This window comes from Sardina pilchardus, chromosome 20 (assembly GCF_963854185.1).
Source record: "Sardina pilchardus chromosome 20, fSarPil1.1, whole genome shotgun sequence".
NCBI classification, from domain to species: Eukaryota; Metazoa; Chordata; class Actinopteri; order Clupeiformes; family Clupeidae; genus Sardina; species Sardina pilchardus.
The window spans coordinates 280,001-410,000 of record NC_085013.1 but is presented as its reverse complement, the minus strand read 5'-3'; the positions used below and the strand labels follow the sequence as shown (position 1 = coordinate 410,000).

The window sequence follows — 130,000 nt, the reverse complement described above, 5'->3', positions numbered from 1 at the left end:
ACATTTATGTTGTCTCAATAACAAACAATCATCTCCAAAAAAAAAATATCGGAAAGTCAGTGACACTAAGCATTAGTGCTCTCTTGTTCTTTCTCTCTCATTCTCCAGCTCACTCTCTCTCTCTGTCTCAAATTAAGACTTGAATCGGGTAGTTTTATTGGAGTGACGGGACTGGAATGACAATTAAACGGGACTGCAATGACTTCAATGAGAGCTCTCTGTCTCTCTCCCCCTCCAGATGTTTAACTATATTCATCAGCATGTCATAAACTGTTAGTTTTCTAGCATTTCCTTGGAAGTATTATTTCTAGCATTAGCTTGCAAGTATCACAAAGTTCTTGTGATATGTTCTACTGAAGCAGACAAGCAGTCACTCAATGTCATATCACATACAACGGGCATTACTGGGGTATCACTAATCGCTAAAGCATGGTGACTGATTACTTTTGTTGTTTTTGATGTCCAATACACAACTCTACCTTGTTTCTCAGAGAACACTGTGGACCATACTCTTGTGCTATCTGCCTTGTGGTCCAGCATGCTGGCTTATTTGATGTTCAGTTTGCACACAGAGGACACGACACGAATCGGTTTGGACACAAAAGGGTTTGATGTTCTTTTGCATGTGAGTGTAATTTCCCTTGTGAACGCACAGCTCTGTCTAATGCTACAGCAGTTACGGTATATCCTCAGCCGAGCAGGAACACAGCAATATATCACCAAAGAGCCAAGCACTATAAGCTGTTTTAAGTATCTAGGGCCTGTCTTTATGCGCTCCGCCATTTCCTCCGGATCCCCTGTCTTTATGTGGGCCAACATAAAGACGCCCCGCGAGAAGCAGCATGTCCCCACGTACTGTAACTTCTGCAGCCCAGGGGCCTGGACATGCAACACAGACTGGGCCCCATGGAGACCATAAAGCTATCGCTTTGGTGTCCCATATAAGAGGAGAAGACGAGCCTCCAAAGACAAGACTGCTCAAGCCAAAACACCCCCCTCTCCATACATACACACACACATACACACACACAAACTGGTGCAGGCAGAGGGGGTGCTTTCTTGGAGATGAGAGTAGTATTTCTGAGAAAAGAGGGATTGTATTAGGCGCTCTCTGTTTATTGTGTTAATGATAGCGCAAGAGACGGCGGAGAAGAGAAAAAGGAGCTGTTTTTGCTCAAACTCCAGGGACATCATGCTTTTGTAACAGGATGAAAAAGGACAAGATAAAAAGATTAGACACAAACTAAAAACGGCAAGATAACAAACACATTACTCGCTCCTAAATGAAATTAAAATCAAATGAAACTACATACTCCTTAGACGTGTCTTTCTGCGATGTGGAGGGTTTTTTTCTCATGACTCCACTTCCTCTATACAGTATTATCTTTCTCTGTGTGCTGCTGGCTTCCATATGATACAGTATATATTCCAATATACTGTATCATTTAGTGAACATGTACAGTAAAGATGCATAATTTTAGACATTTGCTCTGATACATTGCTAATCGATGGGTATACTGTAGCATTACATGTGAAAGCAGTATTGTTCCTGGCTGGAAAGCGAACCCACATTCTTTCTGGGTGCTAAGCTAGACAATGAGTGAATTGACCTAAACCAAATGAATCCATCATTTGGATATAGTACATTTTTATATGGGGGGATTTCTGTGGTTTCATGAACTCAGTATTTTGCAAGACAGTTTCTCAGAAATCACAGAGACTCCCTTGCATGAGTCGTGCACGCAATACCAATACACACGTTTGCACGCACGCACAAATTCAATCATGAGCACATTCACACATGAGAATTTCTGCATTTGCACGCATCCCTACCATACACATATACAAACATACCGTGTACACACACACATACACAGAACACTCACGCACACACACACACATACACACACACACAGCCACTCCACCCTAGTGTGTCACACTGGTTACCCCCCCTTCATGTACACACACCACACATACAACACTCACAGTCACACACACACATGGTCTCAAACGCACACACACCAAAACAGTCACAAACCACCTGCACTCCACCCTACTGTGTCACGTTGGTGTGTGTATCATGAAAGGCCTTTCCGTGTGACCTATGACATCATGGCACACCCGGGCAAGCCCTGTGACCACCACAGGACAGAGCTCATCAACACTCTCGTGACACAGAGCACTAGTGGCATAGCATGGCATGGCATGACCTGCACTCACAACAGCAGCCGCACGCAGAGCCAAGGCATTTTCCCTCTCTGCTTATTTGTGGCAAGTTTTGCTCATCATCAGAAGGTTATTTGCAGAAAAGCAATTAATTGCCAACACTATTCAATGTTGTTTCATGTGTCGTTTTACTGTAGTTCTACATGACCTAGTCACTGTAAGGGGGCATGATCAGGATAGAATGAAAAGGTTGTTTTAACTTGAACTATCTCAGTATAAACGCTGATACCTGCTGAGGCTAACCTTATGTGAAGGACGTATGGACGTGACGAATTAAAAGAGTTCCTCAGTGTCTCAGTCGGAGGCATTCAGGTAAGCCTATGTGCCACATGCTAAAACCCATAACTGCCTGTTCGCGAGTGACTGCTTTGGTGGTAGATAAATGCAAATGGTCTGCCCAGACAGATCCTGCAGCCACGCTAGCTTGGCCGTGAACTTCCGTGTGTTTAGCAGGGCATGGCACTTGTGGTATTAATATAATTGGATTTCCACAGGCGGTTCTCTTACTATGTCGATAGCCTCTCCCCGTCTGGTTTGACTGAGGTGGTTTGGCACCAGAGACCTAATTACAGTGAACAAACCTGATAGTGATGCAAACGTTGTAGGCTACAATTAGTACGGTTTTCTTTAAAACATTTAAAGAAAATTATACTGAATTTGGCCTATACTGTGAGTTTTCCTGTAGTCTACAGAAATATTAATAGCCTATAGGCCTACTGCATTTCGCTCTATAACGAGTCTATAACCTGCTGTTAACTGAACGTTCGGCTCAGTAAGGTTTTACACATACCCCAACAGAGCCTGTCAAATTATTAGTGGCAAAACCTGTACATTAGAAGTGAGGCGATCGAGTATCCATCATAATTGAATACACCCACAACTTACCCGGGGACAATAGGTAGCAATCAGTCACACCTTGCCGACTAGTGTAAAGAGATGGTTTCATCACTTGGGATGCAGGGACGCTTTTCAGCACCAGTGATTCATACGACAGGGAGTTAAGCAGAGCGGCTAGTCAGCTATATCCAGAGTGACTCATGACACGCACTCAGTCATCTGAAACGCAACCTCATTCCTATTTTTTTCCTGAAGGCTGTAATGTTATTTTAACCATGATCTAATTTTAACGGAGTCAATTGAAATTAGGCTTCTCCTCAATTCTTCCTTTTTTTGGAGAAAAAATATGATATTCAAATTGTATTAAAAAAAACGAGTTTCGACAGGAAAGGACATGATGAAGGTGATGAAATATGGAATTGGCCACATGTGTTTCACTCTGTTCTGGTCGAGAAGAGTTTAAGTGTGTTGGGCAAGCGCATCGGAACAGAAAGTTCTGGCAGAAAACAAAGTTACAGGTGTTAGAGTTCTTCAGGGCTTCTCCTCTTTGCTTTTGATACAGTAGGCTGAACTTTAAAGCCCCACTGTATCCCCATTACTCGCCTTTCCAGAATACAAGAGGTGAGAAAATCTCACATGGAACATTTGTTGGACTTCCTTGTGCTTCCATTAGTCATTGTGCAACTGCACATCGTGATTAACATTAGACAGGCCAAACATTATACTTAATCATATGACCTTGTACAAATAAAGAAGTCAGAGGAATACATAACTTTGCTACCAGTTGCATAACACACACACATACACACAGGTCTTGTGGTTGCGGTCTCAGTGAGACAAATACATGCGCAGAGGAACCAGACAAAACAATACCAAACACTAAACACACGTCTACTACACAGGCTGCAGAGGCCTCTGCTTCTAATTGGCCCATCTAAGATTGGGAAGAGCCAACTGGGGAAGGGCAGTGCTGATGTCATCTTTGAGCTTTGACTCTACATTTCATCATTTACATTTAGTCATGTGGTACTTGATTGATTGCACCAGCCCCTCATCCCGAAAAGACTTCAAAGCAAGTTCCAACACAAGCGACACCGCCCTGTCAAGGAAAAGTAAAACTCAATTTGGCTGGGGTCAAGGGTCAAGCATGAGTGAGAAAGTGTGTATATGTTTTAAAGGTGAGTGGAGAAGCTATCCACACAAATCTATTAGCTTTGACAGGCTGGTGTCTAGTCAAACATGGCATACCTGGACATGTATTCCACCTAGTCTCTGACTAGTCCCCGCCTCACCTTCACTATGAGATCTACAGGTGGCAGGTGTCTTTCTTTGTGTGTGTGTGTGTGTGTGTGTGTGTGTGTGTGTGTGTGTGTGTGTGTGTGTGTGTGTGTGTGTGTGTGTGTGTGTGTGTGTGTGTGAGTGTGTGTGCCTGTGCGTGCATATGGATGTGTGTGTGTTTGTGCATGTGTGCATGTGCATGCATTTGGATGTGTGTGTGTGTGTGTGTGTGTGTGTGTGTGTGTGTGTGTGCTCAGAGAAGGGTAAGTGATGAATATTGATGACTTGGCCTCGAGGCCGCACCTGTGCAGTGCATGCTGGTCCTCCTACCGCTTTCTGGAGGTGTGTGTGTGTGTGTGTGTGTGTGTGTGTGTGTGTGTGTGTGTGTGTGTGTGTGTGTGTGAGTGAGAGAGAGGCAGAGTGTGTGTGGCAGCAGGCTCCCAGGGACCATGCTTTATTCAGCAGTCATTAGCTTCATGGCAGCACACAAGCCTCCTGCTGTGCCCACAGTGCTCACAGACACGCAGAGATGGAGGGAGTGGGGGGGGGGGTGGAGAGAGAAAGCATACTGTAGATGTTACCTTCACAGCACTCACAGGCACATAGAGATGGAGAACCAGAGTAGATAGACTTGCCATGTTGCTACAGAGCTTTATACACAAAGAGCTGGAGGGAGGGATGGAGAGTAGGAGAATGGGGAAAGAGGCGAGAAAGAGATGGAGAGAGCGAGAGAGAGAGCGAGAGAGAAAGAGGGCAAGAGAACAAAAGGACAGAAAGAGAGAGAGGTGATTGGGGGGGACAAAAGGGCAGACTGTCTGTCTGAAATGTATCTATCTGTCTGTCAGCCAACACATTTCACAGTCTGTTTTTCATTTTGCTTATCAACGCAGCCCAGCCACTGATGGCCAGTATGAGCTGGATTAGGTTCTCCTCAGCAGCATGTGGTGCGTTGGGACATAAAAACCAACAGGAAAGCCGGCCACATGTGGAGCCCCCGCGTGCGAAGAAGACCCGGGGCCGGCTCAGGTCAGGGGCCCCCGGAAGGGACCTGTGGAACCTGGAAGTGGCTAACTTGTGGCGGAGGTGTGGATCCCAAACGCAAACAGCAGAGGGGATGAAGGGGTTCTAGTGCGGAAAGCTGCAGGAAAAGGCACGGCTCCAGAGACATGGTTTACTCAGCCTGCCGGCATTACTGCAAAAGTCTCGCGTCGCTGTGAGGTTCCCCCTGACGGATCGCACCATTAAAGCTAAGAGAAGGTGAAAGCACACAGGACTGGGTTTTTTTTACGGTTTTATGCTTTGCTGAATTTATGGTCCTCTCTGACTTTCATTGGATCTGGGTTGGTTTGGAGGCCAAAGTGATGTGCGTGAGCTGGATAGTCAGACCCCTGCGGCCCTCAAGGGGAGCGTTTGTTGTTAAGGTGCGGAGCAGTCAACAGACACACAAATCAATCAATAACACAGGGAGATTTGAGGCCAGCGGGTGAGGACCTGTAGATCACAGATAGAGAGCAACACAGCCAACTGAAAGAGAAAAAGAATATTTTTCAGCCACAGTGATTTGTGAGTTTTCATCAGTAGTGATGAAGGTCTGCTAGATTCTTGATAAACTTTAAGAAATGCTACTACAAACATGAACAAGAATACTGTAAATAAGACTATGAAATATGAACAGCAAATTTGAATTGCTCACACATAAGTGATTTATAACTCCCACACATAACACCAGCCTTACATAACATAACAAACACACAACAAAGTTTTCATTTTTGAGGTGAGCTTGTACCAGAGTAAAAGCTTATGCTTGCTACAGTGTCAGCACGAACTAAAAGTCAAAGCCGTGGATGTGGCCCATGACAACAAACACCTATTATAGCATTGTGGTTGTCCCTGGACGATGGCATCTCATTACATTAATTAGGCCTTTACTGCCTGGGAGATGCAGTATGCAACGAAGAAGTGGTCACGCACCTTCTATCCTGTTGTTCACAGTGAGAGTGAGAGAGAATTGAGTGACAGAGAGAGGAAGAAAGGGAGAGAAACTGTCCGTGTGTGAGTGAGTGAGTGAGAGAGAGAGGGGGAATATGTCTTTCCCTTCCCCTTTTTTCCAAGTCTCTCTCTCTGATGCACTTTTGCATGTTATGGCAGTAAACAGTCTCCCCTGACATTTACCCAAGGTTGGAAAATATCATTCATGTATTGCATGTGTATTGAACGTGGGGAGTGTTCCACCGCTTGCATGGAAAGCCATTCAGCCACTCAAACAGAGAGAGCGAAACAGCACAGCGAGCTCCATCATTAATCTTTAAGCTGACATGGCGAGGCCTGACTATCCACCTGGATCATGAGGGCCACATTGACAGCCTTGCACACCATGAGTCCATCCTTAAACACCGGGCTCTTTAGAGCCGGAGAAGATCCTGACAGGTTCCACGCAGACCTCCTGAGATTAGGAAGAGAGGGAGAATTCCACAATGGAATTTGGATGCAAACAGCAGCATCGTGGCGGAGTAGATTTATCACCTGCTTGCACAGCAGTTTGGAACATTGTGTTGAAAACCCCATACTATGTGGCTATTGGCTGTGGAAAATCAATTTACAGCTCTTAAAAAAGGGAAAGCTTCGGTTTTATTTTTTCAACCGGCTTGAATTTGACTTCTATTCATTGAGAGTTTGTTTACTTTATGCTTTGAATATAAATAAAAGAGTATAACAGACACAAAAAAGTCTAAAATATTATACAGAACTTAACAATATAGAAACGATGAGGAGGAGGAAATTGGGCAATAAAAAGTCCAATAGAGTGACATTACATAAGTAATATCGGGTATCTGGTATTTTTGTACCCTTTCACAGACCCAAAGCCCAATTCCAAGTGTGTGTGGGTAGCTGTACTCAGCAACAGAGGGGAATCCAATCCCAATCATTTCAGATGAAAACAAATGAGTGAGGCAGGCTCCACTGGCTTGAGATGGAGAATTAATCTTTACCCTTTAATTGCTCTAATAGAGCACTCTCAATAAAATGTTAAATGCTTAAAGGGGAAGCCGATATTTTAAGAAAACTCAGTAAAGAATCTGGTGGAGAGAGGTGGGGAGAATCAATACAGAGCACATTCAAAAGGCTTCCAAACCATCCTGAGCCAAGAGCAAACCATTTGAGAGGAATTTTATGACAAAATTACATTCTGTGTTTACTATATTTCCGTTTCCCACTTAAAACAAATAAAAAATATCAGTGAAGCCTTGTGAGTGCCAGCACCCTTGAACTGTTCTTTGTTTCGGGGATTGTGGCATCTGAATTGGCACACTGGCCTGGTGTGATTTCAAAATATCTGCTTGAATTGTGCGCCCATCAGCAGAGCAGCATACAGCTGATTAAGGAATCATTAGAAGGGAGTGAGGGGATCACTTAACCACTGCAAAACTCTCAAAATGAATGGCTCTCAATCAAAGAATAACAATTTTTCTTATTTGGTTGAAAGCATCCAATTACATGGGGATTTATATATATGAAAAATGCCATAAATCTCATGTTTTGCTCCAAGAAGCCAATTCATTCATCCATCAATCCAGCAGTGGCAGTGCAGTTGTGTCCGCAGGTGCCAGTGGTTTGCTAATGAGGCTGAGGGGGTATTTAGGGGACACTTTAGGCCCCCGTGGCCCACAGCTCACCCCTAGCACACCACACACACATACAGAGAGAGAGAGAGAGAGAGAGAGAGAGAGAGAGAGAGAGAAGTTGAAATGCACACTACACCCATGCACACATGCACAGCTACAAGCACACTTCATGTGCACACACACACACACACACACTCACAGCACTGCCCAAATGAAGTGGTCCACTGCAGTACGAGTAGAGCTCAGGAGTGTGGGGTGTGCTGCTAGTCTCCGCTCTCCCAGTGCAGAGCAGTGGAGAAGCCATTAAGGGAGGCCTGCACTTTGGCTGACTCCCCACTAGTGAAGGCCCCTTTCCTCTCTCCCTCCCTCCCTCTCTCTCTCGCTCTCTGCCTCCCTCTCTCTCACTTTCTCCTTTTCTTCCCTCTCTCCCCCTCTCTCCTTTTCTTCTCTTTCTCTCTCCCCCTCTGTTCATCCCTCTCTTTTCATGCCTCTCTCTCCAAACTACCACCCCCCTCCAAGTTGCTTCATCCATTTCCCCTGGTTGGTCGCCGCCGCCTCCCCACACACACACACACACACACACACACACACACACACACACACTCAAGACAGCCTGTACCCCCCCCCCCCCCCCCCCCTCCAAAAAAAAGCTTGCCCAGGCTGCCAGAAGGTAAGATATATGTGCCTCTGTGGCCCAAAGCCTCCGAGGTAGAGCTCCTCTGGACTGCCAGTACAAATAAACTCCCCCAGTGACCCCCCACACCCCTCACACCCGCCCCCCGCCCCCTCTGTCCCACCAAAGCTGCTCCGCATCACAGAGCTGCTGGGAGCTGCCAGAGGCCACTGCCAACAGCTACATAGTCTGGGGGTAAGACAGGGGGAGTGTGTGTGTGGGGGGGGGGGGGGGGGGGCATGCTTTAAAAAAAACACAGCTTCTAAACCAAATTTACTTTAGCTAGTGAAATTTATGGGAAGAGAGGGGTAACAGATTTGATGGGAGGTGGGATGTGTGTGTGCGTGTGTGTGTGTGTGTGTGTGTGTGTGTGTGTGTGTGTGTGTGTGTGTGTGTGTGTGTGTGTGTGTGTGTGTGTGTGTGTGTGTGTGTGTGTGTATGTATGTGTGTGTATGGTGAAAACAAATGCACTCACAGAAACATATAGGCTACACCAGAGCAGAACACTTGTGGAAATTGTTCTTGATTGTAAATGAAGAATTGCACATCCTTTTGAGAAATGGACAGGCACACATACTTACAAACACACAAAGACACACATACATTATTATTATCATTAATTACTACACACAATTATTACTGTTATCTATTATACTTTATTTTATTACCATTCTGAAGAGAGAGGTTATGTCTTGGATTGATCTTGTTATAGATCTCCTATTGGTCTTGACTCAATGTTCATTTGAAAAAAATGACTAGTGTGTTTTTCAATGAGCACAAACATGTTGGAGATGCATCTGAGTAAGTACAAGCCTAAACCAATATCAGAGAGAGAACAGGCTGAGCACAGAAACAGGCCGAGAGACAGAGTCATGTGAGCATCCTGCAGGATGGTGAACTTGTGTCCCTGAGGCCTGACAGTCAGCATTTCATCCTTTCAGAAAGACTCTTCATCAGTACACACACACACACACACACACACACACACACACACACACACACACACACACACACACACACACACACATGCACACACACACACACACACACACACACACACACACACACACACACCTCGCCCAAACACACACAGCAAATAAATGAGGAGCAGCAGCTCCTCCTGTCCACTGCTTGACCCAGCTGAGAAAACAGTGCTGATACAGGGTGAGAGAGTGGTCCCTCCAGGGGGACACATTCCCAAACAGGGCCCATGGATGTGTCCGCTCTCCCACTGCGCTCCCCAGCAATGACCCCAGAGCCCCCTTTAGTACGCACATCAAAGGACACAGTGGACACACATGTTGATATGACCAGCCAACTGACCTGCCACCCAGCATGGCCAAGCTGGAGAGACCCCACATGAACCCAAATGAATGGGGTGGAATGGGACTTGTTATGGTAAAGAGGAAGAGACTACACACTAAAACACCACACATATTCAAGAGAGCATGTTGCAGTCATGTTTACAGTAACTCACTGATGACTACAACTGCACATGATTTACATACTAATTTCAACGTGTAAATTCACCTCTTCTGCCATATTCCCCACCAACCCCTGTATATGGCCTCAAAAATGGCAAGTCTTTTTCCACACAGGCACAAGTGGTCTCAGTGAGGTATACGCTATATGTAGCGGAGGCTCAATCACTAGGGACCTATCGACTAAACAAGGAGTGCAAGGAGAGCTAATGTCTAATCTTCCTCTAGCCTCTTGCATCCAATCTGTCATAATCTAAAACAGTTGCTCCCAGGACTAGGATGTCTTCACATTCCTGTCCCAAACTTTGTCAGTTAATACAAGTCAAGTATAGTAACACACACACATACATACACAAACACACACACACACACACACACACACACACACACACACACACACACACACACACACGTGCTATGATTGTGGTGTGTCTTTTTAGCTAACACTGAACACTTGGTCTTTTGTCACGGTCAAAATGTACCAGCAAGAAATCAGTGTGAGTTCAATCATGGATTGCCCCATGACAGAGGGGGGCAAGATGGAGGGAGCTCAGGGGTAGAAGGAGGCAGTGGAGGGAGCAAGGGAGCAGGACCAGCACCAGGAGAAGGGAGTGGGGAAGAGAGAGAGAGAGAGAGAGAACAAGCAAGCTGAAAGGCAGGAGGCGGGAGAGAGAGGAAGACAGAGACAGAAAAAGAGAGGGGATAAGTTAGAGGAAGAGAGAGAGAGACCTCTGCTTGACCCTCCTCTGCACTGTGATCCCACGCGCGAGGTAATGAGAGCATTAAATGCGTAATGTTTCGCCTGTAGATCTTGTTCAAAGATATCCCCCCTGGAAGGCCAGTGATGTCACCACCAGCTCACGGTCACTTAGGAGCTCAAAGTGCAGCCAGCTGCGGACAGCGGACATAGTGAAGAGGGGAAGAGATAAAAAAGATAGATAGTGAGGAGGACAGAGAGAGAGAGTAGCTGAGAGAGAGAGAGAGAGAGAGAGAGAGAGAGAGAGAGAGAGAGAGAGAGAGGAGCTGTGACAGGGCAGTTTTTTTGCGGTGACCACAGAAGTCCCCTAAAAGCTCCAGATCAGGCTTCTGCCGTCAGCACGAGTAAGCCTCCGCATCGCTTCACACACAGGCCAGATCTCAACCTCAGGAAGAGTCCCACAGGCCGGCTTTCCACCTGATGTGCTCTTGGCGTGTCAAGTGTCCGAGGTTCTGAGTATCAATTAAACAGATTGGCCTCGAAATGTTGTTGTTATCATTTCGATGCAACTAGCTCTGTCCAAGTCCATCAGCTAATCTCTCCAGCTGTCATCTTGTTCTCTTTGTACAGAGTGTGTGTGTGTGTGTGTCCGTGTGTGCGTGTGTATGTGTATGCACAGAGGCCTTCCTCTGGTGAGCTGGGACAAGTTCTGGCAACCGGGCTGCCTCTTGGACAAGCACGGGATACAATACACAAGGAGTTGGACCAGGAGCCAAAGAACTACCAAGCGAGCCAGCGCAGTACGAGCGGAGATTCATGACAAACCTCGGAGTTGGCCCGCGCACAGACAGACCTTGGACATAGCACAGGGAGGCAGCGAGCGCGATCCCGGACCTACTCTGGCTCCAGAAATCACACACGGTCCAACTTAGAGCTCAGCACTATATTTGGGCAAATGGAGTCTGTCTTTATGTTTCTGTTTACATTCTTGTCTATATTTCTCCCATGTTAAACATTGTACATTTTTCACTTCGCTATGTGGTTATTTTAACATTATGATACTGTACGTGTTTTTTTCAGTTCCCTGTGCTTAATCACAAGTGTGTGTGTTTTTTTTTTTAAATGGGCTTACTGATGACAGATGGCTGTTGAGATTTTATATGAGAGCTAGTTAGAACATCATTTACTTTCATGAGCATAGTGATCCCGACAGAATATGCTGCGTTTGTAAAAAGCCAAGTTTGATGAATGGCGACTGTGCTCCAGATACCTAGCAAAGTCACGCCAGAACGAATCTTAAATAAATAAGTTGTGTCAAACGTTGAATTGAGTGAGCAAGGAATTGTGGGCATGGGAGCACAGTGAGGCTTTAGCTTTTCTCTCAAAAGCGGACTGCAGAGAACCTGAAGAATCTGGCCCACGCCAGCCCTTGGCAGGCTCTTCTACTGACTCTTAATGGAGGACTAGTGAAAAACCCATGCCCTCAGAATGCACATAGCTCAAACACTTTGCATGGTTGGCAGTCAATGTGATGATGCCACAGAGCAATGGGCTCAGAATGGAATGCATTCTGGAACCCTGGGCTGGCATTTTTTAGCATAGTATTACAGTACAAGACAACAATTTGATTTGATCAGGAAAGGAGATACTTGCACATGTGCAGCTGAATTAAAAGAATTAGAATGCTCATTCTAATTTTGTGTGCCTTTACTGTAACTATATGGAACGCCATGGATTTCAACAACGCATGGTTAACCCTGCAGCTGGTTGTTTATACAGTATAAGAAAGTGAGGCAGTGATATAGCAACAATCCAATTTGCAGGACAATCTTGCAAATAGACCTGAACAGCATCGAGACTGAATGTAAGGAGTCATTTGATCTGTGACCAGTGAAGGGGATTTAGAAAAAAGCAACATTTCCTTTCTAGAATATTCCCCTGACATGTTTGCTTCTTTTGAGTGGCCTGTGCAAGGGTATTAGTGGTTTCACATGTGTGTGTGTGTGTGTGTGTGTGTGTGTGTGTGTGTGTGTGTGTGTGTGTGTGTGTGTGTGTGTGTGTGTGTGTGTGTGCGTGTGGATGGACACCTGTGTCAGATATCAACAGGAAGGAGGTCAGGCATACTGTCGAAGTTGAGCAGAACATACATGAAAACAGTCATAACAGTGGGTCCAGCCGACACAGGGAGCTGCCTGCACACACGAGGGCCTGCTGCCAAGCCAAACAGCCCAGGGGCAGCAGGGCGGGGGGGCAAAGGACACGGCCGCGCTTACTGCACCTCCTGCATACCGCAGGGGCACTTCCACACTCGGCACTCAGAGAGGCCACAAGAAAGAGAGGGAGGGCAAGAGAGACAGAGTGACAGAGAGGACAGAGAGAGAGAGTGAGATGGAGAGAAAGATGTGTTAGAAGGAATGAGAGGGGGAGAAGAAAGAGAAAAATGGAGGGAGAGAGTAATAACAGACAGAGGACAGAGGTGGAGGGGAACGGTCCAGTCAAAAGAATGACCGCCTCCCCTTCCCCTTCCCCTAGGGTGCTTGGCAGGGTCCAGTTACGTGCAGACACTAGCACACCTGTGTAATGGCTCTGGCCTTATGACCCACCAACCACACACACACACACACACTCACTCTCTTTCTGTCTCTCTCTCTATCTCTCTCTCTCTCTCTCTCTCTATCTAAAATACCTCTCCTCTTGTACTGACCACCCCCTCAGCATCACCACCTCATGCACCCACGTACATTTCTTTTTAAGTTGACCCTCAACCACCATCTTACATACACACACACACACACACACACACACACACACACACACACACACACACACACACACACACACACACACACACACACACACACACAGCACCTCCTCTTAGTCATCTTGTAGCAGGGCATCAGAGTAGGGCTGCCAAGTTCTCCAGCCCCAGCTGCATGGAGGTCCAGCAGCCCCAGGGGTGGAGGGCTACGTGCTGGAGAACAGGCCCACACTGATGCGGCCAAGCTGGAGCTACGGGTGGGTGGAGGCTTTTACAAAAAAAATGTTTTTCAATTGCTTCTCTGCTTCTTCCTTTTGCACTTCAACACTTTTCATTCGATTGTCAGGGAATTATCACTTAATGTACAAGACCATCAGAGGATGAACGATTGGACCTAAATGTTTACCATGCTTTACCACACCCCCAATAACAATAAATAAGAAATAACACAATAAAAGAATAAGCCCTCCATACATGTTTATGTCCATGTTAATGCAGCAATAGTTTAGTGGTGCTTAGTGGTGTTCAATCTCACTTGTAAGTTACTTTGCATGGATATGTCTACCAGCCCACAAAATGAATCAATTAGCATGTTGGTCAATGGACGAGGATGGGAGCCAGGGAGAGCCCAGTGCGTGCGGAACTGGGAATAGAGAACGCATGAGATGGTGGTGACAGGGGAACGGCCTGGAAGTGCCCTAAATGAAAACAAAGAAGGAGAAGCCAGTTGGGACATGCAATATAATTTAAACAAGTTTAGCTTACTGTAGCATTAACTCATTTTCTCAGATCCACTAAACCCTTGCGGTCTTCCGCTCCCGCTGGGCTAGCAGGCCACAAAGACAATTGGAGTAAGCGTCACCACCATTAGCGCCAAGTATGACTCACACATAACTGAGTGACAGGCATATTCAGTTCAGCACTCCGCAATATTCACTAATTATACCCTGCAGATACGCACAGCCCTTTAAGCAGCTCTGAGAGCCATTCAGAGGAGGAATAAATATCGAGAGAGGGAAAGCAAATTTTCTCTAGGCTACATTTCTTCATTTAATGACTTTATTTCCCTGAATGATTTACAGTTTACCCTGGCTGTGCCTTTATTTTATTTTTTTATTTAATCAAATTCAGTACTTTTTAGCTTCATCAAATCATTCTCAACCAAAAAATAAACTCATGTTGGCAATAAATTGTATTTTGCCATGCTTATTACCTTTGACATAGGGCCACAGCAGATACCAGCAGTGATGCTACAAAGAGTTCCATGTATCAGCACATACAGGAAAGCAGAGGACAGCACAAGGTCATTGTTTATGTTTTTAAACCACTTACTCCTGTGCAGAATGGATCCTTAAAGTGAAACTGCATACATGCATTAAAAGAGAAGCCAACCAACCTTTCCTGGGTCTGAATCATTGTTTGTTTTTAGGCCAAATATATGAGAAAGGTGGAGGGTATGTGAATGTGAAAGTGCATCTTGTCAGTGATTGGCTGGAACAGTTTGTTATGTTTCATGGCAAAGATGGAGGGTAGGCCTATATGGATGTGCAATCAGAAAGGTGAAGTGCATGTGAATGTGAAATGAGAAAGGTTGAGGGTATGTGGATGGGATGTGTTGCTTGAGTCTGCATGTGCTTCTCCCTTGAGGGGCTGGAGTTGAGGAAATTATTCATTTATAAAATGTGGCTGGTCTTGAACTGGCATCTGTCTCAATGAGAAGCAGCCTCTCGGCCTGGGGTGATGCAAGCTAACTGAAAGAATGTGTATAAGTGTGTGTGTGTGTGTGTGTGTGTGTGTGTGTGTGTGCGTGCGCATGTGCGAGCGTGTGCGTGTGTGTGTGTAAGGGGGCGCGGTGCAGAGACAGGGGCTGTATGTTGGGTTTTACGTTACCATCTTTTTCACTATGATATTGTAAGCTTTTGTACTAAATTAAACCACAGCAATATAAATATCACCCTGTCTCCAGTCTTACCTGGTTTCAGTAGCTTGGCCAGACCCACTTACAGTAGTATCTTCTTTCAGGGAGATCTAGTCTGGAGCACCATAGTTCATAACTGTTTCCCTCAGACAAGACAAATGTCAGGCCAATCAGCGACGACAGGGGAAGACCAAACCGTAACTAAACAGAAGCAGCAGCACATCAAAAAATGCAGTTGGAAAAATGCAGAAAGTTATGTACAGCAAAGTTAGATCAAAGTTGGCAAAATAGGAAGTAACGCCTGGAATCTCTGATCAATGTAATTGATAAGGCTGGACCAATGATAAGTGTTGCAAACCTTTCCCAATCGAGAGTCACCAGATTCTATTCACTTCGTGACTGAGTTAAGTGGATTTTTCCAGGCTAGGGATCCATAGCAGCAGACAGGGAATAGAGAGAGATAGATATGTCTTTTCCACTGGCCCTCAACGAACTGCCGAGATGAGACATAGTGAAGCCCCTCTCATGTCTGCTGTCACATACAATGTGTCTGCAAGAGAGCCTCCTAAAGGCAGCCTAGACCCTCAGAGGAAAGCCTGCGTGATTAGGAGATCCCCAGCGTCTGACAGCTCTGTTTGGATTGATGGCACTGAGGAATGTTAATATTAGCTGAGGTCGCCATATGAAGGATGGGGAGTAGAGTGGGCCTCCCACCCAGAAGAGTGGAGCATGGGGGAGAATGAGGGAGATAGGGGAAGGAGGGGAGGACAGGAATGCCTGAAATATGAAAGTCAAAGATAAACGTATTACTCCCCTTCTTTCATGCCCACCTCCTCCTCCTCCTCCTTCTCTTCTCCTCACACTTTGGGGTCATAGGGGGGAGTTGGGCGTGAGCATCTCCCCTCTTGCTTGTAAAATGTTTCGTGTGAGATAAGTGTCGGTGAGGGTGTGCTTTGCGTGCTCTGATCCAGCCAATACTACATGAGCAGAAAATGCGTGTGTGACCTACCCATGCCAGGCATATGTGTCATGTCATAAAACACAAACAAAGGCTATGAATTTTCCACATATTTTCCTGGAAGAGTAGCGAGCACGTTACTCAGTGCCATGCTGATGCTTTTTTTTCAAGCGTAGATGCAAGTGCTGTGGTATAATGACACACAGACACAACACGAAAACAATAAACAGCACAATAGTCCTGGGCCAAGTACAAAACCACACGGCAGACTTCTACCTAAGCCTGAGAGCGTCTCCAGGAAGACCCCCACCGCCCGACAGGCAGCGCGGCCACAGACAGACAGTGTTGCGTGCGAGCGAGCCGCGCTGGTGACTGTGCCGTGATTGTTCTGTTAGCGGAGATGGAGGCGAGCGGGAGCCGGCGAGCAGGCAACCCACAGAGACAAAATAGCCGTCTGAGTCAGTCGCAGCGCTCCCAACCAGGCCCCACTCATCCCCGCGAGCCCTCACTTGATGTGTCTGTGCGCACAGAGGAAGAGAGAGAGAGGGCTGTGGTGGTCAAACTGGGTCAAAGGGCGCCAGTCAGAGACAGGAGACACGAGACACAGCAACAGCCTGCAGCGCTGGAGACTGCACTTGAAAAGCGGAGCATAAGGACAGAATTCTGTGGTCTGGAGATTCTAAAAAGGAACCACTTAACTGGAACGAACGAGGGTTCTATACAAAACACTGTCAAAACATGTTTTTTTTATGTATTGTTGTAGAATTGGTTTCTGCCAGTACACTTGTCATCTATCATCTCCATCTAGCTGTCGTCTTCATGGTCCCTAAAATAAGGATCTAGTGCTCAATCCATGAGGTCAAATATGTGGACAGCAGATAAGACAACTCTCCATCTCTTTAGGGATCGTTATGGAACCAGCTGAAATGCAACAAGCTTGCTCCAGAGTGAGCTCATTCAGAAGAGTCCAGGAATTAGCACAAGGGAGCCGCATCTGCTCTCTCACTGTGTGCATGCGCTAATCAAATGAAGATATGAATCAGACAGGGTCCGTAGAGGCTGGGAGTCCCTGCTGCTGAGCTGGGGCTCTATCCTGCTTCTCATTTGGGAGCGGCCGAGCGGGGGACAGCACATGAGTGGGCTGGCCCTTTCCGGGACCCCTGAAGACACGTGGAAGCTATCAGCGCCAGTAGTCACCATGACATCATCGTCAAGTAATTGACTTCCATCCTGACAAATTTACCCCCTTTCGCTTTGAGTTGCATACCAACCTACAGCCTAAAGACCGTTTGAGTTGCATACCAACCTACAGTATAGCCTAAAGACCGTTTGAGTTGCATACCAACCTACAGCCTAAAGACCGTTTGAGTTGCATACCAACCTACAGTATAGCCTAAAGACCGTTTGAGTTGCATACCAACCTAGCCTAAAGGCCGTTTGTTGTATTAACTTTTCTTGACAAACAGCTCTTCAGTGTTCCTGGATGGGAACTGATTTACAGCCAAATGTTATCTCCACTTACAAGTGAGGAAAAGCAGTGATTGTGCTAATAATGAACTCAAGGAAATGTCAACTGACAACGGCCTCCTTTTGTTCCTTGGTGCTTGGTAGGCCTGTTTCCAAATCCTCACAGACACCTCGGTGGTTTATGTGAAGCAGCAGCTTAACCTCTATGAAAGTGTGCGATAACTACAGCAACCTCTGTCTGATGGTGATGTCAGCGGCCATGGGAAAAAGTTGTTGGTTAGTGCTCTCTGAGCTGGCGAGCACATCCAGAATGTTCTCAGTGTCTGAGTAGTATTTTGAACATTAAAGCGGCCCTCATTAACACTCCCTTTCCAGAGGGGCGTAACGTAAGCACTCCAGCTGCCTCGCCGCAGCAGTCAGTGAGAAACAACACATGCATTACCTCAAGTGCTGGAACCTATTGGAGAACAGTGCTCTCAACACGTCCGTGTTGACTGTTCCGCTCTCTGTTGTGGGCCTGACAGCCACGCTGGTGTGGTATCCTGTTCTGGCCAGCGGTGCCATGCACTCTGTGTGTCATTTGTGTAATGTGCACGTGAGGATATGTTAGTGTAAATGAATAAATGTGTGTGTGTGTGTGTGCGTGTGTGTGCGTTTGTGTGCATGTGTGTGTGTACAGTATGTGTGCGTGTGTGTGTGTGTGTGTATACACATTTGTTTTATTGTTTTGTGTGAGCATTTCCTATCAGCACAACATACGCTAAACAGATTAACTGTACCAGCACATTCATAAATAAACAACAACAGCAGGCTGCAATGTATCACAATCTATGAGGTAATCCCTGGTCATTTCCTGAGAATCATGTAGATAAGATAACTATGGCACTACCTCTCCTCAGCTATTCCTCACCTGCGGCCTCTTTTGCTGAGAGCAAAACTACACAACCAACGGGCCATTTTTAAGAACTGTATAAATACACTATATTGCCAAAAGTATTCCCTCACCTGCCTTGACTGACATATGAACTTCGGTCACATCCCATCCTTAATCTTAATATTAGTATTGCTATTATTATTGTGTTAACATAGAAATAGAAAACCTACAGTAGACATGTGCACACAACTCTGGGAGTATAACTCTACACTGAGACTACAACTCTGCACTGGGAGTACAACTCTGCACTGGGAGTACAACTCTGCACACTCTGCACTGGGACTACACCTCTGCACTGGGAGTTTAAGGCTTGTTGATCAGTTAGAAGAACAGCAGCAGGAGTGTGCTGCCGTGCTGCTGTGGCTCCTGCTGTCAGTCACCAGAGCACTGGTCAGAGCGGCCGAGCCTGGAAGCCCGGAGCGTTTCCTGCTGTCAGCAGATTGGTCGGCGGTTTCCAGGCGTTGTAATTGAAGGGTTCCCGCTGCGCTGCGACTGGACATCAGAGGACTGGCAGGGAGCCTGGGAGCCCAAAGGGGCTGGGTCCCCTACCCTGGGAAGCAGCCATGCCTGCTAAATGTCACTCCGACCTACTTATAGTGATTTGAATTGTTCCTTCAGATTACAATTCCAAGTGATTTCATGGAATTTTGTTTTGTTATTTGGTGCTATTTTGTCAGGTTTTTGGAGGCATTTTAATTACTGTGTGTTTGAGATGTGACAAAACTGGAAACCCTGCCTACTGCACTGAAATGGCTTACATGGTGCCACTGAGATTTTTGCTGCATCTTTTGGTAGAGATATTTGTTTTGTTGTGTACAATTTTTTTAAGGAAAACCCTTCACAATTGTGATGGGGAAATGAATTTTCACAAAACAGGACAACCAATCCCAGATCTTTCTCTGACATCGGCAGCAACAAGTGTTCTCAATAAAAGCATGTAAATTCGTTTTTCCTAGGCATCGAAAGCCACAAACGAAAAGGAAATGTTTACTTCCAAATAATTACTTGACCCAGTTTTGGACCACATTTCCCCCTCTCTCTCTCCCCCTAAAAGAAGCACGCTGATTTGCTCTCAAATGCTTTTTGCTCTCGTCCCTTTTTCTCTCCTTCCAGCTTGAGGTGGCTGTCTGAGAGAGAAAGAGAGCAAAGAAATAGCTTCTCTTATGATGTCCGGAGAAAATAGGAGCAAAGAACCTTCACTGTGATGGCAGCCAGAGTTTTACCTGTGCCTGAAACGTTGGCATCACCTTCATGGCTCTTCTATGCAGCACAGGCGGATGTGAAGCATGTGTGCCGTGTACCCAGCAGCACCTTGGGCCAGCGCACTGTTGATGATTAATCAAAGTGAGCGCAGGCCGGGCCCTCACCCCGCTCTGGGAAAGTGGGTAGGCCATTGCTCGGAACTCTGGGAAGAGAACACACAGAACCCAACACCACACCACACAAACACAAGCATGTGTCTGTGTTCCTGTCTGCCTATCTGCTTGTTGCTGTTTGCAAGTCCGTGTTCATGTGACCTAAGTTGGTGATTAAATTGTGGGCTTTGGCACTGATGTGGCCGTGTGCCCATCGCAGCTGTTTTCAACCTGCCCAGCCCCACCCCCTTGACCCCCAGCATAAATGGCCCGGCGAGCTCAGAATGGATTTCCTCTCCAGCATCTGATTACGGCGGACACTTTCATCTCAGCCGGAATACGAGTATTTTTGCCTTTCACCATGCTAGCTCATTAACTGCTAATTTGGAGCAAGCTTTCACCACAAATGTGCATCTGTTGATGTTTCCCTGAACAAAGATTGTGTTTGTGTGGGTGTGTGTGTGTGTGTGTGTGTGTGTGTGTGTGTGTGTGTGTTTGTGTGTGTGTGTGTGTGTGTGTGTGTGTGTGTGTGTGTGCGTGAGAAGAGAAAGAGAAGAAAAGAGAGAGAGATGCAGAAAAGGACAGGCAAAAACAGAGACATACACAAAGACAAACAGAAGACAGTTGGATAGGACGTCTAAAATCAAAGCCAACAGAGTTAGGAGCCAAAGCCAAGACAGAGTACAGGTAAGCGCCTGTAAGTTCCTGGAGGCAGGCAACCACAGGGAAACACCACCAGGGAGTGTGTGTGAGTGTGTGCAAGTGTCTGTGTTTGTGCGTGTGTATGTGTGTAGGGGTGGGGGGGCTTTATGTAAGCTGTCCAGAGTAATTAGGAAAATAAGAGAGAGAAATGAGGTCAAGGATAATGCACCTCACAGAGGCCCTCAGCATACCAGGTACACACACATCCCACACTAGACCACTGTGAGGATCAAGAGCAGCAGGGTCTACTGAGACTCACACACACACACACACACACATGCTGCAAATGCATGTACATACAGTAGGCATACAAGTGCATCTACCTACAGTACACCTACACAAACATACAGACACAAACACACACACACACACACACACACACACACACACACACACACACGCACACACACGAGTCACACATCATGTGTACACACATACACATCACTGGACGTACAAATACAACCCGAATTCTGAAAAAGTTGAGACGCTTTGTCCTTCGTTTAAAAGACTGCATGGTTGATATGATTTGTAAATCTTTTTTTATTCACATTTTACAAAGCGTCCCAACTGCACACAGAAAAACAAACCGAAATACAAATAAAGCAGATGCATGTACACACAAATATCATAATATGAATAGACACATACAGTGCACACAACCTAGAACTATGATTTTATAGTGATTGCAAAATAATAAAGAAGAAACTAAAGAAAAATAAGTTGACATGATAGTGAAGAATTTGCAGCTGTCTGACAGAGACTGGACCAATCATGGGATACATCCTTAACGTGCCTGAACTAATCCCAGATGAGCATGACAAATCTAAAACAAGTCTCCTTCCAAAGTTTACATATGGATATATTAAGTGCAAGGTTCAATTCGTCCAAGGCACACTCAAGACAAAGTATTATCTTGTCTGCAACCCTTTCTCTCTATCCAGTTTTCTCTCTCTTTCCTCTTTTTCAATAATCTGGTCCCACTCTTTCACTCGTAGTATTTCAGTTTCATTCCTCCAGCCAACATCTACGCTGGGGACTAAGGATTTTCCCAAATCGGAATACAGTATATGTTATTGGGAAAGGACGAATAGTGGGACACTAACAGATATTTCTTTACCTGGACTTGTTCATTGTTATTTTGAAACAAAAACTCAGCCTCTACAGCATAACACTGTAAGATCTTTATACAGGGAAGGTCTTGCGATCTACACTGATATCAATTCCAGTTTTCCCCAAAAACATAAATCAGAAGACCACTGTTTACACTGGATGACTGTGTCCTCACATACTCTTGGAAACCAGCAATAGTCCCACAATGCTCTTCTGTAAAGCTTGATGTGTCTGTAAATTATTGTTATGCACAAGAGATTTCAGCTGGTTATTGTAGAGATTTTAAATCATCAGAATATTTCTAGATATTCCAAGAACTCTCAAAATACCATAAATTCACATTCTCATGCAGAACAACATGGAATCCACTTCAAGTGTACAGTATACTGTATATCAGTGACATACTAATTTGAAATTAGAGTCAATCAACAAATGTTAACCTTAGATATACAAGATTGCTTACAATGTTACATTCTGATTAATTTGCTTATCATTCATCATCATTATCATGATCAGTTAATTGTTCATGTAACTTTCCCATGATCTGTCTCATATAAATGTAAATCTACTCGAAAGATGTTCATTTGTTCTGTTTCTTTCATCTGGCAGAATAGGCAGAAGTAATCTTTTTGAGAGTGTAGTCAACCGCTTCCTTTAGTTTTTCAAAACACTCATTATCTCAGAGAAACACTTGCCTCAGCATCCAACTCCTCTCCGATATGACCCGTGTTCGGCTAGAGTCCGACGTATATGACTGGCCACAATAATGCACACGAAAGTAAAACAAGAACAGGAAGTCACACAGGAAACATTAGGTGCTGAGCAGGTGCTTCTCGAGTACACAATGGCCAGTCGACACATTTTACATGTTGTCCCTTTGGCAGGAGATTCACTTGGTGTGTTGTTAGATTACATCAACAGCCACAGACTGCTTTCTTGATGTGTTCCCTCATGCTTGATGTCCCTCTCACACTGTACCAAGTGAATGGAACTCACCTCTAATGTTATACACAAATTCTAAATTCTCAACACCCTCGTTATCATCCAATTGCCTGTGTAGTTTCTTGACAAGAAAAAGGTTCAAATCAAAACCCAAGATGGAGGAACTGTCAATGTCAACCAACCCAGACAGCAAAATCAGATTAGCAGATAGCAGACCGCTGGTGGCATGCCACTTGTAGTCCACCGTTGGACCACCATCTCTTGAAATTTAACTTATTGTGAATATTAAGAAAATACATGACATCTTATTAAAATGATGGAGGAAGTATTGCTGAATAAATGAAAACGATTTTAGACCAGTGACAATATTGGGCCATTTGATGGCAACTTGTTAGTGGACCACCAGAGAACCAATGAGCAAAACGCCAGTGAACTGCCAGGTGTACCCCCTGTGGGCTGACAGTGGTCCTCCAGCCTCTTGCTATCTGGGAGTAGACCCATTCCAGTTGGGAAAAGTATGTTCAGTACCTGGCAACATCGCCACAAATTTGAATTAAAGACAGTGGAAAATAAGATTGTGTATGTTGTGTACAAGTTGTACAAAAAGTAATCATAAAGTAATCAGATTACGTTACATGTTTTGGGTAATCCAATTAATTTAATTATGCAACTGATTACAAAATTTGCCATGCAATCTCGATCGATCACATTTCAAAGTAATTTGACCCAATCCTGACAATCACAAACCCCTTACACACTCTCTCTCTCTCTCACACACACACACACACACACACACACACACACACACACACACACACACACACACACACACACACACACATACAATAGGCTCCAATCTGCACATTGTTTTTTGTCAATGTGAACCAACAGTGCTTTACAGACAATGAGCTCTGCAGACAGTGACAGATATCAAGTCGTTGCTGTGGTTACACAACCATATTGCTGATATTGATTGGGAGTTGGCAATTAGACTGCTACTACATGTCAAGTGATGACTTTACCACGACTGGCACAAAATGTGTCTGATAACATCCCTGTTTCGTGTGTTTTGCCATGGACTCTCCATACAGAACAAGTCAACGGGCGGGGGGGGGGGGGGGGGGGGGGGGTTAGGCTAACAATTCATTTAGAATCAGATTATACTCTGTGGTAGCCTACTCTATAGGCTACCCTTCCTTCTCATCACATAAACTAGGACAACAACTAAACAACTACAACAAACTAGGCTACAAGGTATTTCAACAAATTACCCCAAGGTACAGTATTTAGGTAGCCTTGGGTAGCCTACTACAGGGGTATTCAATTAAAATTCAAAGAGGTCCAGTTACTAAAATGTCCTCCCGGCAAAGGTCCGAATCTTAAATTGTCACTCAAAATAGTGTAGGCTACCCTGATGTTAATAAAATCAATAACGCGTGTATTTCTAGGCCTATTTAATTTATTGCTACATTTCAAGTGTTTTCAAAGTAATATGCTTGTAACATACCAAAAAGTCTTAACTTGAATGATACTTGAATGCAAAACAATACTGTAGTTGTCTTTACTAGGAATACATTTCAAGAAAGTTAACAGACAACAGACACTGAATTATTCTGAAGAGAATAAATATAAAGTGCAAGCACAACTTTGAGCAGCCTGAACTTAGGGCCTTCAAGTAGCCTAATGTAAAACATTCCGAATCTTTTGAATAAAATAAAAGTGGATCTTTAAGAAAAAAGAAAAAGAAAAAGTTCTTTGCATACTGCGTTCTAGTTAGTACATTCTCTGCTAATAGTTCAGATTTATTTTCTTGTTGTTGAAGCTGACAATGGGATCTGTAACGTTTCTGCAGCCGCATTAAGCACTCATTCACAGCTGTCCCATCGCTACATGCTGTCTTGTGTTGCACCAAAATCCACGAAATCTTTAACGAACACTAATTTGCCTGTAAATGCATGCGTGATCACACGAGTAGACCTGTCATAGTTTGCTTTCAATTTGATAATTATTATCCTACTCCGCCGAGGAGGAGAGTAGCCTATGTTTTCATCGGGGTTTGCGTTTGTTTGTCTGTTTGTTAGCTCTCGGAGTGCTTTTCAAGTTTTACTTGCCCTCACTGCGGACTTCTGCGCGTACAGTACCTTTCCTCAAACGACCCGTGTTTGATCTCATAGTGACGCTAACGTCGCCACAGTTTCACAGCGCATATTCACAGCAGAACGAACGTATTGATCCGTCCATTCATCTTTAAAAGTTCGGTTTTCACCATCTATTTTTTCTTATTTTTGAGCAAGCCATTTTCTTTCATCTCCTCTCTCTCCCGCTATATAGGCCTATTCTCTGTTGCTGAAAGGTAAACAATCGAGTTGATTGGCTTGGCTACGCACGATGCTCTTTGATAATATTAGGCCGACAATTTCAACGGGTCCGGACAGAACCGTCACTGGGTCCGGACCCGGACCGCGGTCCGCCATTTGGTGATGCCTGGCCTACTACAACCTCCATTATAATCTCGTTATATTGACAGATGCTGTGACCGTTCTGTGATTGGTCCGTTTCGATGGGTGTTTCCGCATTCCACCCAGGAGCTATCTGCACAGGCACAACCTGGAGAAGACCCAGTCGCGTCTAAGAAAAAGAACTGTCACTTGATTAACCACTCTAAGGGGGACTAGTTGGCACAGAACTTGGTGGAACAGGATGCCGTACGTTCTCATCAGTACTCAGATTCGACTGGTGCGTATCTCTGCACGCTTCTGTTTGAAGCATACAGTATGCTGACGCAAGTAAAGCTGTGCTTATAGGAGTCCCGTTGTTACATGGCCATAAACGGGGTACAGTTTTAAAGACGTTATAATGTGTCACAGAAGTGATGTGAGTCGTTTGTTAATCTTACGAAAACATACATTTTTAACACTGCTAGTGGACGCGTTGACTAATGTTTGGAAGTAGCCTATTCGTGCTAACTGCAAACACGCATGTTGATACATTGTTGCACATTTGTAGCATCCTCCCCCCTATTTAATTTGATGGCTGTTAGATAACTTTGTGGTGTTCATGAGTCCCATCAGTAGGCTATGCAGATGGGTCTGCTGAGAGAACCAGAATTTCAGGAGGGTTATGCAATGGTTGTGTCCGCCTGTCAAAGGAACTGGTAGTGTGATAGACTAGTGTTACTGTGAAGAGTGACTTGGCTTGGAAGTTGAGACCAACGTTGGCAGATCTAACTCTTGGTTACCCAAACATGCAACCAGCTGAATACATCACAACCAGAATAAAGATTATATCTGGAGTAGCCTCCTTACAAAGAGAACTGGGAGACTGGATGTTGTCCCTTTATTGATTCTGTTTGAAACTGCATATCATCATCATACTACCAATATTCTAAAGTTGAAAGAGCAGATAAGCTTACATACAACATAAATATCTCTATTATATGTCTTAATTTATGTTGTATGTTCATGCAACCTATGTTAAGATGATTATTATTATGGCTTTATGATATGAAATTAGGATATGGATATGGATACCTAGAAGTATGCTTTGTTTTCAGATGATCGACTTTATTGTCATGTGTGTTTTAGGAGACCGGTCCAACCATGGTTGGAGATGAGTACTCAGATCCAGCAATAATGACTTACCTCGGGGCCAGGAAAACAACAATACTGGGAAACAATTTGTAAGTATGAAGTAGTCTGGCTCAGCTGAATGAGAGCCCCAAGTCCTTAGTCCAGCTGTCAGCGGTCCATTTCTATATTGTCTGCTTGCCTCCATGGATCCCAGTATCTCAAGCGTTCTCTGGTTACTATGATTTCATTTCTGTTGAAAAGAAATTACGATCTGTAATCACAAGCAATGTGTTTAAACAATTGAAATACATGTAGGATTTATTTATTTTATTAAATTGCCTGGAAACTGTGGTTTACTATAGCAAAGCCAAGATGTATCACAAAACATAGCCAACTGCCCATGTCAGATCTGCTGTATTTCCAGTACATAAATAGATAGATAGATACAGCAACTTTATTGATCCTCAAGGGGAAATTCAATTCAGTCTAGTACATTTGTGGTACATCAGGAAACATAACTACCATGTTTGTGTGTGTGTGTGTGTGTGTGTGTGTGTGTGTGTGTGTGTGTGTGTGTGTGTGTGTGTGTGTGTGTGTGTGTGTGTGTGTGTGTTTATTTCACAGCTCAGAGTATCATGTGGATGACCCTCCTAGGGTGGTTTTAGACAAGCTGGAGAAGCTGGGCTACCGTGTTGTGTCCATGACAGGCGTGGGCCAAACCCTGGTGTGGTGTTTACATAAGGAGACCATGTGACAACACACACACAAACACACACACCAAATGGTCTCTGACCTTACCATTTTAGGTGGTACATGTCCTCATAATCGATCAAGTGACTGCAAAGTCCTGTGCCCTGTGCTGCACTTTACCTGATCCTATGGTGCCAGGCCCTTGCCATCTTTTTTTGTTTCTTTTTTTCTGAATTATGTCAGAAATATTTCACTTGTAAAAGTTACTCAAGACAGTGGGGTGTAACTAAAAAATATATATCTCAAGTTATGATTAGCTAGGATTACTTATGTGAATGCATATTGAAATATAAACACCTGGATATCAAACTAAGACAAAAGCACTCATTCCAGCGAAGTACGGGTAATGCCATTTTGTTATAGCTAAGAAATGAAAGTCATTCCTAGAACATTCTCAAACATTCCTGAACATCCATATCTTTACGATGTAAACTGACTGTACAAATGGTCAACAAGATCAGTGTCTCTTGTTAGTAATGATTACAGAATCATTCTTTCCGTTTCATCTTTGAATGTATGTGCAAAGCTGAGCAGGGAGGATCTGTTACAACAACAAAATTGTACTTGTTGACTTAAATCATTCCTTGTACTACACTACTACTTGGAATCAAGAAATGTGGTTCATATATGCGATATCCTAACATCTTTCTTTAAGTCTGTATGTAACCTGTGCTTAAAACATCCAGTCATTCACTACACAGTTGTGCACTATATTATCAGTGACTATATTGTGTTTATTCACTGTGTAGTACACTATGTAGCCTAGGGAATGACAGTATGTTACGAATGCAGACTTAGATTTCCTCTTGAAGCATATTTTACTGTAGGGAGTAGATTTGTACAATGTGTATCCTATTGTACTGGTACTGCCGCATGGATTCCGAAATAAAATAACTATTGTCATAATGAGGACCAGTTCTGCTTTCTCTCTCTCTCTCTCTCTCTCTCTCTCTCTCTCTCTCTCTCATATTAACCAAAAGCAGCCCCCTTGTGCCAGGGCAACAGCAAATAAAAAAGAGAGAACATTTATGCGAGAGGTGGAAATGACTGCAAACAATTTGTTCTGTCAGAGGCTTCAGGCATCTTATGATGGGAAAATGAGCAACGGCGACAAGATTAATGATATACTGTAGCTTGTGGCAGTTTGGAACAGCAATTGAAATCATCTTCCGTGAAGCATACTGCTTTAAAAAATACTTACACAGATGCTGTCTTGTTCTTTGTGTCTGTTGAAAAACATGTCACTGCAGTGATTAGCATTCACCAAAATGCAGTTACATCCAGTCATTTAGCATTTAGCCCTGCTAAGCTTGACAGGTCCGTGTCTAGCTTTGCATTTGGATTTGCAAGTGGTTGGACAGCAAGTGGAGTTTTGGGCTTGGCAGCGCATGCTGTATAGAGAGGAGAGAGAGGCCTTGTCATAGTTCTGATACAACAGAGTATAAATTGGAATGGTTACATAATGTATCACATACTGTAGGACTAGTCTTCACTGACCTACTGTATTGAATTTGGTCAGCCAATATACAACACACAGCCTTCCATATCAGATATTCCATGAGACTTTGTGTGTGTGTTACAAGTTTGATGACTTTTACACACTCATTTGTAGTACGTGGTTAGCCAACAACATGAGGAGAAGAACTGCCAGCATGGCTACTGCACTCAATTTCCAGCACCATTTTTATTTTCATAACTTCAACATCAAACAAGCAGAGTGTTTTTTATATCGCTCTATAGTTTGGGTTGGGAGGGAGATGCAAATGTGGATAAAGCCCTTTTGACTAACAAAAGCACTGACCTGGAGGTGTTTGTGTGTGTGTGCGAGTGTATTTGTGTCAGAGAGAATCAGAAAAAACATGTGTGTAAAACATTAGTATGCTTCTGTGTGTATGTGTTCGTGAGTGAGTGAGCGTGCGTGTGTGTGACAGAGTATTTGTGACAGCAAAAGAGCAGATAGGGAAAATGGAGGATCATGATTACAATAGCTTAATTGGATAGCTGATGATGGAGCAACAGAAGTCTCTCAGGCTCTCGTGCCTTCCCTTCACTCAGGGTCTTATGGGTAATGCGGTCTGCTAAATTGCTTTCCTGTTTGTCTGTCACTCTGCCAATCTTGTTCCCTGTTAGTCTGCCCCTCTGTTCCGGGAGGATATGTTCTCCTATAGATATCTGGAGCTGTAATTATATTTCCTGTGTTGTAATTTGGACAGGCATGGTGTGTTAAGTTTTTTTTTCATATTGTTATTTTACCCACTTTTTCCAGGGAAGTGAAAAGAGCAGTATGTGTAAAAAGAACCATGTGATGGAGAAAATGTTGTCGAGAGAGAGAGAGAGAGAGAGAGAGAGAGAGAGAGGGAGCGAGGGATGGCGTGGGGGGTGGAGGAAGAAAAGGGGCTGGCGTCTTCCTGCCGTAGCCGAGCATTGTGTAACACAGCCGTGTGGGAGCAGGGCGAGCGTGGCCACACGACTGAGATGGATCACTTGGGGTTTTTGGATCAGGCGATTAACTTGGATGCCTAAATCACATAATGACAGCAGGAAATGGGCCCACAGACCCCTTCATAGAGACACTATTGTGGCACAGTGCTCTAGGGGACACCATAACCATTCTGCTCTGTTTTGTGTATCTTGCAGGGAGATGTTAACAAAACAATTCAGCTGTCCCCCAAAGATCTGATTAACCCTGCTGCAGTCCCAAGGAGATCTGTGCAACGGTAAAGCAAGAGTTGTGACCAAACAATAACATGGATCCATCACTTGGTCCCCACCGCATGGGCCCAATCAATCATACTTTATCAACAGTTTGTCACAATTATAAACCCACAGCAAGTACAACTGGGTGAGTGAAACGGTCACGTCATTACATTTGGATTATGAAAATTCACACCTAATCTTGCATGTCCTCTTTTATAAACCATGTCACCCCTTCTTTTACTGTGTCCACTTGTGTTGTGTCCACAGGCAGGTGGGAACCAGGCTCACAGCAGCATGAATAGAGGACTTAGAATGTTTCAATGAGCCTGGCAATTGTAGACACTGGTTTTGGTCCAGAAGTCACAGATCGGGCCACAAGCATGTCAGTCAAATGTGTGGAAGCAGGTAAATGGTGCTGGATCAGGCAGAAGGGAGGAGAGACAGGACAAGTGGGGAGGGTGAGTCTGCTGTCCAGTCTCCAGCTACACTAATGACCGAAGGTGCAAGGTTTTTCAATATATGTGAAGTGCACAATTCCATGTAATCTGCTGAAATTCATCATTGAGCATATTCAAAAAGACATTCTGTGTATCTGTACAAGAGGAAATAACTTATCTGGTCCAGTGATTGCCACAAGGGCAGTAGTTTAAGAGCACAAGACTAATCCACCGCACTGTCTTGACTTTCCGTAAGACCCTCCCTGCAGTTTGGTTCTAGGAGCCTGTGACGTTGGGGAATTTCAGAGCAATCACCATGTCCACCACAGTCACAGCGTGGAGCGTTTGGGCCACGCTCAGCTCTCATTGTGTAGACAAACTCTGGTCCCTTAAGACCCATATTTACTCTACCCCACAGTGACAGCAGCACCATGTCTAGTGGGCACGGAGCTGGAACCCATGCTTAAAGAACAGGGCTGAGAGGATTTCTCCACGAAAAACATTTTTCCAGAAGGGACAAGGTCAGCGGTTTGGCCGCTGTGAGGATGGGGAATATTTTGGAGACGCATGTGAATGCTGTCGTTTTTGAGACATGTTTTATTTTCAAGTAATGTACCAAGTCTTTTTTTTTAAATATTTTTTTGCTTGGGGGGATAAACTCATTGCATGTGTTTGGGGTGTATCTGGCATTAGTGTGTAAACATATCGCTCCATTCGTTCAAAATATTGTTTTGCAAAATCCCATCAGTTGTGTCAGCCATGTTTTTTTTAAGAGCCATCCCTTGTGCTTAGGGCATTGGTAGATGCTTGGCAACAGGATAGCATGCCAGTGTCGCCTGCTATAATCAGAAGTCAGAATAACACAGTACAGAGACCTCTAGAAAAAAACAAACAATATTTATTCCATTCCCCAAACTTAAATGACACAATAAAAATATGCATTTAAATTGGCCACAAACTAAGCAGCATGACTTTATGAAACTAAAGCCATTAGTACAACAGTCCGAAATATGTACTCGAGAATTTGCCATGTCCAAGACATCAGCTCCGATCATACCACGACAAATACTGATTGGACCAACGTGGACACGTCAACCAATGAAGCACCTCGCCAATGGTTTAGTGTCCTAAGTGGGCCAATGGGATCCAGCGTTGGGGTCAGGCTTTGGTCTTGGGTTTGGCACGGGCGGTGGCTGCCTCCTCCTCATCCTCCTCGTCTTCCCTCTGCATGTCCTCAATGAGCTTCTGGCGCTCGGCTGCCTGACGCATCCTCATCAGCACCAGGCTCTCGTAGTCACGGCCAGAGGTCAGGGAGGCCTGCAGGAGGACACAGGACACACACAAACAAACATTACACACACATCCATACAGATGTGCCCAAATACATAGGGACACACACAAACACACACACACACACACACACACACACACACACACACACACACACACAAAGGATGTCACATAAACACACATGCACATAGATGTGTTCATACACACGGTAACACACACACGCACACACAGGGATACAGACGCACAAAGTTAAACATAGAAACAGGCTGTCGGTGACCACATCACATTTTTATCAGCATTGTTAGTCAACATTTGCATCGAAGGCATGACTGTTCCTAAACATGTGACTAAAACTGTACTCCATGCAAATGTCAAAACAATGAAATCAACTCTGCACATAGGGCAGGAAAAACAGTGAGAGCTCCTCTAACTCAAGCAACATGCCATCACAGGGCAAGCAGGCGCGAGTCTGTGAATGTTTGTCTTTGCAACCCCCAAACACACAAAAGGGCAAAACCACATTTCTTAAGGAGACTCCACTCTTAAATATGCATAACGGCAACGAGAGAGAGAGAAATAGAGAGAAAGAGAGAGAGAGAGAGAGAGAAGAGAGAGCAGAACTCAGTGTGGGAGTGCTGTGTGCGAGGCCCTGCCTGGCTAAGGCTGCCGTGTCTGAGAGATTACGGGACGTCTGACAGGGCCGCTGGCTCCAGGACACTGCCATGTCTCGTCTCTGTGCTGCGGAGCCGCTCCTCGTCACGGTGCCAGAGCCGGCTGGAGCCACACACACACACACACACACACACACACACACACGGGTCCTCGGTCTCAGGGAACCGCCAGGGCTCCAAAGCTGACGTCACTGACGCTCTGCACACAGCGCACGCCTGATGCCCACTCTTGGTTGTTGGGTGCTCGTCTGCCACGGTTAATTCCACGCATGTTTGAAAATGAAAATGTCGATTTAAAAAGCTGGAACAAATTCATGCAATTTCTTTGCTGGAGTTGAACTTTGAAATGGCACCATGATTTCACGTTTTGCACAGTGCCTAAGTGACACTGCCGCCAGCTCCGCACATATACAGACAGCAAGGGGACAGCAGACAGACAGACTGGGCTAAACAAATGCATCTGATGCTTTTTAAAAGCGTTTTAATTATTGCTTTTTAGCTATACTTCACTTGAACGTATCTACATAAGAGTGACATGACGCTGTCATGAACATGTCATTAACATTATCGTCATCAAGTCATACACGTTTATGACATAACGCTTCTGTCATTAAGTGTCATTCAATATTTGTCATGACAAGTTAGGGTTAGAGTTCATGTGTCATGACTGTGTCACGAGCTCATGTAGATACCTTCAGGTAAAGCGTCACCTACTTTTTAAACACTTTTAAACTATTGCCCTTTTTATGCTTTTATGTTCTATGACCTTGTGTGTTTTGTGCTTTCATTTCTAAACTATACTTTGACTATAAACCTTCTATGCAGGGCAATTAAGTCAAAGGTATTTTGTTTGTTTGTGTTTATGTAAAGCATATTGAATGTGATGTATGAAATGCACTATACAAATAAAGTTGACTTGATTTTTACAGCACATAATATACATGTGTGCTCTGTGGCCATAGAAACCTCATGTTGGTATTGTTAGCAAGCTGCCCTCACTTAGGCCACAAGAACAGAAATTGTAGTTACCGCCATAATTGAGCATTAAAAAATTCCATGCCAACAGACATCTTGACAGACTGTCAAAGTCAATCTCCAATGAAGAGGACTGTTTTGGCCCAAATTTCTCTCAGAAGTTAAAGGCAGGCAGACAATATGCCACTTGAGAAGTAGAGGGATCACATCGACTAGAACACAAGAGTCAAAAGTGGAGCAAAAGAAAGTGTGTGCCTTTCTGAAGTGCCTTTCCGTCACTGTACAACTAAAGCCAAGCCAAGCCAAGCCAAGCCAAGCCAAGCCAAGCCCATAGTCCAGGGCTGCAGGAATCCACATTGTTCTGTTACACGCAGCCTCATTGGCCTAACTATCTACAAGTATACAGTAGACCATTGTGATTGGTGTGTATTTGTTTGTAAATACCAGTTGTATTTATGTGTACTCCAGGCACTTAAGACTGCACCTAAGACTACATCACTGTATGGATACGGCTGATGTCAGTCAGACTTCTGTGGCCGGGTACCTTCCTGCAGTTCCTGGCCTTTGTGAGTGCCATTGGATCAGTGTTAGACTAACACCAAGCCCAGCAGACACAGGCTCCAGGGCAGCAGGGGCTCCAGGCCCTCCAGTGCAGTAGCGGGAGGCTGGATAAACAGGCCCGGAGGCCCAGCAGCAGGCTCCCTTGCCTGGGCTTAAGTCCCCGCACTCCAGCCCCTCCGCCCCAGAGGGTGGGCCGCGGGGCCAAGCTGTCTGCAGAACAAACCGTTGTTTTAGGGGATTAGGAGAGGAAGCCTGCTGTGCCAAGGATGTGTCCACCTAACAAGAGCACGAGGGCAGAGAGGGGAGCTGCTGGGCTTTGGTTGTGTCTCTCTCTCACTCACTCTCGCTCGCTCACTCACTCACTTTATCTTTCTCTCTCTCTCTCTCTCTCTGTTTGTAAAAAGTGAGTGAAGGAGTAACCAAGATACAGAGATAGTAAGGGAAAGAGGAGAAAAAATTATCTGTCTGTGAGCGTTTACATGCATGCACACTTGTGTGTGTGTGTGTGCGTGTGTCTTAGGGGTAAGCAAAAATAGCAAAGGACAAGCAATTCTGTGAGGTAAACCATCTGGAAGAGATGATGAAGGCTCCATCAACCACCCATGTGAACAGAGAGAGGGAGGGAGGGAGGGAGGAGAAAAGTAAGAACAAGGGAGAGAAAGAGAAGGGAGGGGAGGAGAGAAGAGGAGCGGTGCAGAACGGAACTGTATGGGGTGATGCGTCGCGTGTTGGACTCCGCTCTCTGATTACCATGGCGGCGAAGAATGAGCTCAGGTTGCCCTGTTCCAAACATGGAGCCATGAAATATCACGCAAGCTCAATTAAGTACATAAACAACTGTTGCATCTTCAATGGAACCCAAAAGACAGGCGAGCGAGTGTGCTGCTGGCCCTGGCACCCCTGCCCCCTCTACGCCTCCGGCTCACCATCCCTCAGCTCCAGCACGCCCTCTACTGGCCACTCCTGTATCACAGCCAAGCACAAGCCTGGAGCGCTTACGCACCTACTGTAGCGTGCATTGTTCTCAAGGGTGGGAGTAATAGGCCAATGTAGTTTGCTGTATTATTTTTAGTTAAGCACAAGCTTAAGAGAGGCTCTCGACTCAATAGACATCTGAGGTAAGACTAGGTCAACCTGGGCTGGCCAAAGCACATAATGTCTATTTACTGGCAGGCAGGTCTGTACACATAACCCTGCCATACAGATGAAGCACTTTACAGGACTTATAGGTAGCGTGTGATTCCAACTGTACGTCTGTTTGTTCATCTGTCTGTTTTCAGAGACTGATGTAGTTGGGGAAGAATGATGAGGTAACCGAGCGGTGTGCTGTCTAGCCCAGGTGTTAGCAAGCATGATGACGCTGCTGCTCAAACACTAAGGGGTGTTTCCTGGTCTTGAAGATGTGTGTGAGTTCACGTAAGTTTGTGTGTGTGCGCGTGTTTGGGCCCTGAATCACCATAACTCACACAGCCACTCTGCGCATGGGGGCGTGTGTTCCAGGGCGACGAGGTGATCTGTTATGGTGTCTGGTCTGGCGTGTGTTTGCTCTGTGAATCACATTAGATCTCAGTGGGCAGAGGTGAGCACACTGGGGCGCTGGGAGGAGGAGGAGCAGATGGGAAACCACCGCAGACGGCCTACTAACTCAGACCACAGCTCCTGAGAGAGAGAGGGGGGGGGAGAGAGAGAGGGGGGGAGAGAGAGAGAGAGAGAGAGAGAGACAGGAGCAGAGCCGAAGGAATGACATCACCCTCCTCCTCTGGGACAGTGTGGGGGAAGCGTACACACACGCACGCACACACACAAAGCTAGCTTAAGATATGATATACCATCATCAGCTATCACTGCAGAGGCCATGAGTCTTACAGACACACACGCACACATGGTTACACACACACACACACACACACGGAAGTGGTTCCGCTTAGAAGTCTCACACAGCTTCAGTGCACATATTCTGTACTGTAAATAGCAGGTGTATGTTGGTGCATGACAAGTAGCTCGACTACATGTCCACATGGATAAGAGTGACGGCTGTCCGGTATCTAGGAGAGGGCATGTGCAGTGTGCATGAGTGCAAGTACAGTAGTGTGTGTTTGTAAGAGGGCTGCCAGTTATGAGTCATGGCCTGCAGCTTCAGACTGACACTGTGAGGTCCTAAACGTTCCTGTACGGAACAGCTCCATGGACTACAGAACCATGATGTCAGGCAAGTTACTGACATACTAATGTGAACTCTCATCGGTGGCTGACATCACACAATCCTATCATCCTCGGGTCCATTTCCCCCTAGGAAGTACAGCAACTTAAAGACTGTCCTTCTCAGTCTGTACGCGCCAGAGAGGGGGAGTGTGTAAGTCCCCACTTAAAGTAGCCTTGCATCCCATCATGCATTTCCCCCCCGCTGTCCCAGGGCCAGCCCTGCGCTGTGAGGCAGATGGAGTTAAAGACTGCACAGCACAGAGAGACAAACGGCCTGCAATCCCACCATGGCTCATTGAGCTGTCCAAAACAGAGCGGAACTCCTCACGCAACACTCAAACACATGTGCAAAGTGTGGGTGTGTGTGAGTGAGTGAGTGACTGAGTGAGTGACTGAGTGTGTGTGTGAGTGAGGGAATGAATGTGTGAGTGTGCACATACACCTATGTGTGTGTCTATTCTCCAGTTCTCAAAGTGCCAAACAAAGGTGTTAGTTAGAGAGAGATGATGTAGAAAACGATGAGAAGACGTGAGAGGCGTGTAGCAAGGCTGATGATTCCCCTGCTCTTGCCTACAGCTAGCAAGTCCTCACAACAGAGCGATGCTTCAATGAGATGTCCAAAACATACTGATTTGTACAATTGCTTCACAATTTGTTATGTTTTTATTTCATTTTTTTCCCTTGTAGAGACAATTTCCAACATCAACATTTTATTACTCAACAACTAAATCCTTTATGTATCTTTGTGATGGAACAACACTGACTTGTGATGCCTGTATTCATCTGAAATCTGAGATCCACACTTCCTGACTCAGACTGTGGTCAACCGCACTCCATCCTGGCAGGGAATTACCATGGAAACAGCCAGCACACCACCACCACCACCCAGGAACTAACACCTCAGAGGAAATAATACATAAGCTGGTCTTTACAGGCAGCTTTGCTCTACTCTCCAACAGTCTGGTTCAGCTTCAGCTCTCTGAAGTTTAATCTTCAATATTTCTCCCAAACCCCCAATATCTCTCTCTCTCTCTCTCTCTCACACACACACACACACACACACACACACACACACACGGACGCACGCACACGCACGCACGCACACACACACACACGATCTCTCCTTTCTGTCAGTGAGATGTGGCAGGGGTGATTAATGGGGCCCAAACACTTATTTAGAGCTCATTAGGAGTGCGCTATGTCCGTGCGAGACGCGTGCCCAGTGCTCTCTGCTAACTCAAACAAACACACGCAACACCAGTCGGAGGGCCAGAGTGCAAGGAAACCCAAAACTGCACCAGAGAACAAAGACAGGAAACATATCACTTTTTATTCTTCAAACAAGCGTGCTATGGGTGGGAGAAAACAATACACAGACAAGTGGAGATAGATGTGTAAATATTAAGGGCCAGAAAGCAGGGAGGTGTGTGCGTGTGCGTGTGTGTGTGTGTGTGTGTGTGTGTGTGTGTGTCTAGTGGAGGTAGATCTGTGAGCATTCAAAGCCAGAAAATCGGGAGATGTGTGCGTCTGTGTGTGTGTGTGTGTGTGTGTGTGTGTGTGTGAGAGAGTGTCTGTGTTGGGAGGAAATGACAAAACGGAAACAGATCCTGAGCACTTCGAGCCAGGGAAAGGATAGAACAGTGTGTGTGTGTGTGTGTGTGTGTGTGTGTGTGTGTGTGACAGAGAGAATGAGGGAGAGAATAGTTAAGGTCTGGACGGCTCCCCTTCCTGAGTCTGCGTCGAGCTCTTTATCACACAAATCCTGCAGCCAACTTCCTCTGCTTTGTTAATGACAAAGATGCAGGAGCTGTTGAGTGCATCAAACAGAACACCTGGCTCCAGTGTCTCACTCATGAACAGGCTAAAGTACACAAGCTCATTTGGAGAACAAGATCAGAAGGGAACCTTAAATGAAAGGAACAGAAAGGAACAATAGGATAAAGAGAAAGGACGGGAGGGAGGACCGAGGGAGAGAAGAAGAACAAAACACGAGCGAGTGAGAGGGGCGTGAGACGTTCACCAAGTCGAGGAAAATGGTAACAACAAAAATGTACATGTGTACATTCTAATTACCCAATAAATATATAATATATACACAAATCCTTATCAATCGATTCACACACACTCTTTTTCACTCAATTAAGTTGAAACACAGTGTCTTCACTTTCCTAGACACTCATCAATTCCTCAAACCTTAATGAAAGACTCCAAGCCACTGATCATGATGTATTAAATAATGTTAAGAAGGACTAAAACTTCAATTCTTCCCGGCGGTGGATGTGTCTGGACCGGAGCAGAGGCAGCAGGACAGAGCCAGTGTGCTGGACCGTCTGGCCTGCTGTTCAACGACCGCAAATGAACAGAGCGAAAGAGAGGTGGAAGTGAAAGAGAGAGAGAGAAAGAGAGAGAAAGAGATGTGTCCGTGCCCAGCGTTCTCCAGCGCTCTTAATCATTATGATTGATGCGACACTGGGCTCCTGACACTGAGGGGTGGCCAAGTGGCAGACCAGAACAGAGATTCAGTTTCCACCAACACATTTGTGTCTGCCACGCAGGATGAAAGGGACTGGAAATGTGGAAAGTGGGCCCAGAAACAGAAACTACCCTGATAGCTTGTGATAGTCGGGCTCCACACGGAATAAGCTCCAAGTTGGCGAGAAACGGTAATTAAAAGGTTATTAACACGCTCATAACCTTACGAGGTTATGAACTCATGAGGCTAAGAGCCAATCAGATGGCAGTGTCAGAATCCCATACATGCTTGCCCTATCTGTATACAAATAAAACTTTATCATTGTGAGCCACAACAAAAAATCCCATGCCAAATAATGTCCTATTCCCACACTCAGTATTATGCGCAGTGGCACTTTAGAGATGCCAAGGAGCCACTGCAGCCCAAGAGGCATTAGGAGAGCCTGATAGGACTGTTTACAGTCTCATTCACAAGGCACTTGGTTCCTGGAAGTACTGTGGGGCACTGTGCAAAAATGGCAAGTGTGGCTGTGTTGGCACCAGGAGATTAAGTGGCATCTTATCACATTAATACGTTGGTCAAACAGCTCTGGGAGTGAAGGAGTCTCCGCCGCCCCCACCGCTGCCCCACCCCTCCCCCAATCGTCCACATGTTCGCTTCCAGGCTTTGGTCTGGGCCCTCAAAGAAACCCAAATCTTGAGGCCCTTGATTTAATAATTACAAATTGCAGCGTGCCAGAGGACATCAGGCAATGCACATTTTCAGACCAATTTCCCCGAATTCCCACAACTTGTGAGGTATAAACTCACACACAAACACGCACGCACAGACACACACACACACACACACACACAAAAGTTTGCAGACACATAAATTCCCCCTTCAGATCTAAGTGAATGAAGTATGAGTAGGCAAGTCAGAATAAAATCAAAATCTTTTTAAGGGAAGTTAGTAATCAAGCATGTCCAGAAAAAAATAATTATGCCGCTCAATAAAATTGTACTTGGCTTTCTTTGAAATGTTATACACCCACTAATACTCAAAGTCTACAGAGTGTAATTACAGCAAATAACATTATGCAGATAACACTGCACTATAAAATAAATAATTTAAATGCAAAAATTAAATGATTGATTAATCATTAAAAAAATAAGTCAACAGTCTGATTCAATATTACACTGGAAAACTAATGGGATCGACCTTTTTGGCAAAAAACGTATTTCCCATGCTGTTATAGGGTAATTTCAGAAAAGGTTAAACAAAGCCAGAACTTTTTCACAGTTTTTTAAACATCTCTGCAAATGTGGAAAATGGAATAGCATTTCATATCTCATTCTCATCAAATCAATATTTATGGAACCTTGCTGAATAGGCTGGTTAGCGTATGAGTCTGTGCCAATAGCCCAGCATGTTGAATAAAGCAGTAGTCATGAGGCTACTCTCTTAGCGTAAAGTAGGACTAACATAGCATTGCAGCTTGATGAGGCTCACCAATGAAAACTGGAATATTAATTAGGCATACAAGCCTCTGTGTTTAATTATTTAACTCTGTTTTAGCTGTAACTCCAATTAGCTTCACAATCAGTGAATCAGTTCCTTCAACTGACATCAGAAGTGTACTCTCTTGCATCATAGCAGATGTCTTGGTGTTCATCACGCTGTTTCATAGCAGAAGTGACATGATACGTCCTCTTAGGCACTGAACTTTGCTCTAGCCGCGGAAGTTAAGCGTGGAGTCATTATGCATCACATTGCTCTATGGCTGTGATATAGGTCACACAGGTGTTCTGCTCGACAGGTGAGTTTCAGTTGGACCCCCGCCATGGCGCCTTCACTGTGACTCAGTGTGAAGCAGACGCACAGTGGCTCGGTGCACAGAAGCTGCTGGTAGTCCAAACAGCAGTAAATCAGCGGCGAGACTACAGCTCCCTCCCTCCGGCCTCAGACCCCCATGCAGCGTCAGGACGGAGGACGAGCTCGCGCATGTCTAGCGCTGAGTCACAGCGCCCACTCGCACCACAACTCACCAACGCTTATTTACTCTCTGCCTTGCTTTGTGTCTGTCTGTATGTGTGTGTGTGTGTGTGTGTGTTGGGGAGGGGGGGTTGGGTGTAGAGTTGGGTGGGGTAAGTCCATCAGACTCGGTACACAGAGGAGGAGGTGCACAATGAGCACGAACACTCAGACACAAACAAAAAGCCTCAGCCTCGCCGCTCACAAAAGGCCACTCCACGCCGGGTCTGGAAACACTTTTCCGGAGACGGTGAAGAAAACATGCTAAATTCTGTGGGGCTCTGGGATAAAGGCGCACGCACACACACACACACACACACACACACACACACACACACACACACACACACACACACACACACACACACACACACACACACACACACACACACACACACACACACACACACACACACACACACACACACACACACACACACACACACACACACACATCGACCGCAGCACAGCAACCCCAGCAGTGGTCTGCCCTACCAGCACCAGGAACACAATGAACCAGTCGCTTGCTCGCCCTCTTTCTCTTTCTCTCTCTCTCTCTCTCTCTCTTTCTCATCAGCCAAGGCCAAAGCAATCAATCCAGAGTCAGAGAGACATACCAAAAACAACATGAAAGCAACCCCCACCTTGTACCTCTGGTCACAGGACCTCTCGGTAGGCCACACCACAGCACCACGGATTACGGCGTGCATTTCCATCGCCCAGTTGATTATCTCCCATTATGAAACCAGAGCTGCAGAACTGCCAGCTTGACAAAAAAGAGATGGCTGGAGTTCCACACAGAAAAGAGAGGAACGGAAAGGAGAGTTAAAAAATAATAACGATAATACTACAAAAATAAAAAAAAAAAGCAATTTCTATGTTGTTGTGTGAGCCGCAGGTCTCAGGACCTGAGTAAATGTTATGATGGGGCCGGTGTTATTTCATTTGCGTGAGTAATTGCTTGTGCTGAGGCGCACCAGATCCTTCTGTGAAGGGGGAAGAGTTTTGTTTGTTGGAGCCGTTTGAAAGGAGCCCATCAGGAAGACAGCAATCAGAGGGGACGGGCCTCCGTCTCGGGCCTGTAGTGCTCGGATCCATTAACCTCAGCCAGGCCTGACAGGAAGAGGCTCTGCTGTGGACCGGGCCGGACCTGACCAGGCTGGACCAGACAGATGGGGAGTGAGCGAGAGAGAGAGAGAGAGAGAGAGAGAGAGAGAGACGACTCCTGATGTGCTGTTCTCTGGTGAAGGGAACATTGTGTGTTTGGTAATGCAAAAATGAATTCCACAGGCAAACCACACAGACAGACAAGCACAAAGAAAATGCATGCATGCACACGCAGACTTATAAACACACGCATGAACACAAAGACACGGACAAATGAGGACATACAGAGAAATATTTACACACACACAGAGAATTCAGAAACTCTTGGACACACTAACACCAAGTAAAAACACACACACACACACACACACACACACACACACACACACACACACACACACACACAGAGACACAGACACACAGACACACACAGACACACACACACAGCTGTGTTCCACCCGTTTGCTCCAGATGTATAGCATGGTCCCATGGGAGAGGTGGGGGAATGGGACACTGGTGGTGACGCTGAGCAGAGCAGAGCAGAGCAGAGCGGATGGAGCAGCGCTGCCAGACAGCTGGGGCTTGGGGCTTGGGGCTTGGGGCTGGGGCCACCCGCTCGCCTGCCGTCCTCCTCCCTGGACCTGGGACAGGGCCCAGCCTGTCCCCAACATGCTCCGCTCCCACTGGCTGCATATGCGCACCATCCCAGTGTCTGCATCTGTGCACATGCTACACTACACTACACTACACTACAATCCAAGTGTCTTCCAAATGTTCTCTTTACTACAGATCAATTGTGTATTATAAAATCTGCATCAGGCAATAAAATTGTTATTAGGTAGCATATAGACTCCAGTGAGGTCTGCTTTCACACCAGCAAACGAATCAAAAATTGGCCCGATTGACGTTTCATCAATGTTTATCTTCCGGTAGCAGTAAGCGCCAATTTTGACTCACTATTTTGACCTACAGTCTATGGTTTGGACCCCAGTGGACCCCCACTTCTTTTCGGCGGTCTCGGTCTGCTTGATTTAGTGCGGACCCGAGTGTGACTGATGCTTTCACACCAACAAAAACGAACCGAACTAAGAGCTTTTAGTTCGAATGGATCTTTTGGTGCGCACCAACTGCTGTTGGTGTGAAAGCACCCTAAAGAAAGGATTTTCATGGAGAACTCTGTGTAATGGAAGATTCAGAGAGGAACCTTTTTGGGATCCCAAGAAGAACCAATCAGGGGGCTAGATTGGGAACATATACTGTAGGTTGTAAGGCTCCACCAACTCAATGATTGTGAAGCTCTTAACCTTCATATCTGTTCTCTAAATCCAGGGTGGAAAAAGAAACAGAACCCTTGACATTGAGATATCTGCAAGTCAAACTGAGAAATGCTGCTGCATTGTGTAACTTTATCTTGGCTAAAACATGTAAAAGGTATGATTGGCTTACATTCATACATACCTGAAATAGTGTATACCAAAAGTAAACATAGGCATAGTTGCCTTGGCATAGTTTTGGAGAAAACCCTGGCAGGAATTCATAAAACATACATTTCTACATTCATCAAATTCTAAATGAAGCTGTCAGTGTTTAAGTCAGGTACTACACTACAAACACTGACAAAATATTTTAAAACTACACACCATAAGGGCAACACGAACCCCAAACTAAATCTGTACTCTATCTATTTATTTGTAGAAGAAATGAGAAGCAGCACATTTAGGCAAATGCCTGCAATGGCACTCTGAGAAGTCCATACTGTAAACCACCACTGGGTAAATACTTCTGCACCCATCACCATTTCAAACACACATCAGGCTTTTGTCACCACACATATCATGCCAAGGAATGCGGCAACAGTTGAGGAGAAGGAGGGGGAAAAAACGGCTGCTCATGTTTGTAATACCTCCTACAAACACTTATGGCTGGAGGCGTGAGAACGTAAGCATGGCTACAGTCCTTGCTGATGGAGAGTTGCGCAACTCAGCCAGGCCTGTATGTGCTTGCCCCGGCGCCTCATGCTGCTTAGGCTGCTGCTGTTGGTGGGCCAAATGCGTAAACTAGTGGCTCTCCATTCAACTCAAATGCATCTCATTCAACTCAACGCCATTTGATGCACTTCCATCCAAATCCATCAGTTATATTTAAATTCAAAATCGCTTAACTGGCCTATGCTTACAGAGGGAAGGTGACATGTTTCAGTACAGTAGTAATGATGCTTTTTGTCCCTAGTGTGTGTCGGTCTCTCCGTGCGGCTACTGGGAGCTGCGTGGCTTTGGTGGGCGGCGTGGCTGAAGGGCTTCAAATCCCCAGGAAATCAGCAGCGTGAGGACAATGACACAGAGATTAGGAATCAGTTAACCCTCTCCGGACGGAGCCCCCCGCGCTGCCCACACACACACACACACACACAGATGAAGAGGAATGTGCTGTGTGCTTCCACACAGAAGCTGTTTCCCAGGAAAGAGGGACAGGGACACATATGAGAGAGAGAGAGAATAAGAAAGAGTAATAGAGGCAGAGTAGACTGAGACAAAGAACAGGATAGTGAATGAACAGAGGGAGAGAGAGAGAGCGGGTAAAAGAGTGACAGAGTGTGGAATGAGAAGGGGTGAGAGTAGAGGGAGGGGGAGAGACAGAATGGGATATTGTGAAAGAACACAGAGTCTGTGAGGGCAAAAGGGGTAAGATCAACAGATTTATAGCATCTGACTGGAGGGCATGTGACCTCACCAAAGGGTAAACAGACCTGTTGCCCCTGAATAGAGGTAGAGGGAACGAGAAGAAGGTGTGTGAGAAAGAGAAAGAGAGAGGGAGAGAGAGAGAGAGAGAGGCAGGAAAAAAAAAGGAAAACTCCACCTGCTTCGTACACATATATTCATTCATCTCAACCTCACCTAGGCAACCTAACCGCCACACCTGCAGGCTGGACTCAAACACTAAAGGAGCACAGGAGACTCAACACGGGAGACATTGAGATCCAGGTACAAGATCAACGCAGCAGGAGCTAAGAGACTCCTCTCCTGAAGACTGGACTAAAGTCACTTGACAGGTGAGTCATTCTGTGACCCAGGTAATCTGATGGATCATTAAACAGGGAATTGTATGGATCTTTTTCGGGGTCAGTGATTAACTTTGGGGCTTTGTTACACAAACTGAATGCGGCCTAATTGATGGTTTATACAGATATTGGCTGTTAACTAAAAATGGTGAGAGCAAAATGGTTTGGCAGTAGTTAGGCACCAGTTCTGGCTGACATACTTGGTTAAATGGAGTCTTTAATTTTACGGCATAATGCTGGCAAAGCAACGTGGTGCTCCACTCAAGTCAATGATTGATCCTTCAAGCATGCATCTGGAGTTTCCTCGAGTTAAAAGGAGTGTTTGTAGAGCAAGACTTGTCTCAGAACGTCGTCCCCTTTTTCCTTTCATTCTTCAGTTCTCTCATTCTCTCTGTACGTCTTGTTTTGCAGTGGAGCAAGTCCGGTCATGTCAGGTGTGTTATCATCGGGGAGAGCAGTTATCTGTCTCAGCCTTGCTTCCTGACTGGGGATCCGGGCAAGAGAGCAAGCACAGAGCGGATGGTGCATCAGACACCAGCCAGGTAAGACCATACCTACCTACCTACCTACAAGCCTGTTCTAAGCTTCTGACATTGTGTACAATTCTATCTTCTATCGTTTATGGCGAGTCATTTTGTCAAAAGTACAGATATGACAACTGTAGTAGAAACAGCCAACGGGAATGAGATTCAGGTAGCACAGGTATTTGATGACACACCAGGAGGTGTCATAAGAAAAAGGTGCAGTGAGAGTAATTGCTATTGTTGTTGTTTTTGGAGGACAATTTTAGAAGAAACAGGTAGTGTGGCTTTACATCAGTGCTTATAATCAGTGGTTTTAGCTAACTTAGGGCTCGAGGGTAAAGTGTTCCTTAATTCTGATAATCACTCCAGAGATGGAGAGAGAGAGAGAGAGAGAGAGAGAGAGAGAGAGAGAGAGAGAGAGAGAGAGAGAGAGAGAGAGAGAGAGAGAGAGAGAGAGAGAGAGAGAGAGAGAGAGAGAGAGAAGAGATTGAGCTCCACCTCCCCTCTGTAGCGTTACGTGTTGCAAAAGGAATGCTGTTGTGTCCACACACTCGCACCTCCCGCTGCTGTTGAAGTGCCGATAAAACCTTTATTGGCCAACAAAACATGTTTTCTGTAGTGCCTTACAAATTTAAAGAGTGAGTGTTTCGAGTCACGAACACAGATCTTACATCGGCTGAGCCTGAGAAGGCACTATTAAGGAAAGGAAAATAAATAAATAAAATATATAAATAAGGACAGTCCACTTGACAAGCCAACCATGATGAGGTCTGTCTTGAACAAATTCAGAGTAATGAATGGGAACAAATTGCCAGGGCTGGTCTGAAAGCCCCAGACACTAAAAGGAAATAGTCGAGTGAAATGACAGCGATTTATTTGCACTGTACAACGTGACGGCGCTCGCCAGGTTCTGATCCCATCCAGCAAACGTCTTCAGAGGGCATTTAAATCAGATTACATCTGCTGTTGGATTGTGTATTGAATCTCTCTCCTTTCCTGGTTCGGGTGATTAGGTATAATAGATCTTAATTGATGGCTCTGCATGCCAAAGCTGATGAGCAAGAATGCGAGAGAGGTCGAGAAAATGTGTCTGAAGGAGTCGTTCAAGGCTGTCAACGCCCCAAGTAGAGGCCCATCTCTAACAGAGCTGAGCCAGATAACGGCCAGATCTGCTCCTTGCCTCTGCCATTACACCAACATCTATTGAGGTGCAGAGGAAGGCCCTGCTCCAATGGCTGCTGGTCTCCACAGCTCCAATAGAAGCTGGTCCAAGGCCCCCAGTCACTTCCTGGGCACTGCTTGTTCTGTTTATGGCTGGTGAGGAACAAGCGGACAAACATACCGTAAGTGTGTTGAAATCAGAGTGCCTGTGTTTGTGGAGCTGCCATGCATCCCTGATGGGAAAAACCTGTTCTGGGAATCTGGGAAATGGACGAGAGTAGGGGTTCTAAAAGCCAATAAATGTCAGGTTTCAACAGAACAGATAACTGGATAAATGAAAAGATAAATAATTTTTTAAATATTAGCATTCATCAGAAAGCACTTCGTTAAAAGCCGCTTTACAAAAAGCATCTGTTTCAAAGCTATTGTGAATAATTGCATCGTGAACAGGTGCAGCGTTCAAACAAAAACTTTTTTTCCCCCATTTCAAGGGGGGCTCAACTTCAGCCAAAGTCTGCATCTGGTGCTAGGGAAATCGCACGAATGTGGATTGAGCGTCTACAGAAAACAGTCGTGTTTGTCCAAGATGACAATTAGCTGTTCAATTTCAGGGTATTGCTGACAGATATCAATGTCAAAACCTGGATGGGTCCAACCATGTTCATCATTTCTGGTAATGTCTTTTTCTTTTCTTCCCTTCTTAGATAAGAAGACAAGACCATTTCAATGAGGATGCTTTCCATTTAAACCGCAGCAGAAAACATTGATTCCATCACGCAGTGATAACGCGATTAAGAAACACTCCAGTGCTGAATCCACCTCACCGGCAGGATGCCGTTGAAGACCTCGCTATACCGCAAGCCTGCTTCGGCTCGCTGGCCCCGCCGGATGTCCAAGCGCCGGGAAGTCATCTCCGTCAACATGATCAGCCTGCCGCTGGGCGACTTCCGCCACCTCTCCCACATCGGCTCGGACGGGCAGGGGGACCGCTTCGGAGACCTGTCCTTCCTGAAGCACGGACACAGCCTGCTGCTCCAGAGTTCCCAGAGCGAGCAGAACCTCTTCCTGGCCTGCTCGCCGCCGCCGCCCCCAAAGCCCCCGCGCCTCAACCTGGACGAGGCCGAGGGCCAGGAGAGCCCCGACTGGCCGGCCCGGCGCCAGAGCTCGGCGCACCGGCGGAAGAAGTGCAGCTCCCTCCCGCTGCTCGACAGCGAGGAGGGCGACATGGCGGAGGACGAGCCGTCCGGGTCGGACCGCACCAGCACCAGCACCAGCCCCGGCCACGGGAGCCTGAACTCAGGGAGAGACTACAGCCAGGCTCCCATGGACATGTCACAGCCAGATGAGATCGACTCGGCATTCTCCTTCAGTCTTGACCTCGGCCCGTCCATTCTGGATGATGTGCTTCAGGTGATGGACAAGCATTATCAGTAAAGCAATGGGGCCTGGAGAAGCCAGAACTGAAATAAGCCCTGGGGCCTGTCAGACCTGGAGCTTCCAAGTGTCTTTGAACAACTAATATTGTTATATCACAACACTCCCCCTATGGTCATCACCGTGGCTTATCAAAGAAGCTTTGGGTAAATATAGTGATAAACAGTTCCACTTTGGATGGAGGAAAATCATGACTTTTCTGTCACATAGGCGTTTTTGTGGTACTATCGCTAATAGGATGTTGCTGATGCAAGCCATGGTGGCTTCCAGAAGCATCAGCAGGACCTGCTATCCCCACAATCATCTCGGATCGCTGGACCTCCCCCGGAACACAGTGCGGATAGATGGATATCAGGCCTGATTCCTATCTTAAGCTCATAGCTGCTGACACAAGAGGACCAACATGCTTGCACGCGCGCACCAGCGAGCGAGCGAGCGAGCGAACACACACACACACACACACACACACACACACACACACACACACACACACACACACACACACACACACACACACACACACACACACACACACACACACACACACACACACACACACACACACACACACAATCTCCTCTCTGTGTGAATGGGAGGTCATCTGAAAAGCAGACAGCAATAACAAAACGCAGACTCCCGCCAGTATTGTGCAACTTACTATTGGGTTTCTTCCTGGAAGTGTGGAATTAGGCAACAGCCATTCAACAAATTCATAACTCTGAGCCAACACTTTGACCAGTGACCTTATGTTACATTTGGGTAATGGGCTTTCTACAGTATCAAAGAGCCTAGAGCCTTTTGGATTTCAGGGTGCAATTATACACTGAAAGGTAAGGGTTAAAACAGTTTGAACATACTGTATCTTCACATGAGTTGTCCTTGATAAGATGGAGGAACAAAAAGTTAATATTCTCCTGTTAATATTTGCCTATGTTACAACATTATACCTACAGTAGTTAATAATTTAGCAGCTTCATCAGGAGTGAAATGGACCTTTTAGAAAACAATGTCTTGGTGAACTTGATTTGTTTGCTGTACTCCCACTGTTGCTATGTACTGTACTGGTTTAGTGGGTACACACACATTAAAATGTTTTTCTATTTTAATATTTGGGGTTTTCGTATTGTAGCGAACTCCTTTTTCAAGGGTAAGTGTTTTCAAGGCCTACATAAACACTGGTGTGATAACTAGTGATGTTTACAACACTAATTATTACTGAAACAAGACCTTCTCCTGGGCAAGCTCAGCTATGAAAGTACAACAGTATCTATATCTCAAGTTCTTGGCCACCTTTTTCATTTGCAGAGAAGTGGCAAGTGAGTCCAAATGTCCACATATAGCTTTTTTAAAGTTCTGCCCCCTGCCATGCTTTTACCGTTGCCTGGGGCAACAGCAGTGGGCAGCAGCCAAAGCGGAGTTACAGGCTCTTCTCTCCGCGTCCCTGCCACCGCTATTTTCTTAGCTGTAAATGTGCGCCGCGCTGCTAACGAGCGCTGGGGAGGGAACGCGATACTTCCACATGTGCTGGGCTAAGAGGGCCGCGGTGGCCGTCCACCACTAGCTAGCCAGGCTCCAGATGAGGGGCTTTTAAACGCTACCTGCTGAACAAACACGACCCCAACACCCCACGCCGAGGCTGACCGGCCCGCCAGGAGCAGCGGTCAGAGAGAGCCAGAGACCAGCAGCACGGCAGGGGGTCTACGGGAGGGGAAGGGAAATCATGGGGAACAAGACCTCAGGAAGAGGGAGAGAGAGAGAGAGAACAAATGAGAAACGAGAGAGGAAAAAAGACAGAAAGGAAGAATTGGGAATGATGGAAGAAGAGAGAATGAATAGAGAGCGAGAGGGAAAGAAGCAGCTAGATGGGGCTGTGGGTTACCTGAACCACTGAGCAAAAGCATCATGTGTTTTTACCATTTGAATGAATGTGCACACTTTTCTGTTTACTCTTGGCAGTCATAAATAAATCCAGACATAAGGAGGATATTGAGATCAGACTGGAGTAGAAGTTGAATTGTGCATAGTAAAATGATCTATACTAAAAGTCTGCCTACAACTGTAGCGCAGTGTCAGTATTCTTTGAGTGTCCATCGGATTTTCTTCATATGAAGTCCATAAGCTGTGGGTGTGTACACCGCAGTAAGGGACGGTATGTTTCTCAAAGGCAGACCAAAAAATGAAGCCATTTAAAAGACTGTGTGTCAGACACTACCAACAATGTGCATGTGAGTCTTATTTTCACACAGCCGAAGGAGACGCGGAGTCTAGTTAAACACTGGGTGTTTGGGTTCCATGTCAGTTTGACATGAGGAATGTTTGTAACTACAGGATATGCATGTCTGATCTGGTCTCTCATTGATTTGAACTCTTCAGCTTTCAGTACGATCAGTGAACACAGGATGAGCGTAATGGATCAAGAGACTGCACAAATGCAAACAGATGGGGAGAGATGGGGCTCACTGTGAAAATGACACTAAACTTTAACATTAAGCACAGAATTAAAAACAAACACCAACCCCCTGAAAAGAATGCTTGAAGCTGCAGTACTCCCTGAAACTAGCCTGGGTGTTCCCAACTTCCCATGCTGCATTGTGCGTGATTTGATTCACGCTGCTAAGGCAGCCTGGAAACTACCGCCCTAATTTTTGCCTGAGATAGGGGACCAATCACAGAACAGGGGGGAAAGCATGACGATGATGAGCTATGCACAGACGCATTTGATAGACATCCGCGGAACCCAATGAACGGGTCTGGGCATTTTTTTCAAATACGAGAAAATGAACGTTTGCCAGACTACGTCTCATTTGAGAAGTGGTAGGCGCTAGCCAGACTACCCTGAAACAAGAGTTTGGATGAATCTTCAAAGCTGCTCCAACATGGCCTTGGTTGAGAAAGAGTTAACGCCTAGTGCCATAGTCCAGATGGAAATTACATGAGGACACTGCTGTACATTTCTCAAGGGGGGGCATTACATGGTTTTAAGACAATATCAAATCTTACAAAATAATAGATCACACAGCAGCCCAGCTGATGAAATTAAACACATTATAACAAAGAAATGGCTCGACTTACAGTAGGCCAGATCCTTGGATTTAGACTTGCAGTGAAAACACTACATGAAAGCACTATAGCAGATAACAGCTGACTTTGGAGAGAATCTGGCCCAGGTCTGGCTTCAGTCCACAGCTACGCCAGATCCGGCTGCCATTAGGGATCCAATCCAAACCACAGACTCCACACACATGGCAAGCTAGCCTGTCAAACTCGCCCTGAGACCCGATTTCTCTCTAGCCAGGCCTCGCTGCACCAGATCTGCACACTTCAAGACACACGTTGCCTCCTTCTGGGGTTTGGTGACTGAAGCCATGTGACAGACAGAGAGATGCACACCGACAGACAGACAGACAGACAGACAGACAGACAGACAGACAGACAGACAGACAGCACTGGAATAAGAGCCTCCTGCCATCCCAACTCTGACTGAGAAGCACAAGAGGGGGAGTAAATCTATCCACAGGGACACACTGCGTTCCATAAAATATCTACAGCAATTACCCATGAGTACACTTCACATCCGTCTAGCACAGGAGATTGTCCTTGGACTCCCCCACACGCCACGCACGCTCAGGGCTCCTCCGCACATGGACTCACGTTAAAGTTATTCTCCGATAGACCTGCCGAGCCGCCCGAACCCTCACAACTCATGTGAGAAGAAAGAGACAGTAATTGGAAGACAAATTATCTTGGCACTGAAAAGACTGGGTCCAGACTGCAAGGTGCCCCCCCCCCCCCTTTCATCCCCGACAACATCTGCAACCACTTTTCCTTTCCCCCAAAATTCCAGACCTGCTATCAAGCCAAATACTAGAGACTTGCCATCTCACACAATCGAGAAAAGTATACATTTTTTCCTTCTCCTCCCAGCCCCCTCTCAAAGATTCATTTTCTGAAATATCATTTTGACAACAGAAACATTCCTATCTCTAGCGTAATGGTGTCTGGCAGTCAAGCTTGATGCTACTGAAAGTATGCAATACTCTTTCACAGGGGGCTGCTGAGTAAACGGCTGTCCATGAAACTGATATTGTTTGTAGTGCTCTGGATTGTGTCAGAACAAATTAAGGGGCAACTAACTAAGGATTACCTTCGGTTTTCTCGCACGTTCACACAAGTTCAGGGCCAGGCCTGCTAACAGTGTTATGGCTCGCCTGTGACAACTTTGACATCTTGGAGGAAGGAAAATATGTGCACAAGTGACACTCCGTTTAGAACAACTTCTTTCAGAAGTGATTTGCCAAGAATGCAGCTCTTGGAGAAGCGCACAGAAGCAAAAAAATTGAACACCACTCGGTGCACTGGATTCTAGGACTTACAGAGCGACGTAAAAAGAGAAGAAAAGAGATTCTTGAAGACAAAGATTCTCCTTTCCATGTGTGCATTCATAAGCTGTTCCAATCCTCCCATTACCACTATGATTCAATGCCATTAATCATCCCTGGGTATTCAAGACCATGCCTCCTTTGGCTTTTGTCTTAACATGAAACTACTGCCTCACAGATCTTCCCAAGAACTCACGTTACTCCTCAGAAACAAAAAATCCCTGAGTTATCTGCCTCCTCCACTATTCCCATTGTCCTTGTCCTATGTGATACACTGGGTCACATTATCTTGAGCAAACTGTAGAATGCTTCTGTTAAAGATTAAGTCTATAGATTTGGAAGAGGAGAAAGCTCCTTAAAATGGAAAGCTACATCTGGATCATGTTGCATTTGGCCAATGACCTTCGACAGCGGGGAGGAAAAAGTTACACGGTTCCAATTGTACCAGGTTAGCAATTTATCTTCACGGGAGGCCAGCCCAGAACCCTACATAGATCGACTCACGCATATCTCGGTGTTCTCTGAGGCAGATACTGCAGTGTGTCGACCTTGAGTAGGCTAGACGTGCAAAGGGGATGATGGATACGGACAGAGGGATGGCTTAATGTGCAATTCTAGGAAAAGGAAGAACAGCAATCTATCACATCAATCTGTCTGCAGTGTGTGGTTTCAACAATGCCTGGCCACAGATGTGCAGATACATAGTGTAGAAGGTTACTACACGACCCCAAATATCGCTAATAAAGAGGAAGATTGCTCCAATTTTTCAGAGTAAATCTCACTGCTGTGGACAGGATTACTATCACTTCTATGAATTTATGACTTAATCGGACTGAGGTTTTTATTGGTAAAGATAAGTCAGAGAGAGAGTAAGAATCAACGCAAGCAGGGTAAACCCGATATGACACGTCCTGTGGATTGCGGCCCAAGACATCATTTTGCAAGCTCAGCTAGCCGTGCGTTTTGGCCGACGGCGAACCTCACTCGAATCGAGCTGCCTTGTTATTCGCACGCCACATAAACCTTCTAATTTCACAAGCTCTCGAGGTTCAGAATTTATTACAGGGCTCTGCAGTGATGCACAACAACACACAAACTGCGAAGGCTGAAATCAAATCCTTTCCAAATATCAGGAATTTATTATTATTGTGGACCTTCGGGAGCTGTTAGACACCATGGCCCCATGACTCAGCCTGCATTTGCAACATAAATAACCCAACGGTTGTGAGAAGTTCTGTTTCTTTAGATGCATTCATGGACGCAGGAAAGACCTGGACAGAGGGCTCTTTATTTAAGAGACGCATTCTTACAGATGTACACATACTGTGTTTTACACGTGGGGGGGCCGAGAGACGGATGGGGGGGTTCTGTAGAATGCAGAGTGGGAGGCTGAAATGAGGTTAGAAGCTGTGAGAATTGCTCTGCAATATGAGTTAAGCCTTTTTATCTCGCAATTTATGATCAGCACATAAATTAAAAAGACTACATTAAAACGCAAAGCTGGAGGGCGTATAGAATGCATTGCCATAGCTCTACAACCGCCACACACATACTGTATGCACGCAAGCAAGCCCTGTCAGGTTTCTGTTTGCCACAAATCCCATGATCCTCCGGGGCGGGACACCTCCCGGTGGAATGTCAGGCCCAGCTGCAGCAAGTCCCGGGGCACAGAGACCTCATAAATCAGGAATATAAACTACATGTGTCGCAGCACAGAGAGACGACCACCTTATGCCCCCCCCCCCCCCCTCCTCCTCTTCCACGGGTGCAGTGGAGGCCAGGCCAGAGCAGACCCGGATAGGTCAGGCGTGCTCAGGCTCAGCCCAGGCTCTGGGGCCCAGGCCGGGGGTCACTGGGGGACCCAGCTGTGCTCCAGGTCCCTGGCCGCCACCAGAGTCAGACTTGTATTATTAAAACAGAACAGGGATAGAACTGAGGTAATGCTCGCGTCTCAGCTCTACTGTGGGGTCCAGATACTTGTTACCCCAGTGAAGAGGGGAGAAATTGACAGATGCATCCAGAATGTCTTAGTTGAACGTTGTCTCAACTCAGCTGGAGTCGCTGTGGGAGTGGCGCTGGGGAGGCCAGGCCAGCTGGAGTTACGGCCCTCACAGGGACCCACGCAGTGGACCTCCACAGTGGTCTCCGCCGCACTAGCAGCACTGACTCTCTCTTCACCCCCAGCTATGTGACACAGGCCTCCTCGGGGACCACCATCCACCGCAAGAGGATCAACTGAACATTGGTGATGCTGTAATGATGTGGATTTTTACATTGTCCCAAAACCCCTCAATTTTGTGATGAAGCAATCTGAGGAATAATGACAGTTGTTAGAAGTGGTGTTTGGGGGGTTGGGGGGTTTGGGGGGGGAGTCACTTAAATTGCTCATTGCTCATTTCTGCTCTGACAAGTGTTCTCCCAAAAGTGCTCTTGTTGATCAAACAGCAAATAAAAGGAAGTGTGCACGAAATAAAACAATGGTCATTGTACAGCACGCACCACCATTTGGGAAAAGCGTGTGTGAATTGGCCAGATTGAGTCCCATAGCTGGGGCGGCCTAACAGGTGAAATGGAGCTGCAAGAGGCCCCTGAGGCACAGAGTGTTACGGAGCATGACCTCTACACACAGCCTCAGCCTCAACTACACAGAGTGAGAGGAAGAAAAATAATCAGGAAATGACTCCAATAATGACTATTACGGACATCATTTTTCTCGTCTCTGTTCTCTTTTCTTTGTTTAGACATATTCAAGTGCTTTCCTTGGTGCCATTAGGCTTTTAAGATTTGTTTAAAAATCAAGAGACATTCACATATCAAAATAGATAAAGTGTCACAAATGGCTAAGAGCATATGCTTTTTTTGGAATTATAATAGAAGCAAAATTGGCCTAGCAAATCCTCTATGGTGCAACACGTCATTTGTAATATAGTTCAGACAAAGAGTTTGACTTGATCCTTATTTAGTCTTGCACAATTTCTGATGATCTAATATCCTCCCTGGGTCAAATGCTTGCCAAACACCATGTATAGACAGTATTCCTCACAGACTCCTGTTTGGGTCTGCTCCATCCGCCATGAAGGAAATCTCCCAGATGCTGTCTCAATATAGGCTGCCTGCGCCACATGCCGTCGCTAGAGCCATGAGTGGGGTGAAGGGAGCGATGAGAGAGAGAAAAGAATGGCTGCTCTTACAAGACAGTGGGGGAGCCATGGGCCCTTTCAAGAGTACACAGTGTAGGAGAAATGGTGTCGTATGTTTTAGAATGACATCATGCATGTCTAAAGCAGATGCATGTATGTGCTGAACTAAGCAGCATAAAGAAGGTCGAGCTCTTCCCTCAGCATAGCTAAGGCCACTCTTTAAAGTCCGGCAGCCAAAAGCCATAATTTAGGTGACTTTAGGTGACTTTAGGTCTGACCGCATGGCTGCCTGACTATTAGGTAGATTGGGCAAGGTGGAGGCAGCCCGTTGGAGTCTTAGAGCAATCTCTGATCAATAGCACATTGGCATGGTCAGTCAGTTATGGACACATTCGTGTACTGGAACAATCACAGGTGTGAGGGACCATATATGTGACCATTCACAGCGAAATCAGTCGTTTTGCGCACATCGTTATTTTGAGAAAATCAACAATAACAAACTTCCGGGTTAAAATGTTGAATTTCACGTTTTCGCATAATTCGGCTGCATACAGTCTACAGTTTCATATCGTGAACGCATTTCACTGAAAAACCTACGTTTTGACTGTTAAACCCGGCGAAGATTCAACACATTTGCTGTCATTCCCGTTGTGCACGCGCTGCTTAAACAGGTGATTTCTCCTCTTCTGGCATATCGTGACAGGAGAACTATGTCAACTTTGGATGCGGTTATCTTAGCGATAGTTTGTGTAATACCCTCGATATACATATCGTTGGAAAGCTTAGTTTATGGCCGTTCACGTGAGCACAATAACTTAATTTACTAAATTTTACCGAAACGACTGGTTCCGCTTTACAGGGTCACATATACGATTAGAGGATAAGAACAGAAGACTAGCATCACTAATGCTGCCTAGCAACTGAGGGTATGGGATGGGAGAGCTGCTCTCTCTGAAGAGCACAGGAGGCGAGAGCTCTCTTCAGCGGCTGAGCCAACGAGTCGAGAGCCTCTCGTGCCAGTCGCCCATTACATCTCCGTGGTGCTCCCCTGCTCCGGTTGGGTCCAACCATTCCGGAGCGTTCTGGAGAATTCCTATGGTCTCCTGGGTCAGCCCATAATAGGCGACGAGCGGCTCGTTTCTGTCGGAGTCGGAGTGTGCGCACAGGCCCAGTCCAAGCCAAACAAACTCAAGACCCCCTTTTCCCCAAACACTTTGCTCGCGAAACCCAACGAGGGCAAAGCGAGCGGTCTGAGCCGATACATTTTGCATGACGATACAAAAAATAAAATCTCAAAAGTACACATACTTTGTCTTTAGAGGTATGGTGTTTAGAAAATGGTGTTTGGATTGAGGTTGCAAAGCATAACATGTCATTTTGAAGGTTGAGAGAAATTCGGAGAACTCAAAAGAACGGCAGCATATGCGGGAGGTCAAAATCATGACCGAGCGCTCTGACACTCCGCTAACTACAGTTCTTGTTTTTGTTTTAGGCTACGGTTAAAAGTACAATCACGCGTCGCACACACAGGCCATCTCCTCAGCCTTACCTGTGAGTGTGTGAACATGCTGCCGGGGTCTGATGTGTGTGTGGGTACGGGCGGGGCCTCAGGCTGCCCTTCCAGCCAGGAGATTTTCAGCGGGTTTCCCATCAGCCCACTCTCATTCTTAAACGCCAAGTCCTGTCATGGGGCACATTTAGATATAAAAAAGTGTCAATAAAGCAGTTCCGTCGGGACCACGTGAGGTGTAAATCTTACAACACCACAACAACAAAGACGCTTCTCGCTGTCTCGGCACCTCTTCCTCTGAACATTTCTTTGTTATTTACTGAGGTTTTGCTTCTCGCTCTCTCACCCCATATATTAGTGCGAGGCTGCACAGTCGCTCAGCACCCTCGTGTCACACAGTCTTTTGGGTGTAAATGTTTTTCACATGCTCCAAATGCAACACATATGGCAAATGTGCCTCTGCTCAAAAGCCTCCTCCTCCTCCACTGCGCGTCCACAGCCCACTCAGGCTTGTTCTCACCCCGGCCTTATTTATGTTTGTGTTTGTGTGCATGTGTTATCCATGGCTCATGACAAGACACATGTGTGTGTGGAGAACTTCAGTGAGCCTCAAAAGCACCCCGCCCCTTCAAATCCCTCCTCCACCAACCCGCCCCCCCAAACCCCCCCAATCCCCCCTTTTTTGGGCCGTCTGGGCCCGTCAGGCACGTTCTCAGGAGAGTGACCGCACAAGAGAACCACAACAGAACATCACAAGAGCGCAGCGAGGACCACTTGTGCGAGCTGTGCCAAGCGGCGCAGGGTGGAGGACACAGAGAGGGCCGGGACATCCAGACGACACGAGACAACAACAAGGCCAGGACTCTGGTCTTCATTAGGAGAGTGGCTGTGCTGGGTCTGGCCCTGCTCGTCTGCACTACCAGCTCCACAGCCATGCCTGCAACACTTGTGCATCCTCTCAGCACCCGCATCTGGTGAGGACATGTCCACACTGCTGAAGTGCGCCGTAAAACATGCAGCGTTTTGGTGGGGTGGCCATGAGGAGGCATTCCCAGATGCAACCGTGGTGTCTGGGATCTTTACATGTGCAGACCAAATCTGCCCAAAATCAGAAAGTAGACGTTTTTAACAGATTATACTGGTTTCAAAAACTTCACAAGCTTGGGCTCTACTTACTTTCCTGTTTTGTTTTTTTTAATTCCCTGAAGAGTACCCTGAAAGTATAGCCAATGGGAAGCATTTTTTTGCTGGAATTGAAGAGAAATTAGGAAAAGATTATTAGATGGGGAGGATACGTACAGCCGCTTTGGCAGATCCAAACTCCACCACAGCACTCCCTTTCTTCTTACTCGATATGAGCACATTCTGCACATCTCCGTACTGTTGAGAAGAGAGAGAGAGAAAGGGATAGAGAGAGAGAAAGGGATAGACAGTGGATGTTGTGTAATATGTTTCCTGTGACTAAGAGGACATTCATGTATACAGCACATTACCACAGAGACAGTGTAACACCTGAAGGCAATCAAAACAGGTACTTCCTGCTTTCTAAATGTACACAATTGTATCTCCTAAATCTTTATTCACTGTACATTTCACAGCGTTGTTTACACTTAACCAACAGCATATGCACAAACTGAGGCCTACAAAGAGGTTTCTACACTTCAAATTGCACTGAAGGTTCCTAGAGAAATAAATATTAACTTTAGCTACAGAAGGAACAAAAACAAAAAAATAAAAATAACAAATGCATATAGGCCTGAGTGATACGACTCGTGGGGACATAAATCTCAATGACGGCTCCAAGGCTCTGAGCCCATGAGAGCCATCAACCCCAGCAAAGGTTCACAGACAAAAATTGCTGCTGTTGAATGCAAAAAAAAGCCTGGGAGTACTCAGAGTAATGTTTTGCCCGCCAGTGGGACAGACGGCACTCTGGACTTGCTCAGCGATCTCCATTCTGCACAGTAGATGTGAGAACACGCTGTAAAAGCAGTTTCTGGTGCAGAGCCCAAATTAGCCCCCATGGCCCCCGGCCAGACCAACGGCTAGTAGGACTTGGCTCGGGGAGAGCATGGGAGGAGAGGTGCATTGTGGGTCACTCACTGACCCCCGACACGGGGAGGGAGGTTGGCTGGGTGGTTTGGGTGGATGGGAGGGTATTGAGTGACAGGGGTTGGACGGGGGCAGTTTCTAACTTGGACTGAATGTACCGAGTAAAAGTGCCCCCCCTCCCACCATCCAAACATGCACACACACACACACACACACACACACACACACACACACACACACACACACACACACACACACACACACACACACACACACACACACACACACACACACACACCCTGTTCTCTCTCTGGGCTGCTGTGGGGAAAGAGCAGTGGAAAGGCCTCTTGAGTTTCAGGAAGGAACGGCCACTAGGTCGGCCAACAGTGACGGGGCCTCATTAGTTGGCCTGTCACCTAGATCCAGACAGGGGGCAGGGGGGGTGCGAGGATGATGACAGTGCTTATTCAGAACTGTATCTCAGCTCATTTGTCTGGGAAAACTAAAGGAACGGGCGAGGACTTTTCAGAACAAACAATCGGATCGGGAACAGTTTGGCAACAGCGACAGCGCGGAGTCCCAGCAGAGAGTTATTTCATATGTCCAAGTATTTCGCGGTCTAGTTAACTTTTTTTTTTTTTTAAAGCATCCTGGAGGGTCAGAAGTGATGCGGAGGCCAAAATACACACACAGTGACGGCTCCCACTGGAAGGCCAAAGCGCTCCATCAGCAGGACCTCACCTGACATCTCTTGCCATTTGGCCTTTCCAGTGACATCTTGCATTTTTCGAGGCAGAGTGGGGCTATTTTCTTCCTCTTGCATCAGTTTAATAGTAAGTCAGGGGAGAGTAAAAAAATAAATAAATGGGAGCAACACTTAATTTTCCCACAATCCTTTGACCCAGTCTCCTGTATCCATACCGACGAGCCACCCTGCTGGAGTAGCGTGCGGAGGAAGGATTGAGCCCTTGACCTTCACGGAGCACGTTTGACGTCAGTGACACTTAAACATACCTCCCCACCACCAGTCCAGCACCCTCCGCCCCCCCCCCCCAAAAAAAAAAAACTGTCCGCATTGTTTCCCTCCTCATGAAAAACCTGCAGCCCGCACGTTCAATGGCCTGGAGCTTGGCCGAGCGAGGGAGAGGAGGAGAGGAGAGGAGGAGGAGGACAGGGGAAGGTGCACACCGGTGCGGCGTTGCATGAGAAGAGCACATTTCCTGGTGGCTCCCCTGGCACCGGTAAAACACACGCCCCGACCAGCAGAGAGGGGGGCACTAACGATGGCGTGCACCACTTTTAACAGGGCACCACATCGCCCTTAGCACTTTCGCTGCTACAACTGCTACAAAACTTAATGAAGCTTGCATGAGGGGGAAAAATTAGAAAAAGGAAAAAAAAAAAAAAACTAAACACCAAGCTGGGGCTGGTGATGTCATACAGGCCACAAAACTGTGCTCACCGGACACCGAGCGAGTCTCATTAGGCGTGTGTGTTTGGGGAGAAAACACGGTCTTCCAAATACAGACAGACACGCTCTCACACTCTCACGGCACCAAGATGGACGGTTTCTGTGAGACTAATTTCATTAGCCCGACTTCTAGAAACAACACTGGGATGATTGCCTTACTGCAGGAGGTAAGGTCAAACAAGTCTGACACACGAACTGTCCGTGGGACGATCAGTCACAGTGTTATTAGAAGCTGGATATCTATTCCAGACTCGGCGGTCACTCACCTTTTTGAGTAGGCTAAACAGAAACTCCTGTGAATAGCCCCCATTATTCTCATCTTCTTTTTTACTCTTCCACTTGAGCTGAAAAGGGAGAGGTCAAAAATAAGATAACATCAGCAAAGATGGAAAGACCATCAACAGTCAAGATCACCAAAGCAAGAGAGTTCCAAATGAAACCCTCATCATTCAACTACTTTTTTTTCTAATCACCAAGAGACCAAAAGCTCTAATTTTAAATAAAATAAAACTCATTTTAAAGTATTACTAAAAGTAATACTTTAAAAGTATTACTTAAAAAAATTGTGCCATTGCAAAGACATATCAAACCTGTTAGATTAACAGGTGAAATGTCCTTAGTTTAATCATTGGGATAATTTTGCTCTTTTTGGCAGTGAGTCTTTCTAAGGCTCTGGGCCCACACTCATAAGTGCTGTGACCTGAACAGGCCCTGTATAACAAGCTAATCAAGGCCTGCTGACTCAGCCAAACAGAAGTGAAGCATCCCCAAGTCTGGAATTGTACCTTAGGAAGAAGCAGCAATTCTCAATTCATTTTAAAGTAAGACTGACTATTGTCCATGGCATTACATAAATAAATGGCTTGCTGCATGAGGGCCCTTGTAGACAATAAGTTAATCAAGGCCTACTGTCTCAGCCAAACAGGAGTGAAGGATCCTGGGATTTTACTTTAGAAATAACCGCAATGCTCAATTCCTTGGCTTGTTGGCACCATTAGACATGGACATTAAACAAGAGGCAGTGTCTCAGCAGGGGCCTCCAGTCCATGGATGAGACGAGGGAAGGGAAGGGAAGGGAAGCTTGTTGTTCTCTTCAGCTAGTTTTCCTTTCTCTCCACTCTCCCTAACTCTCTCACTTGTCTTTCCATTCTAAATACTTGGAGCTCACCCATCACCACCTGGGAGTCCTGCAGTCAATTTACATGCAGCTTTACGTGCGGAGGTCAGAGAGCCGGCTAAAATGAGCACGCGGGATGAGGAGGCCCAGGGAACGGTGGTGGGGAGGACGGGGGGGGGGGGGGGGGGGGGGGGGGTACTTGGAGTGTTGACAGGACTGACAGCACCACTTCACCTGCCAAGTGGCACCCACCTCTTGGTCTACTCCTAATGAAGGTGTAACACAAAACAGACACATCCGTTCAGCACGGACTAGACAAGGGAGAGAAGTGTGTGTGTCTGGAGGGGGTGAACACTGTGCTGCTTTGAATGCAGAAGGGGAATGGAGAAGCGATCAAAATACTCACGCGAACATGCTTTAAAATCACGACTTTTTCTTGTTTTTCTCACATGTAATGGCTATAATTTAGTAGAGTGGGTTCATGCTTCTTATCGCACAAACCATCTCAACAGTGCAACAAACACTGAGAGGGAGGGGGGGAGGGAGGGAGAGAGAGAGAGAGATGGAGGGATGGAGAGAGAGAGAGAATTATGGAAAGAGAGAGCAGGAGTGTGGGAGCAGGAGAAGAACGAAGGCCTAGTCCAGGCCCAAAGTTCTGCTAACTGTCAAGAACAAAAAAAGAAAAAGAACATTTCTGGGAATAGCCCATAATTGAAATGTCTTTCTGCGAAGAGTTATTTGAAATATGTGCTCTCCCATTTCCCAAGCAGTGCCTCTTCTACCCAACGATAACCTTCTCTCCCATTAATCTTCTAACGAGGCGGATCAGAATTTGGGCTGTGCCCAAGGAGCGGGCCCTTGAAAGCTGGCGGCCCGCGGTGCGTATTAATACTAGTCTAAACATCGCTTAAGTGCTTTTTCAGAGCCTCCGAACGGTATTCTTTGGCCAGCTCCCGGAGCTCTCCGGTACACTGATGTCAACAGATTTTCAATTGCACACCCACGATAGAGGATGGGGAAGGGGAAGGATTTTTCTTGGTCAAACAAAAGCAAATAGCCTTACACGAAAACTAATAGAGCCTTAATAGGCCGATCGTCTTACTGCCGGGGGCCTGTTAGACGACCAGCCCAGGTCGACCCAAGGTTTTCCCAACCATCACTTCTCTGGCTAGAGATACACTTCCAATCAATTTCATTTAGGACGGACAGACAGGGTCATGTAAATATCAAAGACAGCGGCACGAGGAGTTCTTGGCGAAGCAAGAGAGGCAATCAACACCAGAGCTGCTAAAGGCAGCGCACATTCAGGCGCACAGCGCTGGAGATGTCCGTAAGGGGAAACGACAGATTTCGGATGGTAATCATCGCGCAGTTGCCGTTCAAATACGGTTAAAGAGCGAGCGTCTCAGGCAGACGTGACTGGGGTTGGCAGTCCTTGCATTTTCTAGGCCCAGCCCCCAGACAGACACATCCCTTGAGGAGGGCGGACTGGAATATCGTTCACACAGAATCCCACGTAACGCACGCACTGGACTTCCCAGGTTGCAGATGACTCTGTTTATTTTCCGTAAATGAACACACAAACGTCAGTGCGCCTCACAGGGGAACAGAGAGAACTTGATGGGTATCAGACATGCTAATGAGATTAAATACATAAACACATTAGCTAACACACCACCGGCCCCCTTCACCCAAGCCCTTCAATAAGTCAAAACTGAATAATTGCCAAAGGAAATATTATAGTGTTCCATTTTATGCAGTTAAAACTCTCTTGACAATTGACCAGAGCTGGAAAGAGCAAATGGCCGGGATCTCGGGGCGAAGCTTCATTTTATGGGTGAGGAGGAGGAGGAGGAGGGAGATGAAGGGGAGTCTGCGTATTCATTTTACTGTATACATCATATCCAAAGGCTTTTTTGGGTTGCTCTATGAAAACGGCTTTCGTATGAAATACCTCAGAGCAATCGAATCTCAACTCCTCTGTTACTGACCGCTAAACCACCTTTTCCAAGAGACCTCGGAGAAGAAGGTGAACAGCTTTAAAAAGAGATCTCAGATACAAAGGTGCACTGTTTTTTTTCTCCAAGAGACTTTGAAGAGGGAGGTGAATTCTTACTTTTAGTTTCGGGGTCGCACTGCCACCTCCCTGGTTTCCAGCACCATCATCTAGGGAATATCAGAAAGAGAGAGAAGGAGAATAATAGAGCAATACATTAGCTAGCACATGTGCAAAACTACAGCAGTGACAAAGAGAGCAAGAGAATGAAAAGGATATCAGAGATGGGGACTTAAGTGCGACTCCAATCCGAGTCTCAGATTCATGTCACAAAAACAGTGACTTCAGACTTGACTTGCGAGTCCACCTCAAAACACTTGACTCGGACTTGAGCTTCGAGACTAGTGAGCAGCCTGTATGCAAATATTTTTGCTTTATTGTATTAGTGCATATACATTGGGAAACCTATGACGAGCTGCAAGTTCCCTTAATATGCATCAAAATAAAATACAGTATAGATATATAAAATACTGTATAGATATATAAAATACTAAGGGAGCATGATATCACTTTGCAAACCTTCCATAGCTGTCTATCTAATCTATTCCTTCATCAGTGCACTGGCTTTGTTGATTAAGCGGACAGTGTTTGAGAGCAACACTTTTTCTCTGCCTACGAGACATGCCATAACCTGCAGTCAACAGATCAACTGTGCTGACGTGCCTGTTACAACTCATAGCCTTGACACTGTATAAGAGATGCACTCAAAAAGCCACAACTGAACGTGTGAAGCAGTACAAAGCGGAGACAAGTCTCTGGCATTGTCAATGCATGCGCAGATTGAACAATGTTGCAGAAACACCACATAACCAGGTGGATGATGCAGTTCTCAAGAAACTTGAGGTTGGTATGAGAGGGAGTATATGTGTGTGTGTGTGAGTTACTCATCTTGCACTGGATCATTTTCCTGAATCTCAATATTATGATTACCTCAGAGGTATTTTGAATCACGTCAAGTATTTTGATACACCATAAGAAGCCATTTTCCTCAACAAAATAAAATACAAATGACAAAATACTATTCTGTATTTTAAATACTTATTTTAAAAACATTTCGCAGAAATACTGCCCATCTCTGACTGTTGGTTGCAGCAACTCCAGCTAGATATTTCCACTTTGTTTTTTTCTGTTTGTGTTATGTGTTTATTTCAATTTTGATTCAATTTGATCTATGTTACCCACCCAACATTTTTACTAGCCCACCCACATGTAGTAGGCTAGAACTTGAGACTTGACTCGTGACAAGACTTGAGATTTGACTTGGACTTCCAAAAAATCAATTGTGAACATCTCTGACTTGAATTAAGAATGTGGTCAAATGTTCACATCTTTCCAAAGTATTGGTACTGACAAGATGCAAACCGTTGGTGATGGTGGAAAGGTCGGAATGATACACCTGACTGTGTGGTGCAGGGACATCTAATATGAATGGTGGTGGTGGTTAAAGGCGGCCTTATATTTCTGTTCACACACACACACACACACACACACACACACACACACACACACACACACACACACACACACACACACACACACACACACACACACACACACACACACACACACACAATCAATTTCCAGAGCTGTCCCAGAACTGCCCTTTATCTGCATCCACTCTTCAGACGAGGCTCAAAGAGCGCCCCTCACAGATGCCTATAGGGGGGCCAGAGGAGAGGATATGGGGACACCCCCGGCCCAAGCCCCTCCGCCCCAGCCCCTGCTAGCGTGCGAGAGCGCCGGTGTCTGGGTGAGGTCGAGCCGTTCCTTTGCGTGCCTCCCCGAGTGGCTGCATGCCGACGCGCCAGGGGTCCCGGCCAGGACGCGCGATCGCTCCCAACGCTCGTCTCGCTTTCCCTCCTCACGCCCACACTCCACCTCCACCCCTCCACCCCTCTCCTTCACTCCCTCCGTATCTCTTTCCTTGGTCACGCTCCCTCTCATTTTTGCGCTCTCTTACATGCACTTTTCTCTCTCTCTCTCTCTCTATCTTTCTCCCTATCATTCTTTCTCTTCTTCCCTCAATATCTTTTCCCTCATTCCTTCCGTGTCTTCTCTTTACATGTTTTTTCCCCTCAATGTTTCCATTCTTATGTTGTTTTCCATCTTTCTGCCTTTCTTCCGCTTACCCTCCCTCACACACAAACACATACACACACACACACACACACCTCTATGACACTCCATGGCCATGGCTCTAAATCACAAGCAGCCATTTTCTTTCTCCAAAAGCCAGTACTTTGCCTCTAAACACTAAATAACATACAGACATCTCATCTGGGGTATGTCAAAGCACAATTCATCCAAGGACAAGTGGACAGAGGAAACACAAGACCGCACAAACAAACCATACAGTTGGAAAATCCCTTACTCAAAAATTACAATGTAAAACCGTGAAATGAAAACAAGCGCCCAGGTTTTACCACCAGGCCCAACATTTCAGTGGTTTAGTTGAAAGAAACAAAACATTATTTACTTTGACCAAGAAGGTTATGATTCCAGCAGCAGAGCCTATTACTTTTTTGTCCAAACTCTGAACAATCTGCCATTTTTTTTTTTCGACATAAAATAACATTGCAAACATTTCACATTTTCACAACGTGTCCCCCACCTTGAGTCACTTTACAGTAATCCAGTCAGGAGTACATTATTCAAGGGGAAGTCCAGCCCGACTTATTCACTTCTCACTGCTAACACACCTGTAAGCAATGAATGACTCTTTTCCAATTCCAAGTCAAGTCAAGCTTCTGGTATGTGAGGCCTTCACTTCACTAGAGCTCTTAGTCTAATTAGATGCCGTTTCCCTGCTATGGAGCGTGTGAGAGCAGACAGGCCCACTGGTGCTGGGTGTTTATGGGTAGGGGCAAGGAGATGAGCTCACACATGGCTTCCTGACAGGCTTGACCAACTCATCGCATAATGAGGAAAAAACAGTGCAAGGAAGACATGATGAAATTGCAGGTAACAAGGAGGTCTTCAACAGGATGCACACTCTAAATAATGACTTGGTTAGCAGTGATTGTTGTGAAGTTAATTTCATTATGCTGCACACCCATAAAACCGTTAATAGCAAAAAGTAATATGTTCCCGACTTTGTTTTCTTGAATAGGTTATTGAACCCATATTAGAAATGCATTAGGTCAAACCACTGACCTCAACATGAAAGCATCAGGCAGTATTTCAATAACAAATCACAATTCTTGCCACAAACTATCATTTAATTGCCACAGTGAATGTTTAACTGTATCATTACATGAGTTATTATCTAACCCAAACAGACTGCTGGAAGTAATTTGCATCCACATTTGTTGGAAATTCACACCCTTTACTCTTTCTTGCCTATTTTGAAAAAAAATGTAAGGCTAGAAGTAGCATGCATGGCTACCTCTTATCCTAGACTAAGTTTACCGAAGAGTAGAAGTTGAATAAATTATGCTGACAATGTCCTTGACTCGAGTTAAACATACTAAACATACAGATATTCTACTATGTGATGTTGTAACTGAAGCAGACAATAACAGATTTAGTTCTTCACTACCAGGTGTGTGTGTGTGTGTGTGTGTGTGTTACCTATGTGAGAGCCATCTGTGTGAAGTCTGGCTGCTTTCTCACGCTCGATCTGCTCTTCAATAAGTTTCTGCTCCTCCTGGAGTTGTCTGGAACCCTCCTCTCGCAACCGAGTGATCTAGCGCACACACACACACACACACACACACACACACACACACACACACACACACACACACACACACACACACACACACACACACACACACACACACACACACACACACACACACACACACACAATTAAACACAATTAAAAGTGGATCCTCAACTCTCACACAATATACTACCACACACGCATGATCTAACAGAGTATTCATTAGATGTACGTACATGGAAGTGGAGCACACAGAGAAGCCCATGTGCTCAGAGCCATACATGGAAAATGAATGCATCTAGCATGACATCATATAAACAAGTAAACAGCGTGTGAGCTTGTTGCGTGTCAAACGCTGACCACAGGAGGAGACAGGTGGGTGCAGTGTGTGCCTGAGGGAGGATCATTAATCAATAGTCCAAGTAGGGCTATTCAAATAAAAACACTGCCACCTACTGGAGAACACTGGGCCTGCTTCCTGCACACAGACACGTTTGTGTAGACACATGCAGGCCGCACAAATATGTACACTGACACACATACAGACACACTCTCATTCACACACACACACTCTCTCTCATTCTCATTCACACACACACACACACACACACACACACACACTCTCTCTCATTCTCATACACAGACACACACTCTCATTCTCACACACACACACACACACACACACACACACACACACACACACACACACACACACACACTGAAAACCTATGACTCATTATAGAAGTAGTGCAAGACATTCTGCTTTCTTTACGAGTATGGCTCATTAGACGTTTGCAGCCTAATCTAATAGGATTAGGCCTAATTGTGATATGGCAGGACAGGCCCAGTAATCAGGTAACTGGCCTTTGTTCTGAGCCCAAGTGTGCTGCTTTAGGTGTCAATGGGTGTGAAATAAGTTCGGAGCACGCAAAAAAGATAAGGCTCTGGGCACAGTGATCAAGAGGAGCAGAGCGCTCGTTACTCCATATCTATATTAAAAACGCTCCGTGATGGAGGAAAGGTTTCAAGGAGCATTTAAGAATGTTTGAGGAGTTACTAGGGTGGAGCGGAATGCATGACAGAAGCACACTCTGACCTTTGGCCAGCTCCACTCCTGATTGGCCAACCTTACCAGGTTCTACTCCAAGGAGGCGCTCAACCAACACATACTGGAGGAGCTGCCCAAACACCTATGCTGCTCAACTCCACTGCCTTTACACAGGTGCTCTCTGGTCATGGGGCAATATTTGTGAAGACATGTGTTTTGTGTGTGTATGTATGAGGGAGGGAGAGAGCTGCCCTGTGTGTGTGTGTGTGGGTCATACCTCCTCTTCCAGTGTTCGTGTGATTTTGACCTCTTCTGCACTATGGGCTTCAGCTTGTCTCTCGCGGGCCTCCAAGTCTGTGCAGCAGAAACGCACGCTCACACACAGATCCAAAAGTATACCCCCCCCACCACCCAAAAAACAACAATACCAACTCCCTATAGCCAGAACAGAAAGAAGCTTCCATTATGTGCAGTGTGTCTAGCTGGTGGCTATGGCTAAGTCATACCGAGTTTGATTTTCTTGCGCTTGTCATCAAGTTTTTGTGTCCTCTCCACTGCACGCCTCTTGGCAGCGCGGACTTTATCATAGGCAGCCTGTGGAGGGAGAGATGAAGAGAGGAGAGGGAGAGAAGAAGAGAAGAGACAGAGGACGGGAGGAAGGGAAAGTAGGGATGAAAAGGATGGAAGAAAAGAGCACAGATGAGGGGAGAGGGTGTTAGACTGGGCTGCTATGGGTTCACCTCCAGCAGGTCATCTCTACAGCAAGCAGAACAGGTCAAAAAGGACAGTAAACTGGAAACTCACTCGAGCCGCAGCATCCGTCAGGACCTCTAAAGCCTGTGAGAGCTGGTGGAAGAGATCCGCTGCAGAAAGAGAGAAAGAGAGAGAGAAAGAAAGAGAGGGAGAGAGAAAGAGAGAGAGGGCAAGCAGAAAGAGACAGACAGAAGAGAATGTGACAAGAAGGTTAGATGAGGAGAAGGGAGATAGAGAGAGAAAGACAAGTGTAGGAGCCATATTTATGTTTTGGTTAACTTACAGCATCTGTAAAGTAAGAACAATGATTAGTTTACATTTGCATTTAGAATTGTGATTTTAAGTGATCTTACCTGCATGCTTACCTGTTACCGGTCACCTGACTGTAGACACGCCCCCCTTGACGTGCCTGTGGCGCGAATCAAGTGGCTTTAATTAGGCTGCTCACAACATGCTCAGTAGGTTAGATGGCAGGAAGGTACAGTTTTCAGACCGCAAACTTATCACATGCTACTACAATAGAAAGTCAACCGGATTGTTTGAATAAATACAACATCTCTTCTACTTCAACTCTCCGTGCGTGCTTAACTTGGATTGTGTGTCGGAACCCTTCATCTACCTCACGTGGCAATAGTTTCAGGGGAAATTGCCACTTCATTGTCTGAAAACTTCCGAAGACCGACGTCTAATGGACCAACTCGCTTGTGGACTAACGTTGTTTTCGGTCATTCTTTGGATAATCATCTGATGGAACGAAGCGGACTCGGACTAAATGGACTTAATGACGAGAACGCATCGTAAAAGGATTAATCCATGAATGAGCAACACTACAAGGATTGGAGGCTAACCAAAAATCGAGTGAGTAGCCTAAACGAGCCACGAAACTCTGATTCAGCTTAGACAAGTTGAAAAGACTTTATTCTCGTGAATTGTGAATTGTTGTAGGCTATATCACGATGTCAGACAAAGAGTCACAGACGGCGAAAGAGGTCGCAAAACTTTTAAAATCTGAAATGGCCACTCGCCGAGGGAAGCTTGGTGTTTGCACAAGGCAAATTAATGAACTTAAAACTTTACTTGCTGAGAACATAAACGTTGACCGAGTGGAGGAAAAGTTGCAAGTGCTACGCCAAAGCATTACGGATTTAAACGCCGTTCATAGATCAGTGCAAACATTAATGATTGAGGAGGAGAGGGAGATTGATACTGTTGATTGGTATGAACCAAGAAAACAAAACTTTGACTACTTCTTTAACGAAGTTGAGACATGGAAGCAGCGACAACAGGCATTACAGTTGACCGTTGAAGCCAAAGACAGCATTTCAAATGTTTCCAAAATATCTAAAACATCGTCTGCAGCAAGACTCGCCGCCGCCGAGAGGGCTGCGCTTGAGGCCCGCCGTAAAGCATTGCCAGCGCTGCACGCACTCCAGATGGAGGAAGCGGCCTTGAAGTCAAAACGGGAGTGTATGGAGTTGCAGGCTCAACTAGCGGAGGCAGACGCTAAGCTGAAGGCTTTTAGTGATGACGGCGAGCAGGGGGATGCCATGAACGAATACCTGGATGCAAACAAACAACAACCTGCTGAACCAACACTGACTGAAGCCTCTGCCCTCGAGTTTGCATCTGTAGCAGCTGTGCCTAAAACACCACTGCATAGGACAGTACGACATCTACACAGCAGCTCCAGGAGCGTCAGAACTTCCACCAGCCCACAACCTGAAACCAGCCAGGACACCGCTGCTGATACTGAATTGTTGAACAGACAAAAGGAGCTCACAGAATTAATGGTGAGACAACAGAACCTTTCTCTCTTGCCCAAACGATATGTACCTGTCTTTAATGGTGATCCTCTGTCGTTTCAACCATTTATTCTTGCTTTTGAGCATTCCATTGAGAATAATACTAGCAACTACCAAGACAGACTTTATTTCCTTGAGCAGTTCACAGAGGGACAAGCTAAGGATATAGTGAGAAGCTGCATGCATATGGATGCCCGCCGAGGCTATGCTGAAGCAAAACAGCTTTTAAAGAAATACTTTGGAAATGAAATGAGAATTGCTAATGCATATCTAGAGAAGGCTTTTAACTGGACACTGATAAGACCTGATGATGGTAAGGCTCTTTTAGCATATGCTTTGTACTTAAGAGAATGTCTTAACGCAATGCAGATTCTGGACCATCTTGAGGAGTTGAATGTAGCATCTAATTTAAAGTTGCTCGTTTCTAAGCTTCCTTACAAACTTCGTGAACGGTGGCGAAATGTAGTGTATGACACTTCTCGAAGGGATGATACACGCATCAGATTCGCTCATCTTGTGGATTTCTTGGAACGACAGTCCAGTGTATTACTCCACCCAGTGTTTGGAGACATTAGAGATCCTCCTCCAAGTAAGAGTCCAGTCTTGAAAGCCAAGCCCGACACAAAGATCCCTAGAAGGGGAAGCAGCTTTATGACTTCTGTAACACCATCAGAAGTGCAAGTCCCATCACAGCCAACCAAGACACAGCAAACCAACAGAAGTGTTGAACATTTGTCTTTGTGTAGCTTTTGCTCAAATAGGCATGATGTCACTGTCTGTAAAAAATTTATGTCACAGCCACACGAACAGAAAGTGGAACATCTAAAGAAAAATGGACATTGTTTTGGTTGTCTTAAGAAAGGTCATATTAGCAGAAATTGCACCAATAGAAGTATCTGTGAGACATGCACGGGTAAACATCCCACCTTATTACACATCAACGGTGAGAAAGCAGTGAGAGTGCAGACTCCTGTTAACAGTGCACTCATCACAGCTAATCATGCAACAGGGGCCAGTCACTGCGCATTAGCCATTGTGCCTGTTCTAGTGAAGGCAACCAAGGGCTCTAGAACCATCATGACCTATGCCTTCCTGGACCCAGGCAGCTCAGCCACCTTCTGCTCGGAGAAAATCATGCACCAGCTCAAGGTCAATGGACGCAGAACTGAGATTGCACTGAGAACAATGGGACAAGAGCAAACCGTCAAGTGTTATGAGCTTACAGGGCTTGAAGTAGGACACCTTGATGGGAGTAAGTTCATTGAATTGCCTACAGTATACACACAAGCTAAGATCCCTGTATCAAAAGATAATTTGCTTACACAGAACGACCTTAAAGGATTTCCTTATCTTAGTGACATAACACTACAAAGCATTGATGCTGATGTGGAGATTTTGATTGGAATGGATGTGTCAAAGGCTATGGAACCATGGCAAGTACTCAACAGTCAGAATGATGGACCGTATGCAGTCAAGACGTCACTCGGATGGGTGGTCAACGGCCCACTCAATTCTTGTCCTGCTATGGATAAATGTGGCAAACAATCAGTGACAGTGAATCGGATCTCATTGGAGAACATCAAGAATCTACTCATCAGGCAATACAACGATGATTTTCCTGAAAATGAACATCAGGAGAAAAAGGAGATGTCTGTTGAAGACAAAAGATTCATGGACCTAACATCAAGGTCAGTCATTTTTAAAAATGGCCATTATCACTTACCTTTGCCTTTTCGTAATGAAGATGTAACTTTGCCTAACAATCAGGAGGTGGCAGCACAGCGCACAGTGGGTCTTTCTAGAAGATTCAAAACAGATTCTGCTTATGCAAATGAATACAAAGCGTTTATGGAAGATGTACTCAGAAAAGGCTATGCAGAAAGAGTGCCACAGAACCAGCTGCAAAGAAATGATGGCAAGATATGGTATATACCGCATCATGGGGTGTACCACAAGCAAAAGGGTAAGCTACGAGTTGTGTTCGACTGTTCTTCCTCCTACAAGGGCAAATCTCTGAATTCAGAACTACTCCAGGGTCCAGACCTGACTAACCCTCTCTTAGGTGTTCTGCTTAGATTCAGAGAAGAAAGAACTGCTGTGATGGCCGACATTGAAGCAATGTACTACCAAGTACGCGTTCAAGAACATCACCGTGACTTCCTCCGATTCCTCTGGTGGCCACAGGGGGACGTAAGTAAACCACTGGAAGTCTACAGGATGAACGTTCACCTCATAGTCGATGTACCTGTCTTTAATGGTGATCCTCTGTCGTTTCAACCATTTATTCTTGCTTTTGAGCATTCCATTGAGAATAATACTAGCAACTACCAAGACAGACTTTATTTCCTTGAGCAGTTCACAGAGGGACAAGCTAAGGATATAGTGAGAAGCTGCATGCATATGGATGCCCGCCGAGGCTATGCTGAAGCAAAACAGCTTTTAAAGAAATACTTTGGGAATGAAATGAGAATTGCTAATGCATATCTAGAGAAGGCTTTTAACTGGACACTGATAAGACCTGATGATGGTAAGGCTCTTTTAGCATATGCTTTGTACTTAAGAGAATGTCTTAACGCAATGCAGATTCTGGACCATCTTGAGGAGTTGAATGTAGCATCTAATTTAAAGTTGCTCGTTTCTAAGCTTCCTTACAAACTTCGTGAACGGTGGCGAAATGTAGTGTATGACACTTCTCGAAGGGATGATACACGCATCAGATTCGCTCATCTTGTGGATTTCTTGGAACGACAGTCCAGTGTATTACTCCACCCAGTGTTTGGAGACATTAGAGATCCTCCTCCAAGTAAGAGTCCAGTCTTGAAAGCCAAGCCCGACACAAAGATCCCTAGAAGGGGAAGCAGCTTTATGACTTCTGTAACACCATCAGAAGTGCAAGTCCTATCACAGCCAACCAAGACACAGCAAACCAACAGAAGTGTTGAACATTTGTCTTTGTGTAGCTTTTGCTCAAATAGGCATGATATCACTGTCTGTAAAAAATTTATGTCACAGCCACACGAACAGAAAGTGGAACATCTAAAGAAAAATGGACATTGTTTTGGTTGTCTTAAGAAAGGTCATATTAGCAGAAATTGCACTAATAGAAGTATCTGTGAGACATGCACGGGTAAACATCCCACCTTATTACACATGAACGGTGAGAAAGCAGTGAGAGTGCAGACTCCTGTTAACAGTGCACTGATCACAGCTAATCATGCAACAGGGGCCAGTCACTGCGCATTAGCCATTGTGCCTGTTCTAGTGAAGGCAACCAAGGGCTCCAGAACCATCATGACCTATGCCTTCCTGGACCCAGGCAGCTCAGCCACCTTCTGCTCGGAGAAAATCATGCACCAGCTCAAGGTCAATGGACGCAGAACTGAGATTGCACTGAGAACAATGGGACAAGAGCAAACCGTTAAGTGTCATGAGCTTACAGGGCTTGAAGTAGGACACCTTGATGGAAGTAAGTTCATTGAATTGCCTACAGTATACACACAAGCTAAGATCCCTGTATCAAAAGATAATTTGCTTACACAGAACGACCTTAAAGGATTTCCTTATCTTAGTGACATAACACTACAAAGCATTGATGCTGATGTGGAGATTTTGATTGGAATGGATGTGCCAAAGGCTATGGAACCATGGCAAGTACTCAACAGTCAGAATGATGGACCGTATGCAGTCAAGACGTCACTCGGATGGGTGGTCAACGGCCCACTCAATTCTTGTCCTGCTATGGATAAATGTGGCAAACAATCAGTGACAGTGAATCGGATCTCATTGGAGAACATCAAGAATCTACTCATCAGGCAATACAACGATGATTTTCCTGAAAATGAACATCAGGAGAAAAAGGAGATGTCTGTTGAAGACAAGAGATTCATGGACCTAACATCAAGGTCAGTCATTTTTAAAAATGGCCATTATCACTTACCTTTACCTTTTCGTAATGAAGATGTAACTTTGCCTAACAATCAGGAGGTGGCAGCACAGCGCACAGTGGGTCTCTCTAGAAGATTCAAAATAGATTCTGCTTATGCAAATGAATACAAAGCATTTATGGAAGATGTACTCAGAAAAGGCTATGCAGAAAGAGTGCCACAGAACCAGCTGCAAAGAAATGATGGCAAGATATGGTATATACCGCATCATGGGGTGTACCACAAGCAAAAGGGTAAGCTACGAGTTGTGTTCGACTGTTCTTCCTCCTACAAGGGCAAATCTCTGAATTCAGAACTACTCCAGGGTCCAGACCTGACTAACCCTCTTTTAGGTGTTCTGCTTAGATTCAGAGAAGAAAGAACTGCTGTGATGGCCGACATCGAAGCAATGTACTACCAAGTACGCGTTCAAGAACATCACCGTGACTTCCTCCGATTCCTCTGGTGGCCACAGGGGGACGTAAGTAAACCACTGGAAGTCTACAGGATGAACGTTCACCTCTTTGGTGCTGTGTCGTCGCCAAGCATTGCCAACTTTGCCCTAAAACGAACAGCGGTGGACAACTCAGAACAGTTCAATTGTAAAGCTCTTGAAACTATCAAATATAGTTTTTATGTCGATGATTGCCTTCAGTCTGTGGCTTCTGTTGAGGATGCAATCCAGCTTACGCAGGACCTCAGGGAAGCATGTGCCCTGGGAGGATTCACCCTGACCAAGTGGGTGAGCAACAGCTGTGAAGTCCTTGCTACAATACCTGAAAGTCACAGAGCCACACTTGTTAAACAACTCGACCTGGACCGAGACAAACCACCTTTGGAAAGGGCCCTAGGAATCCAATGGAATATCCAGAATGACACATTTACCTTCAAGGTAGCCATCAAGAACAGAGCTCTGACAAGGCGAGCTGTTCTTTCTGTCGTAAGCGCCATCTACGATCCATTGGGTTTCCTAGCCCCCTTTATTCTCATAGCCAAGCAAATTCTGCAAAAGCTTTGCCTTGAAAAGTGTGGATGGGATGAAGAAATTCCTGAAGAACTCTCTAAACTATGGCGAAGATGGATTACAGAACTGAGTCAGCTGGACAGATTTGAAGTGAACAGGTGTGTAAAACCTGAGCACTTTGGTGTAGTAAAGACTGTTCGGCTGCATCATTTCTGTGACGCAAGTGAAGCAGGTTATGGAACGGTGACCTATCTCAGTCTCACAAACAGCAATGGGGTCGTTCATATTACCTTCATATTAGCGAAATCCAGAGTAGCTCCTCTGAAGCAGATGACTATTCCCAGACTAGAACTCGCTGCTGCAACACTTGCTGTGAAAGTGGATAAAATGCTTCAGAAGGAACTTCACATGGATCTGGAGCACTCCACATTCTGGACAGACAGTACTACTGTACTGAAATACATCCATAGTGAAACCAAAAGATTCCATACATATGTTGCTAATCGAATCGCAGTAATCCACAGCCTCTCTCAGGTACATCAATGGAGGTATGTCAGCTCTAGGGATAACCCAGCAGATTATTCGTCACGTGGACTGCACATCGAACAGCTCCTGAAGTCCCCTAGATGGCTCCAAGGCCCTCATTTCCTTTCAATGGAGGAATCTGAATGGCCTGATGCACCAGAGGATTTGAGCCACCTACACCACAGTGATCCTGAGGTAAAGAGAGACATTACTGTAAATTACCTAAAGCTTGAAACTAATGCAACTTCTTCTCTGATCCAGTATTTCTCCTCATGGAGGAAGCTTCTCACAGCTGTTGCCTGGCTGCTGAAGTTCAAAAACCTCCTTCTGCTCCGAAGTCGGAAAGAAAAAGTCAATGTGACATCCAAATTAAAAGGTGAGCAGCCATGCTTAACTGTGGATGATATGGATGAGGCAGAAAAGGCGATCATTTGCTATGAGCAACAGTGTCACTTCAATGCTGAGCTTACTCTCTTAAGAAAGGGCATGCCAGTCAAAGCGGATAGCTACCTATCTAAACTGGATCCAATCTTGGATGAAGGTATCCTGAGGATTGGAGGCAGGCTAAGTAGAACGTCCATGCCGGTGAGTCTGAGAAATCCAATCATACTTCCCAGAGACTCTCATGTATCTAAACTGATCTTGCGTGAAATACATCACCAAGTAGGACACGCAGGAAGAAACCATATGCTTTCAAGGCTTAGGCAAAGATTCTGGCTTCCCTCTGCCAATTCTTCTGCAAGATCTGTCATTAAATCCTGTGTCTTCTGTAGGAAATTACAGGCCAATGTCGGAGTCCAAAAGATGGCGGACCTACCGGAGGACAGAGTCACTCCAGACTTACCACCCTTTTCACATGTAGGCATCGACTACTTCGGACCTATTGAGGTAAAAAGAGGTCGTTCCCTTGTGAAAAGATGGGGAGTGATCTTCACCTGTCTGGCTAGCAGAGCCATTCACCTGGAAGTGGTGAGTATGTTGAACACAGACTCCTGCATCAACGCTATCAGGCGTTTCCTTTGTAGGAGAGGGCCAGTACTCACCATTAGAACTGACTGTGGAACTAATTTCATGTGTGCGCAGAAGGAATTGCAGACTGCTACAAACCAGCTGGACCATCAAAGAATCCATGACGCTCTGATGATCCAGCATGTCAAATGGCTGTTTAATCCTCCCTCAGCAGCTCACTTTGGAGGTGTGTGGGAGAGACTCATCAAGTTGGTGAAAAAGGTACTCCTGTCCGTGTTAAAGCAACAGACACTTGATGATGATATGCTGCACACAGCTCTTTGTGAGGTCGAATCCATCCTTAACGACAGACCAATAACAACAGTATCCAGTGACCCTAATGACCTTGAACCACTAACTCCTAATCACCTGCTGCAGTTGAACACCAAACCTTTGCTGCCTCCTGGTCTCTTTGATGGAAAGGACTTGTATAGCAGAAGACGATGGAGACAGGTACAATACCTAGCGGACCTCTTTTGGAAGCGATGGACTGCTGAGTACCTCACCTTGATGCAGCAACGGCAAAAATGGACTGATGCCAAAAGGAACTTTAAAGAGAATGACATAGTAGTCATTGTTGACTCAACTGCGCCAAGAAACTCCTGGCCTTTAGGCCGCGTAGTGAAACCCCTGCCAGGGCCAGAGGGTCTTGTCAGGAGTGTCCTGGTCAAAACCAAGGCCAACATCATCCAGAGGCCAATCAACAAGCTCTGCTTGCTTTTGGAAGGCGAAGAATCAGCTTGAAGGTCTGGTTAGCTCTACCAGGCCTATACCCCATGTCCCTTGTCCCTGCACGCATCCACATATCCTGACAAACCTACAGATTTGATGTGCGTGCTCACACACCAGCCCATACATGCATTCATGGACTTTCATATCTACAGCACACACTTGCCCTCAATGCTATGCACATACATGGACTTTACACCTTTGCAGCACACTGACACGTGGACTCTCAGGAGTAAATGGACTGTGTTTGGACACCTTTGCACACATACACGGACTTTGGGGAGATTGAGGTCTCAATGGACCGTCACTATGAACTTTGGGTTTAAAAGGGGAAAAAAAGGGAAAAAACAAACAAAAAAAAAAAAAGAAACTTTAATATGGTTGTAAACTGATTTTGAATTTGTGACGTCAGTTTTGATTGCATGTTTTGATTTATGTATTGTATGGCTCCATATTTTATGTATGGTAATTGTCATCTTTTAGCACTGACAATTAGGGGCCAGTATGTAGGAGCCATATTTATGTTTTGGTTAACTTACAGCATCTGTAAAGTAAGAACAATGATTAGTTTACATTTGCATTTAGAATTGTGATTTTAAGTGATCTTACCTGCATGCTTACCTGTTACCGGTCACCTGACTGTAGACACGCCCCCCTTGACGTGCCTGTGGCGCGAATCAAGTGGCTTTAATTAGGCTGCTCACAACATGCTCAGTAGGTTAGATGGCAGGAAGGTACAGTTTTCAGACCGCAAACTTATCACATGCTACTACAATAGAAAGTCAACCGGATTGTTTGAATAAATACAACATCTCTTCTACTTCAACTCTCCGTGCGTGCTTAACTTGGATTGTGTGTCGGAACCCTTCATCTACCTCACGTGGCAATAGTTTCAGGGGAAATTGCCACTTCAACAAGAGAAGAGAAGAGGAGTGGAGAAGAGCATGTTACATTAAGATCCCAACTGCAGGCAGCCCACATCAACATACAATACTTGCATGCAAAACTCTGGCGCTAACAACACAAACATGAGCAGAACACTCTGGCTATGGAGGGCTGAGCAGTAATCCTGTCTACCATTGACCAGAGCGCTGCGGTAGCGAGACGCGTTCAGGCCCCATGAAACCGCTGCCTCGGTCTGCACACAAACCCATCTCACTGGGGATGAGACGTGTCAGCGGGGAATTTAACCCTCTACAACACAGAGCCACGGAACAAAACACAATAAGGCCGAGACAATAGGAGGGGAACGCCAGAGGGAGACGGAGGTGGTGATAGCAAATCTGAAACAGGTTTGTATAAGAGCGCTTTTCAGCAAGTCAATTGGAGTTTACTGAAGGAGAAAAAAAGTCAGACCTACAGTATGGACTGGTCCAACCAAAGAGTGATAAACAAAAAAGAAACCTGATCATGAAAGAGTGCCAGGGGCTGTAACGTGACGGGGGTCATGGAGGGTGGCACACTTGATTGTCTGTTTAAGAGTTTGTAATGTGTATATTTGTGCATGTTTTAACATGTGTGTAAATGTTTAAGAGTTGTAATGAGTATATTTGTGCATGTTTTAACATGTGTGTAAATGTGTAGGTTGCGTGCATGCTTCTGTTTATGCATGCATGTGATCGTCTATGTATAGGACAGGAGCGTGCAGATCTGGCACTAGAACCTCTGCTAGCACATGTGGAAGTCTGCATGTGTGTGTGTGTGTGTGTGTGTCTGTGTGTGTGCGTGTGGGGGGGAATTATCGGACACATGTCCTGCATTAGCCGTGGGTGCCTACAGACTCACGAAAGCCGCTTCCTCCAACAGCACCCCCCCACACACTCACGCTTTTCCCACGTAAAGCTGGGGCCTTGAACACATCTACACATACACATACCCCCACCCCCAACACACACACACGGCTAGCAGAGCAATCATGGCTACCACGCAATGCCTCCTTCACCAAAACACTCACACACGCAAAGTCACACACACACAGACACACACATAAACGCACACCAACACTGCCACCCAGTCCCAGCCTCACACCAACCGCTGCCCTGGCCAGGTGTTGAGCCCTTAATGACTGGAGCATGGCGCTGCGCTGAGGCTCTCTCTGGTGGGCACACTCACTGGGAACCAGCCTCTCACTCTGCAGCCCAGCTCCACTTCCCCCCCAGGAGAGGACACAGAGAGAGAGAGAGAGAGAGAGAGAGAGAGAGAGAGGGGGAATGAGGGAACGAAAGAGAGAACCAAAGTGTGAGTGAGACAGAGAGAGAGAGAGAGAGGGAGATACAGAGAGAGAGGAAAGAGAAAGGGAGGGAGAGAGAGGGAGAGAGGGAGAGACAGAGAGAGAGAGGCCCAGGCCCCCTGTGGAGTGGCCGGTGTTGGGTTGCAGGTACTGGCGCTCTTCTAATGGGCTTGTGAGGGCAGCAGGAGGGGTCCAGTGCACAGGGCCGTCTACTGGGGGCTCACTGGGGTGGGGGGGCGTCATGTGCGTGTGAGTGCGTGTGTGTGTGTGTGTGTGTGTGTGTGTGTGTGACTGCACGAGGTGTACGCACGCAAGGGGGTGTCTCTCGTGTAATGTGACCCTCCTTCAAAACACACCACCACCACCACAAACACACACACACACACACACACACTTACCCCCCTCCACTCCTTTCGTTCAGAGGAGAGGGTTTTCTACTCGTTTCGTGTGAGCAGCAGAACAGCCATACATGTGTGCATGCATGTTTGTGTGCATGCGTGTGCATGCGTGTGTGTGTGTGTGTGTGTGTGTGTGTGTGTGTGTGTGTGTGTGTGTGTGTGTGTGTGTGTGTGTGTGCATATACGAGCTAGCACGCGTGGTCCTTACCCCGGCTCTGTTTTCATTTCTGGGAAACGGAGCCGTTTTATTCCACTCAGTCCCCGATTATCCCTCGTTTCCCCCTTTTCTTCTCTTCTTCGCCCTCCTCCTCCTCCTCCTCCTCCTCCTCCCTCCCTCCCCCTAGCTGACTTAATCAGGATGCGTGTGCAGCATCCAGCGACCACAGAACAAACCCCAGTCCAAAACATGCCATCCAACAGCTCCTCCTCCAAGGTACGCACTTCTTTGTTCCCGTGGTGTCCTTCTGGATGTGCCTGCTGCTGCGCTGCACTTCTAGGGCTGATTAAATACATGCTTTGGGGGAGGAGGGCTACATGGAGGAGAAGAGGAAGCCACAGCGAGGTTTGGTATGAGTTAGTCCCTGTCACGCTGTCTGTCTGTCTGTCTGTCTGTCTGGACCACTGAGCAGCAGGGCCAGAGGCTGCAGGGGGGAGGCTGATGGCTGCCAGACTGATGGGGCCAGAGCTGGAGGAGCAGAAAGCAGCAGGCATCGCCAGGGACACTGCCATAGAGACACGGCCATAGGGACACTCGACACTGCCATAGGGACACGGACATGGGGACACGGCCGTAGGGACACGGCCATAGGGACACGGCCGTAGGGACACTGATGTCCTGCTGATGCTCTAGTGACTAGCATTAGACTGATCATGATGATGAGGATGGTGGTGCTGAGCCTGGGCTGGCTTCCCTGGTAAAGGAGAAGGCACGTTGGCCCAGAGCGCTGGGACACACATGGGTCCAAGGATGAGAGTTGTCTGCGTAGGACCACCTACACCCATGCTCCACCAGGGTCAGGTCAAGATCCCAACAAGATCCGACACAGAGCAGACCCAGAACTACTCCAGAATGAACCCTGATCTGGCTTAGCACATTAGTGGGATGAGGAGAGGTGACGCCTAAAGGACAGTGAATGAGCAAATATGATAACCTGCATGACCCTCTAAAACAGCTACTGTACCCTCATCATCAGCTGTGAGCACAACTCAGACTGTCAGACACAAGGAGTTAGCCAAGCCATGGGTTCCAAGATCATACTCTTGATGGAAAGTAATGTACACATCTATGCAACAGATAAATGTAGAGGTAGAACATTGTACAGCTACATGATAGGAGGTCCAGTACTCACCTGCTTTAGGGTTGTTAGGGTTCTTGTCTGGATGGCACTTTAGAGCTTTTTGTCTGTACGCTTTCTTGATCTGTTGAGTAAGGTAGAGGAGAGGAGAGAGAGAGAGAGAGAGAGCATAAAGGGGGAGGGGGGGGGAGGACCATTAAACTTACATGTGGGTGCACCATTATTAATGACAAGCATGAGGACGCATGTATTTATAAGATAACCAAACAAATAGGGTTTTAACTGTATGGTAAGGTTTCAAACCCATTCTTCAAGTGGACCGAAAAAGATGCATTTGTTTATATGTCCCTTTCAAGGTAAATAGCAGCCACCGCATACAGCCCAACTCTTATAAACAACATCTCTGAGCACTTCACTAAAGACCCAGTGAAACGCACTGTTACACAGTCTGGCAACAAACACATGCTTCAGCAATCTAAACACTGCAAGGATTACTTATTTCACCAGACCAATGAAGCACTCAAGCATTACCGAGGCTCTCAGGTTCTCCCCTTATGTCACGGACAGTCCCATTCAGCAGTTCACTGCATGTTACATTGTAGGGGTGTGTACAGTACGTGACCACTAAAATGAGAATTTGAGATTTGACTTTGGATGGCCTCAGTCGCCCTCGTCTGGTCACAGCTGAAGGGGAGCTGAGCTGGTGGCCTGGTGTGGCTGCTCTGTGCTCAGGCTGACCTCTCAATGGCACATAGATCACTGGGTTCACAAAGCCCATTAGGCCGACGGTAATGAATGATTAAGCCCACTTCCTCCATAACCATGGCGGAGATCGAGTGGCGTCCCCCTCCACATCCATGTGTGTGTGTGTGTGTGTGTGCCTTCATGCAGCATCATAAAGCAGCAGGCCATCGGCCTCAGTGACGGGGCCACTCGCTAGAGGTCCCCGCCTCGAATTCTTTTCCACCGCGGCTCGTCAAGGCCGTCTCTTATGGTGTCATCGCCTCTGCCAGGGGGTCCGTGTGTTACGCCAGCACGCCGGGTCACTGTGTGTGCTTCTTGGCAAACGGCGCAAACAGCGATATCATTTCAAAACCTCCATTGTGCTCCATGTCTTTCTTGGCCCACGCCATAACAACACAGGACCCTGCTGAAAAAACCAGCAAGAAACCAGCTTAGGCTGGTAGCTGGTTTTAGCTGGTTTTAGCTGGTCTTTGCCCAAAACACAGTTCTTATTGCTGGTCTTGCTGGTGTAGCTGGTTAGGCCACCAGCTAGACATGCTGGCGTGACCATCTGAGGAAGCTGGTTGTGCTGGTGTGACCAGCCTGTCGTTTGGGATACAGCTGGTTTAAGATGGTCATGCTGGTGACCAGCCTGTCCAGCTTGACAAAGATGGTCAAGCTGGTTTTCTAGAATGACCAACATAAGCTGGCGTGGCCAGTAAAAACCAGCAATGTAGACCAGCAACACCAACTAAAATGACCAGCTTAAGGTGGTACGACAATCAAAACCAGCTGAATTACCATCATAAGCTGGGTAAACCAGCTGAAGGTGTGTTTTCGCGAGAGTTTTGCTGGTCTAGCTGGTTAACCATCAAAGGGTGGTCAAACAAGCTGGTTAACAAGCTGGTCAACCAGCAAACCACCTTTAGCTGGTCAGGCTGGTTTTTTCAGCAGGGGAATGTTCGGGGGTAAAACGAGGAGCAGGAATAAGTACAAATGATGCTCCCTCTCCCCCTTATAAAACACACACACACACGCTTTACATGCCAAATGGAACAATAGGGCAGGAACAAGCCCACCACAAGCTGACCATATGGAGGGGTCAGGAGGACAGGATGGTTCAGCAAGCTTCTCTGTGTCACCTAAGAGAATTACTTAGGAGCCGCGCAAACTTGATTGTGTTGAGAAAACCACTTAGAGACATAGTAGACTCAGTTCAGTTTTGTGCCTCTTTCTGTATTAGATAATAGCTGCCTTGTACCGAGACCTTATTTCAGAAACCAAACTTCATTAAATTTACTGTATGGTATTCTTCCAAATTTTTCGGTGAAAGAAAAGGGGGATTATTTTTGTTTACCAGTTTTTATCCTGTGCTATTCTTCCGGAATGTGAACCGCACATTCTCTGGTCCTGCACTGGGAGTTAATGACAGCGTGGTTTTCATTATGACCCCTGCCTACTACCCTGCAGAAAAGCCAGCATCCCTCTGTGTGTGTGTGTGTGTGTGTGTGTGTGTGTGTGTGTGTGTGTCTGAATTGGTATTCATATTTGTGCGTCTATGCGCCTCTTCTTCCCTAATCTTCCCTAGCTACTGAATCACAGCTGATTTGGCCTCATCAAAAGTGTTAGAGCTACACCTCATGCCAATAAGATCCATTTAGAGCAGGGACAGATTTACACTGCAGAAGGTGTTGAGCATTAAGAACTTCTGATTTACTCGTTATACGCCAAGTGACTTCAGCAGACTACAATCAGAGTGAACAGCTGCTTACAGGAACGAGCACTGGTAAAGGAAGGTTTCAAAGAAACCCAGAGGAACACACTCTCCTGTAAGACAAATAGTACTCTGAGACGCATTGCATAACCAATGGCCAGCGACTCTCTAAAGGATGTCCTGCCAGCCTAGCCACTGCTGGGGGTTGAAAGTGAGGGTTTACTGGCTCCCAGATCCATCAAGGAGAGGAAAAGGAAGGGGGAGAGGGGGGAGAGGGGGAGGAGGGAGAAGAGGAGGAGGAGGGGGGGAGAGGGCTGAATCTGGCAGCAGAGGGAGCACGTGCGGCCGTACCCTAATAATGGCTGGGCTATGGTTCAGCTGCGGGCCTTTCCCAAGCTAAACATCATTAGGGGGCTGCAGCGCTCCCTCAGCCAGGCTGCCTGGCACCACCGAGGGCCTCGGGAGGCCACACTGACACGCACGCACGTGGCACCAGGCCAGACACACACACACACACACACACACACACACACACACACACACACACACACACACACACACACACACACACACACACAGAGAAACATACAGCCAAACATACACACAGCACAAATACAGAGAAATGCCTGCACGCACACATACACACACACACAGACACAGACACAGACACAGACACAGACACAGACACAGACACACACACACAAACATGGACTCACTGACAAAAGAGAGAGAGAGAGAGAGAGAGAGAGACAGAGACACACACAATATACAGTATATATAGAAAGAGAAAGAGAGAGAGAGAGAGAGAAAGAGAGAGAATGTGCTGACCTCTCATATTCTCCACTGTTCATTTCTCATCCTGATTTCCATTTTAGGATTCTCAAATCTAGTTGCAGACACACGTACACTCACACAGACAGACTCAACATCCTGACTGTTACATAATAGCTGAGATCCTCAGGTTAAAGGATCACTTCAGCACTCGGGGAATGCCTACACTCTGTGTGTGTGTGTGTGTGTGTGTGTGGGCATCTGGCCAAACAACCTTGACCCTTGGTTCCCCACCTCAGACACAGATAAACACTGACACAATTTCTTGCATTATAGCCGGGAATGCAACTCCACGCGAGAGGCGTTGATGTCAAACATCTGTGTTTCAGACAGATGGACAGCATGCATGGATGAATAAACTGATGAATGAATGGAAAAGGAAGAAGAGAGAGAAATTCCATCTAAAAATTGACAGACAGACCGATAGATAGACAGACAGACAGACAGACAGACAGATAGACAGACAGACAGACAGACAGATAAATAGTCAGACACTCCCAAGGGGGATACAAATACTTGTTGCAATAGAATAGAATAGAATAGAATATAATATATACTTTTTTGATCCCGTGAGGGAAATTCAGTTCTCTGCATTTAACCCAATTTAACCGAATTAGTGAACACACAGCACACAGTGAACACACAGTGAGGTGAATCACACAACCCAGAGCAGTGAGCTGCCTGCCCAACCAGCGGCGCTCGGGGAGCAGTGAGGGGTTAGGTGCCTTGCTCAAGGGCACTTCAGCCGTGGTGGACTGGTCGGGGATCGAACCGGCAACCCTCCGGTTACAAGCCCGATGCACTAACCAGTACACCACGGCTGTTGCGCGAATATATGAGAGAAATCCTTGTGTCCATTTCTCTCTCAGTCTCAGTCGTTATCTGTACCTCTGCATGACTGCAACTGTGAGTAATTAAGAGTGTATGTGGTCTGTCTATATGAGACAAATAAGTAGTGCTAACCAAGTTACATAGCCCAAATGGCATAGCCTATCATTTTATAGAACATTTATTTTCAAAAACAGGCTTAAAAGTTACCACGTCACCACAACAGATGTAGCCTGGTGATGGAGTATTGTGAAAGTTGCAGTAATGTCAGTGTGCATACAATCTTCTCACCAGTAGTTCAAGATGTCAAAAAGTCCAAGAGGTTCAATAGCCACAATGACTAAAATCTGACAGAGTTTCATGCATTCTAGCTGCTAAGCGATATCAATCAACATACTCACACGCAGGCTTCTAGCAGGCTACCCACACTCTCACCAGGAGGCCTAATTACTTCCATCAGTGTGTTAAGCGTTATTACTTCAACTGAGGCTTATTTCATTATTTACCATTTACCTTGTTTACCAATTTGCTCACTTTGCTTTCTGAATGATTTGGTGGGTTTTATATATCTGGCGTGCATTACTCAATGCCTACTCAAAGGCTGTGCTTGGGAAATGGCTGTGCTATTAATTTCTCCTTTGCCACCTGCTGAATGGAAAAAATCACTCGTATGCATTCGTGGCCCTGGGGACGCCACAGAGAAATGCATCTCCATCACGGCTGCCCTCATAACAGGCCTCGAGGGGCGCACTGTGTGCATTTCATGGCAAGCTATCTGGCCATAATGTTTACAATGCCAAAGCCGCCCACCCGTGAGACAAACAAACCAGGGTAGTCCATGGCATGCCCAACCGAGCCAAGCAAGGTCAAAGCCGCTGCGCACACGCCTGGCCAGGTGAAATGCAATCTGTGCCCAGTATGCCACCCTCATCATCCAGACTGGAATAGCCTGAGGCACCCACACCCAACCATGCGCTCACACGCACATACACGTATATTATGCACGCTGATATTCTCATGCACAAACCACACTGACAAATACAAACACACACACACAGGGAGGGAGAGAGAGAAGAGACCCACACAGAAGCACACATATATATGCATCCACACAGACACATTCACTCTCTTCTCCCATTCTTTCCCATTCTCACACACACGCGCACACACGCACATTCACACACATTCTCACACACACACACACACACACACACTCACACACATTCACACTCACACATTCACACTCACACACACACACACACACACACACACACACACACACACACACACACACACACACACACACACACACACACACACACACACACACACACACACACACACACACACACACACACACACACACACACACACACACATCTTTAGCTCATTAGGCTGTTTAGCGTGGGCACCTCCCGGTGCTGTTGGTGGGCCCACCGCAGCGAGGGCCACATGGGTGGCTGATTGGCTGCCGGGGCGTCTGAGGGGCCAAACGAGCCCAATCTGCCACCAGACACAGACTTTATCAGAACACAGAGGAAACACGCACCACAGACCACAGCCAGGGACACAGAGCAGAGGGGAGGAGGGAGAGAGAAGGAGAGAAGAGAAGAGAACAAGAACACAGAGGGAACACAAGGAATGAAGAGGGAGAAAGAGTGATGGACAGGAAGGGGAAGAACATAGTGACAAGGGAAGACAGAGAATGAGAGAGAATCTCAGAGAGAATATTGTAGGAACCAGAGGAGTGCTGCAGTGCAGACAGAGGAGAAACGAAGCAAAGCAGCAAGCCAGAGAGACAAGCAGACAGACAGATAGACAGGTGCATGACATGTCTAGTCACTACATGACTTTTGCCCCCAACACTCCGCCCACCTCCACTTATTCAGCAGCACTTTAGCGTGCACACACACACTTACCTCAGCTAATGCTACCAGATGATGAAAAGGGTCTATTCAGAGATGCAAATTTGCATTTAAAGAGAGAGGTTCCAAGGGGTGGAGAGATGGAGGGTAGGATGTGGATATGTCTGGACATGCCTCTGCTTAATTCAATCCTTCCATCCATCTTTACCAGATAGAGGAATCCAGACCCAAATGAGAAAGCACCCGCTCCGGCTATACAGCGTCATGGTTGACTATGTCCAGCAGACCACTGAGCTGGCAAAGTTATGCTGATTAGATTGTTTGCAAGTTTTATCCTGCAAAAAGCCACATAAACAGGGGAACTCCATATAAATTAAAGACACAACTAATTTGAAAAAAATGTGCAATTGCCCGCATTTGAGTGTTCTCTGATGTGATCACTCACTGCCAGACACCACTTCCCAGTGTGACTTCTGCTCTCAACCCAAAGCTGAGATGCCTTCCAAACCGACAGCATGGGCTCAGCATCACCAGCAAACCTGAACCAAATGAGGGAGACCGCCCAGCAGTGTTCTGAGTGCAGCTCTCAGTTGGATTAGCATATTCTTAGGAGAAGGCTTTCCAACAGACGACAAATTACTAGCAGTGCTCTTACGCTTTCTCTAACTGCCAGAGGGGAAGGAAAAAGGAAGGAGAAAAAAGAAAAACCGAATGGACAAGAAAGCCAAGTGGCTTACAACCATCGCGAGCAAATAAGCTTAGGGTGTTAATGTGTTGACATTTGTCTGGAACACCAAGGCCGGGTGACAGTTTGGTCGCTTCTGACCTTCCCTTCCGTGTCACTTGGAACTCACATTAGGCCAGTGGTGTGGTGAGCTACGCCACTAAACTAGCCATCGTCTGTGACCATCGCTAGACCTCACACCGGTTGGCAGTCTCACCCGACAACCCTGGCTAATCCACCATTTTCCTCAGCATGCTCTTTCATGGCAGTGCTCAGGGGATTTTGAGAGCCATTTAAGAAATTAACTCCCCCACCACCCACTCCTTCTCTGCCACCCCACTTTCAATTTTGGCTGTCGTGGTCGGCTTCGTGCCATTCCAACCCGTGAATTCCAAGTAGGAAAGTTGGAGGGAGAGTGGCTGGTTGGGAATGAATAGATTAAGGAACCGTGTCCATTTCCGACCACTTTCCCCCCTCAATGAGCCCAACATGCAGCAGCTTTGAGCACGGGTGGAGTATGGGGGGGGGGTATCTTCTTCATCTTTTCCTCTGGGAAAACCATCCTGTGGTTTCTCTGCACATCATTTGTATTCATACTTGCTGCATTTGGTACATAATGTTTGGGACAAACTTTGGCTGTCTGCTCATGCAAGCCACATGACATTATCAACTAACAGAGGACTCGATAGCTGAGATGTAAACAATTGCAAGAAGACACTAATTACGACAAACACTTTCAAAGTGTGTGACATCCTCTTTGTTTCACTCTCTCATTACAGTGGGGTATTCCAATGTGGATTAGTAGTGACAAATCTAGAAATGTAATTACAATGTTTTCTTTTCAGCTTTCTAGTTCCACTATTACAAAGTTCTAATGATTATGCCAAACTAGGTGATAGTGTTACTTTCAGAATTGTACCTTTCTAACGTAAGTGGTTTAAATGGATTTAAAACCTCATTCTATACTAGGTACTTGAAAAATAAGGTGTGCAAGTAATGTGTGCAAAACCCGTGTCATACTATTGCCCAAACATCGATGATTTTAACATCAATAAGAAGAGTACTTGCTAACCTGGCTGATCTGACGTTTATTATGAGGGACTTAATGATACCAAAAAGTGCAATAAAATCCCCAAATCTTGTGGGACTAGACGGTGCTACTGGTAGCCTACACACTGACAGATATTTTGCAGGCTGACTGATTGACCATACACTCTTATCCAACGTCCACACTCACAACAGTGGTCTCGGCAATCGAACCTTGCAAAGCTCCACCAGTAGGGCTGTGCATTTAATCAAATTAATCAAATAATCGTGATTATGACTTCCAACAATTATGAAAATAACATAATCGAAATAATGATGATTTTGCTACGTTCAGTTTCATAACAATGCTTTCCCTTTGTCTTGAGGTGTCATGTGCATTATCTTTTTACATGTATTTTTTCCTGTTGGATTATATTTCTTCTCACTGCCAACAAGCGGGATCCCAAAAACCATATAACCGTGAGGTATGGGAATTCACCTCACAATGTCTATAGGATACACTTAACTGATCACACTATTGTGGCAAGTGGCTAACATAAACTTCAAATTCCTTTAGCACTCCATGAAAATATTTTACAACCTAAGTGGCTTCTTAGGGATGCATGCACTTGCTGATTTTGAAAAATGTATTTTCACACTGGGACAATACTGCCATCTTGTGTCCATCTATGGCGCACCACTTAAAGCTCCTTGCATCGGTTAAAATCCTGCCTGATATTTTGTCCCGTCTGAGGTACAGGTATGACATCCAATTACTCTGAAAGAAGCGCTGATATGTGCATAAAATTAAAGGCCGACCATTCCAGATGAAACATACAGTGGTAGTAGGTGGTGGGAAGAAGGCTATTTTATTTGGCACAACTGACACTGACAAAGAATCCACTTTTTTCTTGCTATGACAGTCACAAAGCCCAAGGCAAAACAATAAGTTTGATGTTCCTTAAACAAAGTATAGGCTAGCCTAGGGCTGCTTATTGACTCAGAATTATTAAGTAGGCTACAGGCTTATTCACCAAAAAATTTATAAAATCAACCAACCCATGAATACCAGACCAGTCAGTGAGGAGCAAAGCATGTAATCCCATTTATTCAAGTGATATCGGATAAAATACCAAGGGTGCTCCTAAGTTGTGCCTGGTGTGACTGTGAGTGAGTCACAACAGTCACTGTGGCTGTTTGTCTTGAAAAAAAACTTATGGTGAATGGCAACACAAAAATGGAAGGATAACTGTTTCTGTTTTTTGAACAGGCTAATTTCATCCTCAAAGTCAACTTAAACTGATTTATAAAGAGCAGTTTATTACTTCGTATTTGTCACAATAGCGTTAACCTCAGAGAATAGTTAACATCAGAGCCATAGGTTAACATTAATTCAGAAACAGTAGCTTATGAATGAGTGGCAGAGGTGGTGCCATCAAGCTCTCTGACTGACTGAGCACTGAACCACCACGTTTCTGAAGACAACTCATCGCTTTCCTGATGACCGAAAAAGGATCATACAATATCTCTGATCTCTGTCTCTGCCATAGGTCTCTGCATCAATGACAGATGCAAGCAGCTAACATAGCTAAAACGTCAATATTACGTTGAAGTGTAACTCCAACTTGGACATAATGAAGTCAAAATCACTCACGTCTTTCGAGGACGCTGTCTCGTCGACTTCAAGTAGGCCATACAGGTCCATTTGCAAAAGTTCTTTAGTTGCTGCCATGACTAATAACGTAAAAAAGTTAATATACAGTAAATATTTGAGCGTTTGGAGCGTTTTGGTTTTGACCTTTCAACTCGGAAGAAGTCGCGTCACTTCCTGTAACATGTAGGCCGGGAATTGTAGTTTTGTTTTATCCTATTTTAGTCTATGATGTTAAGCAGGTTATATCCTATTATTTCTTTTAATGCCTATGGTTGTATCTCATACTTAGGCTCACCAAGTTGTCAGTGTTAACTCAGATTAAAATATTCACCTGAGAATGAAAAAAAATATCTGTAATCACTGAATAAATTGTGTAAATAAATCTGTTTAAATAGGCTGTTTTGTGGGTGAGTGATAGCCTAAACTGACATTAAGTTCTCTGTTGTCCTTTTGCAAATTAGACCTGCATGCAAGTGTGGCTATGTAAGATATCCACATAAAAACTACACAGTCATTATTTTTTAAGATAAGCTATTGTCCCTCTTCCTGCCAGGCATGGGGTGATAACAAAAGGCATCCAAATAGGATGTAAGACCTAACAAGTCTGGGCGTGTACCCTACCCACAGCAGGCTTACAGTCTTATACTGAAAAGTAGTCATCAACCAATAAAAAATAATGATTTTGGGCCTATGAAGTGAAATAGGTCTAGCTATTTTAATTAAGGCGTTAAAGGAACATGCCAATGTTTTGGGAAATTAGTGTTTGCTGTCTACTCAAGAGTTTCATAAGAGGAAACATAAGGCTTCTCCTCCCAGGGAGCACAATGATACAGACACAGTTAGCCTTTAGCGTTTGATCTAAATCTGGAGTTTATGGAAAATAAGATGATTCCCCAAAAAGTGGGATTAAGCATAGTCAGACTAAAACTTCAATTTTGATTAATTTTAGATTTGGACAACTCATGTAATTACCCTGGAGGTGTGACCTTTCAATGTTGTGTGATGTAGCCTTTAAACAAGGACCTAAACACAAGTGAACAAAGCTTATAGAATCCAGTTAACTGATTGATCAGTTTCCATTAATCTCATAGGCCTAATACGATTTGTCTGAATTCAGCATTGTGTTTTCTCTTAACATTCAAATCTGGTTCAAAGTTTTTTGTGTGAGTGTTTACCAAAGATAATCGAATAATAGATAACTTTCATTGGCCTAATTTGTCTGAATTCAACATTGTGTTTTCCCTGAACATTCAAATCTGGTTCAAAGTTTTTTTGTGTGAGTGTTTACCAAAGATACTCGAATAACAGATATGTTTCATCATTGACCATGTCACCCATATCAAGATGGCTTTTAAAATGTTTGTTACTGCAGGACACAAGGGAGAAGGCCTATAAGGTTAATATCTCTTATATTTTTCAGGGTGAGAAAAAAGTAATTTTTCCATTTCTGAAACATTGCTTCAGTGTATAGGCCTATGTCATTGTTTGTATTTTGTGTGCAGGCTACTGTGTTCGAACGTTAATTTTTTAAATTTCAATTCTTAAAGTAGGCCTGCAGTATGTCTGTTAAAGTTTTGTTATTGAGACAAGACAACTTATTTGATGTGGCCTGTGGTCAAAAATGGCAAGAGACAAACATGGGCCGGGAAAATAAATATTTTGGACTTTGTTAAGTCACAAAGACAGACTGCATCTTCGATGTGATCCACAATTCATCTGAATTGTTTTGAAAATGACTCATTTGGACATAGTCTAGTTCGAGAGAGTCTATGTGAAATTCATCGGGGATTTGCGCAATTGTCCTGTCCAAAACACTGCACATAAAACACATAAACGGGCCATTTTGGTGCCCATGATGACGCAAAAGATGTTTCGCCCTTAGTTTCTCTTCCCTTATCTGAAGTGGGGATTCCTATAGCAGACGGGCGACCTGTGTGTCCAGTCAAGAGAGGGAGGGTTATTCCAACAGCGTCGTCGTATCGTAGTCTATTAGAGCTTGAACCCCGGGGATTAGTACCATCACACTCAGCTGATGTGTCGGTGGGGATGTAGCCTGCGTTTGTATTTCAGCGCTTAAAAGAAAAGTGACGGAAGAAGCGGACTTACAGGCAACTGGGACTGATTAACCCACTTTAACGGGATATTTGAAGCGCTCGCTCATGGCATAACAGCAGGTAGGCTAAAAGCAAAGTAGTCTTTACCGTATCGATCAAGTAGGCTGCATCAGCTGCTTTTCTTTTGCATGCGTTTAGGTTAAATAAGCGGTCATTTTTGGAGGAACGGTGTGCAGTCTGCGGTGGTCATCTGTGATTGAGCTGTCGGTGGTGGTCCTGTTAACTCGCCATGTTTAGACGGCACAGATTTCCGTTATATCTGCACCACGGACAGGTGTTTAGCCTAAGCACAAATCAATGAAATGGACAGGCATGGGAAAGCGAGTTTTGGAATAGACACGTTTCATTTTAAATATCAATGTTGTAGAGTTGCAACTGGAGATATCTGTAAGCTAAATTAAGATCAAACCTCTTTATTCTGTTGAGCGCCTATCCCTGGCTGAGAGAAAAAGCGGCAATTGTGTGTCCTTCATATGCAAAGAGGGGCATCTCCAAATAATCAGTGTGTCCGTCCCGTCTGATAGAGGTTCTTAAAGCCTATGTTAGGTCACGTCAAATTTAGATTGACATAGCTACCTGCACATTTTCCACCCGATCTGCATCAGTTTTTCCCTGCCTGAAGGAGCGTGCACTGGGCAGTGTGGGGGTGATGGGACCCCTTTCGCAAAATGAACGCCCGTTGTTATATGGAATGCCATGGATGGAACTCAAAACACCTCTTAATATTGCAAACTGTTTTTCGCCCCCGTGCCTCAACCCCTCCAGCCACATGCAACAACTCCGTTGCCACACGAGACAAGGAGAAGCTTAAACATGTGATTATTTTGTGATTATTCAGCATTTTGTGCACATCATGATTGCAAATCACAAGACACAACAAGCTTTAGTCATCACCACATGCATTGACAGGATTTATCCTGATGAAGCACTGATAGCCATACAGAATGATAGCCAGTATATACTGACTTGAGAGGTGAAATGCAAGTGAAGATGTAGTTGTAATCCAGCAAGCGCATGGAGCAGGAAGCTTGTTGAAGCAGGGTCAGGGAAAATGCCATTTTAGTGAGTGGTGGTGTCAGCAAACAGAAAGTCACTGTGTTGCTGGTGCATTTTATACAATAGCCTGATGTAATGGATTTAACATTACAAATGTGTCTGTGCTTGTGATCATGGTCGATGATGGTCAACGGAAAAAGAAAATGTCTTTCTGCCCCTCAAACAGGATCAAAGGAGGCCTGGAACAACCTTTGTTTCTTTTAATTCTGTGCCAAATCGCAGATCACACATTCCAATGCAAGTTCATTTGCTGTGGGAATTTCCACAAACACCTCAGCAATATTTGGACACCAGCTTACATTTTCACTCTGAACAACACCAGGAAATTACCCAGCTTTTCGGTCCTGTTAATTGTGATGGTCCATACCAACATTAAGCAATTTATTATATTTTTTGTTTGAATATAGGCTGCTTCCCCTGAGAATATGCTCCTGCTGCAGAGGGTAAACTGTGACTAGGGCAAATACTTGGAAGCAAGGGAGTGTTTTTATTGAGGTCAGGATATTAAAGATAGTTTTGGGAATGTTCAGGAATAGCAAACAAACTATGACTGCTAAGTAGGAGATCTTTGTTATCATAATTTCATGTTGGTTCACCACATCTCCAGACCATTATTATTGGCTTGGTTTCTCAGAAAAGAAAAGCGTTGGTTTTTCAGATAGGGAGAGAGTGTAGATAGTTTCTGAACCGTTGCGTCCTTGTTAGGAACGGTTCACTGTATTCCATAAATTTAGCCCTTAGCCTTATCAAGGCTCTCCAAGAATAGGAGATTTAAGCAACAGAAACAATGCTTGTTATGGTGACACATTTCCTGGTTCAGGAACTGTCTTTCCTTCCTCAGTTAAGCCCCTGATGTGTTGGAAATTGTAGAAAGGTCTCAAGCATACTCTATAACTTTACACACATCACTGTTTCTGCATTATAGATATGCCTATTGCACAATCCATCAATTAGCTCGTTCCCTCATAGCTATCCAAGTGATAAACATCTGTGGTAAATACCTCTAATAGGAGCCCCTGCAGATAACCCTGCTGAGAGACTATTGTTCAGTGAGACAAAAAGAGTTGCTCAGTCACACTGTTCTAGAGACATTCCTGTCATTCTTCTACTAAGTAATCAAAGGAGGTGGTCACATGTAGCCCCTAAAGAGAAAGGCCTGGTGGCCGAGCAAGCAGCTTGCAGCTTGCAGATTGCAGCTTGCACCAAGCACATGCTGGCAGAAGTGAGAATACAAGAGAGGTCCTGACTCCTGAAAGCACTGGCATCCCTCCAGGCAATAGAGTAAGACACAGCCTTTTGTTAGCGGGATTAAGGGAGCTCCCTGTTTATCAATTGATGGGCCTTAGTAAGGAAAGGAAACAGGACTCTGATTTGTGAGTTTGTTTTTGTGGACATTGCTACTGTCCATGCCTGCTTCTGGTATCAGATGTCCTTCACCAGTTCCCACTCACAACATCTTCACTTTGCTTTCTAGATTTTGCACCAGAGAGAAAACCCACTTGTAATCAGTGTGTTTATTTGTCAAAGATGTTTGTGCATTTTTGCAAAATGGAGCTGTTGACATTCCAGGGATTCTGATGGCTGGACATTTTGTGTAAAGGTAAACATATTCATATATAATTCTGTGTATTTTTGGTGGCTTCTATTTACAGACGGGGTGTTTCTGAGGCCACTGGATGAAGGGGGTGTTCCACAGGGGGGGTTTCTGTGGAGGCCTGGATGAAAAGACATCCAGTTTCTCAAATGGCTGTACAGAAAAGCACTTATGCTCCATCATGTGTGTGTGTGTGTGTGTGTGTGTGAGAGAGAGAGAGAGAGAGAGAGAGAGAGAGAGACTGAGAGGCTGCATGTGTATTTGTGTTTATCCGTGGGTTGATAGGTGGGTGTGTAGCAATACCCCACAGGAACAAAAACTCCTTATATGGTGGGAACTCTATTTGCAATAACATTTCAGTAGCTGGTGTACACAATGGCCAGGGTACAGTTCAGAATGTTTTATTGCATGCCACTGCCCATACAGTAGACAACCTAGCTACCTACAATAAAACTGGTGACCCTGATGACCCAAGCACACATAAACACAGACAAATACACTGTTTAACTCTTTCTCTCACACACACACATGCAAACCTCTATTGCATATCAAGTCTAAACGGCAAGTGTCCCAGGCTTCAGTGATCATGCTTTTGCATTGTTTGATCCATCTGTTGTGATGCAGAATTGGTCTTGTTTTCCATGTTGTAGATGAGCTGACAGGGTGGCTCTTGGTCTCTTTCTCTCTCCTATTCACACTGGATTAGGCCGGTGGATGTTTGGCAGCAGCATCAGTCGGGGGGAATACTGCTGACTTATCTCACATTCACCAAATTATGTTGAGTTGTCACTTCCCCTGAATGTGCCGCTGTGTGATAGCAGGCTGGTTTATCCACTGTGTGCTTCCATAGGACAAGTGGAGAGTTGATATGAGTTCATTAGTTCTTCCTCATGAGAAATGTCCTGCTCGTGAGGATTTTAGAGGGTCAACTTCTTGCTATCGGGAATTCATAAGATGACATGATGCAATGCAAACAAATGAAAATTAATTTAATTTAATATAGCATTGAGTCCAGAGTTACTACTTCCTTTTAAGTGAACGATTTGTGGAAATGAACTAATATGGCCCCATTTATGGCAGACATTGTGTGAAACACAGTTTACTCAGTGGTTATCTATCCACTAGTTCAGTCATTGGATTTTCATCATGGTAATTCCAAAATGGTGTTAAGGCAGTAGAGTTCATTAATGACTTCCATAACTGTGCATCAGCTGGAGGAACTACTCAAACTTTTATTACATTATTGTAGCATGGCTGACACCAGGCTGATTCTCAAATCTCAGTTGAAATTGAAATTGTTCTGGGGTTCAAGGGATGTAATCAGAGGTGAAATGGAACCTGAATGGTACATTAAACTTTCTTCGAGGTGCAATAAATACATCTTTGTAAACAAACGTAAACAAAATACATATCTGTGTCTTTTAACACCGACAATGGTCGGGTTTCCCAGATTCGTTAAGAAGCTCTTAAGTGCTAAGAACTTAGGAGCGCTCTAAGAACGCTCTAAGAAATCTGGGAAACGCGGCCATTATCAGTGCAGCAATCAGTAGTTTTGAACGCACTGCTCATCACACTCTTCTGTCCATCATCAGTTATAAAGCTTGTCTTGTGCCAGATAGGCCGTTTTCATTGGTTCCTTTAAGATGGACCAGATGGACCTGCAGAGCCAATTCAAATGCGAGCGATTCGCCTGGCCTAACCCACGCTAATATTATTCTGAATATTGCAACATACTGCGCCCAATTAAAAACAACATTCATTTAGCCTCTTGTTTAATGTTGAATAGTGAAATACATGTCATAAAGACCATCATTTGCAGAAGTGCATGTAGGTCTCAAGATGTAATTTCTGTATTCAGACACTTGAGATTCCTCACATATTGAGGAGTTGAATATCAATAGGGGTAAAACTTGTGTCCCCTTAAACAAAATTTGAATATCTTGGATTTGCATTTGAATTGCCGAATTTGAGCAATTGTATTGAGAAATTGAATTTGATTGTATGCTGAAATTGAATTCATTAGATTGAAACTGAATCCCAGTTAATCCCAGTTAACTTGAAATTGAATACTATTTTGAAATTGAACTCATTTGCTCTGGCACATAAATTATCCTCACTGAATTTTGCTCTTTGCACTTTCACATGCAGTTCTCACAATTCAGTTTCAGACCGTGAAATTCAATTTCAGTCTAGCGAGACAAAAACAGCTGGTCGCTAAGGAAGAGCAATGGAGTGCAGATACATTATGATCACAACACAGGAGCCTCCATCTCCACCAGCGCATGACAAGAGCGGAGCACGTAGCACTGTAGATACTAAAGAGCAAAGCTCCCCCTCGGTGGGCCGCCTCCACAACCTCCTTACAAACTAACCAACAGTGTCGGAGACGGAGCTCCCATGCTGTGAAACTACTCTAACCTTTAATAACATCTACACTAGCCATGTTCCTGGCCCATTTCACAGTTTGTCTCTTGTGTCCCTGCAGAATCAGACCTTCCATCATCATCACCATGTCAGTGAGTTCCGAGAGCGGCAAGAGGAAATGGGCGGCTGTCCGGGGCCGTCTGGGGTCTTCGCAGGACTCCGAGTCGTCTCAGGAGGGCAACCTGGAGAGTGCCGACCCAGAGCTGTGCATTCGCCTGCTGCAGGTGCCCACCGTGGTCAACTACTCGGGCCTGAAGAAGCGTCTGGAGGGCAGCGACCACACCTGGATGGTCCAGTTCCTAGAGCTGAGTGGCTTGGACCTGCTGCTGGAGGCCCTGGACAGGCTGTCGGGCCGAGGCTGCTCCCGCATCGCCGACGCCCTCCTCCAGCTCACCTGCGTCAACTGTGTGCGCGCTGTCATGAACTCCTCCACAGGGATACACTTCATCATTGAGAATGAGGGCTACATCCGCAAGCTGTCTCAAGGTGAGCTGTCTCATGCTTCTTTAAGCTCCCCCATTGTCCCTCACTGGACAAAAATAGTTGTTAAATAGATCCTGTGGAAACTAAATAAACAAATACATGCATCTGTGCATGTGTTTGTTTGTGTGTGTGTGTGTGTGTGTGTGTGTGTGTGAGGGAGAGAGAGAGAGAGAGAGAGAGAAAGAGAGAGAGAGAAAGTGATCACGTTTTTCGAGTCGCTCAATGGTTTTGTTGCCCCTCTACCCTTATCACTCCATAAAAGTTCAAAGTTCAGGTTGCATCCCAAAAAACATTAGCTGAGTCACACAGAGGCAGAGAAGTCACACGATTCAGTTCAGGTCGTAAAGTCAAAACACAGCTGAGATGATTTGAAGCAAGAGGACCTACTACAGCCATGGGAGCTACAGAAAGTGATGATGACAGTGGTGATGGTCTGTTTCAGCTCTGGATACCTCCAACACTATGGTGAAGAAGCAGGTGTTTGAACTGCTGGCCGCTCTCAGTATGTTCTCCATAGATGGGTACCGCCTGGCCCTGGATGCCTTGGACCACTATAAGGCAAGTGTACTGAACGAGTAGGCATTTGGACCTAACAGGAAATGAAAATAAAGAATGTATTAGATCATTGGACAAATGTGCACCTCTTATTATGTTAGTGGTGACCATTCTTGGTATTCAAGACAGATAACTGAAAAAAACTTCTTGATCAATCATGTTTTTAAATCACATATTCTCTTTGCCAATGTATTGCAAAATACAAGTGTACTGATGTCTTATATTAAATATAATCTCTTGCAATTTTATATGAGGAGGACAGAAGTTTTGTCAGCACGATCAGCAGTATATTGCACAGTATCAAGCCTGTATTGATTAATGCTTATATTCTTTGGCAGGGTGTGAAGACCCAACAATATCGCTTCAGCGTGATCATGAATGAGCTGCATTCCACAGACAATGTGCCATATATGGTTACCCTGCTCAGCGTCATTAATGCTGTCATCTTTGGGACAGAAGATCTGCGTCTAAGGGACAAAATGCGTAAAGAATTCATAGGTAGGTTGTGTGTAGCACCTATAGCGGCAAGTTTCAGCAAGTACTCGCACCTCTGTGCCTCAGGAAATTTATTTTTGTCCCTTCGATTTACAAAGCATCGTGTGAGAGATGGGGAAATCTATATTTTGAGATGTACGTCATTATGATTCTTTCACCTCCATTTGAAAACAACCCCGACGACAGTCTTAGACCAGTATTGGAAATTGATTGCTTTTCTCTTATATTATGGTATTTTACATTTCACATATTTAACACACATATTATGCCTGAACATAAAAAGTAAGCCAACAATAAAAGAAGTAGGTCAACAGTGAAAAGTAGGCAGGTCCTGTTGACCTACATTACATTCTAGCCATGAACTTCTATTTTGATACAGTGGGAGTCCTTATTAAACCAATTCCCCTAATTTGCGACAACCTAAAGCTGCATCAGGCCTTCGACAGATTTTGTCACGTGGAAAAGAAACAAAAACTTCTTTAAAAAGAAAGAAAAAGTTCCTTAATATAACGTGATTCTCGGAGAACGTATTTGGGAAAATAGTTCAGGTGCATTTAGCACCCGCACTAGACGTCCTTGCATGCCCTTTTAAAACTAGCCTATATGATTGTAGGCCTACGCGCTACAAAAGTTGAAACCCCTTCGTTTCAATGTTTGTTTGAGCTTATTTGCAAACTGAAGCTTTTACCTCACGACAAAAAAAAAATAAACACAAAAAAACAAACGAAAAATCAATTATATTGTAGGCCTAGGCCTAGTCTGTTTTCAGATGACGAAATATTTTTGCGGAAACTTTCAATGTTTTCTATGCATCTCTGCGCTTTCGGTATGCCTATTAAGAATTGTGATTTGGGCAGGGAGACAAGCTTGCTTACCAACAAACCTTGACGCACATTTTGTAAATGAATATAGACAGAAGTTTGACACGACGTTTGTGTCCGTCTTTTACGAGTCCTTGTATTGTTTATTAACAGGGCTTCAATTGCTCGACCTTCTCCCCAAACTGAGGTAAGAATTTTGTTTTTGCGTGGCTGATGGGGATGTTTGTCTCCAATCCTCTCAGCTCAACGTGTTCTTTGCATAGGCTTACATCAAAATGAAAACAAAGACATCGTTTTATTATTAGTGTTTTGTTTATAGAGTATGGCACAATGTTGTAATACGTTTTGTATTGCCATCTTGGCAGGGAAAAAGAGGATGAAGACTTAATCATTCAGTGTGAATCGTTTGAAGAGGCCATGGCAGAGGACGAGGAGGAGCTGCAAAGAGTCTATGGAGGCATAGACATGAGTTCGCACCAAGAAGTATTTACCACACTTTTCAACAAAGTGAGTTCTGGTCTCTGGCAGGAGAGCATAAACTGTTTGAAACATACCTACCTTTAACACTACCAACCTACTTCCTACTTACACAACTGTGTGCGGATTCGCTGTGGACAATCTGAACATTTAATTCTGTCTCACACCAAGCCCTGCCTATATAACAGCGTTTCTTCATAAATGTGTTACGCAATTAATTATCTCTCTTTTCATCTCCTCTCTCTCACACACTCTTCTCTCCCTCCTCTTCCTCTTCCTCCTCTTCAGGTTAGTAGCTCTCCCTCCTCTCAGCAGCTGCTGTCTGTGCTGCAGTCTCTGCTGCTGCTGGGCCCAGACCGCGTGGACATCTGGCAGGCACTGGAGGCCGTCTCCAACCGTGCCGTCATGCTGGCTCAAGATTGTGAGTTTCTCGGGGATGAAGTGATTCGCTTTGCGGCTGTGGCTCTTGCTTCCCTCAGCCTTCTGTTCAATTATAATGTAGTACAATGGCAACTTGCTGTTTTGAGCTAGTGCAGATTCCATAATTTCATCCTGTAACATGAATGGTAATCATTATGGATCATTTACCACAGTTTAATACGGTTAAAATGTAATCCAATCGTGTAATCCAATCATGGCTCAAGATTATCAGCTCTGACACTGAATAGTCATCACTCACAATATTTAGGTAGAACGCTGAATTCAGTCACATTAACTGAATCATCCTACGCCCTGGCTAGCTGATTTGATTGCAGGTCTATGAATGACTTTCGTCACCTTTTGAGGGAAGATTTATTTTTCATCTGTTTGGTTTGGCTTGTCTAGATTCAATTCTGTCAGATGCACATGATTCCTATTTTTGTGTTGTGCACCTCAGCTCAAATGAATTCTTGGGAGAACATCATGCAGAGACTGGTCTTCTCTAAGAGGCAGTCTACTGGCCATCACACCGTAGATGGCCCGCCTCCCAAGAGGCTGGACAAAGCAGTTCAGACGGAACCTGTGGACGGGGAGCACCTACTGTCATGCAAGGAGCCCACCACTGGCCCAAGGCCTCCATCTCCATCTGCACCCAGCTCATCCACACCAATAGCCCCTGCTTCTGCTCCACCACCACCTCCACCTCCACCCCCACCTCCACCCCCACCCCCACCTCCTCTGCCCACCAGCATGGGAGGCCCACCGGCACCACCTCCACCCCCTTTTCTCCCTCCAGCAGGAGGTCCACCGCCACCTCCACCACCTCCCTTACCAGGGATGGGACCACCTCCCCCACCTCCTCTACCTGGCATGGGGCATTGTGGTCCCCCACCTCCACCTCCTTTGCCAGGGATGGGCTGTGGAGGTCCCCCACCTCCGCCTCCTTTGCCAGGGATGCCTGGTCCCCCTGGCCCCCCTCCACCCCCTGGCATGGGGGACCTAGTGGTGGCCCACACCAGCCAGTCTCTGGGATGTGCACCTGGAATGACTATGAAGGCTAGTCGCTGTCCTACCCTTAGGATGAAGAAGTTCAACTGGCAGAAGCTCACCTCGAGAGCAGTCACTGGTAAGGTGTAACATTGGCTTCTAACCGAGACACCAAAAATGTAACAGTGGCTTATCTAACTGACTCACAAAATACACCTTGAAATCTCACTGGCAGAATATATTATATATTTATATAAGAACAATTTATTCAAATTTGGCCACAACTGCATCTTTTGGTAACATCTGAATCAAGCTCAACTGTAAGACTAACATAACTCTGTGAAGAAACTTGAGGAGGAATTACTGAAGCACTTCTCAACCGATGACTCATTTAGGAGAGGAGCTATTATGGAATATTTTTGGCATCATCACTGTGTCTCACTGCAACAGTCGTGTACAGAAGTTACATCAAGACTTGAGTTGAGAATTGAGTGACTTCTGGACATTAACACAGGTTCTTCTGTAGCAGTGTGATATTTCATGGTGTTCAACAGCATGCCTGAGGCTTCTGTATACAGCATGCATCTTCAGTTCATGCTCTGATGCACATCTCTGTTCCTCTGCTTGTCACTCTCAGACGGCAAGTCTTTGTGGACGTCTGTGCAGACAGAAGCCCCTCGGGAGCCAGACTACTCCAGCATCGAGCAGCTCTTCTGTCTGCCTGTGGCCCAGACCAAAGACAAGACGGTGGCCGCCCCCACCAAGAAAGAACCCAAAGAGGTTACTTAGCCATCCTCTTCACCATATATACAGTACTTGTGATTGGATAACATGGAGATTTATGTTCGGTGTGATGATTAGTTTGTGTTTGGAGTGTAAAGTGTCAACTATGATAATCCTCCTTGTGTTTATCTCTCAGATCTCCTTCATTGATGCGAAGAAAAATCTCAATTTGAACATATTCTTAAAGCAGTTCAGATGGTAAGCAGAAGAAGCTCCCATGGACCTCTTGTGAATACTTTTGTTTGCTTCGTTTTTTCCATAATCTACTAAACCGAATAGAAATAGAATTATAACAAAGAATTCCTACCCCTCAATTTGTTTTTGGCTAAATGTTAAAAACTCATAGTTTTGGCATGTTAAAACTCATCGTGAGTAGTTAGGGTTTTCTTCTTTTTCATCATCTTTTGATATCCTCTGTCAGTTCCAATGAAGAATTTGTGGCCCTGATTCAAAATGGGGACCGGTCCAAGTTTGATGTGGAGGTGCTAAAACAGCTCCAGAAGCTGCTGCCAGAAAAGCATGAGGTAAGGCTGAATCAGAATCAGACATAAATGCATTCATTCCACGGATCTCATATGTATTTCTATGTAGGGTTATCATGATTGAAATGTTGCTTTCTAATTTCTAGATTGAGAATTTGAAGTCCTACCAGGGGGAGACCGACAAACTGGCTAATGTGGACCGATTTTATCTCCAGCTTCTGGCCGTTCAGTGGTAACTAATAAACTTTATTTGTACACAGTCTCACAGGATATGAAGGACTTACTCTGAGCTATGTGGTGTTGTTTATGCTCTGTTTCTATAATAAACGGACAAGACATGGGAATTGTGTGTCAAATCATCACTCAGCTATTTTATCTCCTTGTGGTTATGTTTCCTTGATGTTCTCTCTCTCTTTCTCTCTCTCTCTCTCTCTCTCTCTCTCTCTCTCTCTGTGTTTTCCTTTCTGTGTTTATCTGTCTCTGCCCCTCTTCACTGTTTTGTTCTTTCTCGCCTTCCTGCCCACACAGTTACCAGTTAAGGATTGAGTGCATGTTGCTGTGTGAGGAGACTGCCTCTGTGTTGGATATGCTAAATCCCAAAGCTGTGCTGGTTGAGGCGGCCTGTAATAGTAAGTGAAGGGACATCTCTTACATCTCTTGTTGATGCTGCTACCACCCACTCGTGTGCGTGCGTGCGTGCGTGCGTGTGTGTGCGTGCGTGTGCGTGCGTGCGTGCGTGCGTACACGCTGATGCATTGATCCCTCCTTGTCCCTTAGGTCTTAGAACAAGCACTCTGCTGCCCAAATTCTGCAAGCTAATCTTGGATGTCGGGAATTTCCTCAATTATGTAAGTGTGTTTTTCTTTAATTACTTAACTGGCATCTTATCAACAGTTTTCCTTCCTGAATTCTCTGTGTGCCTTGGGCAACAGTGACCTATTTCTTAAAACACATGTCCTAGTGTCCTACTCTTGGTACATCTTATACATGGCATGGATTATCATGAGGGTCTGATATGTTTCCTGTAAGTTACAAGTGAGATGTTGCTCCTTATACAGGGAAGTCACACAGGCAATGCAGAGGGATTCAAGATCTGCTCTCTGCTTAAGCTCACCGAGACCAAAGCCAACAAGTGTAGGATCACCCTGCTTCACCACATCCTTGAGGTACTGCACTGGGAGTGACTTATCTACTGTGACTTGCTTACTGTAGCCTTGTTCCTGCCTGTGACAGCTTATTTGCAGCCTTATTTGATTGACCTAGATCTTTAGTACCGAGAGCAACAGCTTAATAAACTCAATTAAATTCATAATTGGTTCACAAAGGTCATTATGTAAAAGGCAGTGGGGAATAGCAGAAAGCACCCTTGGCCAATAGTGAAAGTGTTTCAGCCATAATATGCCTTGGCTCTAAGGTGAACCAAGTGCCTTTTTACTATTCAGCACATCCTCCATTATTAGGATTTCCCCAAGTACATATTATGTATGGATCATCCATTTCAGGAGGCCGCGCTGAATCATCCCGAGCTGCTTAACCTTGCTGATGAAATCGAGACTTGTGAGAAAGCAGCAGGGTAAGGCCTAAAGACTGTCATTTTTATTTTGGGAAAAAAAAAACGATCACTTTGATGTCCAACCTCCGCAACCTTCTCAGCATTTTTCTGGTGTCATACATCCGTTCAACCTTTCAGAGTGAACCTGGACACCATTCAAGCAGAGGCAAGTACACTGCTCAAGCGGCTGACAACGACCGCAAAAAAGATCGCCTCAACCGACGAAGTGAAGGATCAGTTCCAGGAGGTCATGAAGGTATCGAGCTGTGTTTTTTGTGTCCGTTTGTCAGTCTTAAAGTGTGTTGACTGTCTGGTAGAGTGTATTGTCTTTAGGTCTATTCATTGTTCATTGGGATTCACAACAAGAGCTATTGTATGTGTTGTGTTTAGTATATGATAAGCTAATAATATAGACACATTTAAGCAGTTTTGCTGTTAATGGTTGTTTGCTAATGGTTGTTTGTTAATGAGTATGATGTTTAGTATGTTGTCAAAATAAGTGATTCTTATATAATGCTTATTTTGTAGGACAATCTGAGTGCATGCGAGGCCCTGGAGAAGCGTTTTGCTGAAATCGACAGGAAGAAGGCCGACCTGGCTCTGTACCTGTGTGAAGACCCATCCAAGCTCTCTCTGGAAGAGCTCCTCAACAACATCAAAACCTTCAGGGGCCTTTTCATCAAGGCCTTAAAGGTGAGCTGCTTCTCTAGCTGACAGATCAATGAATAAAAGATTTCCCAGCTTTGAACTGGATATAAAAAAGTAAGTTTTCAGTTTCTTTCAGAGGATCCTTACTAAAGATTCTTTGAATATGGTTCCCACATCTCATGGAATTTCTGAAATATTGGAATTGTGGGGCAAAGTTGTGGAATATCAGGGGATGCTGTACTGTATGTTGTAGCAGTTTAAAATGTTCTTGGCAAAATACATTAGTGCAATATATTATGGCCACGCAGAATTGGTGTATATCTGGCTATGCAGCTAGGCTGGGTGAACCCTGCCTGACCTCCCGGCGAATTTGGATTTGGCCCAGCAGCTCAGGCTAGAAACCTGCACATCTATCTCCCCCACTTCCTGTCCTTTGGGTTCAATCACAAACTAGCTCATCCAATAGATGCACTGGATTGTTGGTCTGATTGGTTGAAGGACTATCCAAGCATACGGATACTCCCTTATCTTAAAAGATTGAGCTTAGTATGGTGATAACCAGACTAGCTATGCGGCTACTCTTTGGTCAATATATTTATACAGTACATTATATAGCTCTATAGTAGCTATGAAAATTCACGTGTCATGGAGAAGTCGTGGAATAAAAACACCGTGGGGGCCATTCCTCCTGTTAATCTTTTGTCTATATTATAAACGAAATGGAATCAATGAAACATTGTAAGGTCAGTATTGCTAGTCAAACTGTATGTCCTAGTGCACTGCATGCCTGTTACAGCAGTGTTGGAGCAAGTGCAGTATCATAGCTCCCCTCTTGAGTGAATTATCAAACTGCGTGGTTCTGCTGAATCTGTTGTTTACCAATGCGGACGATTCGCTTCATTTACTTAGTCCTTGAGGGACTGTTAGCAGCTGCAGCAGTGCTCTTCATTTACCTGGCAGTGATTCCCACCTTGCTCTGCGCTCTCAGGAGAATAAGACCTGGAAGGAGCAGGCTGCCAAAGCAGAGAAGCGCAAGAAGCAGCTCGCCGAGGAGGAGTCCAAGAGACAAAAGGGGGAGAATGGGAAGATCAGTGAGTTACACCTGCACATCAATCAGCCTGCCAGTGTTATGTTACTGCTTGTTGTTTTTAATGTGGTTGCGGTTGTTGTTGGGTTTGTATTTTATGTGTATACATATTTACAATTGCCTAAGTTTAGAAGGAAAATCCATACAAAAAATGCATCACATACAAAAATGATTGGATGTTTCTAGATGTGAAATACACTGTACTGCAGTTCTTTACCTGAGTGTTTGGTTTTGCTTGTGTTTGCAGTCCGCAGAGGCGTTGTGCCGCAGGATGATGGCTGTATTATTGACCACCTCCTCGCAGATATCCGCAAAGGCTTCCAGTTGAGGAAGACTCGTCCCAGGTGCGAAACAGACAGTGCTTCCTCTAGCGAAACAAATAGGGATAACGAGCAGCCTGGTAAGGACAGCATGGTTAAACGCCGTGCCACCCGACCCACCGCCTCCGCTGTGTGCATGGCTCCATGGCAACAGTAACCAAGGCTTCGCTGTATCACTCTCATCCTCTTTTTTGTGTCTCTCTGAGTTTTTATCACCAATGCTAGTTACTCTGCAGTGATGATGCTGCTGCAGCTGTACATTTCAAATGTGCATGAAGCTGTGGCCAAGAGATTGGTCTTAGATGATACTGGCTCTGATCTGGCATGAGTCAGGCCCAGATGCTCTCCAGGCTCTACCTGGGAATACTCCTCCACAGAGCTTTCCACTCTTCTCTAGTGCATGTCATCATTTCTCTGAGCTGTGCTGTTTTCTTTGCCATAACATCTCTGTTGATGTGCTTTTATGGATGCATTGCAAAAGTCTCACAATACAAAATAATGATGAATGAAGTCATGATTCCTAACATAATATCTGTCACTGACTACTAAACCTTTCTTAATGTATTCATGTATTATGTGGCAAAAATGTCTGAATTTCATCATTCCATAACTGCTTCTCATTCGAGCGCTATACAGTGGGATGCTTTCCACTATGGTGACCCAAACATCTCTGCCTTTACATTTCCAGCTTTAAGTGCAGAAAAAGACGAGGAAGGACCTCCTCAGCATCCTCTCTGCCCACAGTCTCCACCAGAGGCCTCCGCAGGCACTCCTGGGTCACCCCACAGAAGCGCAGGAAGTCCAGTGGCGTCCTCTGACCCCGCCCCCGCCCCAGAGCCCCTGCATGAGAGACGCGAGGAGAAGGACCGAGTGACCCATCCAGGCCTCTCATCTGACACATTGACACAGAACATTCCAGACGCACACACACAACCCAAGGCCCTGCCAGCCACCGTACATGTGAATGGAGGTGATGGAGGAGCTGAACACAATCAGAATGGTAACAATAGCCAAGTCATTCATGAGCAAGATGCCAAGGCCTGGTTACCTCCGCAGGATCTAGTCCAGAATGGCAACAGGGAGCGCCCAGGTGAGGAGAAGGATCATCACCCCTGTCTTGTTCGACAGGAGGCCATCCAGAAATCTGACAGCGTCGTGGAAGAGGGCGCTGCTCTCTCCTGCCCAGCTATGCAGGACACTCCGCAGGACGGGAACAGCAGTCAGGCTACAGAGGGAGAGAAGGATCACGCCTTGACGGCACCTCAGCAGGACACACTCCAGATGGGCAGCATCAGCAGCCAGGTGGCTGAGGAGGAGCAAGGGAAAGCAGGCAGCACAGCTCCACAGAAGAGCCATGATGGAGATGGAGCTGCTGGCTCAGCCACTGAACCCACAGAAAAGAACTGCCCCCTGGGTACAAGCGTAGAGAGAGACCCTGAGGACCGACCAGACATGCCCATCAAGGGCCTTCCTAGCCACGAAGAAAAGGCACATGCAAGCAACGGGCAGGAAATAGTCAATGGAGGTGACGTTGCCGAGAGTAAGGGGGAAAGGGGCTATGATGTTCCTGATGGGCTGGCTGCTGCCCAAGAAGTTGTCCCTTTGCCTCCCTCAGCGCCTCTTGTGCCCTCACCCGCACCCCTCGACCCGGTGCCCACGTCTGCTGCGGCGCCCCCAAACCCCCAGCCTAAAAAACACAAGCTCTTCCGTAGGAACAAAAAAAGTAATCAAGAAGGTAATGTACTGTCATTTTCAATGAAAAGCTTTTTCATCAAAGCGGTTGTCATAGTGATTGGTGCTTTTTGTATGCCCTGTCCCAGATGCTGCATCAAAGCTACAGCTCATGTCTCATCAGCAGACACTGGGCATGTCTGTTTTTATTGTTTTATTTTAAAAGCCCTTGAAGATGAGACATGACACATGAAATGATGTATTTTTCATGTATGGTTCAAGGACAGAAGTGGCATTCTGGTGCAACCCTTCTCTCAGTTGTGTTGTTCTTCTCTCTGGTCCTAAAACAGAAAGAGTCAAAGGGAAAGGACACTCTAAAAATAAAAAATCTGCGTGTGTTTTGCAGTGAGGTAGGTCAACCGGCTCGCAAAACTAACGCGTTCAATTGCAAACCACAAAACAATCCTCCTCCCCTAACCAGAGGGCTGTCTCGCTAACCAAAGACCTGACTGACTAAATGTGCAGATGCCTTTTCTAATCTCTCCGTGGTGTTTGGTTTTCCCTAACACTCTCCTCCTCGATCTCAAGAGACGCTAATCATAACCCAATCATGTCTGTGTGTCTGTCATCCACTGATTATGTGTGCTCTCATCAATTTGACCCTGGACCAAGAGCAATGTCCTAGGATGAAAAATCTGTCTGTCTGAGTCAACTGTGTGGACTTCATATGTGTGCATCTCTCTGGGGGACACAAAGTTTTTGTCATAGGCTGTGCCACTCAATTTTGTATTTTAAAATGTTGGTCCACTGTTTCTAATTGTGATGGGTTTGTGTTGGGGTGCTTCTTGTGTTGTCTTGTGATGGAAAGCATTCTGTGGAACACCATGAATCTGAAGTTGCTATTTAAGAATACAGTACAAAACATGGTATTTTAACTGTCACTACTGAACTTCATTCTGTATAACTATTAAGGCTGTCAGAGTTAGGAGTTTAGACATAATTGCAACATGATTTCTATAGACTCCATGTAACAGGGTTATGCATTAGACTTCCAAGTGCCTGTACTCACTGTCTCTCTTCTCTACAGGTGCATCAAAGAGAAAGCGAACTAAAGGGAAGAGGAAAACTTGAGGATCTACTGCTCCTGGTGTCCAATTGACTCTCATCAGAGACTGGCTTCCTGGATTGTTGGCGCTGTGCTGTTGCTGGCAGTGTGTGTGTGTGTGTGTGTGTGTGTGTATGTGTGTGTGTATGAGGGGGGGTTCTTTTTGTATGTTGAGTGGTAAATTAATTATTTTTTATATGTTGGAGTATATTTGCTTTATGTATTATGTTAATGCAAAATAACAGTATGGTACATGGAATGTGAGGTTTTTCCAGAAAGCCAAAAATGAAAGTGGATAAAGTGGCAGATTTGAGAGTGGTTTGGGAGAGTGGTATAGAAAAGGTACATTTGACATCTTAAATCTATTTACATTTTTATTTAGAATTAAAATATGGCTTTCACATTTATACAGTATATTTATTAACTATTGGATGGAATTGCTCTTTTAAGAGTATATTCAGTTAGAAATATAATTAACAAATGATATTTGTATTCAAATAAAGCAGATCTGAGAAACTTTTGTGTCCCTTGTTACAGGCTTCGTTTCAACTAAAACAAATCAGTCGATATGAACATCGGCTGGCCGCACTTCATACATACAGACGGCATCTCGTCATAATCGTGGTTACCGCCCCCAGTTACCGTGTTAACCATGGCTGAAACATCCCTCGTGTGGGAAAACATTTGTGTTCTGCTAGCGAGTTAGCCCCATTGACTTTCATGTGTGATGTTAGCATGTTTTCCCCCACAGAGGGGGCGGCAACCTTCTAACCGTCTGTATTGAGGCTATAGACCAGAGCCATAGACTAATAATTACGCAACGTCTTGACCAGTGACATCGTGTCACGCCCCCTTTCTTGAAGTCTCCCTGCCGGCCCGGGTTGACTTAAACGTCTGCTATCAGTTGCTATCAAGACAGGCTGTACGCCCGTTAACCCATTTCGCACGGCTACTTCAGCAGTCATAGTGTACGAAGATGTCGGGCTGGTCAGTAAATGATCACAAAAACTACACAAATCCCCCCGCAACGGGGCAGAAGCGACCGCGGAGTGAGACAGGAAACAAAGTTATGGTAGTTCTTGGTGCGCAATGGGGTGATGAAGGCAAGGGAAAAGTTGTCGACTTATTGGCGACGGAATCCGACATGGTTTGCAGGTGTCAGGTACTGTTCATAAATGTTATGACTGTTGGCATGTTCCTCTATATTCTGTTAAATTCTGTCTGTGTTTGGTTGGTGATGTTATGAATTTAGGCTACAGGCTATTGCCTATTTGAGAACATATAGCCTACGCCAATCTTCCATTCCGATTCTTTGAAGGGCTGCAAATTAAAATAATATTCAATTAAATGACAAACTAGTGCGTCTAACACACCTAGTTCGTAGTACCTTTGTATAGCTGTGAAATTGAGATGAGCTGGGAAAACACATGCTATGAAATGTGATTTGTGACTAGGATATGAAATTGTTACATTTTCTTCAGTCCCTTAAACAAAATTATTATGAGACTAATTGTATGCCTGACACATCCTTACACTTGAATGTGACAAAGACCAGTATACAACACGTGTGCATTCTTCTAGTATGAATTCCCTTTTACTGTCACTGTCGCCTCAACATACTGAGATTTGTCCGTGTCCTCAGTAAATGTCAGTCTCAAACTTCAGCCCCACCTCGCAAGGCAGGGTCACATTCCCAGGCTGTCTCGACATGTGAGAAGGCCAGATCCCCCCATGGCCCATTGCAGAAGATGGAACAGACCAAAGCCAAGACTGTTAAAATAGCTCCCTCTCCTGCTGAAGGGGCTCGGCACCACTTGAGGGGGTAGCACAGTGTTCCCATGCCAGTCACATGGGAGGGAAAGGGCAAGCCTGTTTGGTACAAATGGAGAGAGAGAGAGAGAGAGGGAGGCAGGGTGCACCTAGCCTTCTCAAGTTTGCTCAGTGATGATGGGGTCTGAAGTCTTCAGATCATGGAGTTCAACTCAGGGTCACTTCTCAACACACTGTGTAGACCAGGCCTGAAATGTGTGGGCTCTGTTTGAAAAAGTTCAAGGGGTGGCTCATCTAAGAGTGTCATAGAAATGTTGCAGTTATTTCACTGTAGTCTCTTATTGATTGGCAGGGTGGTAACAATGCCGGCCACACAGTGGTAGTAGATGGTCAAGCATATGACTTCCATCTTCTCCCAAGTGGAATCATCAACCCCAAATGCATTTCCCTCATCGGTAAGTGTTGCTGTTGCAATTTCATGTTCCGCTTAGTCCCGAATGTCCTTTGCTGCCATTAGCATATGTGTGATCTTCAGTTTATACCTCAAAGGTTTTGTTTGTGTTTAGGTAATGGCGTGGTCATCCATTTACCTGGTTTGTTTGAAGAGGGAGACAAGAATGAGAAGAAAGGTAAAGCAAGATGTCTGATCCAATCAGGCATATTTCACACGCACATTTTTCATATATTTCAAATGGAAGACGTTGTGTTTTCTTTTTTCGCCTGTAAGGTCTCAAAGGCTGGGAGAAGCGACTGGTCATCTCTGATCGTGCTCACATAGGTATACTACAAAAGGTCACATTCAAATAACTGTCATGTTGTACAGTGCTATAGATTATCCACATATGATTCATATACCATGCTATCTCTGCCTGTCTGATTATTTGTTCTTTTCTGTAGTGTTTGACTTCCATCAGGAAGTAGATGGCATGTTGGAGGCCCAGAGACAAGCTCAGGAGGGGAAGAGGTGAGTGTGGGGAACAGACAGACTTCCTCTCTTTACATACACAGGCACACACATGCCTACACACTCACACACACACACACACACACACACACACACACACACACACACACACACACACACACACACACACACACACACACAAACAGACATATGTACATGTATGAACTCTCTCATACCCACTCATGCAGTGCATGCAGCAAACATTTTTTTCTCACGTACACACTCATGCAGTGTAGCCAATGAAATGTAATAATCTGACTATCTTTAACAGCATTGGCACAACAAAGAAGGGCATCGGACCCACATACACAAGCAAGGCATCTCGTATTGGGCTTCGTGTGTGTGACCTTCTAGCTGACTTCAAAGAGTTTTCTGCCAAGTAAGATCATTTAGCCCACTCTCTGACTAATTTATTCACCTTCATATAAAAAGCAGGCCAGTTATAACTAGAATAAAATGTTCCATCTTCCTTTTCGAGAAATTAATTACAGTTTTGTTCAATGATAAATTACACTGAGGAGAAACCGAAATATGTCATTATTGTCGTCCTTAGATTCAAGCATCTGGTTCAGCAGTACCAGTCCATGTATCCTGGTCTTAAAGTTGATGCCGACGGTCAGCTGAAAAAGCTGAAGGTTTGTAAAGCTGGATGTCATATTATTAGCAGTGAAAGAACGATTTTTATGAAGCACTTTATTGTGTAAAAGTAATTTATTGTGTAATTTTGGGTTATTTAGGAGTATGCAGAGAAGCTTAGACCCATGGTGAGGGATGGTGTTCATTTCATGTTCGAGGCACTGCATGGACCACCAAAGAAAATCCTTGCTGAAGGGGCCAATGCCGCTCTCCTTGACATCGACTTTGGTAAGACACTCTGCTGCAATCATCATTATCATTATCCTCTTCCTCCTCCCCCTTATCATCATCATCAGTATCTTCTTCAAACATGAGAACAAAACGTGCTGTACAGAACAGGTCTAATGAAAACACCAAACGCTCAAAGGGATGCTCATCCTAGCCTGAGATGACATTGTACAAGTGCATAAGAGGAGGTCAAAACTGAGTGAAGATAGGACCATTTTTGGATAGTTGGGACATGGCAAGGGACAATTACTGCAGTAGCTAACTGCCTTGAGTCAGATGAGTCACTTGGCAGAATTGGAAGAATTAATGTTTCTGCACATCCTTTTATTAACGTATATGGCTGAGTCGTTTGCCGTTTAGACAAACCGCTCACTTATACAGGGGTGCATCATTTCTCAACACTGAATATTTACATTTACTATATGTGTATTGTAGACCCTAAAACTGCTCCATGTAGAACATAACAAAGAGACAGAGCACAGATTGCTTACTGATTGCAAAATGTCTCTTCAATAAGTGTGAGTTGTAACAAGCCACTTATAGATGTTGGATGTCCAGATTTCAGTAAAAATCAATACATCAAAATCAAGAGCATCAAATGGTGGACTTTGTAGTCATATTAAACCATTTGATGTTACTTCAGCAGCAAATAGTAGCCTAACCCTGGTCCCTGAGAGAGGCTCTTTTGTTTCAGAGCAACAGCATTGAAATGTCTAAAAAAAATAAGGTTGTCATACAAAAGGGATTGTCCATCAACAAAGTGACCATGGCATTTTATCAGGGTACCTATCCTTCTCTCAGGTACCTATCCTTTTGTAACTTCATCAAACTGCACTGTGGGAGGTGTTTGCACTGGACTTGGCATTCCTCCTGCAAATATTGGAGATGTGTATGGAGTATCTAAGGCTTATACCACACGAGTGGGCATCGGGGCCTTCCCCACAGAGCAACTCAACGTAAGTGTTTCACGGTCAATCTCTTCAAACTCTAAAGCTAATTAAAAATGTGTTCTTAATTCTGATTCTAACTCTGATTTGAGTCTGATTCTGTTTCTTACTCTCTGATTCTCTGATCCTAATATTCCTCCTGTTTCATACTCCAGATGGAATCATGGAATAATTATATAAATGCCATCATTATAATTCAAACCTACCCTTATTAAAGACTGTTTGACCATGACCCCGTGCTAGAACTACATGCCATGGCAAATTCACAGTAATTGTCTTGGACAATTTGACACATATGTCACAGTGGCTCCTGTTGCATGTCATACGGTGTGACCTTTACATATGGATTAACCCACTGGACCAGCTGTCAGAATGCATGAGGGAACTGTTAAAAAACCTGATAGCTCCGCTGATGGTCACATGGGCCACAGATAAATTTAGGGCCAGTTCTAGGGTCACAGATAGATTTACGGCCGGGTCAGGGATTGGGTTACTGGAATATGCCCCTTAGCAGGACATATGCTGGAGATTGTAAGGAAAGTACTCAGTGTTTGGGCAGCATACTGTATCAACTCAGTTTGTTGTCCCATCAGGACTGGTTCTTTTCACAAGCTATGTGGTAGTGCATTGTATTGGAGAAGGGATGTGTTAAGAATGTCATATTCTTCCTCCTCAGCAAATAGGAGAACTGCTGCAGACACGGGGTCATGAGGTGGGCGTGACCACAGGCAGGAAGAGGCGTTGCGGTTGGCTGGATCTGGTCATCCTGAGATACGCCCACATGATCAATGGTTTCACAGCGTGAGTGGAATATGATGGCTTCTCTTTGGCATGTTTGAGTGTCTCATAGGCATGTTTAGCCTAGAAATCTAGACGCCTGTAGCGGCAGCAAATGGCTCGTCAGGCTAAGGCTTGTTGAAAAAATGTTCATAATGGAGAAATTGCACCCTCTGCTGTTAAGATAGAATGACTTCAGCTAAATGATGTATTTGGGTAAAACCAAAGCCTTCAATATAACAAAGTTGCGACAGCCGTTGACTTCCATGTTAAAGCCAGATTAGAGCGGTCACGTGGTTAGTGGGTAACCTCAGTAGTTCCCTTGGTCCCTGGTTTACTACGGGATTGACAGCAGCGATCGCATTAATATTTACGGTAAATACTCGATGAAAATTACTATAAACTTCATTTCCACATACATATATTACTCAATGAAAATGCATTATTATGCACACGACCATAAGTCATGTAGAAAAGTCTTATTATAACACCTGAGATATTCATTCATTCTCAATGGAATAGTTCCTTTCAACGACCATGACATAGCCTACCGGATGTGCCGCCATTGTTTGTACACGGGAGTCAATGGAAGTGTCGCAACTTTGTTATATCGAAGGCTTTGGGTAAAACCAAAGCCATCGATATCTCAAAGTTGCGACACAACCATTCACTCCCGTGTCCAAAAGATGGCGGCACTTCCGGTATGTCATGGTCGTTCAATAGTTCCTCTCAATGGGGAAATGAATGAATATCTCAGGTGTTATCATAAGACTTTTCTACATGACTTATGGTTGTGTGCATAATAATATAAGAGTAATATACAGTGCCCTCCATAATTGTTGGCACCCCTGGTTAAGATGTGTTCTTTAGCTTCTAATAAATTCATTTTTTTCTCCAAATAATATAGGACCACAATTAAAAAAAACGTAAAATCCAACCTTTAATACAAGTGCATTTATTTAGAAGGAAAAAAATCCCACATTAAGAAATAATTATTTTACATCAAATCATGTGTGCCACAATTATCGGCACCCCTGATGTTAATGCTTTGTACAACCCCCTTTTGCTAATAAAACAGCACCTAATCTTGTCTTATAATGTTTCAAAAGATTAGAGAAAACAGAAAGAGGGATCTTCGACCATTCCTCTTTGCACAAAATCTCCAAATCATCCAACGATGATCGATGACAATCATCTCTCCTCTGCACTCTCCTCTTCAGCTCACCCCACAGGTTTTCAATATGGTTGAGGTCTGGGAACTGAGATGGCCATGGTAGGAGCTTGATACAGTGTTTGGTGAACCATTTCTGTGTAGACTTGGTCATATGTTTAGGGTCATTATCTTGCTGAAAGACCCAGTGACGACCCATCTTCAGCTTTCGGGCAGAGGCCACCATATTCTGATTTAAAATGTCCTGGTATTTCAAAGCATTCATGATGCCATGCACCCTAACAAGGTTCCCAGGCCCTTTGGAAGAGAAACAGGCCCACAGCATCACAGATCCTCCCCCATACTTCACAGTGGGCATGAGGTGCTGTTCTGCATACTCATCTTTTTGTTACGCCAGACCCACTTAGAGTGTTTGTTGCCAAAAAGCTCTACCTTTGTCTCATCTGACCAAAGCACACGGTCCCAGTTGAAGGCCCAGTACCGCTCCAGACGTTTGTGCTTATGATTTTGAGTGAGAAAGGTTCTTTTACCGTGCATGCCTCCCAAACAACTTGTTGGCAAGTAGATAGCGCCTGATGGTTGTTTTGGAGACTTTGTGACCCCAAGATGCAACCATTTGATGCAATTCTGTAACAGTGCGTTCTGGAGATTTTTTTATTTCTCTTACCATCCTCCTCACTATGCATGGTGGCAAAATAAACTTGCGTCCTCTTCCAGGCTTGTTTACCACTGCTCCAGTTGTTTTAAACTTCTTAACGATTCCTCTGACCATAGATATGGGCAGGTGTGCGAGTGGCTATTTTCTTGTAGCCATTGCCTTACTTGTGAAGGTCGACACACATCTGCCTTACTTGAACAGTGTGTTCCTTTGTCTTTCCCATGTTGAAGAGAAATGGCCTCTGTGTCACGTCATATTTATAGCCCAGGGAAACAGGATGTTAAGAATTACTAAATAAATGTTCCTACATACTCTGATTGACTTTGTAAACTATTGTAGAAATGACAGAAATGACAGAAATACTTACTACTTAATACTTAATACTACGAATACTACGAATACTTAAAACTACTACGAAATACTTAATAATTACATTTATTTCCTAGGAATTGTTAGGGGTGCCAATAATTGTGGAACAGGTGATTTTATGAAGAATAATTATTTCTCAGTCAGGGATTATTTTTCCCACCTTAAAATTCACTTGAGTTGAAGGTTACATTTTTCTACAATTTTCAGTGTGAGAGTATGCTTCTACAATAAAAATTCTATTTATTTTAAGGCTTTTAACGCATCTTAACCAGGGGTGCCAATAATTGTGGAGGGCGCTGTATGTATGTGGTAATGCAGTTTATAGTAATTTTCATTGAGTATTTACTGTAAATATTAATGCGATCACTGCTGTCAGTCCCGTAGTAAACCAGGGACCAAAGGATCTACTGAGACTACCACTAACCCAAGACTGCTCTAATCTGGCTCTAACAGCGAAGTCAACGGCTGACGCAACTTTGAGATATCGATGGCTTTGGGTAAAACAAAACTCTGCAAAACCATAAGAGAAGAACATGTTGTCATTCTTCCTGTTACAGTATTGCGCTAACTAAGCTGGATATTCTGGATGTTCTGGATGAGATCAAAGTTGGTGTGGCCTATAAACTCAATGGAAAACGGATTCCTCATTTCCCATGTAATTATGATGTCCTAAAGCTATTATGATACTCTTTCACATACCCACCCCACTCCCACTACGTTACACACCCAAATGAATCTCCGATTATATTCTCTCTTTTCCTCAGCCAACATGGATGTTTTAAACAAAGTGGAGGTGGAGTATGAAACCTTCCCTGGCTGGAAGACAGACACATCATCTGCTAGGAAATGGACTGACCTTCCACCAAAAGCCCAGAACTACATCCGCTTTGTGGAGAACCAGATTAGTGTGCCCAGTAAGTGAGACCAATTACAGGTCTAAGCCTCATCAGTACACAAGTAAAATTAGATGCTTACCAATTATGTCTATTATCTTGACTACGTTAACAATGTTATCCTTTGTATTATTTGCATAAAAGAAGATTCATCATAAGTTTAAAGGAAAGATAAAAAATAAAGCCAAAACAAGTAATATGTGCTCATGCAAAAGCACTGGGCAAACATATCAAGATCTGTGTAGTTTTTTTTCCTCTTGTTCCTGCACGACATCTGTGCTTTTTCCGTCTCTCCAACAGTTAAGTGGGTTGGCGTTGGACCGTCCAGAGAGTGCATGATCCAGATGTTCTAGAGTGCCTCTGCATCGTCCAGATGTTCTGGAATGCCTTAGCGTTATCCAAAGGTTCTCCAGTTCTTCAGCAAGTCACTGAGATGGCAGCTGACGCATCTTGTATGCATCTCAAGTCCCATCTGCCATCTCCATCTAAACACCAGGCGGAATGAAACATTACACACACCTAGGCCTACATTTACTTCTTTGGCTGTCCTTCCAGCTTAAACTGTTTTCAGAGGGTATGGCATATTAATGATCTCATCCCAGAATCAGAGTTATGGACACAACAACACTGAAATGGCTGGTCCTTTGAGAAGAAACTGTCTAAAAGACTACAGAAGGCAGTGTTTTACTCAGAAACATAGTTGTTGTGGAACCAGTTTCATGTTAATCCCGCTGCTTGTTTGCACTACAAATATGTGTGGAACAGTTAGCCTACTGAGTTAGTTTCATGTGACATGGGGCGGGGGGAATGTTGGGCTTTCTATTGAAGTGTTATCCATTTTTCATGGACAGTCACTTTTGGTGAGGCATTATCTTGACATTAAAGTGTCAAAACAAGAAGTATCTCTGGCGTCCTCATTGTTACTTTGTATTTTGTGTTGAGAAAGTTTGTTTTTTCCCTCATAATAATTAAACGGGATAGTTTACTTTCTACATGCATGAATTATGTTGAACAGTAATGTTTTATTCTGTTGATTTTTGTTGTTGATGATTATGTTGTTATTATTAATTTGGTGTAATTTGGATAGGGGATCTTGGCTTTGCAATAAATTCCAATACATTTTAATGTTGCTGTTATTGTATAACGTGCAGTCTTAGGTCATACTCAATTTTCACTCCATACCAGTAGGTGGAGGTCGTTCGGTCATTGTAAAACACAGAAGAAGCGAAGGGTGATAAAAATACAACACAGCTTATTCACTGAAGACCAATACCCTTGTACTGTCTCAAAGAGCGCATTCGGAGAGCATGACGCGTAGTTTAGCGCGTTTTGTAAAGATGGACATATCAATATAGTCGTTGGATGTAAGTAAAATTATCCTTATGGTCAAGTTGCCGTATAAGTAAATGTGATTAAATGCCACTGGCATGAGTGTCGATGTAAAGTGCAGAGGGACACACGTTACTCCTGTCAGTCTGGGACACTTTCAAGTAGATTATACGATAAATGTGAAGCTATGAGTAAAGATTCAGACTCAGGGAGTCCGATTTTGTTTTAACGGTGTGTCTCATAAACTTTTTAAATTGCTGTGTGCTATATCTCTGTTGAAACTTGTTCACCTTGTTTTCCGGACACCCAGGATGGGGAATGGTCGGGGAATATCTAGCAGCTTGGCCATAGTGGCAGTTTGCCTTGTAGCACTACTGTGTGCCAACCTACTGCTCTACCTGTACCTAGATTCACTGTATCCAGGAGTTGCCTCGCATTCCCCGCATGGGCACTGCCCACCTCGCCACTTTAAACTGGGCACCATGCGTGACTGTGAGCCCTGGCTGCAGTGTCCAGAGGTACAAACTGACATCCGCAGGCTGAAGATGGTTGGACAGGGAGCAGTGAAGAAGGTGAGGGTTTGTGTGTTCACATGTGTATTGGTTGGATCATGGATGACTGGGAGTGATGGTGAGAGAGAGCAACAGAATTGATCATACACAGCGTTTGTTGATATTTCTAGGTGTACCTGTCAGAATGGAAAGGACAGAAGGTGGCTCTGTGTGTGCTTTCCTCTGAGACCTACCGTGATGACTTCCTGCATGGGCTCTCCATGCTGCGTCCGCTCCAGAGCGCGCGGGTGGTGCAGCTCGTTGGGGCCTGCGAAGCTGATGGCATCTTCGTCACTGAGTACCACCCCTTGGGCACCCCTATGGGCCTGGATGACGCCCTGACGATCCCACGGTACCGCAGCAGCGACGCATGGCAGACCCGTTTGCGCTTGGCGCTGGACTATGTGTCCTTCCTCAGTTTTCTCCATGCCAGTCCGGTGGGCACGCGAGTCATGTGCGACTCCAACGACCTCAGCAAGACCCTCAGTCAGTTCCTGCTGACCGCAGACTTTCGGCTAGTGGCTAACGACCTTGATGCGTTGCCAGAGGTGACCCCTGGAGGTCATGGGGTCAAGTGTGGCCCTCGGCAGCTCACGGGGGATTTTGTGGCCCCCGAACAGTTGTGGCCCCACGGAGACGAGAAGCCCTTCTCAGACGACCTCATGCCTGGCTACGACGAGAAAACGGACATTTGGAAGATTCCAGAAGTCACAGGCTTCTTGCTAGGGCATGTCACAGGAAGTGATGTCATACATTTTCATCTGTTTCAGATCCATGCTGACTGTAAGAAACCGGACCCTAAACAGCGCCCCACTGCAAGGGAGGTTTTGAGTGTCTACCGTGCTGTTTACGACACCATGGTGGAGAGCCAGCAACAGGCCCGAGAAATGCTCTAGCAGAAAATGTGTTGACTATGTTGGGGAATCAGCCATTCAAAAATAATTGCTGGGAGAAGATGTGCATAGATGCTGCAATAATTATGAAGTTAAATCTGCTGTATTCACTCAGTTGTTTATAAACATGACAAATGAAAACAACAAAAGTTTTGTCTTTCCTTCTCATGTTTAACTGTTTCAGAATACAGGGTTTCCACAGGTCATGAAATATCTGGAATATGGAATTTTCTATTCTATTCCAGACAAGGAAAGTCAGTAGCCTTGGCCAATACCTTAGGCCTAATACAAACATTTTCCACATAGAATTGTTCTATATCTGGCTATTAGCTTTACTGCTTGCTTGAGTGGTTGTGGTTAGCCCAACTTTGTTTATTTACATTTATTTAATCTTCTGCTCTAAAAAAGTCAAGATGTTTTAATGCTGTATATAGTATCATTCATTATAGATAATGGAAATAGGTTTTTTTTATTTATTAGAGAAAGTCAGAGAAAAGTCTTGGAATTTTACATTTGACTGAGAAAATACCATAACTTTGAACTCTCTTAACTTATCCATTCCATTTTCACACCTGTTGCATTGCCCATAGCATTCTGTATCATAAGATGTGGCTATAACAATCAGCAATCTAGCAATGCACCGTGGCATGGAAAAAGTCAAAAAGTTTTGCACCACTTTGGCACTTTTGGAGTTCCTGATAGAACATATTTGGTCACATCGGCATGCAACAATGTGCAACATAACAGGCTTTTCAGGTTGTTTGGTGGGTGTGTCAGAGGTGCTATCCTATCAGCATCAATGTGTATACAGATCCTGCCCTCTTTTTTGATTTTTTCCAAGTCTGATGACAATATTAAATTATATGTACAGTATATAGGATTCATATACTTCAGATATTATGATTTTTTTCATACTGAAGGATTTAAATAGACAGGATTCCAACCAATTAAGCAATGAGTGGTCCTGCCAGGTATGCATCCAATCTCAGAGTTCACACCATTACAGTAAATAATCATCAAATAATCAAATTGCAGGAAATCAACTGCCAAACTACCAGATTGTACAGACAGATCAAACAATTTATTCTTTCTCATAGACCCTATGGAAAAATGAAATAGTAGGTCTGTCTATGCATCAAATTACTCAAATGCATAATCCAATCTCAATTATGATTGCAACCCACTGACCATAGGAAATCATTTTGTAGTCCTAGATTTCCAAAACTTTTAATTAACAATACAGTCTGAAATATCACTTCATTCTACAAATCTAGGCCAAAGGAAAGTCTGTCTCCACAGAAAAAAAATATTATCACACACACCTTCATTGGCGCCATATCTTATTAAAAATGGTTTGTATCCTAACCCAATTAATTTACAACTCAAAGCATTTCATATATTGTGGTAATTGCCAGTTCAGCAATCACTACCACATTTGAACGCAGACTTCTCTGTAACATGCGCCCGAAACGCTTCGCAACATTGAACATAGCCATAGCGTCACCAGGGCGAAAGAGGAAGCGGAAATACGTCACACGTAAGTTCGCACTGTATTTGTTTGTTTTAACGGTGTCGGTGTGCCCTGAGCGGTGGTGTCTCCGTTAAGACGGCAGGGCGACAGGATTTGCCGTCTCGAACAGCAGGTGTTGACCGGTTATTTAGACCGGATCTTTTATTCCTCTTCGTGACGAAAACAACGCCGTAGCGACCCCTGCAAATGCCAGAATGAGCTCGGGTGGCCCGGGCAGCGACACCGAGGAGTCTCAAGACAGGCCCTATAGTCGAGCCTCTGAGCGAGACGAACCGGAGGAGGAAGAGTCTGAAGATGAAGAAGAAGAGGAGGAAGAGGATGATAACGTAGAGCAAGCTTGTGGGAGCAACAGCGGGAATGCTCAAAACCAGAGTAGCTCGGGACATGAGCACGGGGAGCGCACGCCTGCCTCGGGCGTGTGTGACTCTATCTTCTCGTGGATCTGGAAGCGGAGTATCCGCCGGGGCCCATACGTTGACCCATCCAGGGATAATTTTCGTACCATGACGAGTCTGTACGGATCAATGAACCCTGCGAGCGATTCAGTGAACCTGAACACACAGACTCACGGTGCAGTCTTTAATCTGGAGTATTCACCAGACGGGTAAAGATGAGGCTTGTTCCCCATTGGTCTCATTTGTGTTATTTGTTAGTGCTCGCTGTTTAGTCATAATGTGTTTGTTTGTGTGTATGTACTTGTAGGTCGGTGCTGACGGTGGCTTGTGAACAGACGGAGGTGTTGCTCTTTGATCCGGTGTCCTCTAAGCATATCAAAACTCTGGTAGAGGCTCACGAGGACTGCGTCAACAACATCAGGTACACTCACATTACCTTCACAGCGTCATCAGGAATCAGGGAGACGTTTCTGGGGATGACAGAATCCAGAAATGTCTCAAGTGTCTTTAGTTTTTAGAACATGGAAAGATACATGGATCGAATCATGTCATGGGCAGTGTAATCATTACTGTCAATTGCAGAGGGACTGAAAGTGTCTATTTTGACCAATGTTGCATTCTGTCCTGTCCTCCACAGTCTACCTAGTGAGTACGGTATTGAAGTTATGCCATGCATGGTAACAGGTGGTGATGGTAGAGGTTCAAGGGCCAGCCTAGCAATTTAGAACAGATTATGGGGATTTATGATCACTCCTGCTTCCTAGGCACAAATGGACATAGGTTAATGAGCTGAGCCCTTCACTACCAGCACAATAAATATCGCCTTCGAGAAGTTTTACTACTATGACTATAAATATTGTAATAATGAAAAATGCTTTGAAATAGCCTAGAAATCTAGACGCACCAGTATAGTAATGAATCCTTACCCTGGAGTATTTAGCCTAAAGTGTGTGTGTGTGTGTATGTGCTTGGGTTTCGTACAGGTTTCTGGATAACCGGTTGTTTGCCACATGCTCGGATGACACCACGATTGCTCTCTGGGACCTACGAAACTTGAGTGGGAAGGTTTGTTCGCTGCACGGCCACGCCAGCTGGGTGAAGAACATCGAGTACGACACACACACGCGTCTGCTCGTCACCTCCGGCTTTGATGGCAATGTCATCACCTGGGACACCAATAGGTGAGTCATTCTGTGTGTGTTTCTGGCTTTAGGTCTGAATGAGGTCATGGTAAATGTAATGTTTTAGACGTTTATGTCGCCACATATGGAGTGAGCATCATATCTCTACCATCACCTCTGCCTGTGTATGTTTAATGAGTCCACCGTTTAGAATCCAATAGAGTCCAATATTTTTTTTTTCTGTGTACACACTACAGAAGTATTCTCAAATATCTCAAATACCTGTTTGGTCCTTTAAAGTTGCCTCAAAATTGTCCCCTCTGTTTATTCTCATCTCTGGAAAGCATTTATATTAATATGCATATATTTATCTAAACAAAATGTGTGTGTGTGTGCTAGGTTTACGGAGGATGGATGTCCCCATAAAAAGTTCTTCCACACACGTTATCTGATGCGAATGCGTCTGACGCCGGACTGCAGCCGCATGCTCATCAGCACCTCCTCTGGCTACCTGCTGATACTGCACGACCTGGACCTCACCCAGAGCCTGGAGGTTGGCAGCTACCGCATCCTACGAGCCCGCCGCACCCCGCTCACCACAGGTCAGACACAGACACAGACACAGACACACACACACACACACACACACACACACACACACACACACACACACACACACACACACACACACACACACGGACACTCACACACTCTCATAGTGTACATACTCTGTAACACAAATGCACTGCCTTGCTTGCGCTGTCTTGTCTTGCATGTACTTGCACATAGACAGACTTTTTTAGGGCCCTCTCTTATTCACTCATATACACATACACACACACACAGACACACACACACACACACACACACACACTCACACTCACTCACATAATGTGCATACTCTCCATAAATGTACTGCCTTCCTTGCATGGTCTTGTCTTGCATGTACATGCACACATTCACACACACACACAATCTGATTTTCAGGAACCTCTCTTGCACACACACATACATGTTAATGTAACCTGCTCTCCTTTCCCTTAGATGGGTCTCCATCTAGTTCACGGTCAGTTGGTGGTCCTCGCCATGGAAACGACTCTAGCAAACTCCACCCCCATAGAGAAGGTGAGAGCTTTGTGTTGACGTATTACAGGTCAGCTGTTGTCAAGTGCGATCTGGACAAGAGCCTACTGGTCATTTCATGGCATGGTCACCTGGGATTTAGGATTTGATATATTTGGTGTAAGAAACAAAAAGCTTGCGTGCGTGCGTGCGTGCGTGCGTGCGTGCGTGCGTGCGTGCGTGCGTGCGTGCGTGTGTGTGAATAAATAATGTAATGTTCTGATGATGTGTGCCCAGGTATGTCTCCCAGGAACAGTCTGGAGGTGCTGACTCCTGAGGTTCCTGGAGAGAGGGAAAGGGGCAACTGCATCACCTCCCTACAGCTGCATCCCAAGGGCTGGGCCACACTACTGCGCTGCTCCAGCAATACAGATGACCAGGAGGTAACACACACACAGACGTACACACACACACACATATGGCTATGGCTATGGCTATGGCTATGGCTATGGCTATGGCTATGGTTATTTAGCAGACGCCTTTGTCCAAAGCGACATACAAATAAATAACAATACAAATTAAATTAACAGTGAACAATTACAAACTAGGGAGAATAGTAATATTATCAGTAAAACAATAATTTTAAGCACTAACCTAATGAGAAATAAAACAGTGAAATGAGAATAGCAATCAAATAAGTCACTCAGTTAATTATATATAATAATAATAACTAAAGCATGGTATGGCTAAATTTAAGGACAATAGCAAAATAAATTTCAAATTCTATCAATAGACAAATTATAACAAAACAATACATTATACAAACCATAACACATCACAAACTCAAAGGACTAAGTGCATATTAAATAAATATGCCTTAAGACCCCTCTTAAAAGATCCAAAGCTGTTGCTGGAACGGAGAGCACTGGGCAACTCATTCCACCAACACGGAACCACTGAAGAATAGGATCTACAATTTGACCTAGCATGTATGGTTGGTCGACATAACAGACGCTCCTCAGAAGATCGCAATGGGCGGTTGGGAATGTACATCGTGATTAAAGAACTGAAGTAGCTGGGAGCAGATCCAGTCAGTGTCCTATAGGCCAGAGTGAGAGATTTAAATTTAATTCTGGCTACTATAGGGAGCCAGTGGAGAGTAACTAGGAGAGGGGTTACATGTGTCCTCTTTGGCTGATTGAAGACCAGTCGTGCTGCAGCATTCTGAATCAACTGTAGTGGTCTTAATACACAAGCAGGTAGGCCAGCTAACAGAGAATTACAGTAGTCCAGCTTGGAGATAACCATTGCCTGTACAAGAAGCTGAGTGGAATCTTGTGTCAGATAAGGTCTGATCTTCCTAATGTTGTACAGGGTATACCGACATGACTTTGCAATTGAGGCAACATGCTCAGAGAAAGTAAGTTGGTCATCAATTATGACACCCAAGTTACGTGCCGATCTGGTTGGAGTCAGTGAGGATGAATCAAGCTGGATATTGATCTGTTGGGGAATAGCTGTTTTTGCTGGAAACACCAAGAGCTCAGTTTTGGAAAGATTAAGCTGAAGGTGCTGATCCTTCATCCAGATTGAAATGTCCTTCAGGCATGCAGAGATCCGATGGGAAACACTAGAGTCCTCAGGTGGGAAGGATAGGAAAAGTTGAGTGTCGTCCGCATAGCAATGATATTCAAATCCATGAGAGCGAATAATCCCACCTAAAGAAGTGGTGTAAATAGAGAAAAGGAGGGGCCCTAATACTGATCCTTGGGGGACTCCTGTAGTGAGGTCATGAGACTTTGATATCTGTCCCTGCCAAGACACGCTAAAAGAACGCCCTTTAAGGTAAGACTTGAACCAGTCAAGAGCTTTCCCAGAAATTCCCAGTTCATATAGTGTAGAAAGGAGAATGTCATGGTTAACCGTATCAAAGGCTGCAGATAAATCTAACAGAATTAACACTGATGACTGAGCAGAGGACTTAGCTACTCTCAATGCTTCAGTCACAGATAGAAGAGCAGTTTCAGTAGAATGACCACTCTTGAAACCAGACTGCATAGGGTCTAGTAGGTTATTCTGATAGAGGAAGTCACACATTTGCTTGAAGACCACTTTCTCCAAAACCTTTGACAAGAAAGGAAGAAGGGAGACAGGTCTGTAGTTCTTCACATCAGTTGAATTAAGTGTACTTTTCTTCAGCAAAGGCGTAATTCTTGCCTGTTTAAAAGAAGAAGGAACTATTCCAGAACTGAGTGAAGTATTAAATACATGTGTGACTGCCGGTATAATAGCGGGTGCTATAGACTGCAGGAGAGTAGACGGGACAGGATCCAAAGGGCATGTTGTTGGACGGCTTCGCTGAAGCAGTTGAGAGACCGCTTCCTCATCAAGAGGAGAGAAAAAGTCCAATGATGGCATCATGCTAACACCAGGCAGAGTCCTTCTTATAGGGTCATCAAACTGAGCACTTATCTTAGCAACTTTCTCAGTGAAAAATGTTGCAAAGTCATCTGCTGACAGTGAAGTAGCTGATGGCGGTGGTGGAGGATTGAGAAGAGACTTGAACATAGCAAAAAGTTTTCTGCTGTCAGTGGCGTTCTCAATCTTACTCTGATAATATGTTCTTTTTGCAAGTGTGACAGTGGATGAAAAAGATGATAGCATAGACTGGTATTTACTAAGATCATTTCTATCTCCAGATTTACGCCATTTCCTTTCAGCAGCTCTAAGTTCCTTGCGTACTGAGCGTATACTGTTTGTCAGCCATGGATGGCGAGGTTTAGAACGAGTGGGTCTTGTGGAAAGAGGACATGCTGCATTCAGACAGGATGCCAGTGTAGAGCAAAGAGTGTCTGTAGCATCATTAACCTCAAGTGATGAGAATGAGCTTGGAATAGGTAGAGCAGAAGTTACTAATGTTGCAAAATGTTCACTTGAGAGGCTTCTGAGGTTCCGTCGGAATGACATCGTCGGAGCAGGAACTGTAGGGTTATCAAGGAGACGCACAGAGAATCTAATGAAGTAATGATCTGATACATGTAGAGGATTAACCCAAACGTTGTCTGCAGTACAGTTACGTAGCAGAATCATATCAAGATCCTTACCAGCCTTGTGAGTAAGAGGACTGTGAACACGTGTTATACTAAAGGAGGAGAGTAAGGACAGGAAGTCAACTGAAGAGGAGTTGTCCAGATGAATGTTAAAATCACCAAGGATCAACAGAGGGCACGTATCCATTGGAATAGCAGACAGTAGAATGTCCAACTCATTCACAAAGTTGCCAAGCTGTCCTGGAGGGCGATAAATAACCACCAAGTATAATTTGTATAGTTCAGTTATCATGATGGCATGATATTCAAATGAGCTGTGGTTTTGAGTCGATAGCAACTGAGTAAACCTCCAGTCATCAGAGATCAGAAAGCCTGCCCCGCCTCCTCTACCAGAGGAGCGACAGGTATGCGAAAAAGCATAATTGGTCGACAACGCTGCAGGTGTAGCAGTATTTTCTGGCCTAATCCATGTCTCTGTAAGCGCAACCAACTGAAGTGATAGCTGTGAGGCCAGAGCAGGAATGAAATTAGCTTTGTTCACTGCAGATTGGCAATTCCACAGCCCCATAGAAAAAGTAGGATATGAAGCTTGTTGCCTTTCGGCATTAGAGCGCATATAAACTTGTTTATGTTGAATGCACATTATTACCAGTAGGATGGCAGATAACAAGACAAGGTGAGACAAGAGTGAACTTATCTGAGAGGTGCCTTGCTTGTGTCCTTGCTCGGTGGACTCGTCGCAGGTAGACTCAATTCGTCTTGACACGAGTAAGTCTTCACACGAGGACGGATTCACACGAGAGCTGACGCTTCCGCTGACGCTCCAGCACAAAAGCCACTTTAAATACTCCTAGTTGAATTAGCTGAAGACCACCCCCTCGAAAAACTCACAAGACCAAGGCCAGTCTCAGCGCAATTAAACAGACGGCCGTAATGCAAACAATATCGACTACCCACCCACTACTTAGGATCAACTTGTAACTAACATATACATTAACATGGCCAAAATACTTGCATTATATGGTCCTGTTCCATCACAAAGACACAGTCTTACGTACGTACTGTAGTTACACATGTACGTGTGTGCACACACTTACAAAGGCACCCTCTGTCCTCTCAGTCCACAGTTCTCATTAGAAATCAAACCCAGCACCATGATACTACACAGAATGGACTGCACGGTTAATGAAAGGATATTGTTCAGCGGTCACCGCCAGCCAAAGCTTAGTGTTTTGATAAGGCCTCCATTTCCTTTGGGCAACAGACTTAAC

The 130,000-nt window shown here is 45.1% G+C and overlaps 7 protein-coding genes across 10 annotated transcripts in view; 6 read left to right on the top strand and 1 right to left on the bottom strand.

Moving 5' to 3' along the window:
* Nucleotides 1-25,535: 25,535 nt before the first annotated feature.
* gchfr (GTP cyclohydrolase I feedback regulator) lies at nucleotides 25,536-28,184 on the top strand. The gene is made up of 3 exons (XM_062523522.1): nucleotides 25,536-25,695; nucleotides 26,544-26,638; nucleotides 27,153-28,184. Exons 1-3 carry the CDS (start codon nucleotides 25,660-25,662, stop codon nucleotides 27,280-27,282), a joined length of 261 nt encoding a protein of 86 aa, XP_062379506.1. The 5' UTR covers nucleotides 25,536-25,659; the 3' UTR covers nucleotides 27,283-28,184.
* A 3,104-nt stretch (nucleotides 28,185-31,288) lies between these two features.
* dnajc17 (DnaJ (Hsp40) homolog, subfamily C, member 17) lies at nucleotides 31,289-91,448 on the bottom strand. The gene is made up of 11 exons (XM_062522835.1): nucleotides 91,311-91,448; nucleotides 82,000-82,069; nucleotides 69,123-69,181; nucleotides 68,825-68,912; nucleotides 68,596-68,672; nucleotides 67,177-67,291; nucleotides 63,667-63,716; nucleotides 60,700-60,777; nucleotides 58,210-58,290; nucleotides 56,950-57,081; nucleotides 31,289-31,729 (listed from the first exon to the last, which is right to left on the bottom strand). The coding sequence occupies exons 1-11, from the start codon at nucleotides 91,386-91,388 to the stop codon at nucleotides 31,571-31,573; spliced, it is 987 nt and encodes a 328-aa protein (XP_062378819.1). The 5' UTR covers nucleotides 91,389-91,448; the 3' UTR covers nucleotides 31,289-31,570.
* On the top strand, nucleotides 44,407-49,019 carry LOC134067532 (cdc42 effector protein 3). The gene is made up of 3 exons (XM_062522836.1): nucleotides 44,407-44,753; nucleotides 45,174-45,304; nucleotides 47,152-49,019. Exon 3 carries the CDS (start codon nucleotides 47,279-47,281, stop codon nucleotides 47,879-47,881), a length of 603 nt encoding a protein of 200 aa, XP_062378820.1. The 5' UTR covers nucleotides 44,407-44,753; nucleotides 45,174-45,304; nucleotides 47,152-47,278; the 3' UTR covers nucleotides 47,882-49,019.
* Nucleotides 91,449-93,297: 1,849 nt separating the features above from the next.
* LOC134067537 (inverted formin-2-like) lies at nucleotides 93,298-110,900 on the top strand. 3 transcript variants are annotated; one of them, XM_062522840.1, is made up of 23 exons: nucleotides 93,298-93,484; nucleotides 98,560-98,984; nucleotides 99,424-99,539; nucleotides 99,875-100,034; nucleotides 101,006-101,039; nucleotides 101,218-101,359; nucleotides 101,618-101,750; nucleotides 102,207-102,875; nucleotides 103,374-103,516; nucleotides 103,656-103,717; nucleotides 103,941-104,043; nucleotides 104,148-104,233; nucleotides 104,530-104,630; nucleotides 104,779-104,849; nucleotides 105,060-105,167; nucleotides 105,504-105,574; nucleotides 105,692-105,809; nucleotides 106,082-106,246; nucleotides 107,190-107,292; nucleotides 107,536-107,688; nucleotides 108,297-109,343; nucleotides 109,630-109,689; nucleotides 110,367-110,900. In XM_062522840.1, the coding sequence occupies exons 2-22, from the start codon at nucleotides 98,585-98,587 to the stop codon at nucleotides 109,686-109,688; spliced, it is 4,044 nt and encodes a 1,347-aa protein (XP_062378824.1). In that variant the 5' UTR covers nucleotides 93,298-93,484; nucleotides 98,560-98,584; the 3' UTR covers nucleotide 109,689; nucleotides 110,367-110,900. The 3 variants fall into 3 exon arrangements, with proteins under 3 accessions (XP_062378824.1, XP_062378825.1, XP_062378826.1); XM_062522841.1 differs by lacking the exon at nucleotides 109,630-109,689; XM_062522842.1 differs by lacking the exons at nucleotides 93,298-93,484; nucleotides 98,560-98,984; nucleotides 99,424-99,539; nucleotides 99,875-100,034 and adding an exon at nucleotides 100,452-100,579.
* Nucleotides 110,901-111,251: 351 nt separating this feature from the next.
* On the top strand, nucleotides 111,252-119,922 carry adss1 (adenylosuccinate synthase 1). Its single transcript, XM_062522863.1, has 13 exons — nucleotides 111,252-111,546; nucleotides 112,507-112,609; nucleotides 112,721-112,783; nucleotides 112,882-112,932; nucleotides 113,052-113,118; nucleotides 113,390-113,497; nucleotides 113,672-113,753; nucleotides 113,856-113,982; nucleotides 114,784-114,938; nucleotides 115,606-115,730; nucleotides 118,462-118,559; nucleotides 118,669-118,818; nucleotides 119,098-119,922. Exons 1-13 carry the CDS (start codon nucleotides 111,361-111,363, stop codon nucleotides 119,148-119,150), a joined length of 1,368 nt encoding a protein of 455 aa, XP_062378847.1. The 5' UTR covers nucleotides 111,252-111,360; the 3' UTR covers nucleotides 119,151-119,922.
* A 92-nt stretch (nucleotides 119,923-120,014) lies between these two features.
* On the top strand, nucleotides 120,015-121,706 carry pomk (protein O-mannose kinase). Of its 2 annotated transcripts, none has more exons than XM_062522864.1 (3): nucleotides 120,015-120,161; nucleotides 120,437-120,698; nucleotides 120,809-121,706. In XM_062522864.1, coding segments are annotated over exons 1-3 (1,029 nt in total). In that variant the 5' UTR covers nucleotides 120,015-120,159; the 3' UTR covers nucleotides 121,574-121,706. The 2 variants fall into 2 exon arrangements, with proteins under 2 accessions (XP_062378848.1, XP_062378849.1); XM_062522865.1 differs by having other exon boundaries at nucleotides 120,017-120,161; nucleotides 120,535-120,698.
* A 1,426-nt stretch (nucleotides 121,707-123,132) lies between these two features.
* Nucleotides 123,133-130,000, top strand: part of wdr32 (WD repeat domain 32) — an 8,664-nt gene continuing 1,796 nt past the window's right edge. The window contains exons 1-6 of the mRNA XM_062522771.1: nucleotides 123,133-123,705; nucleotides 123,804-123,917; nucleotides 124,480-124,677; nucleotides 125,017-125,219; nucleotides 125,662-125,742; nucleotides 125,977-126,122. Coding sequence (XP_062378755.1) covers nucleotides 123,296-123,705; nucleotides 123,804-123,917; nucleotides 124,480-124,677; nucleotides 125,017-125,219; nucleotides 125,662-125,742; nucleotides 125,977-126,122 — 1,152 coding nt within the window. The 5' untranslated portion in view covers nucleotides 123,133-123,295. The remainder of the gene's footprint in view (nucleotides 123,706-123,803; nucleotides 123,918-124,479; nucleotides 124,678-125,016; nucleotides 125,220-125,661; nucleotides 125,743-125,976; nucleotides 126,123-130,000) is intronic.

Coding starts and splice junctions, on each gene's coding strand:
- gchfr (XM_062523522.1), top strand. CDS start 25,660: ATGCCGTACGTTCTCATCAGTACTCAGATTCGACTG. Junction 25,696..26,543: donor TCAGTACTCAGATTCGACTG/GTGCGTATCTCT, acceptor TGTGTGTTTTAG/GAGACCGGTCCAACCATGGT. Junction 26,639..27,152: donor ACAATACTGGGAAACAATTT/GTAAGTATGAAG, acceptor TTTATTTCACAG/CTCAGAGTATCATGTGGATG.
- adss1 (XM_062522863.1), top strand. CDS start 111,361: ATGTCGGGCTGGTCAGTAAATGATCACAAAAACTACACAAATCCCCCC. Junction 112,610..112,720: donor CAAATGCATTTCCCTCATCG/GTAAGTGTTGCT, acceptor GTTTGTGTTTAG/GTAATGGCGTGGTCATCCAT. Junction 113,983..114,783: donor TCTCCTTGACATCGACTTTG/GTAAGACACTCT, acceptor TCCTTCTCTCAG/GTACCTATCCTTTTGTAACT.
- pomk (XM_062522864.1), top strand. Junction 120,699..120,808: donor GACAGGGAGCAGTGAAGAAG/GTGAGGGTTTGT, acceptor TGATATTTCTAG/GTGTACCTGTCAGAATGGAA.
- dnajc17 (XM_062522835.1), bottom strand. CDS start 91,388: ATGGCAGCAACTAAAGAACTTTTGCAAATGGACCTGTATGGCCTACTT. Junction 68,913..69,122: donor TGACGGATGCTGCGGCTCGA/GTGAGTTTCCAG, acceptor CTCCCTCCACAG/GCTGCCTATGATAAAGTCCG. Junction 67,292..68,595: donor CACGAACACTGGAAGAGGAG/GTATGACCCACA, acceptor TGTGTGCGCTAG/ATCACTCGGTTGCGAGAGGA.
- LOC134067532 (XM_062522836.1), top strand. CDS start 47,279: ATGCCGTTGAAGACCTCGCTATACCGCAAGCCTGCTTCGGCTCGCTGG.
- LOC134067537 (XM_062522840.1), top strand. CDS start 98,585: ATGTCAGTGAGTTCCGAGAGCGGCAAGAGGAAATGGGCGGCTGTCCGG. Junction 105,168..105,503: donor TGCTTCACCACATCCTTGAG/GTACTGCACTGG, acceptor CATCCATTTCAG/GAGGCCGCGCTGAATCATCC. Junction 107,293..107,535: donor GGGGGAGAATGGGAAGATCA/GTGAGTTACACC, acceptor TTGTGTTTGCAG/TCCGCAGAGGCGTTGTGCCG.